At 39.6% G+C, this 144,179-nt stretch overlaps 2 protein-coding genes across 7 annotated transcripts; one reads left to right on the top strand and one right to left on the bottom strand.

The window, feature by feature from the left end:
* Positions 1-7,995: 7,995 nt before the first annotated feature.
* On the top strand, positions 7,996-9,537 carry GJA3 (gap junction protein alpha 3). The gene has a single exon (XM_066570905.1). The coding sequence runs from the start codon at positions 7,996-7,998 to the stop codon at positions 9,535-9,537; it is 1,542 nt and encodes a 513-aa protein (XP_066427002.1).
* A 36,729-nt stretch (positions 9,538-46,266) lies between these two features.
* ZMYM2 (zinc finger MYM-type containing 2) lies at positions 46,267-133,581 on the bottom strand. Of its 6 annotated transcripts, none has more exons than XM_066544787.1 (26): positions 133,471-133,581; positions 116,551-116,612; positions 114,156-114,276; positions 112,553-113,054; positions 112,192-112,285; positions 107,569-107,854; positions 104,721-104,886; positions 103,731-103,943; positions 89,750-89,900; positions 88,882-88,997; positions 83,116-83,232; positions 82,396-82,546; positions 72,416-72,588; positions 66,203-66,368; positions 65,302-65,336; positions 63,403-63,532; positions 63,129-63,244; positions 62,252-62,423; positions 60,689-60,790; positions 58,674-58,768; positions 57,512-57,680; positions 56,455-56,606; positions 52,416-52,530; positions 51,080-51,331; positions 50,588-50,708; positions 46,267-47,977 (listed from the first exon to the last, which is right to left on the bottom strand). In XM_066544787.1, exons 4-26 carry the CDS (start codon positions 113,042-113,044, stop codon positions 47,785-47,787), a joined length of 3,777 nt encoding a protein of 1,258 aa, XP_066400884.1. In that variant the 5' UTR covers positions 113,045-113,054; positions 114,156-114,276; positions 116,551-116,612; positions 133,471-133,581; the 3' UTR covers positions 46,267-47,784. The 6 variants fall into 6 exon arrangements, with proteins under 6 accessions (XP_066400884.1, XP_066400881.1, XP_066400880.1 ...); XM_066544784.1 differs by adding an exon at positions 132,398-132,455 and having other exon boundaries at positions 112,192-113,054; positions 133,471-133,502; XM_066544783.1 differs by having other exon boundaries at positions 112,192-113,054.
* Positions 133,582-144,179: the final 10,598 nt, after the last annotated feature.

Genomic DNA, 144,179 nt, shown 5'->3' with positions numbered 1-144,179 from the left:
GGACACCTACTAGACCATGTTGCTCATGGCCCCATCCAACTGGGCCTTGAACACTTCTGGGGATGGGGCATCTGCAACTTATCCGGGCAACCTGTTCCCATTGACTCACCACCCTCACACTAAAGACTTTCTTCCTAAAATCTAATCTAAATCTACTCCTTTTCAGTTTCCCCCTTGTCCAGTCACTACATGCCCTTGTATCAAGTTCCTCTTTGGCTTTCTTGTAGGCCTGTTTAGGAGCTGGAAGGCTCCTGTATGGTTCCCTTAGACCCTTTTCTTCAGGCTGAACAGCCCTAACTCTCTCAGCCTGTCTTCATAAGCAGAGGCGCTCCAGCCCCCAGATCATCTTCATGGCCCTCCTCTGGACTAACTCCAACAGATCCACATCCTTCTTATGGTGGGGGCCCCTTGAATAGGGCGAGGCACTCCAGGTGGGGTCTGATGAGAGCAGAACAGCAGGGGAGAAATCACCTCCCTGGACCTGCTTCGAGCAGAACCACCTCCCACTCTGCTTTAGATGCTGCCCAGGCTGTGTGTGTTTTCCTTTCCCGGGGGCAACACTACAGAACACACAAAAGCCTAACCAAAATATAGGTGATAGTAATATTTTTGAGTACTTATGCTGAAAATGTCAAGAGCTACTTTTAAATAATAACTTTTAGAACAGTGACAACTGATCTCTGTTTTGGGGGTTTTTTGTTTTTTCTTTTTCCAAAAGTTCTGCGCACAACAGCTTGATAGCTGATCCTGACTGAGGAGGGGTCTGAGGGAAAGAAAAAAGGGGTTGGCAGCCCTTTGGGGGGCTCTTCATGCAGCACACACAGGCACCACCTGCAAGGTTTATCCGCTCTCAGAGGGAAAACCCACGTTTTGGTGAAGAAGCCGTTCGGTTCTTTTGGCCTCCTTTTCCCGCCCTTTTGCTCAGGTATCTCTGACACCTGACGGAGGGCGGCGCATTCGGCGGCCGGGGCTCGGCGCCCTCCGAGCGGGCAGCGGCTCCGGCGGCGCGGGGAGGGCTTTCTCACGCTTCTATCCTCAACGGGAAATAAACTCTTTTATCCCCCAGGAAATCCCGCGGAGGTGGGATGGGTCATCTGCACAGTGACAAACATTTTAAAATCCACGGAGACAATCCGCTTGGAGCCTCCCGGGTGAGGAGGGGGGCTTGCTGGCCCGGCCCGGCCCGTCCCGTGTGGAGCCGCGGCGGGAGGCGGGGAGGGGAGGGCAGAGGGAGGGCCGGGTGCCCGGGGGCTGCGGGGCGGCCGCCAGAGGTGCCGGGCGGGGAGCGCGGGCAGCAGCAGGCAGGGCACAAGGCAAGGCACAGGGCAAAGCACAGGGCACGGCGCTGGGCGGGCAGCAGCAGGCAGGGCGCAGGGCACGGCGCTGGGCAGGGGCTGGGCAGGGGCTGCCCGCCCCGCCCCGCCGCTTCTGCCACAGCCCAGCCGAGTTTGGGGGCGCCTCTTTCCCCCGCTTAAACGACCTATGCGCCGTCTCCGCCCGGACTCTTCCGCAGGAGTCGCGCCCTTGCTGCTTTACAAAGCCTTCCTCCCGCCAAGCGTAAGTAGAGCGGGCCTGGGCTGCGCCGCTCGCCGCCGGGCAGAGCCGGCACAGGGGACGTGGGCACGCCGGGGGCGGGAGCCTGCCCGGGCCTCTGCCCGCTCGCCGTGTCCCCCGGCCGTGGGATGGGCGCCGGGGAAGGGCAGGGCGGGGCCCATCCTGCTCGTCCTACTGAGGAGGAGTCGTGGCAGGCGCCAGTCGTGGCCGCTACTGCTCTGAGTACCTTCCTGAGGGACCCTGGTGCGAGTGTCCCTGCCGCACCAAGGGAGCGGTGTGCAGGCAGCGGCGTTCACAGATGGGACGGTAACTGAGCCTCGTCTGGCAGGGAGAAGTGTCCAAACCTCGCCAAGTACCTCAGAAGATGCAGTGGAGGACAAAGTAACAATATTAATATCCAGGATGGTTGTGTAGGCACGTGTAATATCTTCCTTAAAAGTTGTTAGTAGCATGTGAACACTGATGTGCATTTCCAGCCAGTTTTGCACTTGGAGTAAAGTTAAGTCTTAAATATAAAGCAGAGCCAGAATTTCTTCCAGCATTGTAAGTGGTGCTGCACAGAATGATGGAGTTCACGAGCATAACCCGAGATGGTTCTGGGGTTCCACTGACACTGATCTACTTTCAGTAGAAAGAACACTTTCTATTGGTAATGGGGAAAACGGCTGGGTGGCCTCCCTGCATTTACCTCACTCGGTTCACATCTTTGGTCCGAGAGTTACCAAAACACACCAGTTACTGACTTGTTCACGTAGGACTCATAAGTGATGCAAAGTATTGAGATGAATAAATATTCTTAGGAGGGTATGGAGCTTGATGAAGTAAAAATTTGCCAGTGTTATAAGCAAAAAAAAGTTGTTTCATTTGTGTCCTTTTTTTTCCTGTAGGCAAAAAATTTTTGTGTTCGTTGCTGACTCACTGAAGAAATCATATAAGCCTGGCATGTTATTAGAAATCCCTAGTGTGTTAGGTCTTTAAAATACTGACATAGATATGAAAAATGAATTGAACTGAGTAGTCAGCGATACTAGAGGTATTTACCTCTTTTATTTAAAGGTAAATCAGAGAATCCTGGTGGAACATTTTAGAATTAAACTAGAAAAAATTTAGATTGTTTCTATAGTATGAAAGTGTACTTTGAGGAGTTTGTACAGGGTCTCCTTTGCAGTTACTTTAACTTACCTGAAGTCCTCTCAGACAGATACTCAAATGTTGGAGTCCCTGCTTTTCTGCAGTAAAAAAGGGTTTTAAGTCTTTGGATGCCAGAAAGGCTCATCTTTCCTTTGTGTATCTGGGGCGGGGGGCGGGACGCTTCTGCAGGGCGCAGTTTTTAGATCTGTGTGGCTGATGGCATGTGGGCACCTGACAGCTCTGTCTCATTCATGCTTCACTCGCTCGGGATGTAGGACTGCTGCCCTCATGCTCCACGGCTGTTCCGCAGTCCCCTGGTAGCTCCACTCCACACCCTTCACACCTTTCAGCTTTACTGGTAAGTCACTGTCTTTTCCTTCCCACCTAGAGCTCTAAGATGGCATTTGAATCTTCTGGGGGAGAAAAGGGGTTGCTTTTTGTTCCTGTTTTTCTCCTGCAGCTAATGAACCAGAACAAGGGCTCCAGCAGGGAAGAGGGGAGTTTAACAGGTGGGGTGTAGCTCTCCTCTGGCTCAGCCCTGCACTCCTCGCACTTTTCCTTTACTCAGGCCAAACTTTCACTCAGAGGTCAAGTGGAGTCAAGAAGAAGTCTAAAGAAGTTTTGCCTGGGATTTAAGGAGGAGGCTCCATAGCAGTAAAGTAAGTTCAAGGTAATAGCAAGATCAGTTAAGGAATTAATTTTTAACAAGTGTTTAAAATACAATGAGAGTGGTGATAGATGTGTCTGAAAGTATGACACTGGGAGCATGAAGAAAGGTATTTTTCAAATCCTTGTTGAAACAAGTTTACAAAATGAACTGTGAAACTTCTATTGTGATTTATTAAACACTCACCATTGTGTTTCATATACATGTACATTGCCAAATGCCATTAAGTTTCACTGGAAATTATAGTAGCTCATTCTGTGCCCACACATATGCCAGTTTGTCTGGAAGTACATGGTCACGCTGCAGACTTTCTGCAGGATGACTGCTTTTGTCTCATTTAAGTTAGCAAAGTTAAGAACCTGGTAGTGGTGGAGATTCCTGATTGTTTGGTGTAAAAACAAAGTAAATATTGCAAGTTGTTTTCACAGCTTTTTTTTTTTTTTGTCATACTGCTTTATAAAGTAGATATAATTTTGAAGAAAAAATCTAAATCCTGAGTGTTTAGACTGTCACAAGAAATTACAGGAAATGTGGCCTGAATTTAAGAAATTGTATTCTGACAAGGATATCTGTTAAGTTTCTAAATATTTGTTATGGGACATCTTTTGGATATACCAGTATAATGAAATCATAAATACATCAAGTGTCATAATCTGGTAATGTATGTAGTACAGCCGTGTACTTATTTGTGTTCATATGTGTATACAAATACATAAATACGTGCATGTTGAGTAAATTTATAAATAACAAAATTTTGCACACCTAGTACACATAGTGATGAACCTCTTCAGTGACATCATCAGAAATAAAAATAACTGGAAAGTTTGGCAATGTCACATTATAATTATTCTTATCCTGCAGAGGGATATGACATTGCAGCTTCTAAAATTTAGTCTTGCTTTCTTGTTCTCTTTGTTATGTGCAAAATGTGTTTGTGCATGTACTAAACTAGTAATTAATAACACAACATTGATTCTTAAATGCCATGCCAATTTTTATGAGTGTCCATTTTTCAGTGTGGTCTCAAAGGAATGATTTTCTAATACAAGAAATACAATACAACAAAATACACCAAATAATACAAGACTCCCAGTTCTTATTAAATGATATGAAGGTTCATGAAGTCCTTGCTTTTCAGCTTTTCATACTGTTGAATTAGATTGTTTTCTGAGACAGATTCTCTGTCATTCCCTTGTGGGTATTCATGGACATAATGAAATGCAGATAAAGATGTTTCATTTCGTAATCTGCATTTTTTTCCAAGCACAAAAAGAAAAAATGTCTCCTTTCACAATCCTTTTTGGAAGATTAGGTCTTAAGAGTTGCCTGTCTTTGTAGCACGGAAAGTAATTCTATACAGTTGAATTTTATATAATACTACAAAAGCAAGCTTGGGATATTCTCAGCTGAAATATTGAGTTGTGGCCATTTAAATTTAGACATAGGTATTCTTGAACTCACTAGGGAAAAATCAAATATTCTCTGAGCATTGTGAACTTTCTGTTTTCATTTAATGTGATTTAATAATGATTTGTATCAAGCCACCCTTTTGCAGTTGTTGGTGTGATTTTTGGATGAGTTACACTGGCCTTAAGAATTGCTTACTGAAGAATGTATTGACAGTGAAGAAAGACACAGGACCTGGATTTCTGGGAACTCTCCAGCCAGTGGAGATATGTAACTTTGCATTGCCCTTGGAAAAAATGTCCTTCCAGTATTTATGTACTATGGACAAGACACATTTGTGGTGAAGGCAGCAGTTGCTGCAGTTCATACTAGGATGTACACTGAGATTCTTCACCTCTGTGCAGCTGAGATGCTGTGAAGTATCTGCTCATGGTTTAAACACTTTGTCTTGGTGTGCAGGATGAATTTGCACTCTAATACACAGAAATAAATATTATAGCTAATGTAAGCACTAAAATAGCTTTTTTTTTATGTGTATCCTCTGAGAAGTGCATTGTGTCTTTGGTGTCCTGAATTAACTCAGCCGGGGCATTGCTGACCTGTTGTAAAAAGAAAAAAAATCTTGAGTAGTGTTAGTGATTGGAGAATGATTAAGTTAGATGGATTTATTATTTGTCATTTTAACTTCTGAAAATTGTTAATGTTCTTCTGTTAATCACCAGATAAATTCTCAGAAAAGCACAAAACATCCTGTTTTCATTGTAGACATCATTGCCTGCTCAGTACCTGAGCTGCCTATTTTGTTTTATCCGGATGGAAAATAAAGTGAAGCAGAGTGTATTGAACTGAGAGGCACAGAATAATGGAAAGTATAGCAGAGAAAGGAAATATTGAACTTGGGTTTATGCTAAGCTTCTTTAATCCATCAAATATCACATTATTTATTTTGCTTTTCCTACATTTTCCCACTCATAATGAGAACATGCCTGAACAACAGTTTAGTTCGATTCAAAGCTGGAATCTTCAAATGATTTTGAGTAAAAAAAAAGTATAAAATTAATTCATTACTGCCGTAAAAATTATTATATGTCAAGATTAAAATTACTTAACCATCCAAAATATTTTAAACCTTACAACATTAAGATGGATGGTTAAATTTTAAAGTAATATAAACATATTAAATTAAGACTATGAAAATACTATAACAAAATTTATTCAGCTTTGGGCTACTGTTTTAAGAGGAGAAAAAATACACTCTTCAAAAAGAATCTGAATTAAAAAAAAAAAAGATTTCAGGACAGGGAACGTACACAAAATCAGTATTTTGTTGTTAGTATGGTTTCTGGTTTATCATGTTATATTGGAAAAATAATTCACTTATATTAAAGGGAATGCATTTTTGAAGAATGTCAAAGATGTATTTTTAGGGGGAGTTTTTATTAAATTAACTTAGTGTGATGAAAAATGAGTTAGTATACCAGGATTTATAGAACTGCAAAATACTAATGGGTGTGTTGTTGCTTTTTATGTGAAAGCATACTGCTCTACAGTTATAGGTATTTCATTGCCTCACAGTAAAATCAAGTTATAAAAAAGTACCTTAAATAAATTTAATTTCTTTCATTGCCTAACTAAAAGCCTGAAAGAAGTTCAGGATAGACTTTGGAAGTACTTATTTTGGAAAACCAGTGTCATAATTGCGGGAAATTACATTAATATAATGATGAGAATAGTACACTTCTTCAGTGGTAAATTCCTATCCGTAGCCATGAACAACTTTTTTTTCTCAGGAATTGTAAGACACCCAGGTGTTTGGATAAGAAGTATAAGCATAGTAAGATGTGATTAAGTTATATAAAAATATTCTAATATTCTTAAACAAGAAGGTAATTACTTTTCTGATAGCGGTTTTTACTCTATGCAAATTGTTAAATCTGAATTACAGTTATATACAAGTATTTCTGAAGGTATTGAAGTTAGCTGAAAGCAAATTTTTTAATATTGTTTTTAGTTGAAGGTTGACATATAAAATATAGTTGTGAGTTTATTTGGGGAATGAATTGTACTTATATATATTCCAGCATTCTTACATTTAATCGAGTTAGGAACAGGCCAAGGATAAGAGAAGTGATACCAGGAGTTTTCTCTTGTTTCTCAATTGGAGGAAGCTTGTGAGGAATCTGATATTAAAAAAAAATCTCACACTTTAAGCCTTTCCAAATCAGCAATTGTGTCTCTGCCTAGAATTGGACTTGGGAGGCCCATCATGCATGAATTGGTGGAAACTGCTGAGAATATATGCCAGTTGTTTGTCACAGAAATAAGGTCATAGGATGTAATTCTGGTTTTTTCCAAGAAAATATCTGTATTATGGTTGCTGAAGTGACCTTGAGTTTGTTGTTTTGGTTTTTTTGTTTTGTTTTGTTTGGTTTTAATGATGTTGCAGTAGTTATGGTTCAGTAACACGAACTGCCAGGACAGTAGGGGAAATAGCACAGAAATGTTTTCACCATTCCTTGTGCAGAATTTGTCATTCTTCCCAATATTTCAAGTTATTAAAGTGTCTGGGTTTTTTTATAAATAAACAAATTTAAATATGATTAGTCTTTGAGAACATGCTTGTTGAGTTGTACAAATTCCAAAATTCAACTGTAAATTCCATTGGTTTTGAGTAATTGTTTTTCTGTGTTTGTACAGTTTGAAAATAGTAGAGGCCCATTACTAACTTTCTGATTGCTGAAGTAAATAAGTTCTGATAGCAATAAAATTATTAGAGTTAGGCAAACTTTGCATCACACTCAGGATACCAGTGCAGTTGCATTAATAGTAGCCTTATTCTGTTTAATTGATCTGGTTTCTACCTGTTCTTTTCTAAATAAAAGCAGGAACAGATAGAGCCATCTCAGACAGAGGAAACAGAAATAATGTTATTTTAAATATTTAAGTCTTGTAGAAATTCTGACTTACAAATCCCTCTTGCCAGTTGTGTATAGGCCTGTATGGGCTCTGTGAGATCATTTTAAACATCTCCCTTCTGTGCTTACCAAAGCCTGTGGTTGTGTGGTCTCAGGGTTATCTAGTTCTTAATATATATGTGCGCAATATTCTGCAAAAGCAAGATAAGAAATATCATTTGTCGATCAATCTGTTCTGCCCCAGCGCTGTGCTATTCCAAGATGTCTTACCATTGCTCTAATTGCTCTGATGTTCTTGTTGTAGGTTAGAAATCTGAAGCAATGGGTGACTGGAGCTTTCTGGGGAGACTGTTAGAGAATGCGCAGGAGCACTCCACGGTTATTGGCAAGGTTTGGCTGACGGTACTGTTTATCTTCAGGATCCTGGTGCTGGGGGCTGCTGCTGAGGAGGTCTGGGGAGACGAGCAGTCGGACTTTACATGCAACACTCAGCAACCTGGTTGCGAAAATGTTTGCTATGACAAAGCCTTCCCCATTTCTCACATCCGCTTCTGGGTGCTGCAGATCATTTTTGTCTCCACTCCAACCCTCATCTACCTGGGCCATGTCCTGCACATTGTACGCATGGAGGAGAAGAGGAAAGAGAAGGAGGAGCTGAAAAAGAAGGGGAGCAGCAAAGATGGCAACTACCCAGTAGCAGCAGCAGTATCTGGCAGCAGTGGTGGAGGAGGCAGCAATAACGTCAAAGATCAACCTATTGTCAAAAGGGGGAAGGAGAAGCTCCCAGTCCGTGATGAACGTGGTAGAATTCGTATGGGAGGTGCCTTGCTCCGTACTTACGTCTTCAATATCATATTCAAGACTCTGTTTGAGGTGGGCTTCATTGTGGGCCAGTACTTCCTATATGGCTTTGAGCTAAAGCCGGTTTACCAGTGCAGCCGCTCACCTTGTCCACACACTGTGGACTGCTTCATCTCGAGGCCCACTGAGAAGACAATCTTCATCATCTTCATGTTGGTGGTGGCCTCAGTCTCCCTGCTGCTGAACATGCTTGAGATATATCACCTGGGGTGGAAGAAGCTTAAGCAGGGCATGACGAGTCAGTACATCCTAGAGATGCCTGTCGCAACAATGACACCAGTTATGGTAACAGGGGAGTCCAAACCTGTTTCCCTGCCGCCGCCAGCACCACCTGTGGTGGTCACAACTGCCACGCCGGCCCCTGTTCTGCCTGACACCCGTGCTGTCACACCACTGCTGGCCCCAGTGACCATGGCATCGTACTATGCTACAGCTGCTCCAAGACCGCGGCCCTCCTCCAACACGACATCCATGGCAAGCTACCCCGCTGCTCCACAAGTTCCTGAGGAGAGGCACCGCGCTGTGACTCCCACGCCCATCTCCACTCCTGTCACCATCCCGACCCCCATCCCCACGCCCACGCCGGCTGTCATCAACTACTTCAACAGCAGCAGCCGTGCCCTGACATCTGAGCAGAACTGGGTCAACATGGCAGCTGAGCAGCAGGCGAAGGTTTCCTCCAGCTCAGCAGGCTCCTCTACCCCCAGCAGTGTCCGGCATCCCCTTCCTGAGCAGGAAGAGCCACTGGAGCAGCTGCTCCCACCCCCGGCCGTGCTGCCCATTGCCGCAGCCAACAGCGGCAGCAGCACCAGCCTGAGCGGGGCGAGCGGCAGCAAGTGGGATGTGGAGGGCGAGGTGGAGCTGTCAGGGGCACGGCCCATGTCGGCCGCCTGCACCACGGTGGAGATGCACGAGCCGCCACTGCTCGTAGACACGCGGCGCCTGAGCAGGGCCAGTAAGTCGAGCAGCTGCAGAGCCCGGTCAGACGACCTGGCCGTGTGAGGCGGTCGCCCTGCTCGGGGAGCGGGTGCTGGAAGGTGGAGTGGGCAGGGGAGCTGCCTGGGGAGGCCAGGCCTGGCGTGGGTGAGGAGGCCTGGGCTTCAAACTTAGACGCTTGCTGTTTTTGCACTCTGTGAGTTGTAGTGGGGAAAATTATCAACATTTTCTAATAGGTCAGGGGTGACCGAAGCGCAGCCCGTGGGCCAGGGGCTAGTCCCGCTTTCCTTCATGTTCACAGCAGATCCCTCAAGGGCAGCTGTAGGGGAGGCCTGCACAGATTACAGGTGGTGATGGTAGCTGGTCGTGTGCCTTGAGGCTGACTTCCATCTGAGAAAAATGTTAATATCCCTGGTGCCCGTGCACCTGGCTGTCATCTCCCTCCTGCCCTTGCCTTCACTTCAGCTCTTTCCCAGAAGCTCTCCATGAGCAGATGCAATGACTTTCTTTCTTCCTCTTAAATCTTACGTAGCCCTACGTAGGGTGGTATGTTGCCTCTTGGCACCTGTTGTGTCTACAGACCAACTTGCCATACTAAAGGTAACTCAGTTTCTTCCACATAACGTGCCTTATGAAGCCTTTGTGTTCATGGCAAGTCACCGATGCGGTCCTTGGCCAGGCAAAGTTTAGGGAACCCCTGGAATAGATTTTTGAGGTTCTTCTTTCCATAATTTTTTTTTTTTTTTTACTCTTGACCTCTTAGGAAGTGTTCAGTTTGACCTTCTATCCAGTGTTTGCCAACCATGATCACACCATGTTTATAAGCCTGCAAATATGTTTGAGCATGTTTGACTATAATTTTAGCTGACTTCTAAAATTGCTTACAGGAGGACAGGAATTCAAACCACACCTTGGAAATTATTACACAGAACAATTTCTCTTCAGAAAGCAAGGATTATGATTTCAATACACAAGTGGCTCCATACATTGCCCGTGGACAGACAATTAGGATAAAGTACAGCTCTGCATTTTAGACTATTAGATATCAGCATAAGTTTGTTGGAAAAATGCTTTTTAGAAGTGAACTTGAGTGCTTATTTTTAAGTATTTGAACATTTTGAGAATAATCTGTAGGTTTAAAGTTACTTGACTGTGTACTTAATAATTTTAGTTTGATCTTTGATCTTACAAGAAAATGTAAGAGGAAAAAACTTACTAATGATGAAATTCCCAAATCAACATTATTTCCTGTTGTGTACCCTTTAACATCAATCTGTAGTGTCTTTAGGTCAGTGAAAACAGATAATATTGTATTGCAGATAAAGTGGCTAAAATATCTGGGCAATGTGGTGGCTGAAAGGTCTGAATCCAACTGAAGTCACTTTCAGAATTTCTGTTCAATTTAACAAGGAGCAAGATTTGGGAGTGGATCTTGCAGGTCTTATTCAAGCAAGACTAACATTCACATGAAGTTTTGGGAGCCAGAAGAAATTTAGATTTTGGGCCTTAGAAAAGACATTGAAATCCTGCTTTTGAAAAATGTGTGTGTCCCTTAAAAATGGGTGAAGGAAAGTACTAGGGTTTTTTTTCTAAGGTGCATCTTTCCTTTCAACAGGCTCTGTCCTTTATTCCCTCCTAAACAAGATGTTAGAATTCTGCATGCCTGAATAAGCTCAGGAGAGTTTCAGTACAAAAGGAATACAGAATTAAGCCCAGCTTCTGTTCTAAGCAAACTCCAAAAGAACTAAAGCTTGGTGTCAGTCCTGTTGCTGCTATAAATCCAATGTACTGTAACTGGAAAAGAGCAATCAAACACAGTGGGATAACCCTTTGCATCTTCCAAGTGTTTGGCCTGGCAGTGCAGTCCTTACTCAGGCAAAGCAGGGTCAACCTGTAGCAAGTAGTTAACATTACCAGTTATTTCTGCTGTTAAATTTTCCTGAGCATGCTTATTTTATTCAACAGTCAAAATATATTCCCACCACACAAGATTAAACATTTTTGCTGCTTTCTGAGTAGTCAAGGTTAGCTTCTTATGATCAGAAGCACTGTTCTGCAACCTTTGGGCATGTTGTCTCATGACTTCCTTGTCCTGCTTGTGTTGAACCAGGTGAGGAGAAGTCCTTCTGCTTCCATGGATCTTTAGGGCAGCCACTGCATTAAAAGTCGTTGTGTAGTAGTACAATAAAGATATTTATTATTCAGTATCCAGCTTCAAGCATTCTGTCATGGATTTTCTGTGTTATAAGCCATAAAAACCCTTTCTGCACGAAAACTAAAAGCCAAGTTCTGCTTTCTATTGTATCCATGCAACTATGCTAAACATAGACTAAAGTTGATGAAGTTGCCTAGATGTAAACAAAGGCAGAGATTAAGATTCAAAATTTTTAGATTTACTAGCATCTATAGTAAGCAGTTTTGTAAGTTTTGATAAATGCCAGTTAACTACATTGCTGAAATAACGCAATATATGCATCTCTGTGTTTTAGTACATTGGAGTTTATGGGCTACATTTTCCTTTGTTCCATGCTTCTGAAGGATGAAGTCAAAGTCTTTCTGGAGTGTATTTATATAAACCAGACCACCTGGAATGTGTGCTTTTAATATCACTGCCTGAGAGCAAAACTGATGATGTTTGATGGGGCTCTGCATCTTGCAGCCCTTACTTTAGTACTACCCTCACAGAGTGTGTCCTGCAGGATTGCATCCATATTGTATATAAAAAATAGTAAGAGAGATAGATTAAACTTAGGGTCAACTGAGACTTAGGCTGACCTTTTCAAGTTAATGTGTGTGGTTAGACCTGCAGAAAGTTCAGATGCTTTTGTGGAATGTATGGTATTTTCAGCCAGAGTAACTACTGGAAAGCTCTAAAAGATGGTTTTTCCTGTTAGGTGAAGCTCGGGGGGAGAAATGTAACTCTATTGCAACCCCTAAGAGAAGTCTGAGAGAGCAGCCTCTGCACCCAGGCAGTCCTGGTCTGAGAAAGCAAAGCTACAACTCACAGGTTGCGCTTATAAGATCAGCTTAAGTTCCATCACGTAACTATGCAGTGTCACGCCTCTTCATTGCCTGCAGTTTCATTTGGAGTCCAGTAACTGTTTCTTCATTTAAGCCCAGGTAACTGTTTTGGCAGAACTCCTCCTTAGTGCTTACAACTGCTTGTAGTTGCTGCATCACATCTGGATTCAGATTTGTTGAAAGAAAAATCTTACTGGTGTGGCCAATTTTGAGGACTTCAGTCTTTACTCATGAACGATCACTGGATTCAAGATCCTGTGAGTCAAGTGCTGAATTCTGTGCAGAATTGTGCAGTTCTAGAAAATATGTACAAACAACCATTGACTTGCAGAATAGAGTCTATTGGCAAAAATTATCTGCTAATTTCTAAGTTGTTGACCCTTTCCTGTCAATTAATTAGAAAGTTTCATGGGAACTGGAAGCAGGTGATACCCTGATTTAACCCAGTCATGTGACTGTTCAAACCACAATTTTGAAAGACCTCAAGTGCACAGCTAAGATACAAAACCAGTAGGTAAGTTACCACAAAAGCAGACGTCAGAACAGAATCATGCCTGATATTAAGCGGACTGAAAAAAAAACCTACTAACTTTTGCTCTTTGAGTAGAATAATTGTAGGAAGACTTGTTCTCTCTTACTTGAAGTTAAAAAATGCTGAGGTAAGCTATGGAAAAGAAAACTGAAAAAAGATACTCTTTGAACAAGTTACCAGGTGTATGATGTGCTACTCCTTTTGCAGTATATTTGTTGTTCAACAAGGCACTTAGAGCTAATTAAATGTCTGACATTTTGCGGCTCTTAAGATTATTTTATGGTATGAATACATAAGTGTAGGATCAGTAAAATAATAAAAGCAAGCTTTAAAAATCAGATCACTATTTAGGTCCTTTTTCGGTTAGTCATGGGACCACCTCCTCAGCTGCTCCAAACTGTTGCATTCCACTGAGTTCATGTGTGTGACAGCAGTCTGCAGGAGCAGAGTGTTGAGCCCCCAGGTCTTTTTGTTTTATACAGATACTAACACCATGGATTTGAACAGGCTGGGTTTTTTTTAAAATTCCAAATGTTTTACTTTGATTCTTCTTCTGAAAAGTGTGCTCTTGCAATTTTGATTTTCTGAAGTTTACATTCAGTTTTTGATTTCAGATTGCACATTTGGATGAAATAAACTGCTTTCTAAGTTTACATTTGTATAAGAAGTAAAAGAATGACTCTGCCAATGTGTTAAACATGGGAGAAATGTCTTACTATAACACAGGAACTCTTTAGACATAAGGCAGTACCATTAAATTTAACCTGATCACTGATGCATAGTATCAGCTTTCTCTGTGTAATTAAAGTATGGGCATTGGATATATAGGGAGCACACCATGGGGGAAAAAAATTTCATCATGAGTTCAATTATTGCCAAATAAACTAAGGCTCACTCTTGTTCATATGCCTTCCTGTGTGTTTAGAGCTTCAATGACAAAAATTAGTGTGTGACATATGTCCTTTATGAGCTAAATTTACAGCCTGGTTTAAAATTCCAAACAAAGTACTTGTGAATAAACACTGCACTGTTACACTGTAGAAGATTTTACAAAAAATAAATTAAATGTTTTGCTTTCTAGGCAAAAATATAGTTCTGAGCCTGCAAATACAATTTCATGCAAGTTATTTTAACTTTTGCAAATAAGACCATTAAAGGCAATGGGACTATTTGCATAAACCAAAAACACTGGTGTATTAAAGAAATTGTAGATTTACATTTTAAGTTTGCTGTAAGATGCCAATCTAATTCTAGAGCTGTCAGTTCTTGAAGAGTTTTGCAAGATGTGTGAGCATATTTTAAGGTGGAGAGTACATTGCTATTTGCATTGCCACTATTTCTCACAGTTAAAGGGTTCTGAAGCATAAGAAAGCTTACTCAGAACTTTTTTGTTGCTTTCCAGATGTTTGTCTTTTACATGACGGAATCTGACAAAAAACATAGCAAGTTTTCTGGGCAGTCAGGAACTTGTAGTAACAATAAAACCAGCAAACAGTACTGTCTTCAGAGAAGTGCCTTGTATATTAAATTCTGTAAGAAGAAGGTTGATGTAAACGTTAATTTACCTCATATGTTTACAAAATTGTGACTAAATAAACTTTTTGTACCACAGCATTGTCTCTTCTAGATTAAATTTTCATGGTTGTGTAGATGGTCTTTTAAAATACTAATGTGACAGAAGAGTTAGCTCCCTCCCTTTATCACTTACACTGCTGCTTCCTTTCATCATGTGAAGTGCTCACTGAACTGCATCTCTTGGAAAACTGGATGCTGAAACCTGTCTCCCTGCAGAACTCCCAGTGGCTTCAGAGGAAGTTCACAGTCCAGAAGACACGTGGGAGCAAGACCCACTTGAGCATGTGCAAAGGGGAAATGCTGACTGCCTTGACATCAGTGGGAGGTCTGCTTCTGCCTTCCACCAAATCCAGGTTTCACTCCTGGCTCCTGCCTTGACACAGGAGTCACTCACTGTTCATCTCATGCAGTGTGACACTGGCAGTGACTGCCACCTTTCCCCCCAGTGCTGACTCACTAACTTTGATTTAACCATCTAGCTGCTGTGCCATGAGGCTGTCACCTATAAATGCATGAAGGGTTTTAGTGCAGGGAAAGTGTGTCCTTACTGAGGATAATGTGGGCTGTCCGCTGCATTTGAAATTTGCTGATTTGCCCCCTTCTAGGAATGTTCACAGTTCAACATGCAGAAGTATAACTCAATTCTGCACTGAAAATGTGCAATGTACTAAAGGCAAGTCAGTCTAAATATTGTCTAGTCCTCTGAAGAGGCCAGGGCCAGATTTCTGAGAAGTTTTGCTTGTGGAGAGCAGCAATGTAGGCAAGACTAAATGTGTCTTCCAGAACTGTTAAGTATGCAGGCTGTGTAAAACATTATTTTATCTGCAGCACTTACATGGACCTGGCAGGTCAAGATAGTTTCTGCCCTGTAGTACTGAGTGCTTCTCTCTCATGGGAGTACAGTGAAGCTTATTTTTTTGGTGCCTCCTTGTGCTCAGGCAGTGCTGCCTCTGCTTTACCTGATGTATCCATATGGTAAACCAGAGTGTTCACTATCTCTGATGACTGGCAGGGGTAAAGCAGGCTGTCAGGTGTATAATATGGGCAGCACTAAGATTGTGCTTAGTCGTAATAAGCTGAGCAAGTGCATAAAGTTGTGTGGTAATACTAGCTGATAACTCACTTGCCTCTGATCAAGATCACCTTTTGCTACAAATATATCTGGCAAGCTTTCTACTTAGATGCATATTCACCATTTTGTCACTTGAAGAACAGACAGATACTCCCAAGGGAGCTGAGCATGTCAGCAGTGCAGACACTGCTTGGTCATGGACTCTCCCTCCCTTGGGACAAAGCCACCCTGCTGTCACCTTCCATCCACTGTCTCTGAAGAATTTCTGGCTGGAGTAGGAGATAAATGTGTTGCTGCTCTTGGTCTCTGAAGGTCTTTGTGATAGTGTGGGCACCTTTTGCTGCCACACTGAGTGAGGTAGCTTCATGTGAGCTTTTTTCTGGAGAAAGCATGAGAGGTGTGCCCTCCTCGTCTACAGCTGCATCAGGGCACCCTGAAGATTCTGATAGCAATGAAAAGAGGTGTGCTGGGGGGAACTCTCTAACCTGCTCCAGTAAGTGTCTGAACAGTTGTGCTGAAAGCCAAATGAGCAGCATTCCACACAGCCCTGTACTGCTGCTGCTGTTCCCAGGGATTTGGCACAGGAACAATCAGCTGGGCTTTAGCAAATATTTTCACTGTGGCTCCACTAAGAATGGGCTTTAACTAACACCGTCAGTGTTTCCCCACACTGTAGCTGGAATAGGAATGAAGGCAATACATGTTGCCTCTCAAGGAAACAGATGTCAGATAGTGAGATCTTAATAGCTCTGACATTTTGATCACTGTTGGCAACTGGATGTGCATCAAGTCTAATTGTCTTTGTGTCTATTTTCAGCAGAAAATAGAGTTAGCAGATGCTTATCCAAACCCACAAACTGAAGAGAGCTTTCTCATACAGATGATCTAGGAAAGACTGTTTTACTTAGAGTGTCGTAGTCCACGAAGACAGGGTGTTTGAGGAAGTACACATTTTAGCAGGTGTAGGTGTGTGATGTTATGCCAGAATTACAGGTATCATTAATTACTGTTGATGCATTAGTAGGACAGTTGGATTGCACCAGCTGTTCTTCATTGAGCATGGTTTGTTTTCATTTTTAAAGAGAGATTAGTGGTACGTAGCAACAAAACACTGTCCTATGTGGTAGTCACCTCCTTTTGTTTTTGTTTTTTTTTTTTTTTGCAGTATGTGGTCTATGTATCTTTGAGTCACTAGCAGTAGTACAGTGACTGTCAGAACTTTGTTTAGTCCATGGAGAGCAGTATTCAATGTGTGGGCTTTTGCCACACCTTGTTTTTCAGGGAGCACTTATGACAGTGGCTACAGATGTAGTTGAGGTTCCTGGTGCCATGAACAGAGGCAATGAGCAGACTGACACCAAGGTCACAAAGAACTGCCCAGGCTCACTGTGTTTGCATCACTAATGTAGCCATCTCTAACCTTTTTTCAGACAGATCTTTGTAATTTTAGACGTTGCCTCCTGAGGGGAAAAAAAAAATCAAATACTTGAAGTTCTTCACCATTTTTTTGTTCCCATGAAAGTATGATAAAATATATTAAAATGTCCAGACTTTTGCATTTCTAAGTAGCATGAGACATGGCTTTTTAAAGAATTCCTATGGTTTCTAGGGATTTTTTTTAAATAGAAAGGGCTTCACAAGTTCAGACTCTCAGAAGACAATATATTTTTCGTTGGGATACATTCTTCTTGTGTTTGCACAGGATCCACCAAAGTCAGTGAATTGATGGAATACAGTGAAATAAAACCTTTACTTTCCATGTGAGAATATAGATTCTATGTCTATACTCAATTTAATGAAAACTAAAAAGGAAGAGCAAACAATTAGCAGCTATCATATATCTCACTCTCCTGTCTGAGAAGATTAAACTTTCTAAAGATTTTGGCTTTAAGGCGTGTTGTGGTCTTTTGAGCAGAGACTAAGGGCTAGTTATGGTTGAACTATCCTGCCCCACAGAGGAACCTACTGTTTGCTTTGCATGTCTTATGTAGTGGGGTTTGCTATATAAATTCTGCACAAAATGCAGAAGGAAGCAGCTAAGGAGGTTTTGCCTAAGCAAACTCACTGTGTTTGGATTATGGATACTTTAAGGGGAAAGAATCGTTTTCATTATGGGAGAAAAACCTGCAGCAAAGCCAGCCTGGCTGGGATACCAGAAACACACATGGCTGATTCTCTGGAATTTCTACATCCTGTAGTCTTTTAAACTCTGTATTCAATTAAAGTGGTGCAGGCCAATGCTTTGAGAGGAAACTTCTTGACCAGGAGTCTACAAAATAATGCCTGCATTTACATTTGTCTGTGCATGGGGCTGTACTAGTGACTGCAGTGTTTTGGGATTTTGTAGCATGGAGAAGGATGCAGTCTGCACCAGCCTCTTGCTGTGGCCTACATGAGAATTCTATCTAACTTTCAGGATGTGTTTTTAAAATCTCTGCTCTTTATTGTTTACTGGAGTGGAGCCTCTTTTCAGCATATCTGTGGCTGTAGGTGGAGCTGCAAGAGCCTGCCTTTGTGCTGCCTCCATGCTATTCTCCTTGCAGCAGGCAGCATCAGTCCTTCTGAGCAGCCTGCCAGCACAGGTTGCTCCTGACTCATTCAAGCTGTGGGACTTAATTCAAGTTCAGAACTTCCTTAAGACTAGGAAAAAATTCTTGTCTTCCTGTGTAAGGTGAGACCATATAAAATGCCTCAGTAATTTCATTTATAGTTTTGTTTTAGACACCTAGTTATTTTGAACCTTATTCCTCCATCCTTGAGTTCAAACTCAGTTTTCATACCCAGAATGCTGAAGTGCCATCTCTGTAGATGATCCCAGTGGCAAAATAATTCCATTGCTACCCCATAAGTTGGAGAGAGCATGGACTGCTTGCTGTCCATGCATAATGGAAAAGCTTAAAGGTATTTGCTTAGATGTTGAAATCTCTTACAGCTAAAGCCATGACTTAGCTTTCTAACAAAGTTTTGTGTATCAGGAATTCCTTTTCCCTACAGCTGCTGTAGCAAGTCATGCATGACACTGAAATGTGAATTACAAGTTTTTGGGTGTATAGGAGAAGTGCAGTGATCTGCATATAATTTGGGCAGCTGTCTTTATTTTCAGCTGAAAGAATTCTCTCAGTTGCAACAACGTAAATCCAGTATAACTCCACCACACCGGGGTAACACAGATAAGACTTTCTTTGTGTTTAAATGACTGCAGTGAATAAGATCAATGGCAAAAAGAATAGTTCTTTTTTTTAAAGAAAGAAAGATCTGCAAGTTTAGTACATAATGGGCCAAATTAATCTCTGTTGTAAGTACATTCATTTCAGTGGTATTGCAGCAGAAATGAATTTAGCCTGAAGCAACTTTACAATAACTCATATATAAGCATGCACAACTAAATGTATTACACTTTAAACAAACTCAGCATTGTCTGGAGCACAGTTGGTCTGCTGAACCTCTGAAGTTAGGAGCTAACCATTGTGTGCTGAGTTTGTTTAGACAGTACCATTTTTGTTCAATTGGCTACATCGGCGGTATTTTAGTGACAGCAGGAATGTTCTCTCTAGCTACAAAGTGACATTATGGCTGTCAGACACGATTTTTATGCCTTAACTCTTTTGTTCACTTAGAAATAGTCTTATAACAAAATAGAGAGAAAGAAATAGTTTCACCAGTTCTGAAATGTTTCAGATTAATTCTTTGAGTTGTTCCTTTAATTCAAAAGGGGTTGAAATGCTTTTATGGAAGAAAACTCATAAATAATAGAAGTAGTCAAGGAGTGTGAAGAGTAAACCAAATCAGATCCAGAAAGTATTAATTCAGCTTTCAATAAGTTAATGTAACATTAATTTTTCTCTGGATACAGGCTTGAATTTTGAATAGTTTTCAGTTACAAGTGTTATGATACCAGACATTGCTACAGCTGCTAAGTCCCTCAACCAACAGTGCACACGGTGTTTGTGGAGTTGTCTGTTCACGCTCGACTAGAGGAACACTTGGGCTGAATGTTTTAGGCAGTCACTATGTGTCACAGTTGCATAAATGCCATTTGCTTCTTCGTGGTTTTGCTACGTTTTATGCCATCATCTGCCCTGACCAAGAAGAGTTTGGCTTTATTGTGTTTGTAACCCCCTTACAACCAGTTTTACTTCCCCTTTACATCCTCCCTCAGTCTTCCCTTCACCAAACTAAATAAACTCATCTCCTACAGCCTCTCTTTGGGACTTCAGGCCCCTGATCATCTTTACTGACCCTTGCTGCACCTTCTCAGTTTCTCCACATTCCCCTTGAGCTGAGGGCTGTGAAACTGGACACAGCACTCCAGGTGTAGCCTTGCTGGTGCTCATACAAAATCAAGCAATTTGCCCTCATTTTTCTACTTCACATTATATTTCCCAGGGCAGCTGCAGCCTGGCAGTGAGTACTGAGAGAGATATGCTGTGAGCTCTCTACTGGAACAGGGTTAGATTTCTCATTCACAGGTAGATTTGAAATAGACCTTAAAAAAAACTTCAGCAGCAAGAAGAGGTCAAAAACAAGTGAGCTCAGAAAAGTGTCAACTTTTTTGTTTTTCTAAAGTGAAAGCATTGCAAAGTAAACATTAGAAGAAGTAGGCAACAAATACTCCTGTGGAAAACTGAGTTTTTATAGATGTTTTGTGTCATGGCTAGGGCCAGATTTGGACCTATTTGTGCTGTTCCTAGCAATAATCTTTGCACTTTGAAAAATATAATCTTCTATGCTGTACATTGTCCATTTTCCTACATTGTCTAGCCAATGTCCTGCATCTCCTCGTGGATACATAGACTATGTGTGGTGGTCAGATACCCAGCTGTCACCCTATCACATACAAAGATTGAGGTGTAGACTGTGATGGTGAGGTCAAGTCCTGAGCTGGCAATGCTGCTTTTAGCCTGATGGGGTGGGGACAGAGGATGTGGCTGCAGAAGTTCCAGTAGGCCAAGGGTGATTTCCATTTTTACTTAGTTGTCCACTCTGAGAATAATAAGGGCATGCTTATCGCCCTGGATATTTATAGGGTTTCCTACAGCAGCATGGTTTATAAATAACTAAGGGTCTCAGGGCAACTGTTAATGGCAGAGAGAAAGGAAGTTAACCTTTTTCAGAGTTAAAAAAGTTGCAGTATGTGATGATTTTTTTTGTTTAGAGCTGCAACCATAGTGTCTGTGGTCCAGCAGATCTGTCCAAGCAACTTGCTCACACTCTTTTTTTTTTTAATACCTAACTAACCTTTCAGCACCCTGAGACAATCTTGCTCAAGGGTTAGTCTCATCTTTGCAATGCCAGACAATATTTTCTTGCAATTTGCAACCCTGCTTGCAGTCAGGTTAATGGACTCACTGCACTGACATGTTTGGACTGAGCTGCATTCCAGCCTCTGCCACAACAGCAGCTTGGCAGATTTTCTCCTGCATGGCTACTGTGACAAGCCGGGGTTTAGGCAGGAATTAAAGTACTGGTGATTCTTGGGAATTCTCAACAATTCTGTCCCACATATTTAAAGCTTGGCTGGGCAATGACCAGGGTCTACTGAAGAGGGCAGATACTTTGGGAATATTCTCTTCAATGGAAAAGACCCATCTGTCAAGGACAGAGACAACATGCCATAAAGCTTGGGGGCCTGCTTTTAGTGACTGCAGTTGCTAGTTATGTAGAAATCCATTGAGGGGGAAAAATCCATTAAAACCAGGAGATCTCTTGCTGTCCAGGGGTCCTGGGAAGTTCTGATGCCCCTGGCTGTGGGGTCAGAGTTAGTTTGTTGTTCACCTAATGGAATGTCAGAGCCTTCTGAAGACCAGGTTTGTGGACTCTTTAGGCTTGGTGCTGGTTCTGGGTGCTGGCAGTGGCACTGAGGCCATTGGGCAAACACAGTGTCCTCCATCTGTAAAGAGGACAAAAGACCCCTGGGTGATAAGCACTGTGGCCTTTGCACTGCTAAACCTTTTTTCCTTGATGCCTTTACTCCTTGGCATCCTGGAATGAGATGTAGAACCCTGTGCCCATTTCAAGCAGCCCCTGAGGGCAGTGTGGCTGAGGGAGTGCTTATGGCTCATGCTGGGGGCAGGCACTGTCTCCAGGCTGGGTCTCAGGTGAATCCAGCAGAAGTAGGGAGGCTGTAATGCAGGGAGGGAACAATCTGGACACAGGTTCTGCACAGCAAGGGCAGAGACTGCTGCTGTGTCTGCTGCTGCCTTGGCTTTATCCTTACCATGAGAATGGAGGTCCCCTGAGAGCCAGTGCTGGAGGCTGGTCTGCAGTGACTTTCTGCTCCACATCAGGCCTTTGTAAAAAGCCTGAGATTAACTGTGAAAAGGTGATGCTTGAACCACCATGCTAAGTATCAGGAAGTAAAACCCTACCAAGGAAGAGAGGGAGGATGTAGAAGATTGAATGGAACCAACATCCAGAGGGACTGGAGTCCAGCTTTGTTGGTAGAAAGTACCTCACCCCCACTTAGGGAATTTGTAGGCACTCCCTGCAGCACTGATATAGCTATGGGATCTACATAATTGCTGAAGATTTCATTATTAAATGTAATGTTCAGACAAAGGGAACTTATTTCTCAGTCTTGGCCCTTAATTAATCCATTTAAAATTTAACCAAACCACATGTTGTAAAATTGACCCTCATTTTAATATTTGCAAAGGAACATTTTAATTTTAAGATTGCTTTATGCAGTGCAGAAGGCCTTTTACAGGTTTGGTTTTCCTAAAATTTGATATTGTGTCATGTGTTAAGAGATTAAAGAAGGGCTCATTTAAGAGAAGCAACCAGTACTGGGGCTGGGCTGACATTCTTGGTGAGGCTGCTGAGGAGCCCTTAGAGGATCACGTCATCACATCCAAGGATGTTCCCAGCCTGCTCAGTCCCTCCAGAGGCAGAGGTCACTGCCTCCTGGCTTCACAAGAACAGCTGAAAATGTCACACTGACAGACTTCTTTAGAAACCTTATCTAGGCTATTCTTTTTGACTCTTGCTGTAACTCTGTGCCTCTTTCTCCTCCCTTTCCTGTCCACACATACTCTGCAGTCTCATCCCTTTACAATTCTTCCCTTGCCTGCTGCTCTTCTACCTTCACCTTCACATCTTTCTCTATTTATGCTGGTAAGCACCATAGCCATTCCTGTTTCTGTCCTTTCTGCCTGACACTAATCCTCACTATTTTGTGATGTGTCCATCTCTCCCCCACCTTCTCCTGCTGTCTCTGCAGCACCCAGTTCATCTCTAAAAATGTCACTGTCAGCTGCAGCACTCCTCTGTGCTGCCCTTTGTAACTCCTCATTCTTCCAGATAAACATCTCCCCTTTCCATGAGTCTTTTGGCTCACTTCTCAAACTATCCTTCCATCAGATACTTTTCCTCATAAAGGATCTTACCAGTCCCTGCAGAATTATTCTCCCAATTTACACCCCCCACAACTTCCCCCATTATCCAGCTTATATTTCTTCTTCCTCTGCTGAACAGCCAGCAAAAATGTAGTTTGTCTTCTGCTCTCTCCTTCTAGTAACTCCATTTGTACATATGGTCTCCTGTCATCTCCTGCCCTCTCCTGCCCAATTTCTTATTCTTCCTCACTCCATCTCAACCCATTCCCTTCTGCTGTTTGCCTATCCTCCAGCTCTTTCCCCATACACAACAAGCTTTAGCACATTCCAGCCTCTAAAAAGAAGAAAACCTTTGGATCTCTACTTGGATGTCTGCCATCCACCTTCCTGTACTTTGAAGTTCAATCACTGCAGTTCAGAATTTGTTCCTGTAATTGTTGGTTTTGGGTTTTCTTTTTTGTCCCACTCTTGCCTTCCTCTCCTCTGTCTTCTTTCCCTACTGCTAACTCACCCACACATCAAGCTGCCTTTAATGCCCTCTTCCTGGCCAAAATCCAAAATTGTTCCTTCCTGCTTACACTCTTCTGCCCCTCAGGACCCATTCTGTTTTTAGAATGTCGTGTCTTCTTTTTTTCTGAAGTTCTTTTGCTTACTCCTTAACCTCTGCTTACATTGCTGGTAAGTCTTCCACATTTCTGGTAAAAGTCAATGCTGATTTCTGCTTCTAAATTATCTCCAGCTTCTTGAAATCCCTGCTTTAAATCTGCTCATCCACTTGAAAATATGAGTTATTTAGAAAACTGAGAGATTAGTTTCATGTAGAAGCAGGTGCTACTCAGCCTTTTTCTAGAACTAGCCCTCATGTAAACGTGCTTACATATTGATTTCGTTTAATGCTACTGTCAACCTCCCCTTAGCATAATTCTAAACAGAATTTCATGGGCATTTTCTTGACACACTTAAAATATAGTTTGAAAGAGAACTATCTTAAAAGGTGTAAACTTGAAAGGTGCTTGGGTTGCACTCTGTAAGGTCAGTCATGAAAAATGAAGCAGGGCCATGCATATTAAGTATCTCATAGATAAACACATGTGAGGAGGAGATCCAGACATAGAAAGCTGTTGGGTTCTGGGACAGATTCCAAGGACAAACAGAGCACTTTGCCTGTACAAATAAATATTTTCTCCTGATAGATTGGCTAGTATCACCTAGACATGGCAGACTGAAAGCATATTTTGCCTTCTTAATGGCTCAGAAATATTTTTTTTTTTCTCTGAATGAAAACTTTCATTAAACACTGAGTCCTTGAATTGACTGTTGTTCTGCTTCTGGTCTTTAGGTTATTTTATTTAATTCTCTGAGCCATCCCTGCATTCTGCTGCAGCCAACAGTGTTGACACATCTCCATATACTGGAATCTGCTCACTTCAGGATGCTTATCTGCCTGCAGTAGGAGCCCCATTGCCCTGAGTCCCTGTTCCACAGTGTCTCTGGCCAGATTTTCTTCTAGCTGTAGGTCTTTCTGCATTTTCCCCCTCACTGATCATGGAACAGTATCTTCCTGCCTCCGTGGACCAAAAGGGACAGACTTACAGAATACATCCATGCTTGGCTTGCAGACATTTTGAAATAGAAAAATAACAAGTTACTGCCTGTGATATGCACAGGGAACTTGCTTATATTTAATGGTTTTCAGCTACTGGCAAAGAATGAAAACTTTTTCCTATGGGGAATTCCAGCTGCTCTCCTCACCAGGATTTTATTCCTCTTTGGTGACACAGACAGAGCCCTCTATTCAGCATTTACCTGGTGGGATGGTCTTTTGGCCACTAGTGGTCAATTTAATTTTTCAACCTCTGCTTTCCAGGCTTAGATGTCTAATTTTTACATGTAAGAAATTAAATTCTGTCTATTAGTGTCAAAGTGCAATTTACCAGCTGTCCTTATGTATGCATCAAATATGGATAACCCCAAAGAGGAGAGCTAAAGGGTTAAATATAAAATGTGGAGTGGTCATGGAGCAGCTATTTTCCCTTGTGTATGGAGTGCTGTGTTATCGCTGTGCTGCTCAAAGGCAGGCATGAGTGACACACTGAAGTGGAAGCATAATCAGCTTCATGTCCCTTTCTCCTGCAAGCTCAGCTGCTCCCTTTAAAGAAAGACTGCAAAGTACAGGACACCAAGCCAGAAAAGCACATTCTGAGTATCAAAAATTCAACTGATTGTTAACTTGACTGAACATATTTCTGTATGTCTGAGTTCATGTCCTATGGCGAGGAATGACAAACTGTTGGCGTATGTCAGCCCAAGGTTTCTGAAGGTTACTGCTCTGCCTGGATTACCCTTTTCTAAAAATGACCTCCTGCCAAGACTAGATTCACACTGCAGGCAAGCTTTGGTGCTCACTGCCCTTCTTATGAAGTAAGTGTAGTTCCTTACCTTTATACTGACTTTCCTCTAAAATGTTTCCCCAGTATTTTAGTGCTTTGTGCTCAGTGTTAATCCAGCAGCTATGAAGCCTCACTTCCCTTAGCAATGCCTTTATGTTAACCTTGAGGGAATCCTGTCACTGCCCAGCATCTCCCTTACCCCATCTGCAAAAGGGACCCATGGCACTCATCTGCTTTAAGAAATGCTTTCACATCTGTAGATGAGAAGCTTTATGTTGTACAGAGATACTTTCAGTCATGGGAAAGGACACTAAACTTTTAAGAATGGACTGTGGTAATTAGTATAATCTTTCTTTTATAAGCAAATGTACAATCTTTCAAATAAGCAAATGTGATTTAGCAAATTGAATATGATGGGCAAAATACAAGTCTTGCAGAAAATAGCCTATGAAAAAATTATTTCTAATCATGACACTGCTGGTTCTGTATATCACTTCATCCCTTACTACAGCTCTAAAAATGTCTGCCATGTGTCTATAGCTTCAATAACTAGCTAAAGACATCTTGAAGTGTGCCATATCATTCCATGACAATTAACATAGTCATCTTTCATATGAATTTTATATCAACAAGTCCCTAAGAAACAAGCCAGGGTAATTTTAGAGAGAAGACCCAAACTAAGGAAGAATTTGAAGACCTGTCATGAGCAATAGATGTTCAATGTAACAAAGAAAGCACCAAAATGTGGCTGAGGGGGATGGTTCCATATGGCAAAAGGAGCTGAGAGGCAAACTTGTGCTTTTCCAGACTCTTTTTGTCCATCCTGAGAAGGAAACTCAGTGTTACTGGTTATCTGTCTTAACTGTTGTTTCATGCACCAGACAGCAGCAAGAAACTTCCCACATTTTGAAAGACTGCATTTTGTGGGATCTGTCTAGAAGAGAGGTCTTATTTTTGAGGAATCCCTATATCTGACACAAAATCCAAGCACAGTGGCTTCATGAAACTGGGACAACTAACACAGGCAAAAGGAGCTGATGGTCATGTCTGAGGGGGTTACTGCTGAAAATATATTTCAAGATCAAGACAACTATTTTTATAATGTTTCATTGATTCTGCATTCTTAACCTTTCTTTTAGATCCTATTAACGCTGCCCCATCTTTCAGTGGGAAATATCTTCCTACAGTTAGTTTCAGAAAGCAATTGCAGATGGTCATCTGGTTTTGGAGGATCTCAGAAAGTGGAGAACAAGTGCTTTGGAGTAGTCTTGGACAAGAACTAGACTTTGGACAGGATGGCACTGGGGGACTGGCACCTCTGGGCTGTGGAGGTGACTCTGTCTAGCCTGCAGCAACAGAAATGGTGCCCAGCTGTTCTTCTCCCCAGTCCTGAGCAGATATTGACAACTTGTTGACAGTGCTGGCAATGAGGTCAAGCACTGAAAGTGCAACAACACTCAGTCCTTCACTCACTCTCCTCTTTATGCTGGCACTTGAGAGGAAGTACTCTGAACAGGTGTGGGTGCAAGAGGATGCTTCTGGTCTGCTGAAGAAGACTTAAGCATCATCAAATTGCTGTTCCCAGTAGACAGCAACTTTCAGCTTTAACAGAACACTAGAGGGAAAATGGTTAATAGAAAGAGAGCTGAAATGTTTTAGTATCTTGTTGGGAAGTTATTTTGGCATTGGATTCAGATGGTAAAATATGTTTCCTTTGATGCTGTGCCACATAGAGGGGATTGGAGATGATTTGTCCCAGAACAAGCTAGCAGTAGATCCTGCACAGATCTGACTGGTGTGCTGCAGCTACAGGCTGATGTTAAACTAGAGCACCAAGAGAGGCTGAGGGATGCAAGGATGAATAATGCAAAGGCCAAGAGGTTCAAAGACACTGAAAAGATGCGATGATGACAGATATAAAGACAAGTTCATCAGAACAAATGACAAGTTGGATGCCAGCACATGAGGTTTGGAAGTTATGTTGTGGCTACTGCCCAGAAAAAGAGCTGTTTCTTTCAGCTTTATTTTGGAGAAAATAAAAAATTATTCAAAGGAGATAAAATGGAGGATGTTGTACCATTTTATCATACCTAGATCTCATTTAACACTATTGTGTTTACTACATTTGCCTCAGACAGGTTGCAAAATAAATGTCTGAAACTGCTATAGACAAAGCAGACATCATTAGGGCAATTAGTACTGGCTGTCCTGGCATTTGGACATTTGGACTAATTTACTTAAACATCAATACCACAATCTTTTTGTTCATAGTCTGTACACAGGATATCTGCTTCCAGGAAGATACTTTAAGATGGAACAAGTTATTGCTGTCTTAGACAAAATAAGTGACAAACAAAAGAAAACTACAATCCACAAGTGTTTTCTCTGAAAATAAATTTGGTCTCCTTTTTCTAAATTGTTGGTATATTTCAACTTCTCAGTTGGCTTTTTTCTGTTTGTTTTTTTTTTTTTTTTTAATACACTCTATGACAATCCCCAAACAAGTCCCTAAATTAATTTTTGCTTAACAAAGCACACAAGGCCTCACAGAGCTGTTGTAAGATTTCTGTGCCTACCCTAAGATTTCCTGCCCCAGCCTAAGTGGAGGCATGTTAGAGTCACTTCAATAACCCTCACTCAGAAAAAGATGACCCTGTGGTCAGAAAAGAGAGTCAGAATATTGCAAGCAGGCAACTGAGTCTCCAGCCCTGCCATGATCAATGTATTTTTAAATTTGATAATCTATTAAGCTTTTGTGGGGGATCCATTCTATCAGAGATTTTATTATCGATACCACTGGGTTTGCTTAAACAAAGAAGAAGAAAAAACAAAAGAAAAAACAAGAGAAAAACTTACTAGTAGTATTTGAACTTCAATTAAATTTGCAAGAATTTCTATTTGTATAAGCCCCACAAAGCCAGATAATTTCAGGAAGAATTAATTTAGTGTGAAATGACTCAACATGGCAAAAATGTGTGAGATGCAAAGTCCCTGGTTCTGATTCTTTTTTCACAAGTTGTCTGCATGTCCTGTGTGTTTGAAAATCCAGGTATCTGCAAGGTCTTTCTAAAATTATAACACCTCCTCCCCCCAGATGCTCCCTTATAGGAAGTTTCAAAACTGATATAACCATGAAGAAGGCATATATAGTGAACACTGTCTCAGTAGCACGTGTTGAACAGGGTTAGCAGACATTAGTGAATTATCCTTAAGGTGGAAAATAGCTTTCCAATTTGATCCAGAAGTCTTAAAGGCTTTCTCACATTTCTGCAAGACTGGGATCAAACTGAAAAGTTATATGCCAAAGGAGTAAACTGCTTTTAAAATACTGCCAGAAGACATATTTCCACACACTGGATTTCTCCTGTTGTTTCTCATGCTTTATATGTATTCGCATTGCCAAGAAAATAAAGAATTATTCTGAATTTCAGAAGAACTTTCCTGCTGGAGGCCTGAACTAACTTTCCTCTGCTGGGAAAAGTAATTATTCTCTCTAGTTCTGGTCCTACCTGGCTTTTCCATGTACACAAAGCATAAGTCTGTGTTGTTCTTCTTTTCACATCTCAGAAATACCATCATATCTATCTGATATTTAAGGTTTTGTGTGTCTACGGTCCCATATGGGCTGCTGGGCTGATACTTTTCTCAGAAAATGGCAAGGAACACCAATAGCCCCTTTCCTGGAAATTTCGTGTGCTTTACTCCTGCCTCCCCAGAGAGCTGATCACATCTGCTCTGGCTCCCAAAGGGCTCACTCAGAAGTCCAGGAATAGTTGACAGCCAAGCCCAGAGCAGTTCATCAAATGCAGAGGGCAATTGGATTGGGGGATGGCAAGTAGCTTTCTAAAAGCCCAGCTACAACAGACAAACCTGTTTCAGGGCACAAACATATGAAAGTCTAGTACTCAGGTGACATGTCTTACTCCCACAGCCCAAATTCCTGTGTGAAGGGTGGAACACATCCCATGCAGTGCTGGTTGCCAAAGTGCCACTCAGCTGGTCCATCCCATTCAAGCAGGCTCATTCAGCAGCCAATGGCAGACAGTGTATTTCCAGACAGTGATTTATTCCTCAGCCCTCTGATTCCCCAGGGCATGACAAACTCTTCATTTCTCCTGTCTTTTCCTCTGGCAAATGCTCTCCTAACCTAGGGCAGAAGTATCAGGCGTTTCCCAGGGTTGGTGAGCCATGGGCACCATGCTGTCTTAAAGGGTGTCCAACCCACCCAGCTCCCATATAAGGTATCCTTTAAGAGAAATAGGAGCAATCCTTTTCTAAGGCCATATTTATTGAATAAATAATTCACTTTTCTGGCTCGTTTGTTTGCTTGTTATAGAATGATTGCAGTTTTAGTGCTTTGCCTTAGTTATGAGGCTCTGCAGGCATCATTCCTGCCACTTAAACTGTTCACACTGCTTTTGTTAAAAGGCCAGAGGTTTAAAAGACACTGATATCACGCAATGTCCCCACCCAACATCAGCAGAATAGTGCTGCCAAGAGCAAGGCAGCTGAATGTGATGGTCACTGTAAGGACATCATGTGAAGCTACCTAGAGCAGTAAGTGCTTTTCTCTGAGAAGCCTGTGCTGAGGCAAAAAGGTGCCAACTGCTGAATGATCAAGACAGCCCTTTTTAGTTCCCCATGCAGTATCTGGGTTTGTAAACTTCTACTCATGTGAAAACAAAATTCTTGCTCTTGAGGAGGTAAAGAGGGTAAATCACCAGGTGTCCTCTGACATTTCCCTTCCTCCAGCCTCAGAGGGCAACACCTTGCCTTGGACATTAATTCACCTGGGAACTTTGCAGAAATAAAATATTGCATGCTGATTACCCAATGAAGAACAAATGGTTGTTCTGCTCTAACTGTGAGTTGTTCAGGGAAATTTTTTTTGTCCCTGACTGATCTTCCCTTTAGCTCCTTTAGGTCTTTCCAATTCTGTGTTTTCAAACACAAAAAAATATCCATGTTGACCATTTAGATGGGCACTGTATTGCAATGTTCTAGCAGTATTGTCTTTAGTTCAGCAGTAAATCATGTAACTCCAGGATATGGGAAACTGTGGACGTGATTTCTGGGAACACAGAGTAGTATTTCTTCCTTGTTGACCTTAATTTCCCTTTCCTTCTAGCAGGGTTGTGTGTAAATGTTTCTGATCTGAAGGCACCTTTTGAACTCCTGTTGCTGTCATCACTATAAAGGAGGCAGAAATCAATGAAGCAGAGAAAGTACTGTGGGCACAGCAATCAGCAGCCACATTCTTCATTCCGTCCATGCTTTTTGCAGGCTTGTCCCTCAAGCACAGCATGTTGCACCATGCTCTTGCCAGGTATTCATGTAATAATGGTAGAAAGGGGTCTCCATCAAGAAAAAGCCCCTATGAAAAAGGCAAATGATACATAGCTGACATGTGAATCATATTTCCTGGCTGCAGAGCTACAGATTTTCTGATGTGCAGCCAGATTTATGTCCATCTTCTCTGTAACTCCTATTTCACCATGGACATCCTGCCTGCACTTTCCTGTCTCCAGGGAGGGTAGTAGTTCTCTTGGATTTCAGAGATTTCATATGCTAACTTGTTGCAATGATTTCCTCTTGAATTCTGGCACACATGAATGTTAATTAGTTGCAAACTTTGTAAATATACTCTTAAAGGTATTTGATTGTAGTCAGCATAAAAGACATCAAGAACTTAGAGGAAATTTTCCATATTTAATCAACAAAAGAATGATTTTATGGTTGTGGAACTAGAGAAAGGCTCAGACACAGGTTTAGGCTACAGCTTTGCTGCTGGCTCCCTGTCCACCATGATTTGAGCAATTCAGTGTCTTTTGCTGCAGAACTACTGCTTTTTTCTTTCCTTTTCACTTGTCTGTTTTGTCCTGATTTCTCATATTAGAAAAGCCTGAACTTTATAATTCTCTTAATGTGTGTTTGTAAAGCTTGAATGTAAGAGGACGCTGAGGTGCAGCTGTGCCACTCACAATTACTTTGTCAGTCTTATGCTTCACTTGACAAGAAAGACAGTGCTGCAGAACACCCAGTTATACTCTGGCATGATTTGGTTTATTTGTAGCTCTTCAACAGGTTTGGAATAACAAGAGTCAGTAGAAGCATGTAAACAAGAAAAAAGAAAACTTTTTCTGAGAATGTCTGTCCACCTTGTTTGCTGCAACCAAAAGATCATAGCTTTAAGGGGAAGTCGTGTTTGACCACTTGACAAACTTCTGTGATGAGATGAGTGGCTTCTTAGGAGGGGCACAGAGCAGTGGGTGCTGCCTACCTCGACTTCAGTAGGGTTTCCAACACTGTCTGGATCTGCACACAGTGAAGTGGATTGCAAATTGCCTGAACTGCTCTGGCTGGACCCAGAGGGTGGTGACCAGTGGGAGAAAATCTAGCTGGAGGCAAATAACGAGTGGTGTGAGCAGAGAACAAGAGCAGGGTGTACCTTCTTAACACCTTCCATTAGTGATCTGGATGGTGGAGCAGAGTGTACTCTCAGGTCTGAAGATTACACCAAACTGGGAGAATTGGCTGATAAACTTCTGGTCTTTCTGCCATCCAGAGGAACCTTGACAGGCTGGAGAAACAGGCCAGCAAGAATCTCATGAAGTTCAACAAGAAGAATTGCTGAGTAGTGCACCTGGGGAGGGACAACCCCAGGTACCAGCATACACTGGGGACCAGAGAGCTGGAAAGCAGTTTGGGAGAAGAAGACCTGGGGACGCTGGTAGACAGCAGGTTGAACAGGAGCCAGCAGTGGAGCAGCAAGGAAATCTGATGTAATCCTGGGCTGCACTGCCAGCAGGTCACAGGAGGGGGTCCTTTCCCTCCACTCAGTCCTGGGGAGGCCACAGCTGGAGTGCTGAGTCATGGAGTTACTGGAGAGAGGGGCCACAAAGACGATGAAGGGATAGAAACATCTCTTCTGGGAGGAAAGGCTGAGAGAGTGGGACTGCTCTGCCTGGAGAAGGCTCTAAGGGATTTAATCAATATATATGAATACCAAAAGAGACAGTACAAAGCAGATGGAGCCAGAGTCTTCCCAGGGACAAAAGAAGCAACAGGCACAAATTGAAACACAGGAAGTTTTCTCTGAACATTGGGAATTCTTTTTTTTTTTACTGTGAGGGTGATGGAGCACTGACACAGGCTGCTGAGAGGGGTTATGAGGTTTCCATCATCTGGAGTTTCTCAACAGTCATTTGGGCATGGTTTTGGGCAAACAGCTCTAGGTGGCCCTGCTGGAGGAGGGGGTTGAACCAGGTGGTCTCTGGAGGTCACTTCAAACTTTTCTGTGCCTCTGTGAAAGGCTGTGGAACAGAACAATCTCTGACAATGCTTTTGTCATCTATCAGCAAACATCCTGTAACAGCAAAGGCAGAAAATAGCAGGCAGAGCTTTCTTTCAAAAACCAAAAATGTAGTCACATACAAGAAAGGTTAGTGCAGGAATGGTGACGTGTTCTTATTGGTGAACCTGAAGCTCCGGAAATGGAAGAAACTCTTGCACTTTGTCACTGCAGTGTTGTTCCCCATAAGACACTGCACCATGGTAAACCTCTTCCAAATTTAAATCTCCTGGTTCACATTTCTTACAAATTCTAAACCATTTCTTACAAAACTATTTTACAATACAAGTCACAAAGATTTTTTTGCCATTTTTTGTCTTAATCAATGCACTTTAAACCTGTGAAACCAATAATGTGAGGTTCCAGTGATACACAGGGTCATGGGAGGCCAGTCTTGGGGACAATCAGTAGCTTTATAGGAACATTCAGTTAAATTCTGATTATTAGGGAGCAGGGTGAGGAGGTGAGCAGTGCAGATTCCTGCTCCAGAAAGCTGAGGAATCAGGGCTGTGCAGTGCAGAGGGGAGGCATGACAGCATGGTTTAGGGTGGCAGAAGGCACAGGAAATCATAGCAATGCTTCTGTGCTTCCAGTCAGGACTTCCAAACAGTTCAAAAGGTCATCCAGAGAGATTCTGCACCCAGTTTTATTACCAAAGAAATTTACCTGGCTGCTGGGTATTTGAGTTAAATGAGTGCTTCCCACTGGTACTCCTACTACCCCCTGCCAGGAGCTCCTGACTTCTCCTAGTCCTGTGAATTAAACTGGGGAAGAAATTAACTGAAAATGAAATTAGTCATGCAAAGCAGGATGTGTCAGCAAATCAGCTCTGTGATCTGGAGCAAAAGATCTGAGGTGGCTGGGCAAACTGGCCTCCACTTTGGTAACCATGTAACCAAGATTTCTGAGTGATGATAAGGCCCTGGAATGCCTCACCATGTTCTCTTCAGGTACAATTCTTTTTGACTGTCTTGAACAACAGAAATATTTTGTCATATATGTACCTAGAATACTGGATGGACAGTTGAAGATGTGTCAAAATTGACAGTATTTTCAGACTTTTCCTCTGACATTTTGGCATGAAACAAAGTCTATCGCTTAAAAACATTATATTTAAATAATCATTAGAAATTATTTTAGAACAGAACTGCAGTTAGCTTTTATATTTACATTTTTTAAAACCCATCTTGAATTAACTTTAATTTTTTTTTTTTAGCATAAAAACTTAAAAATTTTTAACTAATCAAGTTTAGTTTTCACTTGAGCTCAGAGATGTAGGTGGATACTGACTGCAGATCCCCTTTCCAGGGGGTAAATCTTCATGTCCTGAAAAGACACTTGTTTTAACCAAAACCATCTGGAAATACTTGCACTTATTTTAACTTCAGTTTTTCCTGGTTATCTAAAAAGATCACACTGTACTTGCTTAAACAAAACACTGAAAAATGCAGTTGTCATCCATTCTATTCCTCCTGTAGCTGAACACTTTGTTGTTTTATAATAAGTGGTGACATTAGTTCATATCATGTGATTAAAAAGGATTCATTGCACATTAGAGCCCATAATCGCAGCCTATAGTCTCATTTTAACATTTCTCACTGGCATATCCTACTTGACCCTGCTTACTGCAGCACTTCTATTATGCTGTCTAAAAGGACAAGAGGACTGAACAGAAACAAAAATGCAGGGGTGAACATTGCTTTCACACTCACAGCTATGTGTTCAGTGCTGTTATAGCTCTCAGTGAATAGAAGAAATCTGGAGTCTGGCCAACACCGCTCGATAGAAATCTCCATCTTCCCAAAAAAAAGCCCTGATGTGTTTAAAATAAAATGACCAGCTAAACCAGTGAGCAAGAACTTTCTTTCACACAACTACAAGACACCACTGAAGACAACCTGCTTTAATACAGTATGAACTTCATGCTTTATGTACCATCACTGTTTAGTAGTGTTTATTTTTTTTCTTGGCACAGTGGTCAAGTATGATGAGGATAAATATCAAAAGGTTGAAGGATATTCATTAGATCTTTTTGTCTAGGTTTGTAATAGGTAATGCAGCATTGATGTACTGCTTAGGAAACAAATCAAGATATCATAAAGCAAAAATGCACCTTCATGGGTCAGTTCTGTTACAGATGGTATGCTGATATCAACAAGAAAATAGTTGTCATGTCTTTATTGAATGATATGAACAACCAAACCAGATCTTTCTTGGTTTAACTCCTTCTTTTTGCTGTCTTTCAAGAGATCTGCATATCAAATCAAAGTGAAAATAAAAGGTAGCGAGGTGCTGTCTGAAGCTGAGAAAACAGTTTAGCCAGAGCTGAACCATGGGCAGGTGTGTGCTGAGGGCTCCTGGGGAGGGCACAGGGGCAGGGAGGCTGCTGCTGCTGCTGGAGGACAGGCAGCTCTCCCTGCTGTGGGACAGGGAGGGAGGGTTTCACCTCCAGCCCACAGGATTGGTGCCACAGCCTGTTTGCCTTGTGTTGCACCAGGAGCTTCCAAATGGAAGTATGGTGAGGAAGCCTCAAAAGAGATCCCAGCCTGGAGTTTAGCTTGGACATTTCTGCTTCTCTGCTACTTTCACTTAGTTTTCATTATTTGTCATGTCTATGCTGCTTTGCTATGGGCTCAGCCACCCACCTCTCCATGGCAAACCTTGAGATGGGGCTTGCCTGGGGCACTGTGGGCACTGTTTTCCTGGTGCCTCAGGGCTGGGGATTTTGTCTTGTTGGTTTTTTTTTTTAATTTAACATATTTAGAATAGCCTTACAGTATCAGGTCTGAATGAAAGCTGTAGGCTGAGTACATGGTGTGGCACAGTGGTGAGGCAGCAAACATCCCCCTGCCCTTGTACCCTGCTTCTGGGCATCCATCTGCACCTTTCTGAGCCACACCTCTGGCTCAGCCAATTTAATTCATCTTCTGAACCAAATCTTCTCCAGCTTTGCTGAAATTCTGGTGCTCAGTGATGGCCAGTGTCCACCAAATGGCAGTTCCCCTTCCTGAGGGAAAAAAACCCCAATCAATCTGAATCACAGCATCTCAGTTTCTTCATTTTAAAACCCTACTCCACAGCCTATTGCTTCTCTCTCAATTGCTCATGTTTTCTTCTGTGATAAAGAAACAGTCTGTTCTAGTGGCCTCTTTTACACTTGGCAAAAGCAAGGGAGGTTTGGGCTTTCCCTGAATCTCTCATAGCCCTCAAAAAATGTGTACAAACCCCCTTTGTACACAGAAAAACCACATGAGACATCTCACAGTCCAAAGTATTTTACATCTCCCATGGGGGACATTGCTCAGGTTTTCAAATTTAAACAAAATCTTCTCTGCCCATTTTTGCAGAGACTGGTTATCCTGCCAGGGACTTTATTTCCCATTGTTTAACATATTTTTCGTTATATCTTCTAAAGTTCATTTTTCAGGACTGCCTTATGGTGGATCTCTCTTTTAATCGTCCAGCCTGGCTGATGATATGCTGTCTTTCCACAGTTTCCACAGTTCTCTTTCACCTCATCTCTCCTCCTGCCTGGATCCAGTCCCTTTGGGCAGCCAGCTGCTGTCCCACTTTGCTCCCACCTGGGCCATGGAGCACACTTAGGGTAACAAGTGAACAGGGTCTGCTGTGGGAATCAGTGTGACCATTCCTGCTGCTATCAGAGGTTCCCTTCCTGTTGGAAAGGAACCTGCCCACCAAACCCAGATCCTTTTGCTGGCCACCACAGAGATCTGCTGTTGCTTCCAGAATCCATCCCCCACTGGTGCTATTTTACCACTGAATCAGCATTTATTCAGCAGAAGTAATAGTTAAGTAGTTAAATGATCATTTCCAGCACTTACAGGGAGGTACTTACTGTCCTATCCAACCTCCTCATCCTCTGTAGCAGCCAGGTGACCAAGGGGAATTTTGTTACTTTGGTTTTCTGGTTTTGATTTTGTTTGCTCACAGGCATACAGGAAAGCCACAGTGCAGCCAGCTCAGGAAACTCAAGCTCATATGGGCTGTAACAACAACCAGATGAGATATGGCCATCTACACAGGAATAATCCTCTAACAACCCTCCATGACAGTGATACCAAAAAAGTTATATTTCTCCAAAAAGGAGTCTCTGCAGCAGTGGGGGGAACTGTTGGAAAACCCTTTTAACTTTAGCACAATAGTGTTTGATCCCTATATCCGTGGTTAATGCTTATTTTTGTACCATATAGTGCTTAGTACAGATGCCAGAGATTAATGTGGCTTTGTAATAACTCCCTACATCTGTGACTAATAAGTACTGTGCCAGTTACAGCTTCCTTATTTACCTATATCAGTGATTAATATGTACTGTCAGATGACTTAGTTTGGAAAACAAAGATATTGTGCCAAAGCAAAAAATGATAAGAAAAGTACATCATGACCTGACCACATATTTGAGATACTCTTAAGGAGAAAAGATTCATTAGAAGATCTGGAACTATGAAAAGGAAATTTAGGGAAGGGGATGTTCCCAAACAACCACCAAAGACCCTCAAGAGACCCCTCCTCATATCCAAATAACTCCACAGATATAATTAGCATATGGATGTGTTCAGGAAATGTAATGAATATGCAATAGAAATTTCGAGAATATGTGTTGGTTTCATGACTATAACCTGGTCCATTAGGCTGCTGGGTGGGCACGTTAGAGGGAGTGATCCCCATGCACCCAGTGGTCTCCAAGTGGACTTGGGCTCCCAGCACCTCCCCTTCCATGCTGAGGGATTCAGTGATGAAATCACTGCTACTTGGTTCAGCCCTCCTCCACACCTGTGGCTGTGGGTGGCTGCAGGTCTGCTGCAGTGCTCTGCTGCCTCACTTCATTTCTCTCTTGTCTGTGCAATTAGAAAGAAAAACATGCAGTGTAAAATTCCCACCACCCTCCTACTGCTTTTTAATCATATATTTTTGTTTGAATTTATTTGGTTACACTGGCTTTGCCTTGCCCTGCTTTATCATAGCACATCGATGTGCCTGGAAAGCAGCAGCACTGAAAATAAAGTTCAGGAAAGTAACAGGGTTGAAATTAGATCATCATTGTCCCTATCATTCTTAAATGAAATTGATTTTTTTCTTGAAATCTTTTGCTTGTTAACAGCACTACATAATTATTACATCTCATTTCCCTTTAATATGAAACTGTGGGAGCTGCATTGTCCATGTTCCTGAGTTTCCAGAGAGTTAACAAAAATGTGGTTACACCAAGCTTTCATTGTGAGGGGTGTCAGGGATGTGCTGTGGGCTTTGTTGGGCACTGGCGCCACGTGACCGGCCCAGACACCTCACACAATGGCATAAAAAGGCTCTGGTCTTGTCAGCAACACCAGCTCTGTCAAAAAAACTTCAAACAATTGTCTTCTGTTGGAAGAGCATATATTTTACTAAAAGCTATATCATTTGTCTTTTAATGCTTTTTTTGCCTCAGTGAGAAACAGCAATGGCTGCACTGTGCTCTGCCTTGCCTCATGCACCACCAGCTAACTCGACTGGCACTGCCAGTGAGATCCTTTTACAGCACTTGGAACACTGAAAAACTGAAAATTATGATGAAAATTACTACAAATTATGGGGTAGCATTCTATAAGCGACTTGCCTGCTGACATATATTGTTTGTTCTGTGAAGATGACAGACAAACTTGTAACTCAAGACATATGGAAGTCAAACTTGGTGGTGACTACAGCAGTCAAACAGTGTTATATTACAGGGAAAAAAGCGAATTAAATTTTTACTGTAACTGAGAAATAGAATCACTGTACTATGCCTGCAGATCTATGTACAAAGCTCATGGAAGCCATTGTCACTGCTCTCCTTTCCTGCAGCCACCACTGGGTCAGGACCTCTCAGCAGCAGGTGATACAGCTTGAAAAGGCAAGAAGACATCAGCATTTTTGTATTTAAGAAATACTGCTGGCATTGGGGAAAAATGTAATTTTTACACAAAATGCTGTTTGAAAATACTATTTTTTGTTAAAAGAAGAAAGCTGATTTGTCTCAGGTGTGTTATACGTGCTCAGAATTCACTGACAATTGTGATCCCAGTGGGAGAAACTGCTTAGAATCATAGAACCATGGAATGGTTTGGTTCTCAAGAGCCCCACATAACCTGACTTCTTTTCAGCAATGAGCTATCAACCACCTCTCTGGGGTAACCTGTCCCAGTGTTTCACCAGCCTCATAATAAAAAAATGTCTTCTTTACATCTAGTCTGAATCTACTCTCTCTTAAATTAAAAACATTCTCCTTGTCCTATCACTACAGGCCTTGCTAAAAAAATTTGTTTCCATCTTTCCAATAAGCTTCCTTACACCCTCCTTAAGAACCTTCTCTTCTCCAGGCTGAACAACCTCAGCTCTGTCAGCCTTTCCTCAAAGGAGAAGTGGTCCAGCCCTGAGCATCTGTGGAGTTCTCCTCTGGATTTGCTTCAACAGGTCCATGCCTTTCCTGTGCTGAGGACCCCAGAGATGCATGCAAACCCAGTTGCTCATGGGCTGAAAATGATGCATGAAAAGATTGGTTTTCTGTGCCTGATCTCCCTGCTGTACCTAAATAAAGTTTTTCTCAGAAGCTGAAATATTGTCCTGATGAAAACTTTTGAGTTTTCTTGAATTGGACCTGATTACCAGGTACCTTGCTGGGCATCCTGGGTTAAGTCCTCCCTTTGACCCTGGCAAAGGGTCCTTACCTTTCTTAACCCCAGACAGAGAAACAACAGGACCTTTTACAGAGTCCAAACCATGACTTCCTACAGTCATGGTCTCAATTTCCAGAGCCAGCAAAGCTGTTTCAAAGGCCTTCACTCCTGTGTTGGTTACCTTCCTGAAACAGGAAGTTTGGATCTATTGATTCCTCTAGCAACAGTTCAGCGGTGACTGTCATGAACCAGAAATTATGGGCTATAAATGCTCATCTTCCCAACCTTTTCAAAGAAAAAGCACCCTGAGCCCTTAAAGGTTTGCTAGGACTCTCCCTGGTACCTGCATTTTCCAAAAAATACAATTTGGGAAGCTGAATGCTGATTCCCCCTGGGAAGTTGAGAATCACACAAAACCAGGTTCCAGCTTATGCCAAATTCCCTGTCCCTCCCATGAATTCCTGGGATGTGCCAGGAACACCACAGGTAGGGGAGCTGGCAGGGTTCTGCCAGAGGCATGAAGATCAGGAGTTCTCAGGCATGACTGGTGCAGCTACCACTGCTTCACCCCTGGACATTTCCAGCAGGACATGGGAATGACTCTGTTAGTGAGAAGGAACAGGAGCAGCCAAACACCAGAGCAAACACTAAACTGGGCTGGTGTTTCCCAGGACAGGCACATCTGGCATCAGCAGCAGCACCTCAGCCCCCAGCCTCCTCCACCAGACCAAATGCAGCCCCCATTAGTGCATCTCCAGTACGTGGGGATGACAACAGCACTGAGAAATCTTCTTCCTCCTGGTAATTTTCATCTCAGAAGAGAACAGCAGCAAGACTCAACTCCCCCTTAACTTGGGAACCCCCTTCCCTATGCTGGTAACAATTGTGCCTTGGGAAGGCAGAGCACGAAACAACTCATAGACAATCTTGTTTCCCTGAGACTCTTTTTGCTCACCTGCTTCTCCCTGCCCTGCAGAAATCTCTCCCAGGATGCTGCTGAAGGACTAGAAGGAGGCAGAACTGTTCCTTAAAACAAAAAACCAACCAACCAACCAAACAAACAAGCAAACAAACAAGAAATGTCACTTTCTTGCATTTTAAAAAGAAAATAATCTATACAATATTTCTGTGATGGTGCCAATTCTGATGCAAAAATACATCCACCCTTACATAGGAGGCTCACTAGTGTTCTTCCTCTCTGAGATCCCATCCCAATGGATTTCTGCACAGTAACAAAATACTGTGAAGGAGGCATTGCTCTTCTTGTTGATTTTTATTTCTTTTGTTCAACAGTTTGTTCTAACATCTCTTGCTATTTACTTCCTCCCTACTGAGCTCAAGCAGTCCAAATTGTTCAGCCTTGCTCCCAAAAATCCTTTTCAAAATTTGCTGTGCTCAGGCCCTTTATAAGTTCAGCAACTGTAGCATTAAATCTGGCCCCTTGTTAAACTGGCTGCAGATTCCAACCAAGGAATTTCAGAATCACAGAATATTCTGAGTTGGAAGGGACCCACAAGGATCATGGAGTCCAGCTCTTAAGTGAATGGCCCAAACAAAGATCAAACACATGACCTCAGCATTATTAGCACCATCCCTGCTATTGCACACGATTCTCTCTTGTTCTGGCAACAAACTGAGACTTAACTCACCACTGGCCTGTGGCTCCAGAGATTCAGTTGATGTCAGGAGTTACTTTGAGCCTCCGCCTCCCTTACTCTGGGGGAGTGTCCACTTGAAGCTGGAGAAGAAACCACACTGTATCTTGATGAGACACCAATGACATAGATGAGAATGTTCTCCCTTGAGGGTGAGGACGCTTTTTCAAAATACTCCAAAAATACACGTTGGACACCACCTCTGGGGATGAGGTGTAATTTTATTGTAAGAAATACTTTCTGCCTGAAGGTCCTCAGAGATGTCTGCTTCAGCAGGAGCTGTCCAAGATACAGGAACATGTAAATGAACAAGTCTGTCCTCTGCTAAAGGTGCTAAAGGGCTCCTATCCTCTAACCAACCTGAACTGAACAGACACACTGGTAGGGAATTCAAAGGCCTTTTCAGCTCTGCCAGCTGACATTAGGGACAAAGACTGCTCTTCTTCCTGTCCTCTTTCAAACTTGTCTTTTCTTATTTACTGTGTTTTACAACTTTCACCTTTAATCCCTGTTGGTCACTGATACACAGCCAGAGTTCATCAGAGGGGGAAAAAAAGGAACAAAAAAAGCTTTATTTCTTAAGTTAACAGAAATCAGATTATAAATCTTCCTGTATTTATTCTTTTTATTACCACAATAGAGTTATTACACACTAATGTGGATGTCACATATGGGGCTGGAGAAAAGACAAACAGAAGATATTTTAAGATATAATGAGGAGGGAAGATTTTTGGAATTAGTTTTTTTCCAGATGTACCGAGGCTGATGATTTTGCAATGATGGTGAAGCCCTTCCTTTGTCTTAGTGACACAGATTTATCCTGAGCTGAAAAGCTCTCTCTTCACTTCCAAATAGGGTATTTCAAAAAATTAAAGACTAGAAATGCAAATACTAGACATATTGCCTTGTACATTATACAATATACATAATGCATAATGCATGCTGAAAGTAGAAATAACCTCCATGACTGGAAGCAATCTTCATGACTTATTCAGCTAACATACTAAGAAATAAAATAATTGTTCATATTTTAAACTGGTAAAGCATTTCCAGTGTTTTGGCACAAATGAAATGTCAACAGTTTAAATTACACAGATGACAAAGATGTTTCTATTCCTGTGCCTAAAAGGACACAGAGGTTTCATGTTTTATGAACCAGAATTTTAGTGTAAAAACAAAACAGAGTAGGTACTTACAAGTATCTAAGCCCATCATAGATAACACAACTCACTAATGGTTTGAACACTTCCCTCCTCTGTGACTGTGAACCAGGAACAATTATTTCAATAAAAAAATCAACAAATACATAAAGAAAGGAAGAAGATGCTAATAACCCCAACTGTCCTTGTGGGCAGAAGACCCATCCTTGAGGAGTTCTTCTGAGAGAAACCAAAGCAGCCTGCTCCTGATTGGGGAAAGACCTAGCCACCAAAACAAAATTTTAATTTTTTTTCAATATACAAACTGAAACCAGGATAACTCATAAGGCATAACTCAAAGAAGGAGCTGGTTTAATATTAGGTTTTGCTCTTTCCAGACCTTTCAAGTCCAACCTACTGCCTCTCCAGCTTGGCATCCATGGGCTTTGTCTTCCAAAACTTTCACCTCCTGCACAGCTGTAGGCACCCAGTTTCAGAGGGACACATTTTCAGTATCTGTACTTCTGTCAAACTCTCAGTAATTTGGGCCAAGTCAAGATTTAAACCTGGGGAACAATTCTAGGAAGTTTTCAGCTCTCACGTCAGGAAGGGGAACAGCAGCTTTGCTGCTGCCTTGACATTGTCCCCTGTCCCAAGGCAGGGTGGCAGCCAGAAATGGCCCTCACCAAGTGCCACATGCCACCTCTCCAGGAAATGCCACATCTCAAAGAAAGCAGAACTCAGCTCATGTTCACGCCTCATTCATACTCACATTGCTGGGATTTGAACACGTAGTTGAGTAAGAAATCAAAGTTGAGTTTGATCTTCTCATTTTTTTTCTCTATTTGGTTTTTGTGAAACCAAATAGAGAAAACATCTTCAGAAATTGCTCTGCTCAGAAGTGTTTCCAGGACTGGCGCTGGTTTGCCCAGGTAAAACCATGTTTCATGAGGGGATCAGCAGAGTCTGGGCACTCATGTCATAGCTGTGACAAACAAGAGGGCTGCTCTGTGGCTCCTTGCCTGCAGCCAGCTCTCACATCCTCCTCCCAGCAACAGAGGAAATGGCTGATGGTCTCCTTGAAGGATTTTTCCAAGAACTCTGTTATCTTCAGAGATTTTCTTCTTTCATTTCACACATCAAGCAAAACCAAACCAAACCAAACCAAACACAAATAAAGGAAGGGGGGGTGGGGGGGAAGCACACTGGAGGTAGAAAAACATGACATGAAACAATCAGTAAAAGTGCTGGAATACCTCAGCAGTACCTGGGACACAATACAGAGTTAACTGCATTCTTCCCTACTCATATTATGCAATTGTAAATGTGTGATGCGTGACTGCTGTATCAGTAGCTTTATTCCATAAAGATAACCAGTTCTTGGGTAAGGAAACAATTTTCCAGATATATGTATTTGGAAACACCAACACACCAATTTCCCAAAAATAAAACTCACCAGACTAAACCCTTTCACATACCTACCTCTTTTCTACATCCACCATGCATGCAGGAATGGCTGAAAAGCTTTGAGCCAGGCTATGCAGAAAGTTGTACCAGGTGTCAGAAGCTCCGGAGGCCTCATCAGAAAGAACATCTTAAACCTGGAACTTTTAAACTCTGGTAGTTGTTCAAAGTGGACACAGTCACCCTTTTCTGTCCTGTTTCCCTGTGTCACAGACACAAACACCAGCCTGAGTTTCAAAGCCCAGGCGTCATCACATGCTGGTCCCAAGTGCTGTGGCTCGTGTGCTGAGGTTTTGGGTTTCAACACTTCAAATTCAATGCTTCCAAAACATAATTGACCTTTGGTATTATAATCCAGAGACTCATTTCACCTGTGATGGCCAAACACCTTCTTACACCTCAGTAATTTAAACTCCCACTCCACTTACTCTGCCACATATTCAGTCCTGCATATAATGTGTATTATATAATGCACAACATGAGTGCAATGAATTGAAGAGTGGGTGTTTAAAAAAATGGAAATTAAAATATTCAACAGCCGTTCCTAAGCGTAACAGACAAAATGGGAAAGTGGAACAGAAAAACCCTCTCCTATGTAATAAAAAAGGTCAGCAAAAAAGGGTATGGGATGAGTTTTCCTACCACTATTCATGCCTTTTTCTCTTCCATCTCACACACCACCTTCCTTGTGGGACTGCAAGGTTTCTGGACCACCTCACCTGTGTTCCCCACCTATTTACACAGCCTCTCATAGGACAGAGTCACAGGTACTAAGAAAATAAATTTTTCTGCACTGCAGAGTCCCACTGTGAGTACTTTCAAGGTAATTAACATTGCAAAACACTGAAATTATTTCACAACCACAACCTTTTGTTCAATAAAAATCAACTGTTGTAATTTATGCTTAGTTCCCTAATTACAAAAAGCTGCATGATTCTCATTGACTGAACACAGTCACAGATGAAAAAGATGACTATCAAAGTAAATTTATTTTCTGAAAATTGCATTAATTTTTCACTGTTTCTCACACTGAACTATATTTTCTTACTGCTGCTGTCTAACTTTCTTAGTGTCTTAAGGCCACTACTTCACCTGGGAATTGTTCCAAATTTGATCTGACAGCAAGGAGATAGAGAGCACATGCTGGCACGATTGGCAAAGTTAAGAAAACCCCGCCAGGACTGGAGTGCAGGGCTGTGTGTGCACAGAGGGGTGTAGTCCCCACACTGCATTTCTCAGGTCATCTCTGCCAGAGCTCACAGGGATGCCCTCAACAGCCAGGGTGCCACTTCAAACCCTCTTAAGGAGGAAAGTGAGGGCAGGTTTCTTAGATACATCACCACGTGAAAGCCGTGTGCCTGTGCAGAACACAGCATCGTATTTTGTCCTGCACAGCATATACTTCCTTGACATCAACCTTATTCTACTCCAGCTGCTACAGTTCTACCATAGGAAAAAAAAAAGGATTTGCCCTGAACTCCTAATTACTATAAAATTACATATCTTTATTTTTCCAGAACTAAGGTATTTTATTGCATTTCGCATCACCATTCAAATTTAGGAATAAAATGCATACATCAAAGCATGATGCAGACTTGACTGCAATATCTCTGCAGTTTACAACGTTCAATCTGAACACATGAACCACTCAAAAAACATTATTGCTGATGATGGAATAGCTCCATCTTCTGGAATAAAAGTTATTTTCTTAACAACCATCTTTACATTTCCAACATGGATCTTTATATTCAAATGTCTATTTCAAAACCCAACTTGGATATTTTTACTGACTGCAGATGAAGCTTGGGTAGAAAATGGAAGGAATTTTACAACAATAATGTGGTTTCTGATAAAATTTAAGAAGCATTATTTCCTCCTGGTGCTGAAAATGCCTAGAGATTGTTCAACATGCCATAATAAATGACCTTACCATTTAAGAAATAGCTGTAATCTGATTATGAGAACAAGAATTTAAAACTCTTGCTGAAGACAAAACACTCAACGCATATACTTAACTTTTAGTTTCACATGAAAGGTTTGCAGTTTTACAAAAGTGTGTTTGTCATTAAACACAGTTATAATCAGGGAGCAATTGAAACCTCTGCTGAAGTCCCTGAAGTCTGAACTATAGAGAAGGGGCTGCAAGTGATCCTTACTGCTATTTATCAAAACACTTAAAAGTTATGTTTAAATGAAATATTTCAAATTTCATTTAACACAGGTAATTAGTAATGATCCCCATATGTAAATTTAACTTATGGTCAAGTCAGGTGTTAAAAAAGCAGGAGAGACCAGAACAAAACAATGACTCCAGTTCCTGATTTTATCCCTTTTATGTATCATGGGCATATTCTATGGCTGCTGTTTGAAAAAAACAGGTGTTAATGAACAAAGTTCTTAAGTATTCACTCACAAAGGGAAAGGTGCATTGAAGCTGTTGGTGATCTACTCACTGGTGCTGTGTTGTATTTCTTGATTTCACAGGAAGGGTAACGCCACCAGAAAGAAATGAAAAATTAAACATATACATTTCCATCTCCATTTGAAATAGTGGTATATCTAAAATTAATACATACTCACAGACACACCAGAAATTTAAATGAACTTAGTTAACAAAACAAAGCAACTGAAGCTTTATTTATCTATATAGAAAGATGCATCCTTATGTGCATTCTTTTAAGCTAAGGAAAATGAAAAAGCCATGCAGCCCTTGCAAGAAATAAATCCTCAGGTGGTAATATATATATACATAGAAAGTTTCTCCTTTAGTAGATGATTCCTCTCAACAGATAATTAATGCCATTTAGGAGAGACTTAAGCTTATGAGTACTTTATAGTAGAATACTCTACTACATTTTTTCAGTACAACAGCAAAACCATTGCTTGAACCACCATATTGTTTGTATTAGTTAAATAAGAGCAAGTAACAGAACTTAAGCAGTTAAACATGTATCTGGAAATCAGACTACTTAAGTAAAGTAAGCACAAGGAAAGGATATAGAGCAAATGAAAGGATTTTTCTTCAAGAAAAATCATCTTTCGACTTGTTGCAACTTCACATCTCATATGGCTTTTGAATGGAGGCATTAGTTAAAAGAATCTTTCCACCCATAGTCAAGTATTGACTGTATTTAAATACAGCAATGCAAGGACAAACAAGTTAAAAATTTAGCATACCATATTGCTTTATGTAATATGGCATAGAACCCCTTTCTATAAGGCTACAAAGGACAAATTTACATTAATATGAGGTACTGGCATTTATGATTGAAAAAGTAAAGATGAAAAAAGGATTATACAGCATTGTCATCAGACATCTCTTTTTTTTCCTTTTTCTTTTTTTTTTTGAGGGGCTTTTGGTTTTAGTTTTCCTTTTTACAAAATACGTGTCTTGATGACCACATGCTCTAAGCTTATATTCACTTATTTTTACATATATATTTTATTTGTAGGGGCAATTGAGAGAGAGTCACAAATAACGAAAGGACACTAAGGTTTTAATAAGGGCAACAAAAAAGTGTTTTCACCAGAATAGATTCACATTACAGTACACCAATATTGACAGCATTCTCTTTTGTCTATTTTTGGTACATAAGATGGAATCTCTCTACATAACCTTATAAGGCTTCAGTAACTAAAAAGTAAAAAACCTATTAGTTTACAATTCATTTAAAAATTCTGAAAGACACAGCAAGTTCTAAACTTTAGTAGTGCTACCCATACACAACCATCTGGTTTCAGAAGCCATTAAAAGAGCCTCCTCCAAGGGAGCTTCCAACAGCAGAGTTGTGCAACATGGATGTATCTTACTACGAGGGGAAAAAAAATTACACATGGCACATTCTCATTCATATTTTGCAATGTAAAAAGTTACAAACATACCTAATCAAATAAATAATAAAAAAAGAATCTGAAATGTGTTTGTTATGTATCCTAAAATCACTACGCAGAATAATGGAGACTTTCACTCACAAACTATTTACATGGTAATACCCAGGTGAGGGTACACACTGCTACAAAACTCATAAAACAAAGGGTAAACTTGAAATGTTTTCCATAGTAAAGGTCTAGCAGCATGACTATATCTAATGCTGTTTGTTGTCTTTGACAGTTTTTGGAAGTTTGTTTTAATCTATGTCTTCGTCCAGTTCATAATTGTCTTTATCATAAATATCTTTTACTAAAAGAACCCGTACGAGCATATTTTCCAAAGTGTTGCGGTCCAGTGAGGTGGCAGTGTACCAGATGGGGCTCTCTGCCGACACCGAGCACTCCGGCTGCAGATAGAACATGTCTGTCCTCTGGTTCAGATTCTGTGGGCTACCAGGAGGAAAACACAGCAGGTTAGAAACACAGCCTCACAGGACAACACAGAACGTTAGCAGCTCCAAAATCTTGCACAAACAAACTTCTAACTGCACCTAGGCAAGTTACCAAAAAACTCCAAACCAACCAGAATGAAAAGAAAAATGTGAAGAAATGTGGTCTTGTTGATAGAAGGAGCCTTGCCTGGTCGGGCCCAAACCCAGCCAGTCCCACATCTGCAGAGCCCCAGATGCCTGGGACTCACCAAGCATGCAAGAGATCACAGACTCTTCAAAAACCTGCACATCCAGGTCTTGCTAAACCAGAAAGTGCTTTCCATGATTTGCAAAGAGACCCAACGCTAATTACACCAATTACATCAATAATTGCTCACACAACTGCTGGCTGACGTGGCTACCTCTGAATGTAAAGCCTGGGGTTCCCTTGAAAAGCCAAGGATGGTAGTTCTGAGATGCACAGAAGTGTAAGCAGCTAAAATCTCTCCTCCTCCTGTTATATTTAAAAGGTTGGTTGTTATAAATCTTAATCCCTTAATTCCTTAGCTGCCATTTTATGGAATTACATGCAGCTCAGAAACATCCTTTAAGACACTAGAGAAGACTCCTTTCAGGAAATCTTAGCAGTTCATCCATTTAGGCAAGTCTCAGAAAAGAATTTTCAGTTCTGGATGAGCAAGTGATCACTCAAGCTCCCTCCTTCACAAATACTGCAGACTTCAGGAGTCAACTATATTTCATGTTTCTTCAGTAAAAATAAGGATTTTCACCAGCTCACCTTCCCAAATTGGTTGATAAGATTTCAGGTGTTGCTCTTCACCTGTTGAGGTGACTGTCAGATTCTTTTGCTCTCATGTAAATCAGATTAAGAGTCAGATAAGGAGTAAAGTATGGTTGTTTAAAATAGTTTACAAATTTAAATATTTTAACCTCCTTCCTACTTGCTTGAAACAACAGTATTTTTATAGGAACAAGCAATCACAGAATCACAGAATCAATCAGGTTGGATAAGACTTCTGGGATCATCGAGTCCAATCTGTGGTCCAACACCTCCATGTCAATCAGACCATGGCACTGAATGCCACATCCAGTCTTTCCTTAAGCACCTCCAGCACCTCCCTGGGCAGCCCATTCCCATGTCTAATTACCCTTCCTGTGGAGAAATTCCTCTCTAATGTCCAACCTAAACCCACCCAAGTGCAGTTTGAGACTATAATGAGACAATAATACAGTCCTTCATAGCTGTGAATGAAAACATCCTGAAATTTCAACTATACAGCTGTCCACTGGTTGCCAAGTATGTTTCAAACAGCTGGCATTACCTAAAATTTTACAATAGTTTTTACAGTGTTAAATATTCCATTTAAAATATTTCAACAAAATTAAGAAGGAGAACCAGGAGAACAGTCTTGCTGCTTTAGTTAACAATGGTTACCAACATCTGCAAGACAGCATGGCTTGAAACCACATCATAACTGATGTCCAAATGGGTTTAAGAGCATTCTTTTCTCACAAAGTTGAGATGTTCCTCCTAAAGAAAAAAAATTATGTGGTCTCTCCCCCAGTGACTGTGTAACAGTCCAAAAAGCCAACTTAGACTTTTTAATGACAAATCCTCCCCAAATCATGAAAGTAGAGAAAGTGAAGGCAAAATCCCCCTGCAACAACCAGGATCAACTGAGTTTTTGAAAAACAGGTGGTTGCATTAACAGACCACAACCTCTTTTTTACTTGTTTCTCTCTATAGCATCACATGCTTGTACTTCTGCTGATGCTGTGTGTGAGCTCCTTCCTCACCTTTCAGACCATAATGCTGTTTCCTAACACACATTGAGTGTCATACTTAATTTACTGTCTTGTATATACCAGGTGATTTTATTTCTTTGGTATCACTTGCCCTCATTTCCCTTAGAGTTATACAAAACATTAAAATCAGTCACTTGAATGGCTGTTACAGTTAAGGAAAAATACTTTCCAAGAAATCTTGTTTTCAAGCTTCCAAAACACTTAGCTAGTAAATAATTTTTTTTAAGAGTTGCCTAAGCTTTTTTTTTAATGTAATAAATTCTGCTTCCTTCCTTCCTGCACAATTAATTGTAGAGATTGGATGGAAACAAGCTAGTTCTAAATACTGGGTTAATGCCAGTAGTCGTTTACCTACCACAAAATATTTCAAACATGCTTCCACACTGGGTACCTCAAAAGCATCTACATTTCAGATGCCTGATAACTTATAATGAAGCAAATCTGTTGTCTTAACCCAATTCTTAGTGAAGAGATGGGGACCTCACAAACAAAACCCTCAGTAGCAAAACCCACCAGAATTCTTGCTGGCAATTTTCTGCAGAGATACTTGGTATTCCCAGGTAAGAGAATTGAATTGTATTGTTATTCCCAGATGGAGCCCTTGAAAACTAACACTGAAGTACTCCACTTCTCCCACACTTAATGCACATTTTGTCCAGATACAGAACTGGAGATTTCATTTAGGTATTTTTCAGGAAATTTCAATCCATTCCCTTTGTTTGAGCACATTTAATGTTGCATCAAAACAGTTCCTTTCTGGTTTACTCTAGACCCTGTCTGTATTACCCTGTATCACACTTACCTTTTAGACAGATAGCACTCAAACATTTTCACAGGGCATCTAGCTGGATCAGATGTGTTTTCAATTTGTTCAAATACTGGCACATCATCTTCATGTTTCCTTTTTCCAGTAGCAATTTTATCTTTAAGAAGAAAATCAACAACATCTAAGCAATAACTTGAAGTTATTTTACATTTTTCAGTAAAATTCCCCATAAGCAGCCCACCAAGTACCACAAGTTAGTTACCACAACGGTGCAAATGTGCAAACTGGAAATGCCACCCACAGCCACAGGAAAGTCACAGCATTTCACATGGAGACCAGTGGGCTCAAGTAAACTCAGAGACCCTGCAGTCCCCATGGACCACACACTCCAATTAGAGCTCTGGGAGCTGAGAGCTGCTAGACTTTGCATTGAAAGGCAGAGCTCTGGCTCCTGGCTAGGTGCCCAGATGTCCCTCCTCAGTGCCATGTGGATGCTCCTGCAATACTAATTTTGAACTGCCATAGTACCTTCATTATCAGCTCTGCACAGGGAAGACACTTGATATCGAAGACAAGCTTTGCTTTCCATTGTTAGCGGATTTTTCTTCCACTGTCTAAAAACAGTGCCAAAAGAAAGTCTTAAATGCTGCTCCACTGTTTTCAGGCCAAAATATTTAGTGTTAAAGTAGAACAGAGTATTCAAAAGAGCAACAGGTGAATGTGATCCTAGCTGTTTAATCCTCCAAAGGTAATCTTCTTCAACTCGAGAGAATATTGATCCTTGGAAAGAAAGAATAGTAGGGAAAATACAATGGATTAGCCCATGAACTGTCAAGGTAAAAAAAAAATCAAGTTTTTTTCTTACTGTGAAACGCAGCAAAATGATCATGACAGAAGCTGCTGATAAACTTATTTATTTTTATGTCCACACTCCCCAAACCCATGTATTAAAGACACTCACTGAGACAGTCGGTGGGAAATCTCAGTAGAAGCAATTTCAGAGAGAACACATTTCTGTTTAATTACAACAGCATTTCTGACATGCAGCTCTCTCATGCTATTTCACAGAAATTAATGTTCAATGGAGTAACCTTAATTCCATCATAAAAGGCATATATTTGAGTTCATTTTATTCTGCTCAGGTTAAGGCCTCCAAACATTGTACCTTCTTCTTTCTTATTACTAATGGATATCTCACTTGGAAAGCATTCCTGGACCATAAGAGGATGCAGGAAGGGCCCAACACAGAGGCTCTCTGGGCTGTACTGAGAGAAGCCAATATTGAGAAAAGAAAGGAAAGGGTCTGGCAAGGACAAGCCTTCACTCAAGTGAGGATTATGAAAAAGATGGACGAACAGCTGATTCTGTACTTCAGCACCAGTATTGGTCTGCTGGGAAAAATCTGCTTTCTCCATGAACAAAAATGATCCTTCTGAGCAGAAGACTCTCAGCAAAGAGTCCTCCTAATCCAGATGAGAAATTCTAAAATACATCAATTGTTAGCCCTACCTACACATAGTGCAGCACCTGCCTGCCTGCTTCCATCTGGGGGAAAAATGGGCAAAAAAATAAGTTCAGCTCAGGTAAAAACTACAGGTCAAAGAGCTTTTTTTAACTTTCTCTCCTAAAGATAGGTAGTAATTTTTAAGTGAGTGGCAAAAACAACTCTTGTAGCATGGATTACCCAGAAACAAGACAAATAAAAACAGATAGAGTTTTAAATTAAATCTTAGAAGACACATCTGTAATTCTTCATCAACTGCTATATTGCAATGCATAACATATATATACATATATATATGCATGCTTAAGAATACATAACTTGTAAGAGATGAAAACCATACATGACCAAAAGGAAAATTACCATCTGGAAGTATGCTTGGCTGCCAGCTTCGAAGGATTTTATTTAATTCCTGTTCAAACGTCTGGTAGATTGGATCAATAAATATGTTGTCTTTCCGATTACTCCTATATAAATACTAGAGAAAAGAGAGACACAGTATTTACAATTCCAGATTAGAACAAGTCCTGTGCTACAGGGTTTTCTTTTTTTCATAACTGTGCAAGTGTTGTACTGAAAAGCAGTATCTAAAAATAAAGCTATGCTACCTTTCCAATATCTAACAGGTAACAGTTACTTCCAATATAATTGTATGTTGTAAATTTCTAACTGGATATGAATCATAGTTTAATTACAACTAATATTTTTCTCTAAGATTTCCTGTGTGCAACATTGTAACAGTGAATGGGGAGTCATTAAAAAATCCCCAAATCACAAACAACTAATTTATCTTATCCTACAACTAGGCCTTCAAAAAAATCCAAAACCAACCCATATTTAGCAAGAGTCTGCCCTTTTAAATGTGAACTCCAGACAGTGACAAAACCATCTTCAATACAAAAGTGGGAGAAAAAAACCCACCCATATATTTGTGGTAATAATATACAGCAATACAAGAAAGATGATAGGATGGTGCAAGGCACTGGCCTATTCTGCAGTCTAATTATCTTACCCCTCTTGGCCTTACAAAAATTCTTTTGAACCTTTACCAAGAATTAACGGCTGAGGACTACTGTTTGACACTATCATCTCTGAGACATTCCTAAGAAAGGGAGGATTGGCTTCTTAATTTCCCACTTCAGCGTTATCTTTGCAAGAACATGCCTGTTAGTAAATACAATAAAAGTGACAGACAAAAAACGCATTTGCTTCTGGAAATGACATCTATTTCTTGAAATACCATGCTTGAAATCACATTAACCACAACACTGATAGGTGATTATGGTTCAGTACATCCTAGCCTCCTTATCTTTGCACTTAATTTTATAAGCAGGGTAAATGAATGAATACACTTCCTACAGGTTTTCAACAACATTTTCATTTAGATAACTATTTTATATGGTAAGTTTAACTAACTCCTCAAAGAAAAATATTCCCTCATATGTGCTTGTTTCCATGTACACCAGTTTTGATTTCATAAAGCAATTCTAAGCTAGATAATACAGCTCACTGTAAGCTTCATGGCATTTGCCCTTCCATTCCCTGGCACTTTTTTCCACCACGTATTTCTCTCTGGTTTGCATTAAACACTCACACTGAACGCTGGCAGCGAAAATGAAGACTGAAAACTGGTTGAAAACCAATCCACACACAAGCCTGTGAGAACTCAACTAAAAATACTTCTTCCTGTTTCAGAGTAAGTGTTGACTAAACCCTGGCATCCCCAGCTCAAGTCTGAAGCTCCCCAGAGCACTGGCACTGGAGGGTCTATAGAAGGATGATGTTGCGCAGCAGGACAGACTCCAACCTACCACCCAAGCCTGCAAACCTTCATTCCCAAACCACTTTGCCCTGCTGCTCTACAAACCCTACAGGGGCAGCATGAGCACAAGCCATTCCCACCTGAGATGAGCTCTACTGAGATGAGCATGGGAAGGAACTGGATGTGCCTCTGAATCCCACAGTGGAGGACAACAGGCTGAATCACTGTGCACAGCAATTTTGTCTGACCTTCAGACAAACATCTGCCAAACTCTGGCAGCCTGCCCAAACAGCCCTGTTACCAGTCATACAAAAAACAAGAAAAAAACCCCAAACCAAATCCCAATAATCCCAATTAGGGACAAAGAATGAAGGCCATGATGCAACAAAGGAGCACTGCAGGCTAACACCTTCCTCTAGATGAACCCTCTCCACTAGATGCCTGCCTGACCATGCAGCAGCCTTTAATTCTAAGTGTGTTATCCTTCAGGATCACTACTTTAGAGCTATCAAAAGCATTACTGAACCACTTCTGTCTGAAAGCAGAACAATTTCAGCTGTAAATTAATCCGAACTGAGAAACTGCACCATCTGACTCAGGGACTAATTTCCTGGAACAGATTTTACAGTGTTTCCTTTAGGAAAAAGTTGTTTTACAAACTTAAAAAAGCAAACAACCAACTTAGGACTTGAAGACTCCTGAGCTCAAACCACATTCTATCCATGAGGAAAAGCTCCAAACTGAGTATTTAGCCACAATGAGTGCAGTAATGCTGGTGGAAGGGGAATGTACTTTTTTACTAGCCTATGGTTCCTACATCCTCTTCCTTTGAAGAGAAATTTACTCTAGGATAGCAAAATATTAATGATCATTTGCCCAACCGTATCCTTAAATAGCATAATTACATCTCCTCTGAGCCCCTTCCAAGTTCAACAAAGCCAATACCTTTGATGCAGTAGCAGACAATTTATTCTCTTTCAGGGTAGGGGTTGTCAAGTGGAAAAGAAATTTCTAAGCAAATTCTAGAAGGCAATGGAGTTTCGTTGTGCATGTGACAATTGCATTGCATTTCGTGTACCACTAGCTTGCTTAAACGTGTTTCTTCAGAAGGGTGGTAATATTTGCCCCCAAATATTTGCCATTTGCACACAGATGATGGCTGCAGCCCTTCACAGCTCATGTTCCTGTCTCTCACTTGCTGTCTGCCTTTGTGAAATGCAAACTCATCAGAACACAGCACATCTTCCTACCAGTCTGGCCAACAAATCAGGGCTGTTCACACTGCCTGAATTAAATCCTGGACAAAAAGTATAGGCAGTAAATTACAGTAAAATGACCACATGTTGCTTCACTAATGTTCCAGCACTGTGTATGTGTATTAGGCCTCATGATAATTGTAGCTGCCACACAAACTATGGTTCTGAAGAGCTGAAAAAAAGATATTTTATACACAACTAGCTTTCATGACTGACAAAATAGACAATGTCAAAGGTACAAAGAGAAAGATTAAAAAATATTGTTTGAATTCCATTTTATAAACACATACTTCCCTCTGTGTACTGTTTATCTGCTTAAGGTGAGTATTTTCAATTCAACAGAAAGGTACAGAGAGACAGTGTATCATGCAAGTGCAGAAGCAGAAAGCTAGCTCAATTTGAAACACACCTTGTAGCAATATTGACTAAAAAGCCACTGACTAAAATCAATGTTTGCTTCTCAAGTTTCAACAATGAGGCAAAGGTAGCAACTAACTCTTTATTTTTGCACACATGCAACACAGGAAAATTACTATTTTGCTACTTATTTTTAAAATACTTCAATTTTAAAAATTGTTACTTGATTCCTCTGCCTCAAGTATGGAACAGTTTAAGTAGAACTGCAAACTCTGTGAGCAGCTTGCTTTCCACATCATACACATCTTTTATTCCCTTTTAACTTGAATGAAATTTTCTGTGCACTCAGCTCTGAACACTGCTTATTTTGCCTATGTTTTGCCTTATGTAGTAAAAATTAAGACAGCCCTCCCTGCTTAAAAGATCAGCTGTGGAACAGCTTCTCTAATTACCTAGCAATAGGTTACTGCCTTCACATCCACTACAACCAACCTGACTCCTTCCCATCTTACTGTGTGTAGGACAGTCAACACAGCAGAGTTTCCTGCACTCTATCCTGCCTGGCCACAATCTGCAATACCCAGTAAATCACAATCTGTAAATCAGACCCTCCCCAAAAGACACTTAATTTAGATTGTTTCCTCTATATGCTAAGGAATTGAACTAGTCAAAGGCTTAGAGATCATGCCTTGTTTCATTCTGTTTTTACACTGGACATCTTTAGCAAACAAAATGAAGCACAGCATTTAAGAAGTCGTTTTTGACTGGGTTAATTACTTGCTTTAACCCAGCAAGAAGCTTAAAATTATTCGAATATACCAATGTGTGTTTGAGCTTTCAGGATGGGTCTGCAAACTCATTTCCTACACAGACAGCTCTCTACAACATGATTACACAGCACCCTGATCACAGCCATGTATAAAGGGTAGCTCCTAGCCAGTAAATCCATGTTATCTCCACTCTTCTACTGAAATGGGTTACAGTCAAATCAGCAGCTCCATTTCCCATCTCTACAGCCTCTACTAACCTCCTGAATTCCAAGACACAGATAATAGATGCTGTCAGGTGCATAGTTCTCTCCATTAGGCCTTCGAATTTCATTGACAAAATGTGTCAACCCATAGTTTAACTCAGCTGAAGTATGTGATAATAGATCTTCCTTTAATTTCACAGACTTTACTGTAAAATAGAGAAGAAATGCTACATTATACAACAGAATTGTCACACAGTGAAGGTGGGATGGGGTACTTTTTGACTGAAAACTGGGAAACTGGCTTGATGTCCTCTCCATTAACCAATGAATGAGACTAAATGTACTAAGCAGTTAAAATGTTAGGTCTGTATTAAAACAATCAAGGCTCCCACAGTAAAGTCCAGTTAACCAAATGCAGTAACACCTGCTAACAAATGTACTGTCATGCACAGCTCAGGATGACACAGAGGCAGCCCAAGATGCTGAAGTGAAGCCAGTGATGTAGAGGGGCACCTTCAGGGGAAACAGCAGTTTCCAAAGAACCAAGAGCACAACACAAGGGTGCTGAGACGCATGTGGGAGCTGGAGAGCAGCAGGAGTAGCAGCAATTCCCCTTTTCCCCCACAGTACAAATGTGTACAGAGAGGAGAGCTGCAGAAAGAGCAGCATGGCTCCAGGGGATCAAAGGACACCTTGTACCAGAGCTCCACAGCCAGGTAATGCCAGCCTCAGAGGAAGATCTCCTTACAGGATAAAGAGTAGGCCTTGCCATTTAGAAGCCCAGAAACAGTGTGAGCCCTGAAGTGAGTTAGAATATGAGGAAAAACAGGATGCAAACAAAACATTAAAATGGTCGCAGAAAATCAGAATAGCCAAGAAGGTGCTGTCCTAGCTTTCATGAGAAGTGTGAGACCCAGCATTTTGAACCAAACAGGAAAAACTAGAAGAAAAAGAGTTTGGCAACTCTGCGGTAAAATAATCTCAGTCATGCTGGAAACATTAAGGACATGAGAAAAATTCAATCAAAAATTCCAGCTGAGAATCACACAAAAAGCAGGTAAGAATCCCTAGCAGGTCAGAATGTGGATGGCAGATTTTTGGCAATACTTACTTGATTTCAGCTCCTCTAGCTCTGGAAGCTGCTGGTCTAAGTGGCGGGACTTTACCCAGTGCTTCCAGGCGTTCACCCCGTAGGCGTATTTGAAGGGAAAGCTGCACTCGGAGTTCTCGGAGCTGTCGTCGTGCGCCTGGTACTCTGACACGGCTTTCCTCTTCACACCCTGCCACGGCAACACAGAGGGTAAGGCCACCAGCAGGGACACCAGCAGGGACACGGCACCTGGCACAGCCAGCTGCGGGCCAAAGGGCACACTGAACCCCAGTGCACTCACACAACTTCAGCGTGTCCATGCACAGGGAGCTGAAGATGGGACAAATCTGTGTCACAAGGCTCCACTCCTCAAATGAACCCTTTGCCAATGGAAAAGGCAGCACTGCTTCCAGATTAAAGCATGCCTAGCAGAGCATATGTGATAATGTCCAGTGCATAATAGCAAAAGCTATTTTTTAAAATTTTTTTTACTATTACTTTTACTATTATTTTTTAAATAATTTTTTACTCCAGATTTGATACTAGAAAGACCCATTTATTATTAGAAAGCTTTAGTAGAAGTTGGCTGGTTTTTTTAAAGCTGCAAAATCTACTGCAGTTATTGGAACAAAACCATTTCAGCTTTGTGGCAGGCATAAATAAAAGACTATGGCTAATTTGTATCCAAGGTCTAAACTAAGATTAGCTAAAAATAAAATCTGGGAAAATTACAAGCAAATAAAAAAAAAGTTTAAACTCTTTTATATGGTATGGCTCCCATTATGAACCATGGTAATGACAATGTTTTTCCATCTTACTATCAAATTAAACCAAGACCTCTTTGTTCAAAGCAGAAGGTAAAACAGCATTGTTAAGAATACAGTAGGTATATACACAGTGGCCCATTCCACCAACAGTTCTGCCACTGTGAAGCAAAAACAGGATCAGAATTTACACATCACATTTATATCAAATCCTACAGTTATCTGCAACAGACATACCACTGAAATAATTTTATTACTTGAAATGTATCAATGTATGTCATAAAGATAGGATATTAGGTATGAGTAGACAGTAACACGCTGTAAATCATTATCAGAACTAAAACCAAAAGAAAAGGATATTTTTTCCTACATAAATTTTTGTGCTTTTCTTGATATTTTTAATACCATGAAAAAATTACCTTCTTTTTGGACCGAGGCCTTGGCTGTTCCTCATATTCTTCACCAAAAACAGGAGGTAACAAAAACTCATTTTCTGTATCCAGCTCCTCAGTTGCTGAAAATACATTAACAGAAACTTATTTCTAAGTGTATTTTAAATAACATTGCTTTGAAAAAAAACCAATTACCTATATTGGTGTGCCTTAACATAAGGTGTCCACAAAGGCACACAAATAAACACAACTAAATGCTGGATTTTGGTAAGAGGAAACAAACCTGTTTTTATATTCAAACTAAAACAAAGCTGTCAAATTGTAAAACAAAGCTGTCAAATAGTTTATTTCTAAGTAGGTTTCAGAGTACACAATGCTCAACATTTCAAGTATTATCTGAAGTTGCTAAGGCAGAATTTCTTACTGTAGACTCTTATATAATGTCTTCTGCCCAGGCTGTCTTTGGTATCAAAAATTCTTAGGTATGGTGAGAATGAGAAGCTTTGACTGGAAAAAATACAAATTAACTTAGTACATGTAGTTTTGTTCATGTATTTAGATGATTTCTATACATGTTTTGTTATTTCTTGTAGCACATTACACTTAGTTTAAAACATTAAGAACCAGAAGGCAAACTCCTTCAGTGAAACTGGTTCAGTCTTTATCTATACAAGTGGTGAAGGTCTAGCTCATGATGGATAACACAGTTAAGTTTGGTAAGCAGATGTATGGCAATCCCTCAAAATACTGTTTATTTAACATTTCAGGTAGGATTGAGGACTCTATTTCAGGGAGGAATGAGACAAGGCATGAATGGATGTAGTGCTGCAAGTCCCACCCTTTATTTACTTTATTGAAGATGGTTCATCCCTCATTTAGCCATCAAAGAATGTTTTCACTCAAAATTGAATGCTCTTCTGATAATCTGATTTCACCACCTTATTTCTCAAGACAGCTCTCCAACTGGAGCAGATGAAACAGCACTTACATGCAGAGATTTCAGAACTCTGCCCCAGACTCAAAAGCAGTCCTTCTCCTGATACCACAAAGAATCTTATCTCAGAAGCACTTCAGTGTAACCAATGCCTCTTACAGACTGCTGCTACTTACTACTCCAACTTGCTTATTTCTTTTCTTCTATGGTTTTTCTTTCTCATGTACCCAGCTTCACTTAAAAAGAGGGTTAAAAAACTAGTATGCATCTGACTAGTGAATTTCCCAAGATTAAGGTCAGCCTAACCCCCAGGCCTTCTCTTTAAATTAGGCATAGAGAAAACTGGACATCTGCTGGAGATAGAAGTAGTCTTCAGCACAAAAGGAGCCTGTCAGCTCCTGCAGAACCTGCCCAGCTGAGGTATGAGAGTCATGTGTCCAAAAGAAGCTCTGAAAAAGGGACAGTAACTACAGCCAGAAGCCTTCTTGGATCTTGGATTGACTGGGGTATGGTGTAAGAAAAAAGACACTGTTCCCTGCATTCTGTAGAGCGGTAGAAATTGTACTAGATAGCATCAAGAGTTTCTTTCAAGAAAGGCAGTGATTTTTTCCTGCTAATTCAAATAATGCTACCACTTCAAATGCTGATATGGACATTACCAAGATATTAAAAGGTAACACAAGTGGTGTGCAGCATGCCAACTTGCCTGCCAATTTTCTAACAAACTTGAGTGGGAAGTTGACTCCTTAGTAATTTCTCTAAGTCATGAAAATACCTGGAAATTGAAGAATGCATTCATTATGTTTTCCATGACACATGCCATCTGAGTCCTTGAGCCTTCAAAACAACTCATGCACCCAAGTTCTTTGTGAATGGTTAACTTCCCCTTTTCTTTGCATTGTTTCAAATACTGTATTTAGAAAGATGGAAGAACTCATTCAGAAGTCCCCCATCCATGCCCCGAAGGCATGGCAAAGTTTTACCTAACTGTAGTCAGTCAGACAGGTGGATCCTGCAATCAAACAAAGCTTCTCTGAAAGGATGATTAAACAAGGCACAAGGGCTGCCCAGAGTGTCACAGTATTTATTAAAATCACAGAAGAATTACCTCTTGGAAAGTCTATTTCAATATCAAGGTCTGGCTCATATGGAACATCGGGCAAGCTTGTCCGTGACTCTGAGTTTAGGAGATTGGTGTCAGATATCACACCTGTTTAAAACAAAAGGAAAACATTTCATTATTTTAACCAACACATGGATTAGCCAAATGGAGCAGATCTACAACTTTAGAAGCTGAGTTGTTCTAAAACTGATTGTTCTGCTCATTCTCATCCTACATTTTCTTGTTCTTGGGATCTCGTATTTACCTTTCCAACCTGATTTCCTTCAAACATAAAACATACTTACTAGCCCATTGTTCTTCTCCATAAAGGTGAGTCAGCAAAGCACATGTATAGAAAATCAAATATTGGTGAACCTGGATCATATCAACCAATCCCAGAATTCAAACAATCTTGCAAAAACTAACTGTCTATTTTCCTACCTGATCCTGTCACAACAGAACAGACTTTCAAGTCTGCTTTTGTAGGATCTGTTTCTCAAATAAGCCAGGGAGAAACAAAGCTTGAACTCTCTCCCAACTTCTGGCAAACACTGATTGCTCCAAATTCAGTCCTCTGTAAGTGAGCAAGCTCTGATCCCATACATCTGCTCATTTAGCTAGCTGTACTTCACAAAAGAGAGCAAGAAACTGAAAATGAGAAGCTTGCAGTGCTACCAGAAATGTGCAGTTTTAGTAGAAAAATGGCAATAGATCAGAATACAGTAAGCCTCCCAGGACTGCAGCTCCACTGGCCTCCTACATAACGAGGCACAAAGTGTAAGTGTATGTAATTTGTCAACAACCTTTCAGAAATCTGTTGAAAGAGCTTGGAAAAAACCTTCAAAATTTCATCCGAGTGAAGGCAAATTTTCCTGGAAAGACATAGGAAAGACTTGAAGATTTGGGCAAGCAGAGCCAGGAAAGAAGAGCAAAGAGACATGACTGAGAAACTAAAACTACAAAGTATAAAGTATGTGGGACTTTTTGATCTTTGGATATAAATTTTTATTATGAGAATAATGTGTTGGTTGTTGCCCAGTAGTGCTTACTCTAAATCATGGGCTTTTCAGTTTCCCATTTTGCCAGAATGCACAAGAAGCTGAAAGGAAGCATGTCCAGAACAGTTGAGCTGAAGTGTCCAAAGGGGTGTTGGACACACAATGCTCAGTATATAACTGGGGAAGTTGGCTGGGAACCACCAATTGCTGCTCAAGAACAGGCTGGGTCAGTGGGTGGAGAGCACCTGTGTGGTGCATCACTTAGCTTTCTTGTGTTTTATTCCTCCCTCTCCCCTCTTTTAATTGTATTTACTAGTATAGTTAGTATTATATTTTATTTTGTTTCAATTATTAAACTGTTCTTGACTCACAAGGTTTACCTTTTTTTCCAAGTCTCTTCCCCACCAGGCATGAGGGGACTGAGTGAGTGGCTGTGTGGTACTTAGCTGCCATCTGACATTAAAGTACAATACAACTTCATATAAGACTTCAATGACAAACAAACCCAATCCTTCTAGTCACACACATCCCCCAGCATTCCAAACAGTCAAAAACTCATCAGGAAACTCACTGGCCACATCAGAAGCTTCAGCTTTTCCAACATGTTCAGGTACCACCCCTGACAAGTTCAGTAGCTCAGCTTCCAGAGGATCTCCGGGCACTTTTCCCCTCAGCTCTTCTATTGCTGCTAGGATTTTCTCAGTGCTATCCAGAGTAGTGGGCAAAAAAACTGGAACTGGCACCTGTGCAGACAGGGAGGCAGAGATAATTAGAAAAGAAAAAATGCCACAACAAAGCAATCAACAACAACAAAAAAATCTATACTTCTGAAAGACAGGGTTGATACAGATTAGAAACAAGTCACTCTAGTGCGAGCTAACAAAAAATGCTGACAGGTTAAAAACCCAACATGAAGGAGCTAGGAACAGAAGGGATAGCAGGAAAGGATACAGGAAAAAAAAAAGACAAAAAGCTGGTCAAAGAAAGAACGGAAAGGTCTTTGGAACTTCAAACTTTTTTGATTGTAACCTCAGACCAACAGTTTGGACAAATCAGTATCTTGTTTTAGTGGCTTGTTTTTTCCTGCTGTTTATCCCACTCTGCCATCCATTCCCAACACAACCTTTTCAGTTTCCTTATTACAAGAACAAACCTTGCTGTTAAAGGCTTATTCAGCATATTCAGCAAAAGCAGAAGTTTCACTCAGAATTGCTCCTAAAACTCCCAGTGGCACAAGCTGTTCACACTGGAAGTAGGCAGACAGGTCCTAAAGAACAATCAGGAATCAAGTGCCGCTGTGGGATTCCAATGCTTTTTCAATAAATAGCTCTGCAGCACCCTGCAATTCTTTAGATGGACCAGGAGGAGAACAAGAAACAACACAAGGTGGTCCCACACAAGCATGTGAAGAGATGCCAATTTTAAAATGAAGCTGGAGTCTCACTTACAGGAACAGGAACCGCGGTAGGAATAGGAACATTTTGACTGTACATATTCATAGGCACCGGAACGTAGACTGGTACAGGAATAGGCACTGGGACATACTCTTTTTTCCACTCATCTTCTATTAAGAGAAAAAGGAAAAAGGCAAATACTGCCAGGTATTTAAATATATTTTACACCTGCCATTTAGTGAGAAAAAAAATCAGAATATTTGCAATATGTAATAGTTAAGAAAAAGTTGTAATGAGGAAATTAGTTCTAGCACAGTTCAGGAGTTACCTGTCTGACAAGATTTTGCCTGCATATGAGGTTTACAGTACGTGGCTTTTGTCATTGTCAAAGGCTTGCAAAGAACTGCCTTGTTCTTCATTTCTCTGTTAGGTGTTGGAGAAGGTGGTGGAGCTGAGCCCTGCAGACAAGCAAATAAGAGAAGCTGCTGTTGCACCACACTGATTCCAACACAAAGTTCTTGACTTAATTTATCAGCTGATAATTTTCATAAATGAGATACCGAAGAGGAAGCTCACAGAAACATAACAACACAACAACAACAGCAGCACCAACCACTATTCTAAAATTGCAAGCTATTCTACATTCCTAATACTGAGCTGCCACTGCCAGGATCATAAGAGGAGGGCTAGCACTTCTGGCTCATTTCCCTTTTTTTTTTTTTTTAATTGAAGGTACCCTAAACACTTTTTTCAATGTGCTTAAGTGAAAGAGCCATTTAAGCAATTTTATAACATGAAAAGTAATTTTAGCTGTAAAAAGAGTTAATTATGAGCAGCATGAACAAACTTCAGGCTCAAGATCTAACCTTCTTGAATTATGCCATAGTCCAAAGATGACCTTTTTTTTTTTTAAAATAAAAAAATTTATTTCTGAATGAAAATTCTGTGAACACTTTTTTATTACCTAAAGTATGAGCTTCGAGCTCCCCCTGCTGGCTTTGCAACGGTGACAATAAATAACCCGGGAACATCCCTGAACGTTCAGACTGCATCCTTATGGTCAAGAGGTAAAAAACCCTCTTGTTCCAGACAGGGCTTTTGTACCCTACTACCACTTTTAGAACCTGATTTGAGAAACAAACTCTCAGTTTTATTTGGTCATGTATAAGAAGACTAGCCCCATATGTCCATTTAGATAGGGAAAGAAAGCCCAGTCCTGAGAACAGCAATATGCTCCACCAGGTGCACACTCCCTAAAATATATTTTAAAAATACTGTATCACACATAGCTTTGACATGATCTTTACATGACTGAATTAACATCATTAAACATAAAATACTAAAAGTTTTTAACATGACAGCTTAGCTTGTCTGATGTCTCTAGTTACCTAAGTAATTTTATGTTTCTCATAAATGTATTTATATTGTCATCAAAAACTTTCACTTTTTCACTTAAATCTAAGATTTACCTTTGATGCCTATTTGCATTTAAAAGGCAATTCTCTCAGACCTTCCATGCAACAAATAAATCAAAACAAAACTAAGTTTCAAACAAAAAACACTAAGCTAACAGAAAATAATATTAATAGTATTTTTGACAAGCTGAGAAAAACTGAAACTCAGAATGATGAAGGCTGCTGCTCCACTGATGCTCCCCACCCTTCCAGACATTGATCCTGCAAAAGGCTCTGCTTCCCTACCCTGTAACAAAGTCAATCAGACCTTGAGCACCTGGAGAATTCTTCCCTTGGGAAGGACAAAATTTAAGAACTGAAGATTTATTTTCAGCTTTTTAAAGCTGAGCTACCACCTTAATATTCCAACTGGACAGTGAAATGCTCTTCCTTTTCTATACTCAATAAATACACTAATTATTCTAAACACATGAATAAGACACACAGTATGTTTATCAACTTTTAAGCAACATTTATATGCACTATAGATGTAAAACACATGGTTGATGATTTAGTTTCCCAGAAGACATTGAAAAGGAAGTATGAATATTTGAAATTTTTATTTCACCTACAGATGTGAAAAAGACGAAAAAGCTTTAAAAATTTAGCTTAGGATCATTCAAAGACACTGATTTTTGGTTTTTAATAGCATCCCTCCAATTCACTGGGATCTCACATTTTAAGTACATCTAATTATGGTTTGTATATATACAGAGAGAGAGAGAGACACACACAGAGTTAGATATAAGAGTGTGGTAAATATATGTACTTACTGTCATTTTTGTCCGGGGAGTTTGACAGCCCTGATCTAAAAGTACAAGGAAACATTTTTAGAATTTTTTTCCCTTTTTCAAAATCAAAGCAAATTTCAGTAAGCAACTCAAGGTAACACCTGTCACCAATATAACATTAAATCAAGAGAACTCATTAGAACCATATTGCAGGTGAGAACTGCACACAAGACTTTTCCTTCATGGACATCTCCCTACTGATCTCCCTCAACACTCCAGTATTGAGCATTACACAAAGGCAAATGATAAATCAATGCTCTAGTCAGATGTGAATACAGCCTCTTTCAGAAAAGTAAACACCAAAACATTCAAGTATGAAAATGGCTATACAAAGTAGCTGAGCTGGTATAATTGCATTAATTTAAAAGCTGGTTTATTTGAACTTTGCCTGACTTCCCATTTAAACCACACAAACATGTATCCAGTGCCCATGAGCAAATTTACACAGTACCTACTGCCAACAGAAAGGAAAAAAAAGGCAATGTATTCCTCCTATCTAGACACTTTCATTGTATTTTCATTTCCATTTCACTTATTTTCCTTTCATTCCATTTAATTAATTTCTTTTTTTTCATTCCTAGTGCATCTGTTCTCTGTGACCAAAAGGCATTTTGAGAAATGTTTCCACAGAGTAAATAATGACAAACTGGAGCACAACAAAAGAGGAAAACATTTTCTCTTCCCATGATGATACAGCACTAAAATTACACTTAACCCAGAACAGCTCAATGATAACAGCTGAAAACAGCTCTGATGATAACATAGAAAAGGATAACACCTAATGCAATTTATTACAACAAATAGATAATTCATGCAACTTTCAATTTTTCATTGAAAGGAAGCTTCTGGCTTAGCACCTGTGTAGCCCTGAAGCAGCACCTACCATAGTGCAGGTTCTCAGGTCCTTTCTGGGTGGCCAGATTGGGCTCGTTCTGCTGGCAGTAGAAGCGGAGCAGGCAGTGCTGATCGCAGAAATGTTTCATCTCGCCACGCCACTGCACCTTCTCTTTCAGGACTCCTTGGGACTTACAACAGTCACACCGTACAGCCTTAATGCAAAGGAAGATTTCACATTTTTAAACAGGCCTTGGGAAGAAATTATTGTTACATTTTAAAAGGCTACATTTTTAAGAGTACTGAGGATTCAGTACCACTATACAGTTAAGTCTCACTCATGAACAACAGTTAAGCTCCCTTCCTTTTCAACTGTTTACTGGGGGTTAGCAGCCAGAATAAATCTGCTTTGCTTTAGTAATTTGTCACTATGTAAAGAAAAAAATAAAATTGCTCACTTTTAAAGAGTCATAAAAAAATAATTTTGTGCATCAATTTTAATTAATTTCATTGAAGCATTCTGCAAAACAAAAGCAGAAAGTGTTAGGCTCCTTAATGACTCTATTGAACTGAGGACAAACACAAGCCATTTTTTCTACCTTCAAGATCTGGCAGGCTTTTTTTGTTTGTTTTAAAAAAGAATCAAAAGTTTTAAAAAGTCACCAAAAGAATAATTTCTCTATGTATGAAATCAGCATAAATGTTTTTTATATTTCCATTATTTTAGTAGTTTGGCAACAATTTTAAATTACAGTTCTATAGTTCATCCAAGTTTCTCTATGATTTATAAACAACATTTTCTCTCAAAAAAAAAGAGGATTCCCCCAAAATTTAGTTAGCATGTAACTTGGAAACTCAAACATTTAAGCAATATAACCTTCATGAACTTGCATGTTAATTTAATGAGGCATCACTAAGGCAATATTCTTCTCCAGAACAGATTCTACTGCATTTCATCTGCCACGCTATAAATTACTACCTGAACAGTGGCAGCCTCAATTTCACATCTTCCAGTAAGCAAATAATTGTTTGCACTACAGCTTGCCTCGGTATTGCTTGCAACCTCTATCCTAAAGCAGACCTTAAAAAATTCAAAACTTTAAAGATGCTCAGGAATCCAAAGTAAGTCAACCTAATAATATAGCCAGGAGAGGAAGAGGGAAGTTATAATATATGCAACATAAAACATTAATACATAAAACCATACACAACATTGCAGTTATGCACGAGGCTCTGATGGCTTAAAAAAACAAAACAAAACAAAACGAAGGCCAACTGTAGTTTTTGTGACTCCAAAAAAGTATGAACAAGCCAATTAGTTTCAATTTTAAAAATAATTAAATGTGTAGTTTCTTCTCTGTATTTGAACAGTGTAATACTATCCCCTAACAGTGTAAGAAATCAAGCTCTCAGTTGTAATTTTCAAGTATTTAAAGATGATACATAGAGAGGCTCTTTTCTAACAGTATAACCAGCTCAAATTGGGAGCAATTGAAGCTGCAGCTTCAAGATCACCTCATACTAAGCATCAGGTGGCCCTGGAAGAGCAGGTATTTCTCTTCTCTTTGCAGGTAGCAGCAGCAGTGCTTATGCACCTGTAGGGCACACAAGGTCAGAGGCCTTACAGCACTGCATCATCCCCATCCTCCCTCAATTTTGTTATATTTGTCACTTGGACTTTCCACTGATGCTGATCCACAGTTCCTTTTTCAGATCACCTCAGTGGGACAAAAGAGCAAGTAAGCTTTATTCTTAGAAGGGAGTGGGGAAGAAGATAAAATGTAGAAGTAGATAGAATGTTGCCAAAATAGTGTAGATTTAACCAGTTCAGGAAAGCTGTGAATTCACACCTTTAAGGCAGGTGCAACTTCCAAAGCCACCAAAAGACTGAAATATCAGTAGGAAAAAAAAAAAAAAAAAGGTATAATTCACTCTAAATTTAAATCTCAAACCCACCTAACACTGATTAAGAATGACAGCTGACTCACGTACAGAAAAGCCCATCTATTCTGACCTGCTGCACGCTGCTTGACTATCAAAGCACCACTTTCTGCTCATTTTTCTCTCCTTCAAAGAAAGAAAAAGGGGTCAAATCTTGTCAAATCCAGAAACTACAGCCTTGCTACAGCAGGGCCTGTTGTGATAGGATAGGGAGAAATGGTTTAAAATTGGAGGGTCAGTTTAAGATTAGATATAAAAAAGGTCAACTTAGACTAGATAGAAGAAAGAAGTTTTTCAGAATGAGGGTGAAACACTGGAACATGTTGCCCAGAGAGGTTATAGATAGGTAAACTTCTAAGGTGGGATGGGACTCCAAGCAACCTGCTCTCACTGAAGAAGTCTCTGCTCATTGCAGAGGTGTTGGGACTACTCAGCCTCATAAAGGTCCCTTCCAACCAAACTATTCTGTGATTCTTTCATTCCTGCAACTGTTCTCTCCCTCTTCTGGTTTCCTTTTTCATTTAGGCTTTTGAGTAAGTATTCTACTGTCTCTCCTGGGCTTCTACTAAATTATTTAGGTAAAAAAAATTGGTTTGCTTCTGCATGGAAATTACTATTCCTCAGGAAACCTGAGATTCTTTCAGTGACGCTTCACTTCTCATCTCTACATTTACTACACTTGAATTCTACTGTTTCTGTAATTCTGTTTACAGTCAATGTTATACACCATTCCATGCACTGAAGTTTCCTGCTGTTTGCTCACCCACTTCCCTGACCATCAAATTTATTGAAAGTGAATATGAATTAAAGATTTTTGTGATATTTCATGATTTTTCCTTCCTTGCCCTTTTCATTTGTTTTCACCTGGGATAATGGCACTAAATGTTAACTGGATCTCCAAAATAACTGCCTCAAGTCTGCTTACCTCTGTGTTCCAAAAAGCCCATCTCTGCTTGCTGTACTTGCACTGCATAAGTCCTTTGCCACTCCTAACTGCTTTTTGGTACATTTCTTTTCCCATTACTTCAATATGTTCAAATGGACATGGTGATTAGTATAAATCACTAATGTTTGCCCCAAATTTGGGTTAAAGAATAAAATTTACATATGTGGGGCTTTTATTTATATTTTTAATTCCTCCATCACCTGTTCCTAATGTTCTCCCAATGGTGTGGACTGCTATTAACTTCACCTAATCTTAGCTGTCTATTCCAGCTTCAATTGCAGTAAATAGGAAACAAAAGCTGTTCCCAGAGAGTGAGTGAGTATAAAAGAAGATCAGCTGTTCTGAAAGAGTACTTACTGGAGGTTGAGATGTCTAACTAGAGAATGGCTGAATTCCAACAACAGAAACTCCACAAGGCTGTCTTGCTGTCTTTACCATTTTGATTAATGCTGGCTTCACTTTCAAATTTTGCCACTGCTGACAATCTTTGCTGAGCTCACCTGCCACAGTGACTTTTCCTTGCCTCAGACTGTAGTTCCCCACCTCCTACCTCCTCTTTGCTGCAGACACCTGACCCTCACTGTATAGAGAGCCATCACTGCACATGCTGAGTCTGATCAATTCTCCACTGTGGCCTCGTGTGACCTGTGAGGCTACAGGGGAGAACCAGACAGTACTTCAGCTGCAGTCCTGTCACCAATGTTTCTCAGTGTGTTTAAAGAAACAGGTTTCTTCGCTGTTCTCAGAACTGTATACTCTTTTTAAAGGTAATTTCAATGCTCTAATTATTCAAATGATTGAAACTGTCCTCAAACATCAGGCTACATTAAGATTTATACTGATGTTTCCCAGGCATTTTCAGGATTAACATCTAAACCATTGCCTGCAAGTTTACAGGAGGAGCTCTGAAAACTTAAGGAGCTGACCTCAAGACACCCACAATTTCGCCTCTTGTCTCAGAGGTGCATGGGACCTAAAGAGTAGAAATTTCCTCAGAACTTGGCACCAACTGCAGCTGTTGTCCAACAAATGATCAGAACTAAAACTATTCTTTTACATTTCACTGCCTCGTGTTAGGTTTAAAGGACTCTTACCTAGGTAAGTCTAATGAACTTTTAATACTTCTACGTAAGTTCTTGTGCTTCTACTATTGTTAACTTCTTTGGGCTTTCTGAGAAGAGAATTTTGGCATTCAGGGAAGTGCTCCCACAATAATTGATTATTTTAAAAGGTTACAATGTTTTCCAGATAATATTACATGAGAAAGATGTGTCCATAAAAAAACGTAGACAAAGAAGATGGAGACAAACACTTGTTTAATGAACACAATGATGGTGTTAAAACATTACTGAGTTATTACTACTTATTCTCTTCATGTACACATTCATTGAAACTTCAAAATAACACTGGACATTGCATAAATGAGACAAAGCTCATACACATGTAACTATTCTTTTAAGAAGCTAACAGACAAAACAGCTAATGAAGTACAAACTCAGAGAATGGTCCTTATCTATTCTGTCTTCCCATGTTTTGATCATTGTCTATTTTGGCTACATAAGAATACTGAGCTAACAATGCACTACCAGATCTAAGGTATCTGGAGCAACTTCCATGAAGTGGGAGAAGTTATCAGCAAGGATGTAAAGAAATAAAAAAGAGAATTTTAGCAAAAGACACAATTTCCCAAAACCTATTATATGTCTTTCCCATGTAATAAATCTCAAGCTTTTTTAACCAAAACTCAATTGCATTACGGCTTTAAGAAGCACTTGAAAAAAATTACAATTAACAATTCTTAATTGGAATCCTAGTTACACTAGCAAGTGTAACATTCAAAAAGTAGAAGTATCTAACACATCAAAATTATCAAATATCAAAAGTTACCAGCAAATCTCTTTAAATTGCCTTTTTATGACATCAGATCTAACTTTGCTGTGACACAGTACCAACAGCATTTATTCAGACTTCATGGGCCAATTATTACCTTATCCCATGAATCAACATAATGTGAAGCCCAAGTTTCAAGTGGTCTCAAAGCTGAATCACAGCACAAGCTTCCACAGAAGCTTAGGTACATTAAAGTAGTTTGGTATGCACCTCCAGACTATATTCTCTGCTGAATCATCAAAAGATTTCTAAAGCACACCAAAGATTTAAGTTCTCTACTAGAAGGCACTTTTTTCACAGGGATAAATTTAATCTCACACCCCATGTTTTAAGGCATATAGATAGATTAAATATGACTGTATGAAGTTAATATTTTAGTTAAGACCTTTGCAGCCAAGCTCTGTCACCCTATTTTCATGTGAGACAAAAGAAACACATTGTTGTCTTCAGAAGTTTTCTTTTAGGAATGTCAAATAAGACCCTACATACATTACTCAAAATAAAGAATTTACAGTGTGTGGCTGTAACATTTCTAGAACCAGACATTCCAAAATATCCGATATATCTTCATATTCAGTTCTTTTATGGTAGGTAGATCGTCTTGAATTACAGGACTTGTATCTAGCCCTCTAACATTTCAAGTTTTTTACTGCCTTCCAAGCTGTGTGCAGAGTTTTGGTACGGTGATGAATTTTGTACTGTCTTTTTGGCAACTGCATCCACAGTGTAGCTCTTGTTTTGAAATTATCAGTGTAGCTTTCCAGGACGTTCACACCAGAGATCAAATATTTTATCCATGGCACTAATCGCAGGTTAAACCCAGTCCAATTTCATCTTTTCCTTTCAAAAAATGTAAACAAAAAAACTCTCATTGTGAAGTCTTTGCTGGTGCTTCACAAGGCAGTTAAGCTTCCAGAGACTTAGAAATAGATGCTATCTGTTTGATTTAAACTGTTATTAGAAATCCATTTGGTCTTGCTTTTTCCTTTGGCATCCTTTCCACTGGGAAATACTGAACAATCAAAGCCTCTGCAGTTCAAACTGTGGGAGAAGGGAAAAGGCAAAAAAGGAGGCAAAAACAGGAACAAGAAAAACTCTGCTAATGTCAGTGAACTCAAGGTTTCCAGCTGCTACTAACAGCGTTTTCAACATTCTGAATACACATTAAAGAAGTTTTGACAAGAAAAATGTGGCATTAACTGAGAAAAAAATTGGAATTGTAAAGTAACAAATATACATACTAATTTTTTTGTTTTCTGTAACTCGAGACTTCCTTGCCAAATGAATTAATAAAATCAGACGATAGAAATGCTGCTCTAAGATCTACAAAAAATGAAATTATGAACTTAATACATTTGCTTATTCTATAGCAAATGCTTTGCTGAATTAAGCCATATTTGCTGCACAGTCCTTGAGATATCCTCACATGTGCATTTTTGGTTTTTTTAATTGTGGAGCTCTCGTCAAAAATTCTGAGTTACTTGCCTTGTAGTACCAGTCCTGAAATTTTTTACAGCACTCTTCACTGCAGAAATCTCTCACTACACCATCAAGTTCCTTAGTTGCTCCCTTTTTGCACAGCTGTGAGCAGTAATTACAAGTAACACATCTCAGTCCTAACCGTCTTGCAAAGTCTTGTTTATATAGCAGCTTGCAGCCTGGAAACAGATTTTAAACATTAGGAACAAAGTAACTTTTACAGAGAGATATCACAGTTAAGAGCTAAATATTGAAAATTAAATGAATACAACAACAGCTAACAACTGGGGCTTCAGACAAATTCAGGTTGCACAGATATATATCTATACTATATTTCAAGACATTTTTTACCCAAATACCTTTCCTGCACAACTCTATGGTTTCCTGTGATACCTGCATCTTTTTCAAAACCCTATGCTGATTTTTTTCCATCAAATCCCTGAATAAACAGTCAGGAAAAAAAACCCATAATTTTCTTTTAATATAGACCCATGCAAAAGTATTGACTTGGAGTTACATTGCTCAGTTACACGTCCTCAAAATGCTAGAGATCCAGACAATGCTATCTACTAAAGAAATACCTATCTTCATGGATCAACTTAAATTTTATTACTTTATTTATATTAATACAACAAACCACTTAAAATAACTCATTAATAGTTAAGAACACTAATATGTACAAAATTACCTCAGAACTGAGGGATTTCTTAAAAAATGTAACAGTAAAGCAAGTAATGATCAGTAGTGACAGTTATGCAAGGACAGGAAATTACACATGAAATTTGTGAAGAGTTTAAATGCAATTAATATTTTAATTTTTTTTTCCACACTGGGGTGGGGTGGAGATGCTGGTTATTTTGGTTTTGGTTGGTTGTTTTGTGTTGGTTTGGTTTTTGGTGGGTTTTCTTTTTTGGTGGGGTGTTTTTGTTTTTTTATTTACTGTGCAGTCATACTTTCAAGGTTGCAATAATGACAGCTATATTCTTCCATAATCTGATCCTCCCTCAAGCAAATTAGAAAGACATTCTACCATATTAAATGCATTAAAAGGTGAATACTGTAGCTATTATATAGGCTATTTTCAGAATATATTGTATTTAAATGACCTCAAATCTAGTGCCCATTCAGCTGATGCCTAAATCATATACTGTATACCTCTGTAATTGTCCTAATTTTACAGGAGAGAACAGACTGAGAAGATGAAGTAACTCTCTATATTGAACACCAGAGGGACAAGATAACATTTACACAGACCTTTAACTAAGGAACTGCACCTGTTTTTATGATGTACCAAATATCACAGCAGCACCAAAGATGAGAACTCAAGTCTTCCAAGTGTCCACTCTGCTAGGATGCATGTATATAATCTAACAGATGCAGACTTCTGTACTTCTGGTAAGTTATGAAACTCAGTATGCAAGATACATGCTGTACTTCCTCTGCCATACAGAATATAAAAATACTATAATGTATTTGGTAATTTCGATTATGTGACTTCTGCTGTTGTCTATTAGGGCAGAATTAATATGTGTGAAACTGAGATACTATTTTTAAATCACTAAAAGCACAAGAATGCAAATGGAAAATGCAGCAGACTGAATCTTCCAAAAACAAAAGGTTATTGAGAAACTTAAACTTGTAATGCAACAAGCTTTGCTAACAAATTAAATTTGCTAGTAATGGCAAAACAAGACATTTATAGAATATTGTACAAATAAGACACTGTAGGTAATTTGGTTTAAAGTGTTTTTGTTGGGGTTGTTTTTTTGTTTGTTCTTTGGGTTTTTTCTTTTAAGTTCTTCAACAACAGAATAAAAAAAATTACTAGCACAGATGGAAAGTGCCATATCCAGAAACCATCCTTAGAGTGCAAATGATTTGGACTTTTAAATACATTGCTCTGAAGGAAATAACAATCCTAAAGATAACAGTGTGTGCAAGATATTAGTTACAAGTACCAATTAAAAGCAAAATTTCTTGCCAATATTTTCTCCTGCTGGCTGTATCTCTCATTATTGCATGGAGCATCATATTCTTTCCACTTCTTTACAATTCCAGAGATATCTTAGCACCACAGTGTATCCTCCTCTTCAGTGGTCTCTTAGAAGAGCCACTCAATGCTGCATCACACTTTCAAAACTACAGACTTAGAAACACTCTTCTACTACCAACCAGGCAACCTATGTCCATCTGCTAAACAGTTTTCAAAAAGGAATGGAAAAAATAAACATTTTTCTTGGCTGCTGAACTACAGGAAGTAAAGTTGAAGATGATGCAGCTATTTTATTTTTAAAAGTTATCAGGTAAGAAATTTTCCACTCTACAGTCAAACATCTCCCACATCTCTGTGACTCATGGAAAATTATCAGTGATCATTAAATAAGGGGAAACAAAAGTCAAAAATTCCAGCCCTTAAGACCTAAATGCCTGGAAAACATGGGTTTTTTTACAGATCACTGACTGCAGGTCTTCTTGCTGAAGGAGGCATCTACAGAAGATAAAAAACCTATTTTTGGATGTTGATGGTAGATTCTCAGAACATTGAAACTTGCTAAAGTAGAATCTTTACAAAGTCTTCCTTTTGCAACATCATGAGCAAAATTCTACAGATTTGTCTGAAACTCTTTTATGTATTTGTAATAGGTAACTTAATCTATGGGGCCAGGGAAATACTGGTTTAGTTTCAAGATCTTGTGACTTCAAAGAAAGAGAAGCCGAAATGCCTTTCTTAGGTCCTCGGTAGTCTGCAGTCCAGTATATACGATTTTATTACAATGCTATGGTTTTGACTGAAAGAGTAAGACTGTTTGTATGGATAAAAGTATTTGACTTTGGCAAAACAGATTCCAAGCTCCAATAATTTGGTCTTCTCTTGCACAAGAGAAATTCTGAATCAACATAACAGTAATACCCATGTTGCCCTTGTAGATGTGACCATGAAGATGGCTTTGATTTACAGCACACTCTGAATGAGCAATGCAGAAAGCACTGAATGTCTGACCTTTCTAATATAAACACTAGAATCCTAAGGGGTTGTTCAGCCTAACTCCCCTGGGGACTTGGGGTTCATAAGTAAAAGCCTGCCTAAAACAGACAGCTGATAGTCCCAACATTTTGAACAAAGAGATCTGATTTTACTCAGGTAAGTTCCTCAAGATTTCTGCTACAACACCAGACCCACAAGTTACAGTGTGATCAGATAAAAACCTCTACTGCTTTAAAGTGCCTTGGAGAGCTCTTACTTTGAAAGAAATTATAAGCACGGGTTATCTGGCTCAAGCTACACCAGCCATTAATTACGGTCTTTATTAAAGTTCTTACACCATCTCACAAGCTGGCTGTCTCAGAAACACCACTAAGGACCATTTTCAGAAGTATCTCCAACTCAAAATCTGAAGCAAACAAAAACCAAGTAGGTGAGAATCTGCTGACTTAACATAACATATCCTTAATTACACTATTAGAATTCTGGCTTCCAAGCAAAACCCAACACAAAAGCTATATCTTAACAGCCCTGAATTTTGGTTCCCCACATAAATGGTAGAGAAAGAAATGATCTGCACACATACAAGAGAAGATTGCTGACAAGAAAGCATCCAGGCAGTTCCTCAAAACCTTTACCTCAGGGAAGTTCTAGGTTAAGAGAGCTTTCTTTCTTTTGACAGATCCAACATCTCTGCCAGGTTCAGCCCAGCAGAGTTGCCCACAGCAGAAAACCCTGCTTCACTTGACTGACTGTAGACCCAGTGCAAGTAAGCTACTAAGAACGTGGTCTTAACTCTACCAGCAGCACCTACCTGAATTACAGGAAGTTCAGTACATTTCTACATCAAGTAGCTGTGTAAAAAGAAATGCTGAACCAGAAATAATCCTGAGTCCTCAACACCAGTCCCTTTTTACCACAGGGACTAACATATTTTATAAAAAGTAATTGTTCCACCCTAGAAGAATTAGGTTTTTACCTCTGAAATCCTGTTCTTACTAAACTACCTCTGTCCTTCAGGTAACACTCAAAACTTGTTTTTTTCTCATCTTGGAGTAACTTCAATTGTTACCCGCTCTAGAGAAGAGTAACAACAGTCCTTCAGCATCACAAGCTACATCTTGGAAGCTTTCTGGAGCTATATTCCTTCCAGATTTTTCTACTCCATCTCCCTCTGTACTGATTTGAATGCAAAACCTCTTCCATACCCACACTGCTATGACCTGCTGTCTCCGGATTCATAACAAACATTATTATTTTTAGGAAAACAGATGCAATGTATCCAAATTCTGGGTCCTGCTTGGATTACTGTTAAAGTAGACCCTATCCTCTTCTGTGAGAAGAGGAGTTATGTGTACACATACCCCTTCCTTCCTGGTCTTCACCTCAGGAACCTTTTATTATAATTCAATGCAATCTTATACAACTTCAGTTTATCCTACTATTTCCTGATATTAGGTGCTATCTCCTTCCATTCTCCTCCCTCCTACTCCAATCCAGTTACTCATGTTTTGCTTATTCTTAAATCTTTTCAGGTTGATAATTCTTTCACGTTGATAAGAAACATCTTTTAAGCGTTCTTCTTCTCATGCTCATAATCTCAGCACATTAAATTGCATCACCCCTTATCTGCACCACTCAATGCTGTCTTTGCTCAAAGAACTATATCAAACCTCTTTAAAAAAAGATACAACAGTGGAATTAACATTGAAGAATGAAAATCTAACAAGGACTGTTGCTGTCGAACAATGCACAGGATTTCACTTGATATTCTATAACATGTTATCAATTATCTATCCACAAAGAAAAACAAAAATTTCAAGACTCAATATGTGTACAGAAATTTTAAATTACATTACTTTAACACTATCAATGTTCTCCCTCTACAAAGGGAATGGAAGATAAACAATCTTTTCCAAAGCGTAGTTATACCTTTCCATTTCTCAGCTACAAGAATACTGGAAGAAATATCAAAACCAAGGTTAACAAGTTAAAACTGTCCAGTAATTTCAGAAGAGACACATCCAAGAAGCACTAACTGGAAACTACATCTACAATGAGACTCTTCCACAAGTGGAATACCACAAGAACCAATTGTCCAGCTCTTCCATGTGTTTGTCTAGGAGGTGCAGAACTTTGCTTTCTTTCAGCATAGCCGAAAGCCTTCATTTGGTGCTTCTGTGGTGAAGGAGCTTGTTAAATATCTCCTAAGGGACTTGTCAGAATTGAATATGCTGTCCCTCTTACCTTAATTCATTTCTATAAGCAAAAAATATTATTTTAGCTTTTACAGTAACAAAATTTGTTTGGGACAGTCATCTGTGGCTCAAAGATTTAAAACCAGACTACTTAATCAGATGACAAGGCCTGAACAGTCATGGCCACAACCATGGCCTCTGTGCCACCAGAGTTCCCTAAAGACAACTGCCATAGCTCACCGAGATGCCAGGAATGTCCCATTCTAACTTCTGTCCACAGCACACTAAGGATGTCAGAGTGTCTCAGGCCCAGGAATCTCTGAATACCTCCAACATTCACTTCTACTTTTCCACTAACCCAGTTTGTAGGAAAGGAATATCTCCTGCAGTAACAACATGACTCCTGCAATTGTGAACGAGTATTTTTACAGAGCACGTATTTTGCAGTATTTAAGATGTGTTCTGCTTTTTACTGTCCCCTTTTGCCAGGATATCCCAACTCAGCACCAAACAAAGCTTTAAATGAAAGCCACAAGGAAAGTGACATTTCAGGTTAGAATTTATCTCAGGAGGGACACTGCCAGAAGAAGTGGTCATGAGCAAAACCAAACTAGGCACCGTAGCAAGATCAAATTATTTCAACATGGCAGGCCTCCATCAAGAGCTGTTGAAAGGGACATAAGAGCTCTGTGAAGCACAAATCCTAGAGTGTGTAAAAGGGTGATTTCACACTGTCTTCAAAAATTTCTGTACGCAAGCCCGAATTCCGTACATTTTATTTTCAAAAGCAGTATTGGTGCCTCTAAAAAAGATAGTTGCTAATGTAAACTATTAAAAAAGCTGTGTTTGAACAGATTCTGTAGCTCTCACTTTAAAAATAATGAGACCAAACACCAGGAACGAAGAGATTCATACAGGGTTGATGGCGACTCCCTTTTTCTAGGGGGACACAGTAGCTCAGCACAGCAGGGACTGTGCACCAACTCTTCCTCAGCCCATCCACCACAGAAGTCCAGCAACTCTAACTAAGTCTCAGCAACACTTCATATCACACATCAGTTTTTACATAATTTTTTTCCTGTTCCTAATAACAACAGGAATTGCCATAAATATCAGGTAGTATCCTAATTGATTGTGAAACACTGGAATGTAAGCACCTCTACAAAATTTAACACACCTGTGTTCAGGCTATCTCAGTATCTGTAGTATTTTCATATAATTCTAAAAATTAATCAACTAATCATTTAATCATATACTTTGCCAAACAATCCACTGTGCAGCACTAGTTGGGAAAATCCCACTCTAAAACCTACAATGCTTTAACTGAGTATACACCTTATCTAGAAGAAGGTACAATTAATTACCTAAACTTATTTTTCCACTTGTCAACTCTACGATATTTAAGAGGTTATCTCTACTTAGATGAAACATCAGATGTTTTCAGAGAAAATTCTATGTCTGCATTGAGTTTCACTTGTAGAAGCCATAATTCCCAGAAATTTACTAGCAGGCTATCAGGGTGATAGTACAGTTGCTAGTTTGACAGCTCTCTTTTATCTGTATTATCCATTTGAAAAGAATTCCCAAGTATCAGATAACTGAGCTACTCTAACAACTTAATCACCTTCTCCCTCCTAGAAGAAGACAACCACATAAGAATCAGTGTTATTAAAATTTGCATTATAAAATTATTATGCCTGTGTTGTTTAAGTCATAGCACTTAGTTCTACTGGAAAGATGAATTAAAGAAGTCTACAAATAAAATAAGATTATGGTGATGCTCATAATAAAATAGTTTCATTGCTGGATTGCCAAAGACTGACTTGCTCTCCCAGACTCTCAGAAGGAGTATGTATTACAAAAAACAAAAAAAAAAACCACTCCCAAAATATCCGAAACCCAGTAATTTGAAGATTCCCTCAGGACTAAAAACTTGTACAGCCTATCCTCAATTGTCACTCATGTAACTACATACATAAAAATCCACAAACTACTTTTTACTTTAGCATACATAATACATATCTTTTTTAATTTAGACATAGATATTTTGGAATGCAGCATTCTAGTGGCAAAACACCAGGACAGCCTCAGCACCAGTGGAACAGATTAAACTCTTTCATCTGCTCTGTTAGGGTTGTTCATTCTCCACATAGCATCCAATTTTTGGACAAAAACAGAAAAACCATCCTATACTGCATGAAGGAAATTAATAACCATGTTCAGCACAAAACCTAGGTCAGTTCTAATCACACCTTATTAAAATGGAGGTTTCAGCTACCTCCTGCACATGTTTTGAAGTGTCTCAAGAGAAACATATAAAGAAACAGAGCTGGAATAAAACCACACAGAAATACTGATCCACAAGACTTTAATGTGGGTGCCAGGGTCTGTGTGTAAATATATATGGATATGCATGTGTGAAAAAACCCTTCAGGTATGAAGAATGGCAGCAATGTCATCTTCAGTACTCCAGCTGGGCAGCTGTAAGCAGTCAAGGGATATTTGTGGTTGACCTTATATATGCTTTCCCATCAGTCTCACAAAGGTGAACAAGTAAGTACACTTGCAGAAACTTCAACACGTGTTTAATTTCTGAATTTATCTAGGAGTCTTTTATAAACACTCCCCTGAAAATTCTCCACATTTTCCCTTGAGGGTTCAATTTCTTCCAAAAATGCCAGCAACTTTTGTGACTGAGTACCTCTGGCTATTCCTTCTCAAACTGTGATACATTGTCTTCCGACGAAGAATAATTGCATGCTCAAAAAAATAATCTGTGTCGGTGAGGTTCCTTGAACAATGTGCAATATCAAAACTGGAATGGCCTCCACATCCAAAAAACATTTGGTACTTGTACTGGTTTTGTTATCTTACAAACAGTTGGACATATATCTGGAAAAAGACTTTGAAATTAAGGACAAACCAATGATATTTAGGTGCCTGGAAAAGGGGGAAAAATCTATCACATCTGATGATGGAACTTCTATTTGTTGACCTCCAGAAGTCCACCAAAAGTCCTGGCCCTGTCCTTCCCACATCAGATTAAAGCACGATTCATTCTTGGATTGTACTGTTTCTGTAGCCATCGATGACAACTGATGGTTTTCCTTCAAAATAAATGGTCAGTGGTTCCTTCAGAATTTCTGTCCAGGTCATTGGTTTATTTGCAAGAGGAACACGTACAGCTCTTTGTCATATGCATCACAAAGTAGACCTCACCTACAGCTGGCAGGTATACACTGTATTTATTCAAGTTATGATCTACTTAATGGTGCTTTTGACTATCTTCTCTCTATTACTCAGTGATTCAGCAGCAAGCTGATAAACTTTGTCTTTATGGTAACATTTTGTACATTCACCATCACAAATGTAGTATTTATCCTTGAGCTGGCAGCCCAGCACCTGCAAACTCAAGACCCGCACCTATACACCTGGCAACATATTCCTCCCACTCAGTATCTCTATTTAAACAGGAGAGACAGTTTTTATATCTTTTCTTCCTCAAATTTTCCCATAGGAAACACAAGTCCTCACTTACTTCAAGCCTCCTCATACAGAAGGCATAGGTGGCATTATGAATCCTACTCATTTCATTGTGACAGCCCCCCTGGCTTTAAACTGAAGGAGTAATAAATATTCACAGTAATAGAAGCATATATTTTTAATCTCCAGAAAAGTATCTTGCTCTTGTTTGAATGTATTCTGCAGAATTGTTTCATTTACAGAAACAATTTCTAGCTAGAGGTTGCTGAGCAATGCACTGATACACTGTAAGGCTGGGCCTTCATGTGTCTGTTTTTTACCCTCCAGCTATCACTTTCCAGTCCAGAACAACACACTCCATTGTCCAGAAACAACAGACTGCAGAGTCTCGAGCTGTAAGGGATTGGCATGGAGGGAAGATTGCCTTCAGCCCTGCATTCCAACCCTTTCCAGCTTAACAGGATCCTCCCACAAGTAAACTCCCATATCTACTATTTCATCTGCCTGCAAGTAGAAATCTTCCAGAGAGGTCTTATCAAATGACATTGGAAGTGTTGTTGTTATAACTAAAGAAAAAAATATTCACCATATTTGTGAATAATAGGTCATCCAAACTTGTAGTTAAACTTCTAAGATCATGATTAAATACCAGTATCAAAGAAGAGCTCACCAGAAGTGGAAAGGATAGGTCCTTGTTAAAAATCTGTTTTTCTATTTTCTATTGAAACCATGCTTTAATGCAACTTAGAAGAAACCTAGGCCCATGGAGTTCCCTTTTGCTTTGTTTTCTTTTTGAAAATTCAAGTAATTAGTGTAGCAAATTGTAGTGACAGTAATCAACACACAGCAATAGGCATCATTCAAGTTATTGCTTAAGTATCCATTCTAAGCCAACATAGAACTCCTACTGTTATACTTAATTTAGAAACTGCTAATCAAAGAGAAAGCTTGGTGTTCATCAGTGCAGGTAATGTTGTATATGCACTACTGCATACATTTTTAAAAAGAATGTGTAATATTTTGTGCATATGTATGTATGCAAAGTGCATAAAGGTGTATGTATTTACACACACACACTGAAGAATGCTACCCCTAACCTAGACTAAGTGGTGAAAAGCTCTAAAGGCAGCTCAGATAAATTAAGAAGTACCTGCATTAGTAATACCAGCTACAATGACTTCAATAACAGTAATGAAGAGACTTCTAGTTTAGCCTCAAGTACAACAGAATGAGTTGTAACCTTAAATCTTAACATATAAACAAAGTAAGTAAACTGCAGTAGAATAAGCAATACCTCAGGAAAAAACCAAACACATACATACCTTCACTGCAAAAGGGTCTTTTGATACCAGAGAAATTCACTGTTTCATGGAGCGTTTTCTCCTCCTGACAGTATTCACAGTATGTAACTATGCAGTGCAGTTTCTTATAATCATCAGAACATGCTCTGCTGCAGAACTGATACACTTTGTTCTAAATGCAAAGTTGCAAAGCATCATGAATAAGGTTAATGGATAAAATCTTAAGGTCTAACTAGTGCAACTTGAATTGATAGTTGCCATTAAGACAATTTACAAAGTAAACTGAAGTGCGAACACATAATTAGAGTGTGACTTCTAATGCTAAAAATTTACAAATCCCAATTAAGCTGACAGTGCTACAAATACTCATAATTTCACATGAAAACACTGAACAGAAAATATGCCACTCAATCTCAGCATATCCTCTTTAGATACTTCTCTCAGTTCATAAAGAAGTGTAATAATGGTACTTCATATCTACCATGAAAGCAGATTCCAGACTTACAGCTCATCTGAGAAAATACATTTTTTAAAATTACAGATACTATTTATGAACAAAGACTTCTGCTTTTATCCATACTGAAATTAAATTATATTCTACAGAACCAGGTAGATTTTAACTGAGCTTTTTAAAAGAAACTTCAATACTTTAAAAAATAGCTAGAATAACTGTATTAAAGTTCTAAGTTTAAACTTTTAAACACATCACCATTCTAAGAATAACACCAACATCCCCCTTACCTCCCATTCCAGTACTTCTGGTTTTGAACAGAAAGAACTTTTGCAATAATTACATTTCAACTGAATATCACTGGGAGAGACAAACTGACCATTTGTTGAAGACTGAACACTGAGCGTCTGAAAAACATAAATATATATATACATACATCACTAAGAAAAACAAGTTACTTTTAAAATGTGGATTTTTTTTCAATTAAGCTTACAGTGCTTTGAGAACTCGGGTTTATTTATAAGTTCAAGAACATTTCTGGCAAAAGCACAGCAGGTTGGTTCTTTACCTTAATTCCTTTTCCCATGTCATCTTAGATTTCTCAACTTTGAACCATTACCCTTACTTCCACCATAATTACTTTAAGTCATATTTTTTTACCTTACCTTTCTTATGCCTTTTATTTAAGGGTTAACACATTTTTTGTAAAAATAAACAAAAAATATCCCCAAACTGAATGCTTTTGTTAATCACAAAACATATTTTCAGATAAAAACATTTCACAGCTTGTATTGTTTTGGTGACAGACAAAGACCAACAAACAAATGTTTTCAAAGCCAAACCTCACCAAGGCAGATTATCAACATCTTATGCAAGCATACCACTTGAAAATACAACTACTAAAGTAAAAGGCTTTCAGTGAGAAACCTCACATCAACTCAGTTTAAGAATAAACTAGCTAACAGCCCTAAGTAGCCTCAATCCCATGGCAGGAAGATGCAATTATTCACACAACCAGCCCCAAAACAATCCAGGGGTTTAAAACTGAGAAAAATACTTAAGATTGCATGTGTAAGTATGAGAATTTAATTCTGTAACTGAGAAATTTCTTTAGTGCATTTCTGCAGCAATCAGTAGATAAAAACTAAATTATACAGTATCTGTATCTTTCAGTGTGTCTTATACATGCCAACAGAATAGAGTGTTTTTGCAAATTCCCTAAATAAGCAAGAACTATTGGTGTGTTATAGATGTGATGTTCAAGACAAAGATCTGAATCAGCAGGAATCACAGACACTTGAATCCAGGACAACTTTCTTACATCTGTCTTCTCAACAAACTTTCCCACACTATTTGCAACAGAACAAATATATTTAAAGACAATTTCTCTTCAGACAGATTTGTTACTACCTCTCCACTGTGTAACAGTGAAAATTCAAAACATTTCTGTTACAGGATACTTTTCTTCAGACTCTCATGTTAGTAAGGGTTCACCTACACTAAAAAATAAATTAAAACTATGTTGGGACTTGTTGCTGATATAAACCCTGATCTATGTGGGCTGCTACTGCTGAGTGCTAGCTGGCAGTGCAAACAGTATCATTTTATGCAGATGCATTAATCCTGTGTCATGAGTCTGCAGACATTAAGTGGTCATGCATATTCCACAGTCACAGGCAGGACCTGAGACCCAACTGCCAGGCAGCAGAAAGATGACAGCTTTACTCAATGGCCTATCAGCCTGTAACAACTTTATGTATATATAAACTTCTATAACAACTTTTTTTCTGATGCCTGCACACAATATTATCATATTTCTCCCATTATATCCAGCAAATGTCCCTGTGGCTCAGCAAGGTTTGCTTCACTTTGGCTGCTCTAAATAGCTGAAGATTTGCAAAAACATGAGAGCCACAAAGGCATATTTAACTGCAAGGTCCAACCCGTGCACTTCTGCTGTTGCAGGTGTCCTCACAGAGCAAACACCATGCTTGACACATGCTGCTCTGTGCTTTATGGAAGCCCTAGAAGCTCTCATTGAAAATGAAAAGAACTCAGGAATACCCAGCATCTCCAGCTCAGGAATGAAGGAGATGCAAAGAACTAGCAGATGTGACAACTTGTACAGAAACACTGAAGACAGAGGAACGAATGAAGATGAAATATACTCAATGGTCATCGAATGAAAAGCAACCCTTATCTTTCACATCGTAGTTATTTTTAAATATGGGACTCAAACACCCTATTGTGAGGGCTATAAGTTAAAAGTAAAACATAGTTTTCAGTTGTTTTCTGAGGTATGCCACAGTTGCCTTCTTTTATTTCTTTCCATTACTGTTTACTGGGGTAGAAACTCAGACTCACAAAGTCTAGGGAGCTGATAATTGAAAAATAACAAAAAGCTAGAGAAGTGAGAACAAAGACTGAGACTATTTCAAATTAGTATTTGTTTTAAAGGAAACTTAGGCATAACTATAAATATAAGTTTAATAACTTATAAGTAGTTATATTTAGAAGTAATAACATTATTACTTCTAAAAACCCCAACTCTTTTTATCATGAGATCCTCTGGTTAATTAAATATTTTTCCAGAAAAATCTGTAAAGAACTGAATTTATATTACTGAAAGTTCTAAACCAAGCAGAAGATGGTTTTTAAATCAAGTTAATGAAAACATTGTTTTGTATGCCTCTTTAAAGTTTCAATTATTCTGGTTACAATTAAAGACTGCTTCTGCATTATAATTTGAGCTAAGATAACATGCATGTAGTATTTTCACCATCTTGCTTTACTTCTAACATACAAGGTACTTAAAGTACCCTCAGGAATTATTTGGGAGCATAATTACAGAGAAGGAATAATAAAAGGAAAAAAGATGATAAATTCATTAAAATCTTTCACCAGTCACCCTGAACACAAAGCTTTATCTATGCTGTGTTGTATCAAAGACATCTTTGAAGTTATGTACCTATGTTTGTTCTTTTGAGAGCCTGCCCTGAATAACAAAAGCATGAGAAGTGCAAGCAAAGCAAAAAAACTATTGTAAAGCCCTCCTCAGCCTTCAATGCAACCAGCTCAAACTGCTCTAAGATGCCAGTTTAATGATGAACACTAGGCAGGCACAGCCCAGGATCTTCTGAGAAGGCCACCACAGCAGCACAGCTTCTGCCCTGCCCCTGCAGCTTATGTGACAGAAGATTATCCTTGCTCACAGCAACATGAAATCAAATTGTGGAAACATTTCTGAACATAAGTGTACACATGGAAGAGCTAGTAGGCAGCCAAATTGAGGTTAGGTGTTTTTTCCAGCTGAGAAAAAAACCTCAAAGCTTTGAAAGAAACAAGTTTTTTTTTTTTAATGCACATGAGAGAAGCACTTATGAGAAATCTTCTACATGCTGTCATTCATTAGGACTGTTCCACAAGCAAAATCAATGGAACTAAATTAAATAGGGAAGGAAACAAACTTTTCCCCTGCACTCATGCACACACAGACCTTCCAGCTTAGGCATGGAAGGCATATTTTTATTATTATCAAATTTAGAAGAGTATTTGTCTGTGTGCACACACATGTATAAGAGACATGCAACATATATGGCCAAGAACACTTCCAGGCACCATCACAATGGTGAAAGCATTAGTGAATAACCAGGGAGAGTAACCTGCTAAAAGCTATTGTACTTGTAATTCTTACCCATACTGGTCCTACAATTCTCCAGATACATCCATAAATTGGAAGCAAAGCCCAAACCAACTAAAGCTTGAGTACAAATTTTGCACAGACTTGTGTTTTGCCAGACAGCTTGTACTGTCAGACACTTACACAGCTGCTAACTCTGGGAAGACACTTGTGTAACTGCCTCCATGTTCACAGTCAATAATCAATAGTTTATTTTTCCCTTAACAGCAAGATCTTCAACTGACCCAGTAAAAGTACCAGTATCAATACTGGTTTAAAACAATACACCTTGGGAACAGTTCCATCTTTAACTCTGCATTAACAACCTCCAAGACAGAGTGTGAAAGACAAGATTCAGTCCCACTGTTCTACCACCAACTACCAAACGAAAACACACAAAACAGGTTGTTATCTCTCTTTTACTCTCTTTCTTACAAGACTAAATGCTCTTACAGGCTGCTCAAAGGAGAATGCAGATACGGACATACACTGTACAACATGCAGCTCAGCTGAATCTTTCCAGTATTTCAATCCATTAAAAGAACAACTAGCTAGAAACAAAAGGTTATTTGTAAGACACAATTATAATCAATCCTTAAGTTCTGTAAAACAAATGTAACTATTTGTAAACCAAAAGGACTAAAACCCCAGCAGAAGGGAAGAAACACAGGCCTGAGATAGCAATTATTCAGTTTTGTGAAGGATAACCCTTAAAAAAAAAAGTCTAGGAAGAGCAGGCAAAGCAGGAAAAGGGGATGAATATGAAGCCAGAAAACTAAAATAAGAGTTATCTCCATTAACACTGAAAAATATGGAGCACCATAGTAAATTGACCATTTTTTCAATTTAGGCTCAGTACCTTACGTGTCACTTAGGTACAAGAGAAGTCTCAAGGGAACACTAACAGTGCTCACATTGTGGTATACCATCCTTTCCACCTAAATACTAAATGAACAGAACAAAGAAGCTGTTCTCATACATTCAACTCTAGCCTCATGGTGAATACATTTTATTTTTTTACACAGTGACTACACAAAAGCTATGAAAAGTTGAAATCCAACAATGGTGGTAGCTGTAAGCAAATAACAACCTACCCATTCTTGGTCTTTACTGAGAACTCACAGACTGCAAGGCTGCTTCAATTAAATTTCACTACAACCCTGACAGGAGATCTATGTGGAGCACTGAGACTGCAACAGAAGCATGAGCACAAGGACTCAGTAAGACCACAAACCAACAGCCAGCATTAAATGATCTGGCAGTTCTATTCAATAATGTTGCTTAATGCTGACTGATGTGCAAATCCAAGAAGGCCCAGGTGGAATTTGTCATTCCCTGGCTGTATTTGTTCTGAGAGTTCTTGGGGATGCAATTGATTGTAAAATCACGTACAATAGTATAGATGTCAGATGAGTTTGCACTAAGTATTACAGTCTGTCATCACATACTAACAATACACAGGTATTCTGTTAATCAGTTCCACTGACAGACACCTACCAAACTGGTTATGATGGAAACACAGAACATGGCTACATGACAGAGGTCCTACCCAGGGCATATTAAAGAAGCAATTAAAAGACCAATTTGCTGTCCAGTTGACAGAAAACAGCAAAGTTCAATGACAAATGGGAAAACCCTGTGTGGGTGTAATTCTTCAACAACACATGAGGAAGCAATTATCAATCATCTTGTGTAAATCTGGGAAAAATGCTTTTACATACAAGAATTGAAACATAATCTTTTAAAATATCCTTTGATCACCAAGAGATTAATGGCTATGACATGTTTCACTTATGCTTTAACCTTGATTCATGCTGAAAATATGACACTTTCAACAAGCAGAGCAGCCTCATCCAGAGTGCATGTCATTAGCCTAGCAACCCCCCCAGTTTAGGGCCACAATTTAAACAGCTAGTATTGTCCATAAGTAAAATGGTTGAGGCTCTAACCTTCCATTTCAGAAGGAATCACTTTTCTCCATGGCAAACCTTTGTTAGTTCTACATGCAATATGAGAATTTTGTTATTGAGTTTAGTACAAAAGAAGCTAAATTTGTTGACCTTCAATGCAAAACAGCAAGGCTCACATCCATGAAGAGGCTAAGGTGGTAAAAAGAAGATGAGCAGTGATACAGCTCTGTGCTTTCTAACAATGTAAAGCAGAAACTGGTAAGTTTTTATAAGCTTAAGACAGCAGCTAGTGTTACTATGAAACAGCCCTTTGATCAAAGAAAATATTATGAGCCAGGAGCACTTGCTATGTTAATTGTAACTCTCAAGCATGTATACACAAGCAAGTTAGCTTAATATTCAAATACATAACACCAACACAGGCACACAAATATTTAGGGAGGAAAAGATTTAACACAACAGCTAACCTGAAATTTAGCTACACAACTGGAACTGCAAAAGTTGTACAGTTTTCCATCAGGCATTGTGGCTTGATATTGAGGTAAAGAGTTTCGCTTACAAAAGTGGCAAATAATTTCCATACCTAAAAGAAAAACGCAGTTTACAAACAAAATAAACAGAAAATAATAAGGAAAAAAAAGAGTATTACAGGTGAGCCTTTTTTGGCTTTTTAATGCAGAAAACTAAGATAAGTCTGTTTTCCAGTCAGCTTCTACAAGTCACACAAAGCAAAAAAAAATTACAGAAGTCTGGATAAATACTTTCACTAAAGATCAGTACTAAAGATGAAAACACTTTCTTCCATAAAATTCAGTGGAGCATTTTCAACTTCAAGTTGAGATCTGCTTTGCATACTGAAGAAAACATGTTTTGAATTATTTACTGGATCAAAAACTTTACCTGGAGAATATCTATATGCATTATAACTATCTCCCTTCTTATCCATCTCCTGCTTGACTGAAAAAAAAATCCAGGGTGGGATTAATATGAGAATTCAGAGAATATGAATTCATATGCAAAAGACCTGCACTATCTTCCTGTGACACAGCAGAGCACATTATGCTTCAGCATTTTTTTCATAGGAAGCCTTAAGACAGTTGAAAATTCTTTCCAACATCACAAAAAAAAAGCCCAGTGAAGAAAATTAATCCTCACGGGTTCATTTACTGGTGTTCAACAGAAGATGTTTTGGGGTTTTTTTAAATGAAGTTAAAAACTATAAAGTCACATCTGCAGAGACTGTAACTGTAAAACAAATGCACCCACCCCCAGTGTTCAAATTTTTAAAAAGTCTACTCTTAGCAGTGATGAAAACCCATCATCCTTTTCACTTACTTTGTGATTTTGCATATTTTGATTTGTGTGTGTTCATGCATACAGTTGAGCAGTATGGCTCCATATATCCATTAGGTCCTATGCACTGAGTCATGTCAAAAAACCTGCACTGAGCTCTGCAGCCAGTACAAGATGTTAATTTGCCACATTTCTAAAACATAAAACAAAGCAAAACAATGCATTAGTTAAAACTATGCTTGGCTTTTAATTTAATTTATAGTCTAAAAACAAAAAACAAAATAAAACAAATGATAAGTTTTATTTCTATCATCTGCTCTCTCATCAGATCCTTCCTATATTAACTCTCCTGATCATCCTCTCAAGAGCATTCAGCACTCAGGTTGTGTCTTTTACTGCTGGGAAAAAGCTAGCTAAAAATAACCTTCTGTGTAAAGACACACACATACACGCACACCCTTCAAAAAACTCAAACCAACTAAACCATCCCAATTCCATCCCAAATCCCACTGTCTGCAAACTGAACTGTGGAAAGAGTGTGCAACAAGTTGTGCTGAATTGAAGAGTTTCAAAGAACTCTATTCCTCTCTCCTTGTTGATGGGACAGTGGTTGTAAGGAAAGTAACAGGAATCTGGCATGGCTAATGTGATTCATGGGATGGCTAAGCTTAGAAAAGACTCCTTTTGGTCCAACCTCCCTGTTCAAGCAGAGTCTTCCCAGAGCACATGGCACAGGACTGCATCCCAGATGGTTCATGAATATCTCCAGTGAGGGAGACTCCATAACTTCTCTGGGCAATCTGCTCCATTGTGCAGTCACCTGCACAGCAAAGTTATGAATATGAAGAATAAACAAACTCTGGGGAGAAAAAAAATTCTATCTCCAATCCTCCAAGCAGGAGGAACACACTGCAGAGGTTCTATGCTCAAGTGTGACTCTATGAACCTGATAACAGACTCGATTTTCATATCTCTCAACACAGCAGCCAGTTCATCAGCAATTTTCCACAGAATGGAACAAACGTTCTATAAAAAGCACAGAAAAAGCTGCACAGAGCAGGAATACCAATGACACAGTCAACATACAAAATCAGTAATTCTGATGTTCTACATGTATTACATATGCCAGTGTTAGGCAAATATCTCAAGCATGATAAAGCAGGTTTCAGGAAAAATATCTAGACACCTTCTCTGCCCATAGAAATAGTATCAGGGTTTTGACAGTGATGGAGAAAATTCCTCACCAAACATGATGGGCCGCCTACTAGACAGACTCTCACCTTATTAAGTATTAGAAAATTGTCACTTAGGCACATAATATCTCTTCCCTTCTAAAGAAATTATTTTAGCACTCTCTCTCCCTCTTTCCCTATTCTCAAGGATGGAAAGGAGAAGGAAAGACAAAGCATGTTTCATAGGTGCTTCCTTTTGTTCAGAGCGAGAAAAGCTTCAGAGGATATCTTTGCTCTTCCTATTTTTCAGTAGCTAAATTTGAAAACTAGTTAAATCCAATCTTACAGACAGCTAGAGATGAAATTTTTGGGTTTATAATGTCATCTTTCCTATTCTAAGAGCATCCACATAAAAACATGCAAATCCACACGCGCCTGTGACACAGAAACGGATGCAGCACCTTGCAGAGTCCAGTAAAATTTCCACACAACTTCACAATTTCCACATGCTGTTTTGATGAAACCTTTGCTGGGGATTTCCTCCAGAAAGGAGTACCTGTCAAGATACCAAGCTCCTACCTAGAAGAAGGTATAAAATACAACTCTAGGATACTTCCTTCCTATTTTAATTTTTTTCCATTTGCCTTTAAACAAGTTACTCAGGATATCATTATCTTCCTAAAATTGGCAAAATTCACACTTAGTACCAAGACCAAAATATAGCAGTTATATTGTTCTTTGAGCTGGAACTCTTCTGCTGCTATACATTCATCTCCTCTGGCAGGCTAATAAACAAGAGGAGGGCATCCAGAAACCTCTGAGTTATATTGCTAATAATACAGGAGAGGCTACAACTTACAAAGGACTTGATTCCTTGGAACATGCTTAATGAACAACCACCACAAAAAATCTGCTTGCACAAATAGCCTTGGGAGCCACAGAATAACCCAAAATGTAAATCTAGAAGCATTGTTGCAAATATGCTGGCAAATAACTAAGAGCATTCAGCAATATGATCAGAAAACAACACACAAGGAAATGAAGCTTTCACAAGTCCCATATCCAAAAGAGAAATCCAACAGAGACTACAGTGATTTCAAGAGACAGCAAGACAAAAGTATAAGTTTTAATAAATGAATTTATAGTAAACTGATCAGAGCATAATCAGAAAAAAATTCATTGTGTCAGTAAACTACGTGTTTCAACAAAAATTCCTTGAAAGCAGAAATAGCTTTTGCTAACCAGCATCTCAAATACCTCATCATTTATGTGATATCAAAAAAGGATCATGCATAGAAAAAACAGTGCAACAGCATGTCAATCACTTCGGAATTTCATACATCTTCTAAATACAGGAGTTGTTTACTGACTTCACCCCATCTCTTTAGATTTAAAAGCAAGAAAAAATTTATTTCTATCTAGTAATAACCTAGCAAACCTAGATCTAGTTTATCAAGACTACAAAGACTAAGAGTTTCCAAAAAACATGCCAACTATGCAGAAGATTCTGTGGGTAAGAGCAAAACTGTAATAACAAAGCTCTCATTTTATTCTTGTAATAACAACTAAAAAGAATATTTGAGCATTTCTACATTATTAGAAATTTAAACATATTGTTACACAAGTGAAGAAGACAGGGCATGGTGGAAAAAAAGAAAATTAGAAGGTCTAACCCTTCTTTAAATGTATTGCTCCCAAAACGTTGTAATCGTCACCTCCCTCAAGTGAAACATTTTTCTTGCATTTTTATTATCTTCCCAGCACTCCCTAAACTTCCAAGTTCAAACATTAAAATCATTAAAAAAAACTACAGTTTTTAAAAATGATTTTTTAAATGATTTTACATTTTTGAAATTATTTCACACTATTATTAAAGAAAGATTAATGCATACCTGAAAGTATTCAATCAGTGCTATACATGTGTCTCAAACATTTATTTTTGAGAGAATCTAACCCAACAACTTCCTCCACTGACAACAACAACAGAGAGCCTCACTATATCTCTAACGTTTTTGAATACCCAGAATGCAAACCAAGAATTTTTATTTTGCTCATAAGTGCGAAATTTCCAGATGAGACTATCAAATTTCTTAGCTAACTTACATTTCTACTCTCAAATTCTTCCCAACATAATCTCTTTCATCTCTAAGAATCTGCAGTATTAACTTCATTCTGCAGAAAAAGTAACATTTCAGAATCCTTTCTCTCAAAGCATCTTTCTAGCTGCCATTGACAAAGAGAAGATACACTAAAATTAAGGAGAGGAAATACAGAGGGTCAAAGAGCATTCTTATGAGGTAAGGATTTTTGGCCTGGAAACAAGATAGCTTAGGAGAATAATGACAGAACCAAAAATGGTATTATGTGGGGCACAATGGATCAACTGCTCAGTGTATTTTCTAATATTAAAAACTACAAAAAATCACACGAATATCAAGAGAAATTTGAAAATAAACAGGAGACATTTCTTCATGTGACCAATAGCAGGTCAGCAGAACCTCTTACCAACAAGAGTCATGGATGGAAAAACTGTTTGCATACGTTCACAAGGAGACTGGAAAAGCACTAATTAAAGAGATTTGCCAAAAATAGCATACAGGAACATCACATGAAGTTCAAGGGATGCCCTGACCTCTAGAGAGTCAGAAGCCAAGAGAATGCTCAGAGGAAAATATTCTAAGTTCCTGCCCTGGTCTTACTCTTCCATTTATGCCCACTTACATCATTGCAGGAGTTTCAATCCCTAATCGGTACCATTACAGCTTTCTCAAGTTCTTACTACAGTACATACTTAATTTAGTATTTTAACCACCCTCAAGGAAAAGTGGGTGTTTAGAAAAGAAATGAAGGAAAACTTAAAATTGTATCAATGTTGTTGATATTTCACAGCAGGATGCAAAAAGATCTTCACCAGTAGAGGAAAACCAGAACAAAATACCAAAATTTTCACTAGCAACTAAGTAAAGAGGGAACAAATAACGCAAAACTCCTGAGGCTTTATTTTAAAAATCACTGCTTCCTTCTTTGTTTCAGAAGAAAATCACAGAATCATATAGACTGGAGGAGACCTCCTGAGGTGAAATGCAGCCTCCTGCTCAAAGCAGGTTCAGGTGTTTGCTCAGGATCTTGTCCGGTCAAATCTGAGCATCTCCAAGGACAAACACTCTCAAAACCCCTCAGGAGGATTTCACCATCCTTATAGGAGAGGAAAAAACAAAACAAAACACACACCCAAAAAAAAAAACCTAAAAACCCACCACCAAAAACCAACCAACCAACTGAAAAAAACCCCACAACAAAAAACAAAAACAAACCACCTTTTTCTTTATCTAAGTAAGTTTCCCCTTGTTTTCAAGTTGTGTCTCTTGTTAAGAGTTCAACTTTGTCTTCCTCTGTCTCCTCCCATTAGATAACTCATCCCCCTTTATGCTTCTCAGGCTTGAACAAAGTAACATCTCCTAAGCCTGTCCTACTAAGTCAGGTTCTCCAGCCATCTAAGCATCTTGGTAGCCCTCCAATGAACTTCCACCAGCAATGCCTGGACAATGCCTTTCATTCTGTCAAATCCAAAACTGCCCACTATACTCTAGATGAAGTCTCAAGAGCAGAAGGATGGGGGGGGGTGGCCCAAAAAGATCACCTCCCCTGTCCTGCTGGCTGTACTCTTGCTAATATCCTTGGAGACACTAAAGAACTTAAATGGATGTGTTCCTGAAGGAGCTGCTCCAGGTGACCCTGTTTGAGCTGGGGGTGGACAAGACGACCTCCAGAGGTCAGGCATTTTATGAGACAACCCAGGACCCAGCTGGCCATCTTTCCTGCAAGGGCACATTCCTAACCCCAGTTCAGCTTCTCCACTGGGATGCCCAAGTCTTTTTCTCCAAAGCTGCTTTCTAGGCAATTAGCTTCCATTTCAGATCAAGTCTTAGCTTCATCTTGTGCTCCTGCCTCTTGACAAAACCTGCAAATTCAAACTAGCTTCAGTTTCAAGTTTCCTTCAAAGGTGAAATTAACACAAAACCAATCTGCAAGAGAAAGTATCAAGCATTTTCCTCCCACATGCAAATTCACATCTACAGCATCCTATGAAAACATGCACATTTGAAGACTGTGATTTCAAGAAAAATTGAAGTTAAAACACAATCAAGTTAGTAAGGAAAACTGTATCTAAGTTGATAAGTATAAATAAACAAAGCTAATCCAGAAGCAACATTTCAAGCTAATAAAGGCCCAGTGCCCTCTGAGGAAAAGCCTGATGCACAGTAGCCTGACTACATCTCTCCTTCACTACTACACCTAGTTTCTGCATTGAGATAACCTAATTTTTCCTAGATCCTATTGCATGTTTGACCTCTTCCAAAGCATAAAGTCTATGGCTGATGAAGAAGTCTGAAAATTGTTCTCATTGTATTTGATTCTAAACTCACTCATTCTTTCATGACTTGTTCGTATATCCTTAGAGACTTAATTCCAGAAGGTCTATTTCATGCTAGGTATCTCATGAGAGACAACAGACAAACAATGTGATATGAAAACTCTTGCAAGTCATGAGTTGTAGATGTATTTCAACTATTCCTTCCATCCACTAGGACAGTGTTCAACTCAAACGGGCAACTACAGAAGCAGCTATCCAAATCCAAGACAAAGCAGATGAATGTGGCATATTTCAGATCTAAAAGAATTGTTTCAACAAAAATACTGATTCCTGGGAAAAAAATTCACTTGAAAGGTTTCTGAGTAATTTTTATTCTTGCTATTATCAGCAATTATGACTTTAGAAGGAATCTTGACCTTCCTTTACATCTTACTGAAAGGATCATGTAAGCTCAAGTCTAGAGCTCTTGCTGCATGTACCTTACAAAGAATAAAGATCAAACTCCAAAATAAATGTTAGAACAATACCATAAGTTCACAGCATATTAGAAGCCTCATTTCTGCTTGCAACTGGGACTAATGAGAGCCTCTGTTCTTCAATCTTCTGGCTGCAACAGTACTTCAATAAAGCTACTACTGCCTTGAATCTAGGCATCTGTGCTAGACACTTTTATTCTTGACTGAAAAAAAGCAGTATCATCTGCTTTGTGTGCCTTGACAAGGCTAAGAGAGCATGATGAAGGATATGCCAAGGTGTAAGAGAGCATTCTTGCTACAGCTTCTCCCATGCAAGGGCCAGTCAACAGAAAATATCAGAACAGCAGCTGATTACCACAATGCTATGTAGCAGCCCTAAGATCTGCTTCCAGTTAAAGAAAATCCTATGTAGTCAAAACTCCATGGAAAAACACATTGTTAAATGCTTCTCAATCCAGGCAAACCTCCCTGGTAGCTTTACAGAATAAGAGGTTTAGATTAGAATTAAAAATACCACCAGGAAATTCCAGGACAGAAACTTAGTACACCTGTATTCAAACAGAAAAGGAGAAAGAAAACAGCATTTTCTATAAGTAGAAAAGCAGATGCATTTGCTACATGGAATTTTATGATAACTGAGATCCCTCAGAAAGGTCATCAAGAAAATAGCAGCTAAACTACTTCAGATTCATCTGAAAGGATGGTCTGATGGAACCTGAGGCAACATGCACATCTAAGAAAAGAACCAGATATCAGTAGAATCTCTACCAGCAAAGAAAGAAGACATTGTATAATTTATTTTCTCTTAAAATATTGCATCCAAATCATCCCTCCCCCAAGAGTAACAAGTGTAAACTCTTCCTTAAAAGCAGTTGCCCAAGTCCTCAGAGGAAAAGATGAAGCAATTGCTTTTGTGGGCCTTGAACACCAAGTGAGTTACGTTTACATTCCATCAGCTGAACTCTGGAAACAGCTAGATCAATAACTTGTCCAGTACTTTTCCCTGGCATCCCCAACTGCCAGTGCTCTTTTTGCAGGCTTTGGTCCCACACTCAAGACACTTGTCTTCCTGTCTCTGAGAAAGGCAGAGCTGAAAACACCTGCCTCAAAAAGCAAGTTACTTCTACACTAACTGAATGTTTCAGCTGATTCTGCTCTGCCTTTTCTCTCTTTCCTCCAACCCCATCCAGGTAATTACTCCAGGTACACCAGTGCATGGATGTGGTTACATCCATCATAACTATGATACCTAGTCATGCAACCTCCTTGCTTCCTCTTTCCAGGAAGCTCCTGTGCTCCCACACAAATCACAGCTCACATTTGACTGCCTATGTAGCCTTCTTCAGAACTACAAAGCCATTTTAACATTTCTGATGGACCCATCTATTTTTATCTTCTAAAATAGCTACATAATAGTATTCTTAACAGTTATGATGAGCTATATTCAGATGTCTAAGGAATCTGGTACCACAATTTTTACTGAACAGCAGCAAATTCTACAGTTGGAAGACAAGACTTTTAAAGAAAAAATAGCAAAATAAATGGTTCCAGACAGCAGGAGTGAATAAACAGTAAAAGAGAAGGCAGAACAGGATAGTTTCTAGGACTCAGTTTGCACAAGAGATGCAAGATACTTGGGGTCATAAATACCAAGAGGTCTCAAAAAACCTCCCCGTATCACTAAGCAGGAAGAAAGAAGAAATGATTATTCCTTGGTTGATAAAGATTTTGGTCTTTTAATCATGTTAGATGGGATAAAAAACATCTAGCTATCTCCATTTGTAGAAGTGTGCATAGTAAGAGACAACAGTATGATCAGAGATTACTTAATACCAAACTGAGTATTATCTGAACCTAACAGAAGTGGTTTATTATATGATGAAGAAACTCCACTATTAAACCAGTTTGGTCTGGCTGAAACCACAGAACTTCTCTTTAAAAGTGACCAAAATTAAAAAAAAAAAAAAAAAGTCAGTATTTCTAACATTTCAATGTAAGTGGGCTGTTCAACTCTAACAATTACTGACTCTGTCAAGAGTACTTACTCTTGAAACAGACACTTGGATATGAGAGTTTATAAAACAGTAAAAACAACAGGAAGTGGCAGATTTTGTAGTTCATTGTACTATCAAGATAAAAAGGAAGACAGGAAGGACACTCTGTCTTAACAGCAAAGAAGCACAGAAAAAAAACTCGACACTGCATGGGACAGGACAAAGATGAAAACCCTAGATGCTTCACTGAAGTGCTAAGTGGCAGGACATTCCACCACAGCATTTAAACCAGTAGATAACAAGACACTTTATGAGGCTAAGTACAAACCCTATGCAAGCAATTAATTGTTAGCTGCACAGCTGACATGCGTATTATTGTATACAGTGAAGGCTCTTAAAACCCTGCACAGAGATAAAATAGACAAATGAGTTTAAAGAGTTTCACAAAAGCAGTTCCTTGGCAAGGAGCAGAAACTGAACAAGGAAGCATAAATGCCTAGGGTGGTTTTTTTCTATTGCTTGTAAGTGAATAGCTTAGGGGCACGGCATAGCCTTGTTATTCTTGAAGCATGTTCAGTAGTATGTCTTCATCTAATCAAGAAGTAACCAAATGCACTTTTATGCAATATTGAAAGATTTTTCACTAAATGAAAAGGCACTGCAAGCATCCTCTCCAACTAGAAAAACTCTCATTTGGCTTGCATTCATTAAGTCTCACTTCAGTCCAGAGCTATCAAAAAGCCTATGAAGAAATAGCTAGAGCTGCTTTCCCACCCACCTTCCCCTCCTCCTCCTCCTTTTTGGCAATGGATAAAGACCATCACTTCAAGAAGCCCTCAAAGCAAGCAAATCCCAGGTCACATTCTAAGAAGAATTTTAGTTACAGAAGCAAAGTAGACACGGTAAAGGAACATTTTTAACTAGGAAGGCATTAAATACTTTCTTGGTAGAATCAAGAGCACCGTGGACTGATCAGGCAAGGAAGCAAAATATTTTTAAAAGCAGACACAGACATAGCCCTAGCTTAGTTGGAAAGCTCAAGATTAAAAGGTATGGTTGGCTGCACAAACTAAATCACAAATTCACAGAAAAAGTCCACTTGTTTCTTAAAACAAGGCTGTCAAGCCTGTACCAAAATCCAGCAAACCAGGACACAAACATGGGAATTACATTGAAAAGGAAGTTAACTAATTTTGTGGAGACAGAAAACATGCAATAGTAGCAGAAACAAAAATACTGAAGCAACCTGGGTATGTGCTGCATGAGGTTAACATCTTTATGACAGGCGTATTTGAGGTCACTTCCAATTTACCACACACATCATTTTCAAATAAATCATTACAGTAATTTTCTAAATGCTTATACTTTCATTTTAACTACAGAAAATATCTGCTCAAAGAAATAAGGTATTTCAGTATCTGTACAATAACAGACCATTTTAGTGAGTTCCTGTTCAGATACAATTTCATTCTCTTCTAGTGTGGTTTGTTTGGGTTTTTTTCCATTTTGTTTAGGGTCATTATTAAAGTTCCTCTTGACCCTCTACATGTGAAGAGTCTGAACCTCAGTGCAACAGTCAGAGTGTACAATCTAGCAGTAATTGTCATCTTCAGGCTTTAAAAAATTTAAATACTTCCAATGAGGGCTTTGTTTTCACATTTTATCTAGATTGTCACACCTTTTTTTGAGAAATTACTTTATCATTGTTTTATCTTTTTTGACTTGCACTTAGCTTCCTTCACACATGGCTTTTGTATCACAGAGAAATTAACTTGCTCTTGCATGTAACTACAGTGAGCATTAGTTATGCCTATTTATTATTTTAAAATAATTTTAGAAATTATTATTTGCAATTCATAACTTTTTAATACTAAAAGACACCCCAAGATCTGCAATTACTTTAAATTTTAGGAAAGAAAAAACAACAATGACCTCTCAGAAAATCAAGACTCATAATGCAATATTAAAGATTATGTATGTATCATTTTTAAACCAGGTTCTGAAACTGGTACATAGGAAGATAAATGCATCCATCACCTTGAAAGGTGACTTAGGACATTTGAGAAAAAACCTACTCTCCATCCCAGGAATAACATTTTTTCTTACTGCCAGGAACAGTCTAAAGCAGAGGAAAGACACACTTTGCAGCAAATGGATTACCTGCAGTAATCCAATTACTTGTCATTCTGAGAGCCACTATAATCTTTATTGCCCACAAGTTTAATTTTTTCATTCCAAGAAAAGAAGAAAAAAAGTCCATGATGAGTTATTGAAAAATTATGTGTTCAAATCAGTGTAATATTTATTTTTTAAAATTGTGATTAAGTATATAGATAGGTACAAGTAATAAGGAGTTTTCATTTATTACTACTACAAATATATAGCAATATTGATAGGTGTATGACATTTACAATATAAACTGCTTAATACAAAGCTCAAACCAGTAAGACCTATTTATTTTACAGCTGTTTGTAAGAAAACATTTGCTAAAACTCTTATGTGACACACAATAATACAACACAATGCTGGAATCAAATGACATTAACTTATTCTGTATTATTTCTTTCATGAAGTTTATTTCAGTATGCAATAATGACTCTCCCAAAATCTCTCCTTCAGCAGTTCTCCTTTAAAGCAAGGTCTACTAATTTCTAAGGAAACACTGTTATAACTGAATGAAACAACCCATAATTTACCAACTGCCACCCAGTGGGTTGTCAGTGACATTTTCTAGTCTTTTTTAAACTTTTCTAAAAAAAACAACTCCTTGAACATACTCAGCAAAAAAAACCTAAACAAACTTCAAACCTAAATATTATATCAACTAAATATTCTCAAGTATTTGTGTCCTGAGCAACTTCAGACACCTACAGCATATACTAGAAGAACTTCCACTTGTATAGTTTGACTTTCATATACTCATAGAATGACAGAATGGTCTAGGGGGAGTTGGAAGATCATCCAGTTCCAATCCCCTCTGCCACAGTCAGGGACACCTTCCACTGGACCAGGCTGCTCAGGGCCCCATTCCACCTGGCCTTGGATACTCCCAAGGATAGAACATCCACAGTTTCCCTAGGCAACCTGTTCCAGAGCCTCACTACATTTACAGTAAAAATTTTTTTCCCTAATATCTAATCTAAACCTACTCTCTTTAAATCTAAACCCATTTCCCCTTATCCCATCACTATGTGTTCTTGTAAATAGTCTCGTTCCATCATTCCTCCAAGTTCCCTTCATTTACTGGAAGCTCACCATTAGGTCACCCTGAAGCCTTCTCTTTTCCAGACTGAACAACCCCAACTCCCTCAGCTCTTCCTCACAGGAGAGGCTCTCCCTCCCTCTCATCATCCCAGTGCCCCTCCTCTGTACCAACTCCAGCAGGTCCCTGTCCTCCCTGTGCTGGTGCCCCAGAGCTGGTGCAGCCCTGCAGGTGGGCTCTGAGCAGAGCAGAGGGGCAGAATCCCCTCCCTGGCCCTGCTGCCCACCATGGATGCAGCCCAGGACACGTTTGGCTCTCTGGGCTGTGGGAGCACACTGACAGCTCATGGCCAGCCTCTCATCCTCCAGCACCCCCAAGTCCTCAGCAGGGCTGTTCTCCATCTGTTCATCCCCAGCCTGTGTTGACATGGGGGGATGACCCAACCCAGGTGCAGCACCTTGTACTTGGTCTTTGTCCTTTATCTGGACTCCTGTGAAGCCTTTGGCTGAGATTCCCATGGACTCACTTCAAGCTTGTCCAGTCCCTCTGGATGGCATCCTGTCATTCAGGTGTGTCACTGCACGCTCAGCTCGGTGTCATTTGCAAACTTGCCGTAGACGCACTTGCTATAGATGTAGTGCCTTTGTCTACTCCTTAATGAAATAACACCTGTCCAAATATGGACCCCTGAGGGATACCACTTGTCACCAGTGTTTAGCAGGACTCCAAATCATTGACCGCTACCCTCTGGATGCAACCATCCAACCAATTCCTAATCCACCTAACAGTCCACCTGTTGAATCCACGACTTTCCAGTCTGGAGAGGAGAATATTGTGGGGAACCATGTCAAAGGCTTTACAAAAGTACAGATAAACAATGTCTATAGCCTTTCCCTTATCCACTGGTGTAGTTACTTCATAACAGAAAGGCACCTGGCTGGTCATACAGGATTTCCCCATAAGAGCTTCCCTTAATAATACTCTAAACTCCTCACACTCTGTGAATATTTGAAATCTACCAGTTAAGAATTACGCTTAATCACCATTCCAAAACAGATGCACAAGAGCACTCAAATTAACGTTCTCACAGCCTATTATAGTATCACAGTATCACTTATTTTGATAAACGAATTAAGAACTTGCTTGCATAAAATCTGCTGTCAGAAGCGAATGAACCAAAACAACGTGTCTCAACTTCAAAGGTTCTCACAATAATGCACCAACTTGACACTACTCGTGAAGATCCTTGGTACTGCAAACTACTCCTCCTCCCCAAATTAAACTAGAACATACAACCTGCTACCCATATTCTTCTCATTCTCAAATACATATCTAAACACACAATACAAGGATATGTAAACAAATACAGTATATTCTGTCATTAAAGTACAAATTCGTCATTTAAGCTCAAAATTCCATGTTCATTTCATAATTCCATGTGCAGTGTAAGTTATACTGGTTGTGGGGGAATGTTTCACGTTCAAAGTTAATCTCCTGCATTTTTGTTTCTTCAAGAGACAGTATTCAACGTTTCTTCAAGTCTTTCCATGGCTTCTGGGCATGCCTATGTTTTTAGTAGCTTGCAAACCTATCCTGTCCCTTTTGGTACAGCTGTGGCAAAAAAATAACGCTTATGTTATGTTTCCAATGAGGCTGTTTACACATTTCCAGCTTTGCTCTTCTCAATACAGCACATACACAGGAAAAGCCATCCCCAAAAGCACCAGAGCTCAGTGTCCAGTGAGAAAATACAAGCACACATGATGCAACATTAACGAACTTTACAACACAGCACTGCAATGCCTCTTCTCTTGGACCACTGGTTTCTTAAAAATGGGAAGAGATTAAGAATGAGCCTGAGCAATGTGCAGCACAGTGGCCACTCACATATTCAAGTGTACATTTCAAAATCAGAAACATAAATTTTCTAGCAAAAGAGCCCTGTCAGAACACTTCCCCTGTAACCCCAAAGCAGAACACTTCCCCTGTAACACCAAGCAAAAGAACCCAAAAAATAACACCCCCAAAATCCCCATATTCTATTTCCTCCACTGAAATATTTAATATTTCAGAGCTATCCTATTATACTATAAATACTGTGATTAACATTTAAACCTTCTAGCCAGCATTAGCAGCAGCTCAGAGCTAAGCTGGCTCTGCAAAATATAAAAGACATCAGCATCAGACTTCTTGATTTGGCATTATACTTAAACACAATTACTGCTATCTTAACAGTCTTAAAAATAAATGAAAAACAAACCAAATAAATAAAATGGAAGCATAAAATTTGACACATGGAAGGATGACAATAATTTTCTGAATCCTGTACAATGGAGATGAGACATAGTACAAGTACACAGCCAAACTGTAACCAGTTACTGTCTTCTCAGAGCAATGACCAATCTGTTATGCTCTGCATATTTTTTAAGGTTTCAAAACTGCATCCAAGTGAGCTTTTATATAAAAAACCCCATAACTTAAGGACCAGTAAAGCCTGTGTTGCTTGCTATTAATATACTTCAGATACCACCAACAGAAGAAACCTGAAATTATTAACAACATTTAATTTCAATTGTACTTTCCTTAAGAATAAATATGTATCACTATTACAGCAACATCAGAAAGATATAGTAGTAAAAGGTCCACTGCAGATAGTTTCTTCTCACTGGCATTAATTTCATTTTTGTAAGTCTTTGTTACTTATGTCTTCTTAGGAGAAGTAAACCCACGCTATTAGTACCAGGATAAACTTAAGAACGATTAATGCTTATTTAACTTTAATTTATAGGTAAAGAAGACATTACCTGCTTGTATTCACCAACGCAGTTCTGACAGCAGAATCTTTTCTGCTGACCATCAATAGTAAGGACATTGTTTCCAGCTCCTTTACTGGGCAAGTACTCCCCACAATGCTCACAGCAATTCATTATTAAACCATTTGCCATCCTGTATCTATTGAAGCAATGGTCACTGCACAGCTTATGAGTCATATTTTTAAAGCTAACTTCGTGACGAATCTAAAAAATAAAAATAAAAAAGTATTCTATCACTAGACAAGCACAAAGTTGCCTGAAACTAACAGACTGGCTAGAAATCTTACATTTAAATAACCATCTCACTATTTAAAACCTTGAAATGACCATGAAATATACAAACAGAAAGGGATGTTTCTGTTGTCTCCAACATACTAGGAAAACACTCTTAGACTCATCTACACTTTAGCCTAGAAGGAAAGACCATAGGGATGGGTGTGGAAATTGCATATGAGAGCAGGCAATTTATGCAAGTTTTATAAAATGGAAGAACCTGGCATATGAGGATTGGCCAGACATTATGCTGTGTAAAGCAGTAGCCTGAACTATGCTGAACTCACTGATCAAGAAGGCATCAAGAATACATATATTCATGAGAATTTAAAATTACACATACTCTACAAATATCTAAAACCATCTGCATTACCTTTCAAAACATACAGAAAAAAAATAGGTAATACAGTGGATCTTGACATTTTCTCATCAGCAATTCTTTTATGTTAGAGATCTGGGTTATAACTACAAGATTCTATGCCTAATAGAACACATTATCAGCAAAAGGCAGTTCAAGTTTCTGAAACAAATATCAAGCTCTTGGAATATTTTCTTCCTTCAGCTGCTCTTTGTGAATATTAAACCTGCATATTTTAGTATCTCAAAATACTGAAGATTTTACCTTTTTTATTTTCAGTATTCATATTTCAGAATATAAGGTATTAATATGTCATTATTGAGAAAGACAAAAAAAACAGTCAACCAGACCTCAGTTAGTTTACCACAGATCGTGCATCTTGATTTATTCAAGGCTCCTTTTGAGGGATTCTGTTTATCTTCATAGAAGGATAAACATGATGTACTGCAAAACTCCTGGAAAGACTCACTTGAATCTACTTGAGCAACAATGGTACCTTTCATGGTTGTTATATCTCTGAAATACAAAAAAAACCCCAAAACCACGTGCTTATGTTTTTACTTCTATAAACAGGAACACTTTACATGTTGTAAGATTCATTCTTCCTTTCAAGGTTTACATTTCAAAACAGGTTTTTAGTGTACAGTTGTTAGCCACATAATGAATACCAAGTTTGATAATATTTTTACAACTATTAAGTCTATACTGTGTAAACCTCTATGTTTTTCTTTAGCTTTGAGTTATTTTTTTCCCATTAATTATTCTAGAATTAAGTAGTATCAATGCACCATTAGATGTAGTTATGGCAAACTCAGTGTTTTCCAAAAAACTAACACAGCAAATTTGAGCTAGCCATTTTACAATGGCTTTTCCTTTTACAAAAAAGCTGTATGTAAGTTTCATACAAAAAATTTAGATTTATAATAAAAAGCAAGAAATTTTGTTTGTAGGTATTTTCAGTATTAACCTCAGGACATGATGAGAGGAAGAGAGAAACTTGTTTTTTCATATTTTTAAACTTATAAACAACCAAAAAGCTTAGAACTCTACCACAAACATGTCTAGAAGTTCTATCATTCAAAATTTACGAAAGTTAATTCCATCATTCCTTTAAAAAGTTCCAAAGCATCTGAGCAGGTCATGCAGCTGTCCATGGAATTGTGCCAATTTAACACCTTAAACCAGAAAACCAACCATCAATAAAAGTAACTTGAAATTGAACAAACCTTGTTCTAACCAAACAGACTTTTACTGTCCCAAACTAATGCACACCATAAATTACAAGAAGTAAGGAGAGGAAATAAAAGCCTCCTCCTTTGCCTTCTAAGTAAAAAACCCACAAAAATCTAAAACCTATCGTTGACATATAGGAAATGCTACTGGGTAGAATATATAAGAACAATTATTGTGCACATCTGGATCACCAGTTGGAAAACACATACCCCACATACTCATACCTATAAGTTTTAAAATCAAGATGAGTAAAAACCACTGGAAAAACAGGGAAAAAGTATGTTTCCCTAGATACTTCCTTGAAAATTCACTTGTACAGCCCTGATACCAACACTTGCAAGCTTGCCTTCTTCCATCAAGGGGAAGTCAGCAGAGTTTGGCTTACTCTTTGGAGAACTAAGATTTGTGTCAGGGAGTGCCATCATTCCTGTTCTGCAAAACAAAGGCAGAGCTTCTGCCCTGGGGAGCTTGCTATTTATGTAGCTGCAGACTTCAGAGGAATACAAGAAAAAGGATTTATAATAAAATACCTAAGAATTCTGACTTTTCCCATTGGGTTGTACAGAGGAACAGTGCCACAGAGGAACAATTTAGTGCACATACTAAGACTAACATCACTTCAAAAACTGTCAAAGGTGACTTCAGAAAGATTTTCTTTAATCTCAAAAGCTAGAAATAAGGTGTTTTCCTCATCATTCAAAAATAAAGCCTTTTCATTTAGGGCAGTTTTGTACATAGCCTCTTGCAATACACAGCTTAATTATCTCCAAAGTGGCAAAGGAGCATGGGTTTAGCCGTGATTTCAGACAGAGAAGATTTGTGTAATCTTCATCTTTACAGATCATGCAGCAAGCTGAATATGGCACATAAGGCAATAGAAAGAAGCATTATTTTTAACTAGCCCTGTAGAGGGAAGGGTTTAGAGAATTTGTGCTTTTAACACATATTTTTTTTTAAAAACCTAGATTATCTTACATTTTCTAGGTTTTCAGGGTACCATAGTATGAGTATGCAGGATATCAATGTTTTCTATAGCTTATTTTTACTGAGTGCCAAGGAAAAAAAGACCAATAGCTTGCATCCCAATAGTAGCCATTAATCCAGCACACTGGACAGTAATGTAAAAGATTTTTTTACTAGCTTAAATCTGTGATTGAGCTCTCAGGAGCACACACTAGCAAAGGCATTCTTTATTGCAAGCCTTTTAGTTTAGCAAAAATTCATCCTTTAACCAGTGTCACTGCAGCATGTAGCAGACTGAGAATATGAAAAAGTGCAAAAAGCTCATTTAACAGTACACTGAAAGTAAGAGTACAGCCAGTCTATATACTTAACACTACAACAACACAATTACAGAAGGCTTCTCTTTGGCAATTTCAAGTCTGGCAAATTAGGAAAAACTGCAAGTCAAACCTACCCAGTAATTTAAAATAAGCCACTTCTAGCTATGCTTTTTACTCCCTCTATACCAACCACTTATGGGGAAAACCGAAGGCTTTTCCTATCCCCCTATGACCAAGAGTGGAAGAACTCCCAAGTTTCTTCCAGCTTCTTGCAAGTATGACTTTGTCATTCTTTTAAAGTCTCTTTATTTTACATCTTCATCTATCAAAATGAGTGCTTTCTATACAACACATGGTCCACTTTTTTCAGAAAGCACTTCATATATGAAGTATATCTTGTCACAAAGTATGGCACAACTTGGACACCTTACCTTAAAAAAAAAAAACAGCTATTTTTAGTGTCTTGGCTTTCAATAAAATAATGTCCCATACTCTGAATTCAAAAGCTGGTATTATTTTGTTAGACACAGAGAATTCAACATTTCCAGACACTAAAGCAACACTATATAAAGCATTTATATAATCAGATTTTATACCATTAATGGAGCAATTCTCATGCACGTGTTAAGAATCTTAATAGTACTGAATGTAGGTGCTAGAGTGAAACAAAATAAAAACTCACTTTCTGCACATGACACAAAGTTTCTTTGGAGCGGGTTTGTGTGAAAATGAAGAGAGGCAGGTAGTGGAGCAGAAAAGGTGAGCTGATCCTTTCCGCTGATACGCAGTCTGTCCCTTCTGTAAAGGCTTTTTGCAGTTTGCACACGTGACTTTAACCTGCTTAGAAGGCTGTTGCTGGGGAGAAGGCTGGAAAATTTGCTTAGGAAGGGATGCTACAGGTGACAAGGAATCCACACCTGGTTGCTTCTGATTCCTAGGAAAGGAAGCTGACTGGGATATCCAAGAATCTTCAAGACAAAAAACCCAAACATAAAAGTAAATCAAGAGACACGTATGTATGTACAGAATAGTATTCACAGATGTATCATCATAAAATCATTTTTCTCTGGGAATGACCACAGAAGATATTTTAATTTCAGGTTTAATGTAAAAAATCCTGTTTGATGGTACCACTCTCCATTTCTACAAAGCTTCAGAACATGAACAAATTTCAGGATGCTCCCATCCTACATCTAGTGACAGATTTTGCAGATTTCAATTCACTTGCACTGAGTCTGCAAGCTGGCAATCTTATCTTCAAACAAAAAAACTACAATTAAAAAAAAAGACTAACAGACAACATAGAATTTCTAAACCAATGTTTGAGACAAACTCTGCAAATTTAGATCCAAAATTTTCATTAGTTATTTTGTTCTAAAGCTTTAACAAGCATAATGTGCCCAGCCTCAGTGATAAACCCTAGAACTGGCTCCTAGACCAGCCTGCAGCCAGAGAACTATTCTGTATAGCAGTGAATGTCCAAAGTCATGAGAGAAACAACTTCCTCAGTAGTAATCAGTGAACCTAGAAAGTAATATTTTGTTAAGTTCTGGCAGTACACAGATCCATGTCCCCATGTTTCAGACTCCACTAGTTTTTAATCTGTATTTTTTGGAGAATAAACTACCATGGAACAAAGTTATCTTTGCCCAATCTTTTGTAGCATAAGTAACTCCTATAACAAGAATGTAAGCAAGACATTTTTCTGAAAGAAATACATCTATGAACATCATATGTTAAATTACATGCTCCATTATCTTGGTCTGGAGCAGAAGATACAGTTCTGGGGGGGAAAAGAAATCCCCCAACAAAATGTCATTTCTAGGCTTTTCTCTGGAATTTCAGCTTTCATTTAAAGTGATTATCATCAGAATTTTGAAATGTTTACCTTCTGAAGACTGAATTAAAACTGAAAAAAACAATTTTGCAGGATAAAAAACATTTGCACAAATTTTCAATAGTGTGCCAGTTATACCAAACACTGTGACAGCCCTTGGGACTTACCTAGCCTTGAATGTTTTACTGGAGTGATTCAGAGTATTTCTGGAGTGTTAATACAACTAATACCCAAACGTGAGACAGATGATTTTAAATTCTATGACTTCAAATACCATAAGCATTAACCTACAGACAAGAGCAACTGCCCATACCTTATTCTTAAGGGACATTATTTTGGTCCATAATTGTTTATTAAATAAAAGGAACCCTTTCCTCCTGCTTTCTGCATTCCTTTCTTTCCCCAAAGGATTCTATTAACAACATATTCTGATGCATAGCTTTAAAATCCATTTAGGGACAAAGTTCCAAGAACACTTGTTAGTACAAGAAACAACATACATTCCTTAGAAGGTAAAAGATCATTTTCGTGTGTGCCTTTTTAGCTGTCAAGGATGTCCTACTACTCAGCCATTTAAGACAATCTAGAAATTTACCTGTTGTAGTGCTTGAGAGTAAGCAGAAGAGCTGGAAGGAAAAGGTGAAGGGAAAAGGACACAAAACAAAACACATTTGTCTTAAAAGTGTTAAAGGTGTTTACCTTGGAAGGCATGAATATCCTTACTGACAAACTAAGACAAGCTACCAGAGTGCTTAGAATTAAAATTAAGTGCCCTCTTTAAACTTTTCTATATTTCTACTACTTCAAATATACTATTATCCTGGCAGCACCTTAACACCTCAAAACATTCTTTTCTTTTAGATTTCAAGTGAAAGCACATTGCCTCTCTTATCAGGAATACACAGCATGTGCAATAGAGCTACAGTAGTGCTCAACTGCCAGTCATGAAAACTTGAATTTGCCACTCATTTCAGTTTGAAACATTCAGCACAACTAATACCTAATTAAAGTAGGTAATATCTCTTTAAGGTTTTTTCAATTATTCCTGATTTTCTTAAGGCCTCAGATAGCCTCCCTTGATATTCTGTTGCATTTTTCCTTCCATAAACATACAAGAAGAACATCAGAAAATCTTGACTTTTTTTTTCTTTTACTTTTTCCATATCCCAGCTTCATAGATACCCATTTTATATTATGCCTTTTCTTCACATCTCACTTCTCAGCCATGATACCTCCTTTGTTTAAAGTTCTCTATAAAGGATCTGCAAAATCCAATTTTCATGTCCTTGAACTGAGGTGTATCACACTTCCTTAGTTAATTCATGGTGAGTTTTCATACCTCACTGCCTTATGTCTTCATCCTTCAAGCTCCTACCTGCAATTCTGTAATGGCCAAGTTTATGAGACTATACAGCGCCATGTTCAACCACATCTTACTGCTATGGCTTTTCAGGTTGGTCTCCTTCCTTCTTACTCATTCCTGCTCCAAAACACTATAAAATTATCCTTTCCTCTCATTTATACCATTTTATTACAGAGTCATCTGGCAAAAATTAAATTTTTTTTAAAAGTTGAGAAGAATGTGTCAGTACATCTTGGGGCAGAGGTGGGAAAGAAGACAGTACTGAAGTTTTACACAGGTATGCAGCTTTTGAAACACACTGAGCTACATACAGTTGGATTAAAACCTGGTTCACATCAGGGCAATTGTAAACTGCACCCTCAATTTACTAGGTGTTGGCTCTTTCTCTGGAGCACTTCTGAAGCACAAAAACTAGAATGCATTGGGAGAAACAAAAGTTCCACTCCAAAGCACATCTACATGGACTTCATCTACCTGGACCTCTCCCAAGACCTTTGATATGGTCCCCCCACAATGTTCTTGCTGCTGAATTGGAGACATATATATCTCATGGATAAAGAATTGGCTGGATGACTGCACCCCAAGAATTACAGTTCATGGCTCAATGTCCAAGTGGGAAACAGTAACAAGTGGTGTCCTCCAAGGGTCTGTACTGGCACGGTATTATTTAGGTTTTTTTTTTCAACAACACAGAGAGTAAGACTAAGCAGACTCTGGGAACACCAAGCTGGGTGGTGCAATTGATAAGACAGAGGGGACAGTATGCCATCCACAGGGATCTTGACAGCCTGGATGAATGAGCCCATGCAAAACTCCGAGCCCAACAAGGCCAAGTGCAAGGTCAGCCAGGGCAATCTTCAATACCAATACAAACTGGGGGCTGAATGGATTGAGGGCAGCCCTGTGGAGGAGGACTGTGGGGGACCAGTAGATTTAAAACTGGACATGAGCCAGCAACCTGTGCTTACAGACCAAAAAGTCACTCATATCCTGGTCTGTGGTGATTCTGACCCTCTGCTCTGCTGAGAGCCCACCTGCAAAATACTGCATCTAACTCTGAGGTCCCCTGTACAAGACAGAAATGGGCTTGTTAAAGCAAGCACAAAAGAGGGTTACAAGAAGTGACAGAAGGCTTGAACACCTCTCCTGTGAAGAAAAGCAAAGAGTTGGGAGTTGCTCTGTCTGAAGAAGAGAAGGCTGAGGAGACCATATTGCAGTCTTTCAACATATAAAGCAGGGTTACAGAAAAAGATGCACTGAGATTTGTTAACAAGACCTGTAGTAAGAGGACAAGAGGCAGTACCTTTAAATTGAACGAGGGTAGGTTTATATTGGTCATGAGACAGAATTGACAGAATTCTTTTACAATAAAGGTGGCAAGACACAGGAACAGGTTATCCAGAGAAGCTACGGATGCCCCATCCATGAGTGTTCCAGGTCAGGTTGGATGGGGCTCTGAGCAACCTCATCCAGTGAAAGCTGTCCCTGCCACGGCAGAGTGGTTGGATGAGCTGATCTTTTAATGTCCTTTCCAATCCAAACCATTCTATCATAGGCACTCCAATGCCTACTGGGGACATCAGACTCTAAATTAATGTGTAGGACACAAGTGTCTCTGTTATACACCTACTGCTTCATATACAGAAGAGGTACCTACTCAAGGAAAATAGACTAACAGATCGAGAAGAAATCTTCCAAACCACATATATAATCACAGAATCATTTAGGTTGGAGAAGATGCCTAAGATCATCAAATCCAACCATTAATCCAGCACTCCCACTAAACCATGTCCCTGAGTGCCACATCTACACCCCTTTTAAACATCTCCAGGGTTGGAGATCACTTTCTTGGGCAGCCTGTTCCAATATTTAATAATCCTCTTGGTGAAGACATGTTTCCTAATGTATTATGCCACTGAACATATTTTATTCTAGTCACAGATAAGGTAGTGATGGGCATGAAGGGAATCAAGATCTTTCATACATATTAAGCTAAAAGACTAAGCAGTGCCACTGCCAAAAATACTTAAATCAAAACTTCTATAATCAATTTATTTCACAACTTATTTTCAGCCTCTAAGGAAAAATTCAAAATCGCAACTTACCAGGATTATGATGAGTCACAGATTCTCCATTTTGAAATACATCTCCAGCCACGTTCATTCTACCAGGATTGAAAGGTCCTACACCAGTCTTGGTCTGTGAAGTCAAAGATGGGGTGTATGTTTGCAAATTAACACCAAAATTATCTGACTGCAGTCCGTTAGATACATCTCCCAAGCTGGCATTGTGCAGTGACGTCACATGTGTAATCATTAGGTTCATGTCACGCCTGTCACCATCATTTTCTAAATGACTGACACGGACAGATCTCATAGCACCTGTTTCTAATGTAGTAACATTAGCAATCTGAATTTCTGAGTCTGGTTCTGTGGTTATACCACTATTACCTATCCCTGAATTTACCTTACTTCTTGAAAAACTGGAAGGTGAGAATTCCATTTCGTTGGTTCTATTTTTACACTCTGGAAGTCTTCGTTCATTAAAACTGGAAGCATTCTTCTCTTGTCCTTGATTTGTTTCAATATCTTCTTCATCGTCAATAATAATAGTTTCACTTATACTCCCCTTTCGAGAATTTAAGTCTTTTGGAGAAGGAAGCATTTTGCAATCATTTCCTTTAAGTTCTTCATTTTTAGATGATGTAAATGCAGCGTTCCTTTGATCTGCTACCAGCGACGTAGAATTTTGCGGAGGTTGTACAGGCTCGATAAAAACTACATCATCATCGTCTTCTATAGGCGAGTTTTGGAATTTATTAGGTCTAGAAACTAAAGAACTTGGTGGCCCTCCAAATGTATTTCCTACATTTGCAAGACCTGCTGCCATGGTGGTATTCCCTAGCAGACTAGGAGTATTTTCAGACAAGTCTAATCCTCCCAGAGGACTCGTGTCCATTCCAGATCTGCTGTTTGAAGAAAAACATAAAGCAAGAAAAGAACACATCCAACTTCAGCAAGTAAGATACTACTTTCCAGTAACAGTTCTTAAAAATAACTACTGAATTAATAGTTCCAGATTTTATTTTCTTCCTGAGATAATATGAAGGAAAATTAGGTTTTTCTATGCTCCTTTTTGAATGTCTTAACATCCATTTACTTTCTAATCCTATACTAGCAAAAACTATGCAATCGCTACACATCACAATGTTTTATCAATACTTTTACACACAGGAAACAGAATTTTCAGTGCTATTTATTAAATGATCCCAATCTCTCAGTCCCTTTCCCACCCCATATATGCAAGCAATTATCTTCTAGCACTGCATTTGCTAGACTACAAAGCAAGGTCAAGAGTTAAGCACACAGAAAGAAAAAGTGAATTCCTATTAAATTCTGGCCCTATTAGGAACGTTAACAACTTTGAAATTCGACTGATTTTCCCTCAACTCCACACTGCCAAAGCTCCTTAGGTTGCCACAAGATGATTGGAACAAAGAAGTAAGGAAGAGATATATAGGAAACCCCTGAATGTGACAAAAATAGATACATTATTGCACAGCAGAAAGTGGACAGCAACCTCTCATTTGTAGCCACTACAGACTGGCAGCTCATTTGAAGTCCTGACTTATTACCTCATGCTCCTGCAACTTTCAGTGACTTCGTCTTATTTCTTTTAAGAGCAAACAGTGTTTATTCAGGCTACTTCCCAACAGCTAATTTGCCTGGGGAGCTCTGTTTGCTTTTAGTAATTGTTCAGTTTGGGGAATCTGTTCTTCATAAATGTCAATTCAACCATGAATTAAAAAAATATAAAAGTCAACCTGGATATAATCAAAGCTAAAAGACATCTGTACTAAAGATCAGTAACTTAAACCAATCTTGATACAATACTACAAGAAAAATACAGACATAATTATAATTTGGGTATGTCTTGGAGTAAACACTGATCTGTGACATCACTGAGTTTGTGTGGAAGGTCAGAAGCAGCTTTCTGTGCTTTTTTATAAAACCTTTATTACAGGAAGGTAAATACAAGAAGTAGAAATATCCTGCTCATCTATACTTACCCATCCAGAAATCCACTGCAATCTGTTTACCTTAATAAGTTGCTCCAAGCACTTTTATTTTCTTTCCTGTGGGGAAACTGCTCTTGTACCAACTTGCTGCCTTTCACAAAAGTACTGTGGTCTGAAACGGGGTAAAAACAAACATTAGCTACCCAAAACTATTTCCTCATCGCAAGCATCATCTGCCAGCTATGTTCCTTACACCAACTTTCTTCTAAATTTACAGTTTAAGTTCAAACCTGACTTTAGCACTATGATCCTCCAGTAAGAGAGAATGTGAGTCTATTCAATCTTTGCTGTGAATAAAGCAGCAACAGTACTCTCTGAGATCTTCTACTCTGTCACATTACACATCCAGAAGGCTTTACAGAGGGGAAAAATATGCAATGTTTGGTAAGAGACAGACATACATAACTGCAACTGAGTAATCAAACATTAGAATTAAGAAGTATATCTGTAATAGAATACTAAGGAAATAAATTATTCAAGTAAACTAAGCAACCAAGAAAAAAAATCTTAGCAGCTACACTTCCTTCATTTTTATTGTGTCAACCTCCTTGCTGCCTGTAGCAGAATACACTAAGCTGAAATTAAAATAGAAAAGGAAAACCACAGGACATAAAAATCAGGCCTACAATGCAATATAAACCTTACACTGCTAATATTTTTCACTTGTATATATGCACTGCAGTGATACTTAGCACAGATTCAGGCATCCATAGTCTGTATTAACACACGTGATCACTCACAAGAGACTGTTCAAAGTTCAAGCATCTATTTATTCTTCAGGTTTTATAACAGTCATTAGGTTTTCCAGACTTGGCAGCATTTTTAAAAGAGAGAGCATCAACTAGTATAGTTATCTACTGTTTGAGGACAGCCCTTAAAACCCACGACAGGAAAAATGCCCAGAGGAATAAAGCTCAAATATTCTTCTACACATTTACACTACTCAAGCCCTGCTGACCATTAACTGAGCAGGAGCAGGGAGGGCAGGACCAGGACCAAACAGTAAAGCTGTGAACCAGATTAATCCTAGAGGAGTGGCAGGCGACCACCTTTTAATTCCTTCCTATGTTAGCCTCACAGACAAATGCCATTATATAATAGCATTTGAACCACAATAAAGGGAATGCTGAATTGGAATGAAAGAAGGTTTCTAACCAAGAAAATTGTATTATCAATGTAGTTGGCATGTACATCCCTGGAAATCAGTCAGTTACACTGAAGGTTAATTTAATCCAATATTCTCTTTCACTTTTTCCCCTAGGGCTGAATAATTTAAAGTTAGATTTTTCTGCATCTCAGATTTTGCTGAAAAGAATTAATTTAATTTTTAAACTTTCACAGGTTTATTCTAAATATTTTCTTTTTCTACAAGGACAAAAGCACCACATGCACATAAAGCTGATAATAAAGTTTCAAATATACTCGAACAGATGTGAGCGGGGAAAAAAATGAGACTATGCCAAGACTACACCCTAGGCTGGACTCAAAACCTTTGTGATTCCTATTTTCACAAATCCTTAGTAGAAAGACAGACTTGGGCTGTATTACAGTACATGCACATAACATGTGCAAAGTTGAGACTCAAAACACGTATCTTTTTGCCTAAATCTATTTACTTTCTCCACAAAGCTCCTAGGTTTTAATGAGTTGTACCGCTAAGTATTAAAAATATAAAAATTTGTGTTTAACTACTAGTGCAAAGTCATAAGCAAAATCTGCATATATTTCCCTGCAAATAGCTCCTACCTCCCAACAACAACATTACCCATAAAATGTGCAAAATGAGATAGCTTGTTTTCTAAAAGTAGGAACAGCAAGGAGAAACATAAAAACCACATAGGCAATGTCACAGTCAGTACTTCTAAATGAAAAGCTACCCAAAAAAAAAAGTGACTTTAAAAAAAATGCTTAGAATGGAAAACTGGGAAAAAACTCATACCTCAAAACAGGCAACAGCAAAAGATGCTTTACAATAGAAATACAATGATTAGAAACCCGTGAGATTTGTTAGACTGATCACTGGACAAATTACTGAGATTTAGGAGGAAAAAACAAAACTGAAACAGAAAAAACCCAAACCAACTAACAAAACAAATCCCCAACTCAACAACAACAAAACCAAATAATTCATAAAAAACCCCAATGAACAAACACCTCAAACAAAAAATCCCAACCAACCAACAACAAGAAAACAACCCACAAAATAGTGAGACCTAGTTTGCAGAAAATGCATGTTCAATACTGCTGAAGAACAAGCTCAAGGCTTTGTGGTGGTACATAGACACCAAAATCACATCTGAACAGAAACAGAAGCACTACCAATATTCAACAGCCATCCTTGAACCAGGCCTTGTGTGTCCCTCTTAATTTAAGCTACATCACTCACCTGTTAAAAGTCTTCACGCTGAAATGAATTACGATCCCATTGCTTTGTTCGAGGCCTAATTTCTGGAAGAAATAAGAGACAAAATGTAGGCAAAATGTAGGCATTCTTTAGAATGATGACAACTACTACAGCTCTTAAGACACTTAAGTAATACTTGTAGGGTCAATTCCACTGATGAATGATAAGAGAGTTAAAGCTATCATGAATTGCAGAAACCCAGGTGAGGTGTACCAGTACCTCAAAAAAAAAAAATTCAACTCTGCTTTTACAAAAGCAGAAACTGGAATTTAAATGCCTTTACCAAGTGCCATTAATAACATGTGGAATGAAGGTGACAGAAGATCAAAGTCACAGTTATGTACCTTTGGAGCAAAAACACAAAAATCAAGATGAGTCACTGAAATCTGGCTAAAACTGCAGTTCCACCAAAACAGACATCCAAAGTAGGACCACCATGTACATATGTTTCCCTATCAATGCTATAAGCCTAAAAACAAAACAGAAAACTTGAAAGACTACTTTGGAAATAATGCATAACTGAGACATCTTCAGACGTGAACAGATAAACAAAATTTAGGAGACAGTATCCTAAGAAACAAATACTGGAACAAAAAGAAAGGGAATTATTTGCCTCAGCAAAAGAATACTACTTTCTGCTAGGAAAGCACAGTATCGTAACTAAATTATTTACATCAAGAGGTACTGGGCTACTTTTAAATTCCACGTCCCAAGCAGAAGAAACAGCCCATTAATGGTATACTACCAATCACTTCCACTCAACAGTGACACCACAGGTGAGATAATGAGCACGACTGCAAAGTACTCTCATTCCCATTATCTCACTATGGTGAGATAATTACTCACCGTAACTACTTAACCACTGTTTTAACAACTTTTAACTACTGTTGTGCAAACTAGGGCAGGGGGGAAGTAAAATCAGCCCACCACCGAATGATGGGAAAAATTTTTACAACGTAGTCAACTTCAACCACGGAGAGAACTCTCTGAAGAAAAAGCAAATCTTAGTCTAACTCTGGGCCATGCAACATAGTTCAAGGTGTGATTATCCAGACAGCACTCCAGAAAAGCATATTTCAATTCCCAGGGGGATAAAAAAATACAAATACAAAAAATCTCGTTACTTCAGTATCTGGCTTCAGAAAGAACAACCTCGGTGGGAGGAGAAGAAATGGAGCTGCTAGAACAAAAAGCTTGAAAGCACGAAGGCCATTTAAAAAACTCATGCATACGACCAGCCTAAAAAGACTCCAAAAACCCAAGAAAGACTACTATCAGGAAGTCTCTGACCTACAAAAGTGCTGGAATTGTACTGGGGGGATGTTTTATATACATTTCATACACCTTTTGGTTAGAAACAGGCTACTGACCTAGGTCAGAGCAACAACAGTTTGTCTAAAATCCCAATTCTTGTCAATTTTACCATCTGTAAAATTTTCCTGAAGTAAAAGGGTATCCACGAAGCCTGAACCAGAAAACACAGAATAAATTCTTTGCACTGATGTTCAGTAAGGAAAAGATCAGGGAAGATCACATCCAAGCTCTCTTTCTACAGGTCAGGTCAGAGGAAAAATGTTGCATCAAAGTGCTAACAGAAGAGGATTTTAGAACAAATCACCAGGGCCATGTGGAAGTCACTTAAGATTTCTAAAGACAGTCAACAATTTTTTATTTCAGTATCTGCAACCGATTACTTAAGCAGAAGGGAAGAACAATTACTCAGACTACAGTCCTATCTCTATCACTAAATAAATTGATAGAAACTACAGCTGAATAAATATACAAAAAAACCCCAAAACATAGGGGAGGAGAGTAATACAAATTTTGATATGAAAAGGTAATGTCTCACAGGACTACTGCCAAAATCTTTTGAAGGGTTCACATACTTTTTGACCAACCCTGATTAAACTGGTATATCCCACTAAAGTCTTCCAAAATGCATTCAAACACTGTACTTAGTGAAGACTGCTGTGGAAATTATTTACAATAAAGATTTTGAGAAGATGCTCTCTGGGGGATTTGTAATTATTTAAAGAGAAAAATATCATGTGTTGTTCATTGTTACCACAATAAAGACAAGTTACCACAGGGGTTCCAAAATAAAATGACACAGATCAACATATATAAGTCAGCCAAGAGATAGTGACTCCCAAAATGAGTGCTTCCTAATCGTATAAACTTATTCACAGCAGCTGAAAACACAAACTGATTGTAAAGCACTGTGGCAGGAAAAATCAGTAGTGACAAATGCAAGGTAATGAACAGGGGGGGAAAGAATACACATAATTTGAGATCCCAGTTGCAACCTTCTCACTCTTTCAAATCAAAGCTACTCAATCATCAACAACCAAAGAGGGAAAAAAAAGAATCAAATAAAACAAAGCACATTTATTACTACAAAACAAACATACTTCACCAGCATCCTGCTTATCATGAGATGTTCAGATCACTCACTTTTCAGAGAAAGGGAGAAACAGATGAGTTACATGAACAATTTATACTCATGGAAAATACTTCTCTTTGAAACGAAAACAACTCAAGGAAGATGCTAATTCTGAAAGAATAAAAAAAAATACAGATTATAAGAGCTGCCCAATGTTTTGCAAGAACAAAAAGGTGCCAAATTAAATAATTAAGAAGCTTTAATAATCTATTGTGCATGAAAACATTTTGCTAATTGGGAAAGTCGCTGCTGTAGAAGGCTACAGAGGTTAGAAATGCAAGCAGTTCAAACAGGGATTGGGCAAACATGAAATAAATGCACTGATGACTTAAAACACAGTGGTTCAAAGGAAACTACAAAATTCTTGGCCAGCCAGGTGAAAACCAGAATACACCTGCAAAAAAATCAGCCTTTAACTGAAAAGCTTCTATTCCTATACATCCCTGTTGCAACCAAGTTACCCAATTGTCTATTTGCCTAGTACAGCAATTACCCTAACACAGTAGAGTAATATCTCTTACAAATCTTCTTACATACAAAAGAAATATTACTAGCCTCACTGAAGCTCTACCCATTTACCCAAAAAATCTAAATTTCAGCCCATGGCTCTGAAGCTGACTTCAGCTGAGGGATGGGTGTCAACACGTTGGTATAAGGTCAGAGACTTAACGAACACGTCCCTAATGTTCTGTGAGGCTATCCAGTTCTAATGGTCACTTCCTGACCCTGACATTCATTTGATCATAATATCAATTAATTCCTTAATTCTGCTAGTTTCTGAAGTTCCTCTCCTTATTACAGAAGATCACTTATCACTTGACTTTCCTTTTGTCTGATGATCACAAGCTCAGTACAGACTATCTACAAAGCAGCTATCAAGAAGCTCTCTAGCTTAATGTCTTGCTACAGCTCAGAAACACTCATTCCCTACATAGCCAGATGCAACCCATGTACCACAGCTTTCTTGGGGTATGAACCATCAGTCCAGTGGCTGGCTGAATGTATGTCACAGTTCACCCCAAAAACAAAGTAAACCACTTCAATTAAAATCACCTAAAAGTAGCACTTTTTCACTGCAATTGAAGCAAACTAGTAACCCAACTATATCCACATTTAAGAAGTGAAAAGTGCTAGAAAAACACAAGTAGCTCAAAATTTTAAAGGGTTGTAATTTAAGACAGTTTTAAGCTAAATCTGCATGCTACTACTACAGTCTCAATTTGGGCATAGTAAATGATGTATACTGTGTATGGAGAGACTCCTACCTATGTGAATACAACTCCAAGTTAGAGACAAAGCAGTTGCAGGGCCCTTCTGAGTCACCAGATATAAAACTCTTACCACAGGCAACCACATAAACTGTTTCGGTTTGTGGTTTTTTTTCCTCCTTATATCCTTCCTCAGGGGTACTCAGCCATCAGCCGTAGCTTTTTATGTTCACATATCCCTTGGATACATGGTAGCTCTGATTTACTGTTAACGTTTACACCTCTAACAAAAGTTTTAACACTTCTGAAGGTCTGCCTAGTTACCAGGTCCACAGCCTCATTGCTATGCTATCATGTGGCTGTTTCTGCAACCACAGAAAAGAGTTTCCTGCTGGAACCCTTTCCAGCCACGTCAGTTCCCCAAACGAAAAATTTCTGTGCAAGAACACTACAGCTGTGCCTGAACATATCAAGGTTGGTGCCACAGCTCTGAACTTCAGCACAGAGATCATTTCAGCAGACAGGATAGTCATGACAAGCTGATGGCCACAGACAGAAATGCTCTACCCTGAGAGCAACTACTACATAAAGCAATCCAATATGCATGAGCCCACTGCCAACACAGCAAGCAGTGACACATGGAATATTAAAACAGGTCAGGCTGAATTTTACAACATGTATATCTAGTGGCCACATTGAGTTGTGTATCTGAAGCAAGCAAGACTTTCAGCAAGCCTCAGTCATTACATTAATGCCACAATGACTCAACTATTTCATCTGCCAGTTTCACACATAAATCATGGTAATGAGTTCAACAGGAATACTTTTGGCTAACTTCAAGTTAGCTAACTTGAAGTTTGGCTAACTTCAACTAATATTTTTGGCTAACTTCAAGTGCAAGTATTCACAACACCAAAGTACAGCAAGGGTCTTAAATTACTATACAAGCTCATGAAAGTATCTGAATAACACTTAACACAAACTCATTTATATTGCTGGTGTTTCAGAACATTGGTAAAAGCTTTCAGAAGAGGATACTAAGTTTAGGTTCACAAATCTAATTTACCTGTTCATCTGAGTACCATCATTACAAAAGCCTGGTATATCTCATTGCTTGAGTTTTGAGACACTACTTCAGAAATTATTTTCCAGTAGGTTTGGAGCTGCTTCAAATTTAATTCTTTCCTCTGATTTTTTGTATGGATTGAAGAAATTAGCCTACTAAAAGTCATGATGTAAGATTCAAAATGTGTTTGTCACGCAGATTTCAGAGAATTCAACAAAAAAGCAAGACCTAAAAGACCTGTAATTCAGCAGAGACAGTAACTAAGAACAGTAAAAGGGAAAGATCTACTTAGTGAAATATTTTGAAGCAAGTCAGTAAATTTTCGTTCTATTCACAAGACTATTTACACACAGCTAAAGCCTACCAAAAGCATGCAAACTGTGATATCTTCTGAGCATCTTAACTGAACTGCAGCCACCACTGCTAAATGTGAATGCTGACATCTGTTTTCCACCTGATGCTTCCAGGAATATTTGAATAATTTTGCTTAACACGGCTTCTTCCTTGAGTCTTCCCACTCAATGAATGCTAAGAAGTGCTTCCTTGAATGCACAAACAGAATCAAAATACAGAATCAACCTCAAACTTAATTCTGTGAAGGGGTATCCAAAACAAGCACCAGTAATTCTCAAGACTACTCATCAAAGAATGAGCAGCACTTGGCATAGGTATTCATGGCAAATCAAAATCATACAGTTGACCAACAGTGTTTTAGGGCAGCCACACTGACATGTGTCTCCTCATCTGCACACTTTCTATGTATTTCACAGCTGTTTAATCTTGGAAACACACTGATCGGCAAGAGCACAGCACCATTTCTAGCCTTAAAACCCATTATGTGCGATGTGGTAGAGAGTAAATTTTATCTACTACTCATGCAGCAAGATGCTGCTTAAGAATGTCCTTTATTATAAATAGAATAGAAAGGTAAAACAAGAGAGAAAAACAAAGGACCTGCAATAAAATGCTTATCTATTACTTATATCCAAGCGTGTGTCTATTTCCAGAAAATAGGCAACACTAGACCACAGCAAGAGACTTGAAAGATGGCTAAGTGGTAAGGGAATACAGAAACAATAGAGAAACACTATGCCAGAGATATGAACACAGGAAAAGAACGTGTAAAATCCTGAAAAATAAAGTGGCATTAATACAGCATGAAAAGAGTCAAGTTGTCATTTGATGGATCTTAACTTTAAAAAAATGCAACACTTAATAGGAAAAACAAATACTGAATGACTAGATCAGAAAGAGACCCAGGAACAGTAAATTTATTTAGATGTCAGGTCTGAGCAATAGAACACAGGCCATTGGTGTCAGTGGGTCAGAGCACACATTGCAAAAACATGCCTTAATCTTCATTGCTCCATGTAGAGCCAAGAGTAACTGAGAATTCAAATCTATGAAGTCCCTAGCTTTTGTTAGCATTTAAAAAAAAAGCCTGGTATGCACAAATAGCACACTATCTTTCAAATTTGTCAAGTTACAAAAAATTGGATGTACAGCCAATCATATGTAAACCAACCAAATGTGAACAAGTAACTAGAGACCAGAAAGAACAGAAATCTCAAGAGCAAGAATTTCCCAATGTTTGATTATCTTAGCTATGCGCAATTGTTACCCCTGTTGTTACTCATGCCTATTACCTGCTATTCTACTATTGGCTTTATCTTCTCTCTATTTTCCTATTTTCTTTCCTATTCCTTTCCTATTTTCTATTTTCAACTAATTAGTTGAAAACAGCAGTAACCTGTCCGTTCAGCCTTCTCTTTAGACTGAACACAACCCTCTTTCTCAGCTTTTCCTTTGTTATGTGTTCAATCACCCTGGTCTTACACCGGGCTTACTCTAGAATATCCCTATCTTCATTAGGACGTAGTCTAACCAAAACCAGACTAAACACTGTAAATGGGTTCTCCCAGTATAAGACACTGCAGAACAATCACTTTCTTTAAACTGCTGGCTACCACCTTGCTGATTTCAGTCCAGTATGCTGTTTACATTTAATCCTGCTAGGGTGCACTATTCATGTTTAATTTGCTGTTCACCAAGACTAGCTAAAGCTGTCTTCTATCCTATTAGTGCCCAAACGGTACTATTCTCAAACATTCTGGAAATGAAGACACTTTTTAACTAACAATACGGACTTTTAACACTATTCTTCATTAGTGCTTCTTCTTAATTGGTTGGGATTTTTTCATTTTTATTTTAAATTAGCATTCAGTCTACACTCATATCATGTATAACCCATGAACAAGTAGCTCTGTATGGTTAACTAGTATCCATGCCTAATGGCACACCACTTCTCAGCGCCTTACTGCACAAATCTTTCTGACTAATGCTTCTAAAATACTTTATTTTTGCATATGCTTAGAAAGAGGAAAAACTGTCATGCCAAAGTCTGCAAATGAACAAGTTTGAAGACAGAGCATTTTCTTTGCCTTTAGCATAAATAACATCAGCTAATAGCCTCAAACAGATTTTTCATCCCTGAGAAATAATCAAGTATTGGCTAACAACCTAGTATTTTGGGCCTGGTATAGACAAGCTTCTTCAACGCAATTTACTTGCAGTAATTCGTATTCAATGCATCAAGTAATTCAGAACAAAGAAAACTGAATTTAAAAGAGTAAGTTAACATGCTGTATGTAGGAGGGAAACCCATGTGGACTAAGACCAAGTAATCAGACAATGAAGCTACAGTGTAACAAATGAAAGAAAAACTTATCACCACAAACAAAATGAGATAGAAAAAGAAGTGGGAGAAGATCAAACTAAAAAACCAGCCACAAAACAGTTCAAGTTCCATATGAGGTAAGGTTGACGGGAAACGGAATCCAAGGCAAGAATAGATCTGGTCAGCAAGGCAAGTATGATAGGTTTTCACAGCTGCACTGGCTGGCTGGCTGCAAGTTACATTATGCAATCAAGACTCCAGGTTATCCAACTGTTTTAAAGTGTAAAAGGTAGTCTTATTTTTAAATAAGATGTATACTGTATTCATTAAGGCCACAGTTCCACAACTACAACCCACATCCAGTCCTGGACAGGACTACTGTGGTTTTGAATTCCTATTCCTTTCCCCTTTCTCCCTAGCTGTTTAAGGATTCTAACAGCCAGTCAGTCCATCATGGGAGCTAAGATGGTAGAAAGTGGAAACACAAAAAAAACTAAGAGCAAATACTCTACACCTACATAGCTCCTCATCCCCAAATTTCATTGTGATGATTCATGGACCTAAACTGACTCCCAAAACTGAAAACATAAAACAATCAAAAAAGCCAGAAAAGGCCGATGTTGGTACAAACAGGAAAGGACGATGACAAACCTAAATTAGTTTGGTTTAAATGGTCATAAAACCAAGGACATATACATTCAATTTAAACCCATGAAAAATATTCAAAGTACTATTTGTCTTAAGCCAGTATTTCATCTTTTGAATCTACATATGCAACTGGAAGTATAGTCTGAGCCTTAAAAAAAACCCAAAAACTATTAACTTTCCTAGCAGGGAGCTTTTCAAATCCTCTATAAACTTTTGTCTAAAAAGAAGAAAGTGATGCCTCAATAAGCTATTCCACCTTCTAGTTCTTGTACCTGCTGAAAGGCTACACACTGTTCCCTGTTTGATTTTGTACTGTTCAGGCAGTAACTGACACTCAGAAATTCAGCTTTTAACACTGGAGATGGAAAGGGAGATGAAGGAAGCACACCCAATTATCTACCATGTTACTGGGTGCACCATCTTTCCTAGAGCAGGATTAAGTCACACTGTAATCTATTCTCTTTTATTGAGGAACAGACCTTCCTAAGTAATTCTTGTGTATCTTCTCCAAACATTTCTTGTGTATCTTCTTGTGTTATGGTTCTTTTAAATTACTAAAAAAAGTATTTTTTAGTTATTTAAATTTCGTTGAATTTAGTTCAGATCAGTACTGTACTATACACAGTATTAGTCAGACCATCTCAGTATTTCTATTTGTTAATTCTTTGGATAGAAGTATACATAACGATGGTCAAACACAGCGACGATGGCAAATATCCACCTTTTGCTAGTGGTAAAAAAACAAACCACCTTTGTTGTGCTCTCCATTTTCCTTCATTTCTAAATTGTGATTTCTTTGTTTATTACATGGATTACAAAGGACTTCTTACCTGGTCTCTCTAGATATTAGTTGGCTTCCTTAACAAGGCACCACCTACCAGAACAAAACATCATTTCCTGAATTAATTTTTTTCAAAAAACATAACCACCCTTACAAGAAAAACTACTACTAATAATAATATTTATCATAATAAACAAAATCCCAAATATGCACATGTGCAAACACTAGTTATAAACTAAAAAGATGTCTGGTAAATTCTGCCAGCTTAATAAGAATTCTTAAACATTTATAGATTGGTGTATTACCAATCAATTGTTGCTCAAACAAAACGACAACATTATCTCAGGTATAACAGAACACTAGCTCTTCTCCCCTATTCCATACACACACACAAAAAAAATTTAAAAAAAGACACCAATACCACACCCACAGATCACAGCTGTTATCACAGACTCCCAGGAGCCAAAGCTGCAGACCACATCATGCTAGCCACCGTGCAAACACAGAGTAAAACTGTTCAAAGAGCAAACAATCTAAACATAAGGGGCAACAGATGGAGAGAGACAAATATGAGAATACAAGGAAACAGCACCACCATAAACAATGGTTACAATTAGTTCTTGTTCTAAGGATGGTGTGTTTGAGTCCCAGGGTGACAGGAAAGGTGGTGGTTGGGGTTTGTTTTCAGTAGGCTTTATTTCCTAAAGTCAGGTTCTTTTGCATTAACAGGTTGCAACTGGCTTGCTTGTAAGGGTGCACATGCAGAACTTCTCCAAGCATGAGAAGCATCACAGGAGAATGAATGAAATTGTTTAACTGCCCATGATGTCACTTCCTAAACAGCTCTTACAACCTCATTAACAACAAAAAACAGATAGTACCTTTCACAGTTAAATCCCAACACTGAATTAAAGCTAAGTAAAACCTGTTGGTTTTACCACCATAAAATGCAAAAGGCAAAAAGACTGGACAGTCAGAAGTCCAGAAAAGCACTCTGGTATAGGATTCTGAGTCCATATCCACAGAGCAGGATCATTCTTATCAGATCTTTTAAGAAAAATTGTTACCACACGATACAGAGGTCAAAGCATGATCTTGTACTCATGTGATTTTTAATACAACTAAATAACAAACACCTAATTGCTGATTAACAGTTAAGACACCACTTAATATGTGGGAGAAATCTACAGTCTTTGTTAGAAGAGTGTGTGCTATGTCTAAAACCAGGGCTAGACCCAAAGATCTCATGACACTGCTGTCTACAAGCAACAGCACAGAGAGTTTTCCTTTGCAATAGCAGCCTCAGCTAAAGGTCAGACATCTACAAGGAGAAGTCAAAAGCACATGCAGAGATTTAGCGAGTTTAGAGGGCAGCAAGTCTGGAAGAGAGAGAGACTTGAAGGTCATCCATACAGGTGTGACAGCTGAGTTTATGAATGAGATGAACAATACGACTTTTAGAGAAATCTGATGTAGTATTAGGAGTAAATACCAAGCTGGAAAGATCTTACACAGATCAAAGGAAAAGGAACTCCAAAAAGAAGTAAGGTTTCTACCAAGGCTACTTTCAACGAGAGAGGAAAACAAAAAACAGAAGAAAAAAATAGCACAGTTGCATTATGAGTTAATTCAAACGAATTAACTGTTTTTAATGTTCAGTATGGCTGCATTGCACAGAAGAGCCTAAACAAAGGTAACATGCCAGTACACTTTCAACAAAAGCCTGCAGGAGGAAAACAAAGATGTCCATATTTCTTGGACAGACTGTGAGCTGTAAGCAGCCCTCAATTAGTAAAATTTGGCATAACCCATACAATTCTATGTGCATGATTTTCTATCTTCTTCAATACCATCTTTCACAGCAAAAGATTAGAGGAAACTAAATGTAGAAACCAACACAAACACAACACAAACTCTTCCATAATGCCACTCATCTCTCCTAATGGTCTGGCCCAGCAGAAGCTACATCAGTAGCTCTGGTTCAAATATCTAAGCAGCTGCTGTCCCCATCAGTGCCCAAGTGGCAGCATGTGCCCAAGCATAGATGGCTACTGTACAAACTATTCCATGGGGGAAAGGTTGAACTGAGATGACATCCTGCTTAGCATGTGTTGGGGGATAAAGCTGATGAGCAGGGACTATGTCTGAACAGACTTCTGTACAGCACTAGGGACAAATGTCGCTATTACAGCCTTTGGAAGCTACAGTGATGCTAACTGAAGGAGTCTGATAGTCTTGTAAGGGTTAAACAAGCTGTACAATAAGGTTCATAAACCTTTTAAATAAAGAAGCAACATATTACACCTTATATTTTTTAGAGACCCAAACACAGTTTTGCATGACAGCAAACAGTATTAAGTAGTCTCATCTCAGACAAACTTAAAAAACCCACACAAACCCAACCCAAATCCTCTTGTGCTACTGACACTTAGTATGGCTGGCTAGAACACTGACAATGCCTGAGTGTTTCAAACCAGTATTGCAGCTACTCTGCTAAGATCAATGACCACTTGCTTCTGCACCCAACCTCTGTGATGAGTTGCTGCTACCCCTACAAGATTATTCTCTTAATAGTTGATGGTGAGAAAGGGGCAGAGAAAGAAGTTATGGTAAAGCTAATCCCAAAAAATTCAGGAAACATGGACAAAAATTAAGGATTTAAGCATGACAACAAACTTAGGAAATACAAATGCCCTCTGAATCAAGAAAAATTTGAAAAATATGTTGGTGGCAATCTTGTCACTAGAACACAAAAATTAACAATCGCTGTAGATTTCACGTATGTTGGACTAATAAAATCTGGACTATAACCATTGATTGAAATAATTTTCTTCTGATAGCAAACCAGAGCAAGAAAACAACTTTCATCATTGACATGTCCAGTCCAAGAGATAGTCCAGGTGAAGGGATGAGACTGTCTATAAAGGACAGTCACTGATCTCATCTACTACAACTGTTGATGTTCTCATACATACACACATATAATCAAACTCTTAGTGTGTGTGTCTTATTGAACTCTAGTGGCATTGAGTTCCACAGAATACATAAAAAATTCCTAACTTCTGGAAGTTCACGGAAAAGAAAAGTTTTCAACTGTAAAAATCATTTAAGTATAATAAAGTGGCATTGAAATCATGGAGTCATTTAGGTTGGAAAACACAATTAAGATCAAGTCCAACCATTAAACCGGCATCACCATGTTCACCACTAAATGATGTCCCTACGCTTCACACACATCTTCTAATTACTTTCAGGGATGGCAACTCCACCACTTTCTTGGGTAGCATATTTCTATGCTTGACAACCCTTCCAGTGGAAAAAAAATTCCCAAACAACCAATCTAAACCTCCCCTGGTGCAACTTGAGGCCATCTTATCCTGTCACTTATAACCAGGGAGAAGAGGCTGACCCCACCTGGCCGCACCCTCCTGTCAGGCAGCTGCAGAGAGTGATGAGGTCCCCCTGAGCCTCCTTTTCTCCAGGCTGAACACCCCCAGCTCCCTCAGCTGCTCCTCACAACACTTGTGCTCCAGAGCCTTCCCCAGCTCCGTTGCCCTTCCCTGGACACGCTCCAGCCCCTCAATGTCTCTCTTGCACTGAGGGGCCCAGAACTGAGCACAGCATTGGAGCTGTGGCCTCAGCAGTGCTGGCTACTGCCCTGCTCCTGCTGGCCACACCTGGCTGATCCAGGCCAGGATGCCATCGGCCTTCTTGGCCACCTGGGCACACACAGGATTGTATTCTATGGAGCCAACCACAGCAGCAATGAATGCTGCTTAACCATCTGAGTAGGGGGTAAGGGATGGAGATTCACATGACAGCAAAGATGCAAAGCTTGACTGTGCATTAGAAACCACAGAAACACCTGAGAACAGTCACATATGAATCAGCACTTCTCTCCCAAAATAGCTGGCAGGATAAATAGTCCCAATAAAGTGCATTTACACCAATACATACAGCATGGGCAACACAGGAGAGCTGGGATAATTCACTGTGCAGCTGAAAAACTATGATATAAAATCAATATAGTGAAAGTCCCAACTAAAGAAGCTGTAACATGCAACTGCATTCCAGAAGTCTCAAACTTCTTTCTTCTACGAAAATTTCTCTTACAAGTACAAAACACTATCTCACAAACTTGCAAATCTTGGTACAAAATGAAGAAGGTAAATAGTAACATCTAAACTGAGTAAATTGTTCATACATCAAGTTGTCATGTACTGCCGCCAGCCGTAAAAGCCAGCAGCACATAGGGCAAGCTATAAATATGGGATACAAGCTAAGCTTCGTTGGAACTTCAATATGTAAGCAAGCAACGCACTTAGCCACAAGAGCATTCAACTACTAAGATTAAACCACTGAAACAAAGTTAAGAAGTTGAAAAGAAAACACTTTCAGCTCCAGAGTTAAACACAATTTCAGTGGACACAAAACTCCACTGCAACATAGGGGGCTTTTAAGGCCCTCATGAGGCAAGTATTACCTCAAACTTCTCACACTGGAACCTGAGCAGTCTTTTGAACTCCTGTGAACTTCAAATTCCAATCCATTTACACAAATTGATTGAGTTCATTGTTAATTGTGATGGAAAAATAAACAGTTCTCCGTGAACAGTGAATTTTCCATTAGCAACAATTCTAGATACAAGTTCTTAACAGAACCCCCCCATATTGCTTTTGTTGCAGGGTACGTCAATTGAGTGCAAACTCAAACAATGTGACAGAACTTGAGTAATTCTGTACTTAGTCCTCAAAACCAAAATGAAAACTTCTCAAACACCACAAGACGATTCATGCTTCTGCAGGACCAAAAAAACCAAAACCCAAACCAAACAACCCCAGCAAAAATCTGGAAGACATTGTACCAGCTTTGTACCACATCTTTCTGTACATACTTGAACAAGCTCTACAAAAGACAGAGAAACTTGCTTTCATTTTTCCACTGCCACTTTGATATTCTTGCTGATGCAAATCCCTCTTAGCATGTTATTACAGGGTAAGCAACAGTAGAATGCAATCATATATTTGAAGTCAAAGAGGATTAATAACAATATAAAGCCAATTTAGTAGATAATAAAGTGAATTTATTGCTCTAATTAAGAGAGACTTCTATTAAAACAAGTTACTTAGTTTAACCACCAAATAACATGGCTGATGAGTTTGGTTGCTAGAGATGACCTTGCAGCAGTAAGCACCAAATACATTACCTCCCAGAACAGCATGGTCCTATCACATGCCATAAGAAGGCTGTACCACCATCCTCACAGCTGGAGGAGGACAATGTGCCACCTACCAGGATGCTTTTGTGCAAGACATTTATTTAAGTCTTACAAAGGCTTACTGAATCTTAGCTATATGGCTGTTCTTGGCAGTATTCTCATCTTTTCATAAGCAGCCACATAAAGCTGCAATAATTTTTGTTGAACTAGCACCAGTACACAACAGTCCCCCTCCTTCCAAAGCATCATTTGCCTTGATTGCTCCTAGAAGTAACTTTTTTTGACATGAAGGATCATCAGAAAAAAAACAGAACAGCTGTTAGACTGGAATGCATAATGAATGAATCAGAAGTAAAGTTAGATGATAGCCTTGCATCCAAGATATGATAAGAGTTAAAAAATTACTATTAAAAATGTTAAACTGATGTAGCAAGTCAAGGGTTGAAACAGACAACTTTATTAAAGATAACATGTCATGTAATGTAAACTCTTACAAGTTTTTGATGCGGTCCATAATTTTAGATGCCCAGAATAAATACAGATCTGATGGCCTCATCCTAAGCAGTGAGGTTTGCAGCGAACCACTCATTCTTTGTATAGCCACCAAAAAGTGACAAAGAAAGTTGCAAGCTCTGCAAATCTGAAAAATCTACCACGTAAAACAGCAAAGGACAGAGACAAGAGAGTGGAAAAATAATTCAAGATACGAGTGCTGGGAAAGACCGCACCACCTGAATCCGTGCTGTACCCAAGCGAGAGACCCAGAAGGCAAGAGAGGCGCTGCCTTTTTGTTTTGTTCTCGGGCTGCACGTTCCCAGCGGAGCCGCCGCGCTGCCCGCCGGCGCCTCTGGCGGCGCAGCCCGCGCACCGCGCCCGGGCCCGCCGCGGCAGCTCCGAGCCTCTCCCGTGCGCCCGCAGCCTCGCTCGCTCCTTCCCGGCGCTACTTGGCGATCTCGGAATCCCCCGCGCAGCTAAAAAACAGCCCCAGTATTAACAAGGGCAGAAAATAGAGTCAAGTTATGTCCCAGCCCTACCCACAGGGATTGGCAACAAGCCTCTCCTTAGCCAACCTAACACCCAACAGAGATCAAAATCTGCTCTGAAAATCCCACGCAAACAGAACACCAAAAATGCTCGCTATTGGGAACCTGTGGGTTTCCCCAGTGTCCTCTAGCTTCCTGGGGAAGGGACAAAGCTGGCTCAGAAGCCCAGCCAAGGAACCCAACAAAATCACCCAAACAAATCTACGGGTGTAGAGAACTAGTGTGAATGCACAAAGAGACGATGGAGCACGCTTCTCCATGGCAAACTGCTGGGTGATTTTAAACCTCCCATGCCTCTTCTTAGCTTCGAGATGATACGGGGGACACGTGATTCGAGCAATGGGGGGGGGGAGAAAATTCAAGATGGCCGAAGGTGTCTTGTCACGGATTTTCATACACGCTCCAGAACTCTAGAGGGCACCCGAAATATGCCCTCCTCCTCCTCCTCCCTCCCGAGCCGGGTAACGTGAGCAGCGGCAGCAGCCCGTCGTCTGCCTGCCGGAGTTGGTATTGCAGGAGCGGTGTCTGCAGCAGCAGCGCCCACTCCGCGAGGAGGAGCCGCCTCACAGCCATTACTGGGGCTTCGCCCCAGGGCAGCAGCTACTGATCCCAGGAATTTCCCCACCCAGCCCTAGAGGGACCTCATTCACCCCTGCCCCCGGAGAATACGGGGCGGGGGGAATGGTTGAAGCCCGCTGGAAGCAGGTCTAGCCAAGGCAGAAACAGATACACAAATAGCACTCACAATGGAGCTCCCTCTCCTTGTTGGTCGCTGCCAAGGCTGCACCAAACTGGGCTGGAGCCTAAAGGAAAGACACGGGGTTAACACGGGGCAGCGAGGATCAGGCAGCGCCCCCAAGGAGCGTTTCCATCGTCTGGCCAGGGCAGGTACTGCCTGCATCACTCACCACTTCCCTTTAATCGCAATCTTTCAAATAAATAAATAAATAAACAAACAAACAAATAAATCCACTGCCCTCGCCGGGGGCGGTGGGGTATACCTCACGGCACACCCACGCAGCTTGTCCCCGCTGAAAGAAGGAGGGACAAGGAGCCCTTCCCGGGCACCGCCACACCGAGGGCTTTCACCGCGAGTGTGGGGGACAGGGCAGCGGTGGCACCCACGGTGGGGAACAGCGAGTATTACCTGCGAACTTGCCCTATCAGCCCTGAACCGGCGCCCAGAGGAACCGCGGGGCCCTCAGCGGCACAGCCCCGGCGCCAGGCGAGCGCCCGCGCCCCCCGCCCGCTGGCGCGGCAGTTGCCCCTGGTCTCGGGTTTGCCCCCCTGCAGTCGGCCAGCAGCACTACCGCCTCCTGTCCGCCATTAGAGGGACCCAGCCGAACAATACGGGAGGGGAGCCGCGGAGCGCCGGGCAGGGGAGGGGAGAGGAGGGGAGGGAGGTACACGCGGGGGGGGCTGCGAGGGTGGTGGGTGGGGGAGGCACCGGGGCAGAACAACAGCCGAGGGCCCGGCGGGGAAGGGAGGGAGAGAGTTAAAATAGGAGGCGCTAGAGCAGACCCGGCCCTTCCCCCAAATACCCCTGCCCCCCCCTTCGGGGCTGCCCCCGGGCGCCCCCCATTTTTCCCCACCGCCCCCCTCCATGGCGCGATGGTTATGCGCGGGACTGCCCCCGGTGCCACCCGCGCCCCTGCCGCCAGAGGTGGCGGCGCGGCAGCGACACCGCGGGGTACTTCGGCCGGGTAGCTGGGAGGCACGGCGGCTGCTCTCCCATCCCCGCCCTGGGGGCAGCTGAGCGCCGCCAGCCCCCCGCCAGCCCGCCCCAGTGAGGCGCAGCGCCCCGCGCCCCCGCCTTACCCGGCTCCCCACCGCCTGCGGGCACGAACCCCCCCGCGGGGGACGCACGCACTCTGCGCTACTCCTCCGGCGCCTCAACTCTAACTCGGTCCAGTCCCGGGCGAAGCGCAGCTGCTGGCGAAGGGGAGGAGGAACCGGGCCAAGGGAGCTCGGGGAGATCCGCCTCCCTGCCCCGGCATTGGCTTTCCCAGAGGGCGGGCTCTGGCGCTGGGCTAGCCGAGTGGGTGCGCCGCCCATCCATCAGAGCCGCCCGCAGCCGGTTGACCCTATAAACTGTCAATCTTCCTCCTGGCCATGCTTGGGGTTCTTCCCACTTTGATCCATCAGGTTTGAGGAACCCGGATCGTTGCCCACCGACCGGCTCGTTACCCGTGCCCCAGGGTTGCGTTGTCGCTCCCCGCGCCGCTCTTAGACAGTGGCAACTTGCAGAAGTTCTCGGTGCCGCCCAGCCGGCTGCGGCCCGCTGGCAGTGGGCAGGGTGCGCTGGCCGTCCCGGCCGTGCACTCGGTCCCTGCGGGCGCCCCCGCTCTGACCGTGGGGCGCGGGCTCGCCTCTCCCCCTTCGTCCCCCACCGCCGAGCCATAGGGGCTGGCAGTGCTTATCCGAAGGCTCCCACTTTGCTCCTTCCTTCCTCTCACTAGGGTTTTGAACCTGGGGCCATGCCCATGGTGGACAGAGCATGGGTAATGGAAGCATTCCCAGAGGGAAAAGGGAGAGTTCACGTCTCCTAGGGAGGGCGCCTGACCCGCGTCCCCGCAGCCTGCCCCGCCGAGCAGCGCCTCCTCAGCCGAGGATGCCTTGCTGCCCCCGCCCGCCGCGGGGGAGGGCGCCATATCAGGCACCGACATGGCTCCTGGAGGAGATGGTAGTGGTGGTGGTGCTGGTGGTGGCAGTGGTGGTGGCGTCCTCCATTTTGTCGGAAGCCGCTGCGGGGAGCTTGGTACCAATTCGAACCAACGTGAGGCGCAGCGGGGCGTCCATTTGAACGGCCTCCATCCGGCTTCCCCGCGGGAAAAAGAGCCGGGTGCTCCCGGCGGTGCCGGGGGGTGGGAACGAGTGCTCCGGCCAGGCGCCGGGAGTCAACTCTCCGCCCGCCCTTCGCCAAAATGGAGGATGCGCGCTTTCCTTGCGCGGCTCCTTCCCCGCGCTGGCCATGGCACCAGCGCCCGCTCCTTCGAGGACCGGGAGAGCGCAGCCGCCCGTCTGGCGCGCTGGTCCCGCTCTGCTCTATTCACCCATCCTCCTCTGCCCAGAAGAGGGAGAGAGAGAGCGCGATACCCGCCCTGCTCCTCTAGCCGGGATCAATCCGTGTCAACCACGCGGAGCAGCGTCCCCCGGGGAGAGAGGCTCTTGTGTGCGCAAGGCGCTGGGTTTCAGCGGCTGGCGCCATTTCCAGTCGGGAGCTGGAGCCTCCCGCGGGATCAGCCTTCCTCACGGCCGGCGCAGGAGTCATTGAAGGGATGTCGCCTCTCTCTCAACAAACCTTTGATGTGTTTGGCTAATAATTTTCATTTGTGGGAGAGACGAGAAATTTTCTCTCATCCATTGTCACAACAATACATCTAGTGTCTTCCCAATGGTGCCACCCAGAGACATAGGCTCCAGTCAACAACTCAACCCAAAAGCTTATCCGGCACTGTGACTCTATGTTGTTTGGTTTTTTTTGGGTTTTGGGGCTTTTTGTTCAAAACACACTGCTCATCAGATGAAGCTTGGAAGGGCTACTTGATGTGGAGGGACAGAGTTCCCTCAGGGCTGACAGCAGCTTGCTCATGCCTGCAAAAAAATATGTGAGCTGATGGCAAAACAGCTCTAATACAACCACTGCCAAGGACGAAAGTGCCATGTCTGCATGCATCATCATCCATTTTGAAGGTCTCAAAGTTGCCCCATAAATTGATATATATTTGATCTGCAGTATCACACTACCAAACTAATTATGTAACCAGAAAGGTGTTGAAATTTTGACATTGAATCCCATTCACTCCATCAAGTCAGCTGGCTCCTGACCATCTTCATCATTAGCCTGGAATATCTTCTAGGTTGGTAAAATTCAAAGCTGTTTTAAGTTGTCCTCCCTATTACATATTTGCCAAAGTTCCTAGTCGTATGTCTCAGGAAGATGTCTTTTTTTCTACAACAGTGTTTATCCATAAGCATTTAAGTTCTCATGGAGTTCAGAAAGAAATTCAAGAGGGCTTAAGCACTAGGAACGGATGGTAGAAAACAAGTGTTTTTCTAATTAAGAACACATTAAAAGAAACCTATCACTCTTGGTATTCTGGAGTACTAAAAGTAACTGGAGAATACTTTGCATCTTACCACTGCCATAGCAAGAGACATTACCTAACAGTGTTATCTAGGACTATTACATAGCAATAGAACATTTTCATTAATGTTTTAGATTATACAGCTTAAACAAAATTTAATGGTTTTGCTTGCACTTTTGGAACTATGTGAAATGTTTTTAAATATTAAAGTTTCTAACTCCAGAGAACTGTTGTCCCCCTATAGACATGTAACCTTAGTTACAAATTCATATGTTGAAATATAGCCAAAATAATTAAATACACCATGACTTTTCCTTTATTTTTTCAACTGACATCAGGAAAAAGGGTGAAAAGTTCAGGCAATGACGTAAAATTCCTCTTCTTCTATAGAAACATGTATAATTCAGATAACTTTTAAGAATAATTCATATAGAGTAATTCTATTTATGGTTTGAAAGAGTTAGCGTTATTTCAAACTCTTTCAGCAAAATCTCTTCATGAACACCAGAGAACTGAAGCATATGTATTTATAGGCTTCACACCACTTCTTTCATGGACAGGCCTGATGTCAGTAACCTTACTAGAAAATGTCAAATATACTGACCAGGAGTAGATAAATTCAACAAAGATGAGCCAACAGTTTGTTTATCAACTTATAAGAAGAATGACATCCTTCTCTGTCATGGAGGACTATTTTCTCAAAAAGCAGTCAACTTTGAACTGAGAAGGAGTAATCTGATATATTTTGGAAGGTTTATGTTTGAGGAGAAATCTCAAAAGCACTTACCAAGACAACCTTCAAGTGATGCATATTGTATTGTAATAACAGGATGAACATAGTTTAAAGCCACTTCTTAGAACAACTTTTCTTTTTCCCCCTACCATTTCTTCCAGTATTTCTCTTTCTTTTCTGTCCTTAATCTCACTTCTTTATCTACTTATCCTCAGTCCCTCTTGGCCACACAAAGAAAGATGTGAACAACCTGTATAGGTTGATAGAACATTGTTCTCATAGCCATGGCATAATGGAATTCTGGTCTACCAGTGTTTGCTCAGTACAACTTCAAGAAATAGTAGTGGATGGAAAAGAAATTAAAAATACAAAATCAAAACAAAAGAAAGCAGAATCTTAAAACACCTATAATCAGTAACAGCTTCATCATTTTGGTTTTACTTCCTCTATTGGTGTTCTGATTTTTGAGTTTCATCAGGCTGATGAATCAGCTATTCTTTGTAGACTAAAGCTCTTAATGAAAAGATACTTAGGAAAAAACTCTTCGCTATGAGGGTTCTGAGGCTCTGGAGCAGGTTGCCCAGAGAAGCTGTGGATGCCCCATCTCCAGCCATGTTCAAGGCCAGGTTCAATGGAGCTTTGGGCAACATGGTCTAATGGAAGGTGTCCCTGCCCATGCTACAGGGGTTGGAACCAGATGGTCTTCAGAGTCCCCTCCCAATCCAAATCAATCTATGATTCCATGATACCATATCTGTGTGTTTGTACTCTACATAACAGAACCCATAGAATTTTTTAAAACTAAAAAAAAAAATGCTTTGTACAGGACGTTACCTGTGGTTTTCATTATGGTTGTTGAACTACATATACATTTTGTAATATTTATAAATAAATCACTATGTAGCTATAAGCAGATTGCATTCAGCTGTTTTATTTGCAGTTTAATTAACCAAAAGTGATCTTTCCAACAGTTAAATAAGGAGACAATATATCCTATTCTATAAGATTATCATTCATTACATAATATAATGTGCCTTCAAATGACCTTTATGCCACATCCCGTATTTAAATTTTGGAAGAGTAAATAACAACTTATGTTCTGATCTGGGCAACTTCCCCACAGAAGACATTCCCATACTGAAAGAATAAGATTGTATTACCTTCCAGTTGTTCTTCTGAAATAATTTTAAGAGAGTTTACAATAATCAACATAATCTTTACTTGCAAAGTAATTTTTATTAATTTTAAAACATTTGAGGATTTTAGTTGGATTAAGCTTTGTCTTAATGGAGAAATGGTATTACAAAACACAAGGTAGGATCTTAAAACTGTAAAAGACTGCTTAGGTCACTGAGTCCACTATCTTGCTATTAGAGGAAACTGTGTCATATAATCCCTTGCAGAAACTTTTCAAGCCCCCTCTTAATGGTAGCCTGATATGTTTACCCCCTACTTCTGTTGCAAATCTGTTCCAGAACTTCATTGTTTTGGTGGTTAGAAATTTCCTTCTAATTTTCAGACTAAATTTATTCAAGAATCCATTTGTTTTTGTGCCAATATTCATCCTTTGGCTTAAATAGCTCTTCTCCCTCCCTGGTGTTTAGTCCTGATATATTTATAGACAGCCATCATATTCCCTCTGAGCCTTCCTTTTGCTAGACTAAATACAGATTATTTAGTCTCTTCTTGCTCCACAGATCTTCAGTCCACTGGTCATTCTGCTAGGCTTTATTACTACTCATCCCAGTCTGAACTCATCTGTCTGAATGTGAGTTCAAATTCTCATAATAATCCATTTTAGGCTAAATTACTTCATTGTACAGTAGATCAATATTTCCATATCTCTATGGAATATTACAGTCTTGGGTGTGTAGTTGCCTTTTTGTATAAGTGCATTAGATAGCCACCTACTGATATCTATGTTCTTTTTTTTTTCTACCACTCAGTTACTGGGAAAGTTCTCCATTAACAGCAAAATTTTTGTTAGCATCCAGGACCTTGCATTTTGTATTATAGCAGTTTATTTTGTTTCCATTAGTTCAATCATCAAGGTCATTCATTGTTTTTCCATATGACATCTCACTGCAACTCTGTTGATGATGCTCCTAGTTTTGTGAAACCAGCCACTGCAATAAATTTATTTTCTCTTCTTTGCGAAACAATAAGATTCATCCCAAGAATAACTCCCAAACAAACCTACTAGAAGATACTATTCATTTTGGTACTCTTCTGCTTGATACTACCTGCTGCCATTTCCTTCATTCTGCTCTGGAAAATTTGACCTTATCTCTGGGATTCTCAATGGGTGGCAAAATTCTTCTGCTACTCAGTCCCTCTTTCCCCAGAAGCACTCTACTTAATGATCCTTTTTATTCAGTTGACTTGATTAACTAGGTCATAGTTTACCAAAATTTGCCTTTTGAATAAAGGGGTTTAGATATAGACCTGCTTTTGTCTTCTTTCCATACAATTTACACAACATCAACTTTCAGGATCATTTTCTACAACCAGTTTTTCTATACTGTCCTGTCCTCAAACTGTAAGTCCAAGTCTAAAATAGCATGATTTCATGTTGGTTTAGTGACATTTTGCTGAGAAAAGCTGTCAGCTATGACATTCAGCTATTTTTGGGGCCCTGCCACCATTAATAACATTTGTTCTCCAACCTACTAAATCAATTAAGTAAAAAAAAAAGGTGAATAGCTTTTTGCCACCCTAGTGAGTTGAAGTGACTTATGTGTCAACCAGGTACCAAAGCCCCCACAAAGACCGCAGAGAAGAGTGTGCAGCCTGAAGGAGGAGAGAATGACTCCATTTCAGCAGGAGGGAGTTGTTGCATGAACCTAGCTTCTCATCTTACCATAACCTATCTTTGGAGCAGCATCTGTGTATGTATTCCTATATATAAAGAAAATTCCCTATTCTTTCTAAATCCTATTTCTTTCTAGATTTTTCACTTGTGGATCTCAAAAACTATTTGATCACAAGTATTAATCAAGTACTGGATTTGGTAAGTTAAACCTTTTCTAGTTTCCTAAATAGGATATTTCTACTTAAGAGGTTGAAGATCTCCTCCTGTGGGATGTGTAAGAATAGCACTGAATGAAAGAGCTTCTGTGTACCTTCAGCTTTGTTTCTTTCCATTAAATATGGCTGATGATATTCCTTTTTTTTATCCTGGGGTATTTCTCTTACTGAAGAACTTGAATAAGATGAGGCTCCAGGGTTTCACCACAGGCAAGTTGCTGCATGATAAAGCTGCTGCCAAAAGTAGCAGTCCTGCCTTCTTCTCAGTGACTAGCTATAAATTTATGTCACCTTTCTATGGTGACATGAGCATTCTTGCAGCTAGAAATTGGCCAATTTTCAGTTGGACCAACACGTTGATCTTTCTGCATGTGCAATCAGATGAGTGATAGTGCTTGATAAGGGGGTGCAGTGGAAAGCACAGGGAAAAATGTTTTTTCCATTTTTGAAACAGCACTACTAGCTGGCAGAAATTGAAGTGATGCTACATATATATAATGGAATCAGTAGTTTTTGGCTGATGACCTGGCTTCTGTTTTATCTCAGTAAGATCCACAATGTAGTTTTTAATTGGTTATTAGCATTCTTTAGAGCTGTCTGAGAGAAAAAAACAAACTTGAAAAGTATAAAATTGTCAAGTGAATTTTATGTCATAATGCTTAAGTTTGGTCAGTTTTTAAACCATTCTTTAATATATTTCTTGTAATAAATTTCATTTTAAAATCAAATTATTCAGAATCATAAGATTCTCTTACTGCAGATCACTGTGATACTAGTTAAGTAATATTTTGACATGTGCTTCATAGAAAAAAAAAATGAAAAAATAGTAATTTTTGTGAACTTTTTCATTTTCAAAGCAAAGCCATTTTTCTTCAATTTTATTTAGTGTCTGAGCAATGAACAAAGTTGATTTTTTAGGCAACTTATCCTTTCCTGTTGGATGAGGACTGTGCCATAATCAACAGGACTGTCTGGTTGGATTAATGCACTGCTTTTATATTCTAAAAGGCCATTTGGAAAAATTAGTTAGGGCAGAACACAGTCAGGGCATTTACTAGAGCACCTTTCCACAATGGCTTTGTTAAACTGTAAGGTGGATGGGTGAGTATTCTAAAGAGCAGAGTCCCTTGCTTGCCACGAGGCTCAGAATATGTCCTGCACAGAGCCTTGCAAGTGGGAAGACTCCAGCCTACTTCCCACAAAGAGAAGATTTTGTGATGGCACTCTCATAAGACTCCTGACTGACCTGACCATTTCTTCCTTTAAAAAGACTACAGACTTGGACTTTGACTTGTGACCCAAAACCCAAAATTTTTGCTCTTTAAACATCTGTCATGGTGCAGCCCCTTTTTCACATAAACACTAACAGTGCTCTATTCTCAATTTCAGCCCCTCACTAGTGCACCATCACCCCCAGAGCTGAATCTGTTGTGGTCTCTTTATTTTTGTGATCTTTCAAAGGTCCATAATTGTGGAAGGGGCTAACAGCAGGCCTGTTAGCTAAAGGAGTGAGAAGAAGCTGAGAAGTAAGAAGAAGCTGATAAGGAGCTCTTTCTAAGGCTGTAACTAAGGAGACTGAGAGAAGAAAGATAAGAGAACTTTGCAGCTGGACGAAGCATTTTTAGAAAGTTAGTTGAAGTCACTATAACTTCTCACCAATAGTATTATGTTGACTTATTGTGGTCAATAGTAAAGGTAGAAGAAGCATAAACAATTAGAAAGTGTATAAAAGTCAACCATGTTCAATAATAAAGAGTTGCCAACTGAGACTACTTGTGGTCTCTGCTTTGTGTCGTGACCACCTCGACAGCGACACATAATTTCCTTTTAGTTTTCTAGTGTCTCTTAAGGTACCTTCCCTTCAATCTCTTGCTCTTACTCTAAAAGCATAATTTTGTTCACAGACTTTTCTTCATTTAGTTCAAAACCAAAAACCATTCTTGCTCATCATAACTAAATGTGTTATACACAAAAAAGTAATTGAAGGAATAGAAACTTTGCAAAGTCTAATGCCTACAGGTTAGGACTTACAGCATTCCCTACATCCCCATTCAACTTCAGTTCTAAAAGGCCAAATGTAAAAATCACAATGAATTTGTGACATGGCTTTTAAGAACTGCCTTCCATAGTCTCTGCTCTTTGGAGCTGCTGTCTCCAATCCTTGTGTCCCACTGCCTATGTTCAGCTCAACAGGCAGCTCCTTGTCCCTCTTTGTCAGCTTATGGGGATTCAGACTCAAAAATCCCCACCCTGTGATCCTACCTTCAAGCTGTATTGATATAAATTCAGATTGGATATTAAAAAGTTCTTCACTGAGAGTGTGGTCAAGCTCTCCAGGGAAGTGCGCCAGGCCTGTCGGTGTTCAAGAAGGGTTTGAACAAAACTCTCAGATACATGATTTAACTTTTAACTTGTCCTGTGGGCAGTCAGGACTTGAACTTTATGATCCTCATGGACCCTTTCCAACTCAGATTATTTTATGATTCCACAGTTCCTTTGACATTTATCACTAGCACATGACAGCTTCACAAACATTAATGCATTTATCCCCACATTATACACATGAGAGACCATACAGTTAGTGTCACAAATATGTGTTATTTGGCTGCCTGTTTTGGATTGCTACATTTGTCAGGGATATAGCATTTATTTCTACACTTTATTTGACAATCACCTCTGACATCAACTTTGTTTGCAGTTGAGGAGTCTTCACAGCATGAGGCTGGGTGCCCAGAAAGTGAAAAATACCTATTTCTCATTGCCTGTCCCAAAACTGAATTAAATGAGATTCAGCCTCACACAGGATCCATTGAAACAAGACAATGAGATAATCCACTTGTTCAGGAGATATTCTTCTGTCCAAAGAACACACTTTTTCTTCATGAAACCAGGAGCCTCAGTCACTGGACTGTGTAGCTTTTGTACTAGAAAGGTAAATACAAAGAGTCATACAATCAGCAGGCTACTTCACATCTTCTCCCTACTCTGAACACTAGATATCTTGTGTACTGAAATAAGTAAGGAATGGCCTATGGTTCAAACAGAATGTGATCTCTCACAGATAAAAGACTGTATCTTCCAGGAGTCTGAATTAAGTTTTCACAAGTAACCTGAGTTCGAGTGCTCTCTATTTTTTGTATGTTTTAATGTCTGTATTCTTAAAACTTCCCAAATTACTTTTAAGAGTTAACTAATCCAGAAAAACAACCACCAGAAATTCTGTCTTGTTAAAGCAAATTTATATCCCTGGGGCTCATCCAAAAAGTTCAAAACTCACAAGTTTATAGAACAAATTCTGGTGACATTAGCCAATAGCAAATGAAAGCAGGAGAAAAATATAATTCCTGAGTTCTGTGTAGCTTAATCATTTGGGAGAGACAAGCTAAAATGTTAGGTTGTCTCTTTACCAGCTAACTCAGGAATCCTGGACCCTGAGCTGTGTTCCAAAAGACCACACATTCCCTTTTCTTCTGCACCACTGCCTGCCCTGCAGCCAATGTCTGATTCTTCCAATTTCTCACATCTTAACTTCCAGTTTGAAGATGCACATCCTGGCACATTTGAGGCTTATATCCTAGTCCCCTATTGCTTTGAAGCGTTGTTCCAGCTCCCATTCTTTCCTTACCTCAGTAATCATTAAGTCCCTTTGAGCATATCTTCTCACATTTATGTATTCCAGCACCACTTCCCTACTCTCAGTTCTTGGCATTGTAGCAAGCTATTCAGGAATAATAGAGTTTGGACCTCAGACTGGAGCATATCAGTATGTACGTAATCAAGAATTTATGAATCACAAGCTAACTTGTGCATACAGAGAATTTTCAAACTTACAGGAACATAAAAACATAAAAGCAGTCAAACCAAATGTTTGTTTAGCCCAAGATCCCCTCTCTCATAGTGGCCAGTGGACATCTAGAGAACAGCAGAAGACAGGAGTACAGTGATACCTCCCAAATATTCTCTCAGCCTCCGTCTTATCACTTTTTCAAATATGGGTCAGTGAATAGAAATCAGGAGATAGAGAGGTAGGAAACAACAGGTTGCATATATTGCCATGGATCATAGTTGTTAAATACACTTGTTTCAAGGTTTCTTTTGAACAAACAGGACATTTTTTTTTTAGGTTTTTATTCTGCCCCATGGCTTTTGGTTAATATTTTGTCACATTTTAAAGATTTGAGATTTCAAGATGCCTAACCTTGATCATATTTTCAAAACAACCTACCTAGCCCAAAGTCACTGTTCTGCTGGAGAACAGTTTACCCACTGAGGTAAGTGGCATTTTTTTCTACTCAATTAGATACCAATTAATTACTAGACAAGGAATCATAGAATAGAATAATAGAATATCTTGAGTTGGAAGGCACCCACAAGAATCGTTGAGTCCAACTCATGGCCATTGTGGAAAATGGACTGAGTGGCTGTTTATGTCAAAATAGAGAGATGCTGTGAGACAGTGGAGAATTGATGAGGTTGATTGAGCAAAACCACAAGCTGGGCCACTTCCTCATCTTTTGCCTGGGCTTGAGCAAGGCTTAACAACTGAATGTTGCCTGGGCTGAAGCAGAGGCCCCAGAGCCCGATGTTGTCTCAGTAAAGTGCAGAAGAACCTACATCTCTGTGCCAGCCCTCAGCCTCACTGGCCCTTCACTGTGCACAACAAGCCTTGGTTTAGATCT

Source organism: Molothrus aeneus, chromosome 2 (assembly GCF_037042795.1).
Source record: "Molothrus aeneus isolate 106 chromosome 2, BPBGC_Maene_1.0, whole genome shotgun sequence".
Classification (NCBI taxonomy): Eukaryota; Metazoa; Chordata; class Aves; order Passeriformes; family Icteridae; genus Molothrus; species Molothrus aeneus.
The sequence above is the reverse complement of the archived record's forward strand: the minus strand, read 5'-3'. Positions and strand labels throughout refer to the sequence as shown.

Bases quoted from the DNA above. Each gene is read 5' to 3' on its own strand.
- ZMYM2 (XM_066544783.1), bottom strand. From the start codon at position 113,044: ATGGACACGAGTCCTCTGGGAGGATTAGACTTGTCTGAAAATACTCCT. The intron at 88,998-89,749 runs GTAAGTGAAAAG...TTTTTCTTTTAG, and splicing joins AAAATATGCAAAATCACAAA to GTATGGAAATTATTTGCCAC. The intron at 72,589-82,395 runs GTATGTATGTGT...ATCTGTTTCCAG, and splicing joins AAGACCCTTTTGCAGTGAAG to GCTGCAAGCTGCTATATAAA.
- GJA3 (XM_066570905.1), top strand. From the start codon at position 7,996: ATGGGTGACTGGAGCTTTCTGGGGAGACTGTTAGAGAATGCGCAGGAG.